The sequence below is a fragment of the Topomyia yanbarensis genome, chromosome 3, assembly GCF_030247195.1.
Source record: "Topomyia yanbarensis strain Yona2022 chromosome 3, ASM3024719v1, whole genome shotgun sequence".
Classification (NCBI taxonomy): Eukaryota; Metazoa; Arthropoda; class Insecta; order Diptera; family Culicidae; genus Topomyia; species Topomyia yanbarensis.
In genome coordinates this window covers 66,684,653-66,828,108 of record NC_080672.1, presented here as the reverse complement: position 1 = coordinate 66,828,108, position 143,456 = coordinate 66,684,653, and the positions used below count along the sequence as shown (strand labels likewise).

At 37.9% G+C, this 143,456-nt stretch overlaps 1 protein-coding gene across 4 annotated transcripts; it reads right to left on the bottom strand.

Annotated features, from left to right (window-relative positions):
* Positions 1 to 24,164: 24,164 nt before the first annotated feature.
* On the bottom strand, positions 24,165 to 142,205 carry LOC131686818 (unconventional myosin IC). Of its 4 annotated transcripts, XM_058970811.1 has the most exons (10): positions 141,689 to 142,205; positions 127,178 to 127,488; positions 42,015 to 42,165; positions 41,600 to 41,715; positions 28,197 to 28,659; positions 27,926 to 28,132; positions 26,127 to 27,863; positions 25,744 to 26,054; positions 25,485 to 25,584; positions 24,165 to 25,425 (listed from the first exon to the last, which is right to left on the bottom strand). In XM_058970811.1, exons 3-10 carry the CDS (start codon positions 42,138 to 42,140, stop codon positions 25,411 to 25,413), a joined length of 3,075 nt encoding a protein of 1,024 aa, XP_058826794.1. In that variant the 5' UTR covers positions 42,141 to 42,165; positions 127,178 to 127,488; positions 141,689 to 142,205; the 3' UTR covers positions 24,165 to 25,410. The 4 variants fall into 4 exon arrangements, with proteins under 4 accessions (XP_058826794.1, XP_058826795.1, XP_058826796.1 ...); XM_058970812.1 differs by lacking the exon at positions 127,178 to 127,488; XM_058970813.1 differs by lacking the exons at positions 127,178 to 127,488; positions 141,689 to 142,205 and adding an exon at positions 93,111 to 93,254.
* Positions 142,206 to 143,456: the final 1,251 nt, after the last annotated feature.

The window sequence follows — 143,456 nt, the reverse complement described above, 5'->3', positions numbered from 1 at the left end:
GGATTTCAGTTGGTAAATAAAGTTGTTCGCTGTCAATTTTCTTCCCCGCAGCCTGCTGCACGCTTACCTCACTCCTCACCTACTTACTGCCAAAGACGAATCACCTTAGAACTCTAAGCACCTTGCACCAAACGATTCAGACAATTCCAGCTTATATTATTGGCATTTCTATTTTCAATTTATTTTGTATTTCAATTGTAGGGGAGTGTCCCCAGTTGTGAGCCAGGTTTTGTTTTCGGACCCTAAAATTCGTTTCGATCATTCGAATACTATATGTCCTATATACCGTTTGAAATGTGTGACAGAAAGCTAGCTTATCGACGCTTATAAATTCTGTTTGAAACAAAAAAGTTAAGAGTATGAGCATGATGACCGTACAATTCGTAGTTTCTACTCCGTGATTGACCAGAACAAGCGAAATTGTACAGAGAATCAACGAACGGGGCCTTGAAGTCGCAATCCATCGTCAATGTGCATTTGTCGAGAATATATGATAGATTTATCGTTAATTTAAATGATCTTGAAATGCTCGGTCTATAAAAAAGCAAGTTCAGCTCCATGCGTACTCCCCACGCGCAATAAATACCGAGTGGATTAGTTTCCTAGTTGGTCCAATAAACACTAAACAAACAAAGAAATTAGCTTGCTCAGCCTAAAGAAATGTCAACTTGATTGCCATTAACCGACTGATACGTGTTGCATTACAATGCCATCACATCAAAGAAAATTTCAAATTACATACGACTAAATATGTGCATTTCAGAATGTAACGAAATTTGCTCTGAATGTGTGCTTAAATTGCATTAAATTAAGATCAGAAAGAAATAGTTGCATAGGGCGAGGTGGTTCATTTTCAAAGATAGCACCGCTGATGAATCACTTTATAAAAATTCAACCCAGGAACAACTTGACAGATAGTGCTTGTTTCATATGTGTACCACTGATTTGATGGTGGCACTAGTATGCCTTCTCTGTACGAATGCCACGAACAACGAAACGAAAAAGTTTCAAGAGAAAAGCGTGTTTCGTTACGTCTGTTATGAAGGTCGTCAATGCGGCTAGAACAACATTTAGAAAAAGCTTATTCCAAAATGTGGATTAAGAAAAATATTATTAGAGAATAAATTTATCCCTAACTGGAAACCGTCAGCAAAGTTACATAAATCTTATTATAAATTTAGCTGGAAGTCGTTGTTTTTAGCAACCGGCTCGCTTCCTTCCGAAACATGTTTTGGTTTTCTTGTTGTGTGAAGTTTGTAGTCGGTAAATCATTAGTGCTTTTTTCTCGAGAAATATAAATGAAAAACATTTTGGCCAATGAAAGTAAACCACCAAACTTCGTGAACCTACGACATCTTGTTTCAAGTTTACTAAGAACGTCAAGAATTCTAGTATTTTGCTCGGGAAAATAAACAATATATGTAGGATTTTCTACACATTTAGCAAAATTCGTTTTGAATAGAAATTGTGTGCTTTTATCAAAATTCTGGTAGCAAACCGGTAGTACTCGGTTTCAGCAGAATGCTGCCAGGAATGTACATTTTTGTTCGACTCCTGCCAGAGTTTTGTTCGACTTTTGCAATTATTCCGTCCGGCAGATATTGCGATGGTTTTGGTACGGATCCCATCATAATTATTCTGGCATTTTACTCTATTCTGATAGAAACCTAACGGAATGGCATCTGCCGGAGGATTTTGTGCCTGGTGGAATGTTTATTCGATCCGGAAGATTTTCGGAAATTAAGTGGAAGTGGCTTTATTTTGAAAGTCATCTTCTTGTATTTCCTAAAATCGAATTTATTTTATTCTGGATTTTTTAAATTCAAAATGGAATCTATATTTCTGTTTAGGTATGACGGAAAGAGAACAGCTTCTAATTTGAACAGCGAAATAAATTTGATGATAGAAACACTTAAATTGTTTATTTTTTTTACAGATATGGAAAATAAAAAATGGTATGCGCCTTTTTCAAATTTTGCTCCATTCGAGCCGCCATGACATCACCAAATCACCACAAAATTTGCTTATGAGTTCAATATATGGGAGCTGTCAAATTGTCCCCGGGCTGTAAAAATTAGTGACAAGGAATGCGGGCGAAAATAGCTGACCACCGCCTCTGTATGAAACAAAAAAGTTATGAGGAATTTTCTCGAAAGTTCATTCAAATCAATGGTAAAGAGTAAGGAAATGGAATTTAAAATAGAAGGATAATCGACGTATTTCTAATGCTTTATTAATAAAATACTCAAATTCTTCATTGCATTATGGATGAACAAAATTTCTCTTATGGTTACATACCTTTTCAGCAAGAAAAATTTCAAGAAAATTAGAATTTACGTAAAGGCACAGATCAGTGATTTTATTACATCTAAGTTATAGTATTTCAATAGTACATTTTTCAGTGAATAAAACAAGCATTAGTTTATAAAAATATATTGATAATTGCCCGAGTTATGGCCTTTTTCCCGAAACCCTTTTTAAAAGGCTTGCGGTGATCACGATTGTAGATCAGCTAGAATCCTAAAGCTCATAAAATTTCCTTAGTATAGGAGTAACTCTCATACCTTAAAATTAAATAATATTTTTTTCTTGCATTCGAGAACGTTTTCCATGAAAAATCAATGATGTATGCTCTAAAAATTGTATTAAGAAATTCTTATGTATGAAACAAAAAATTATGCATAAATCACAAATCGTTAAGACGCGTGAAAAAATAATTACGATCAATTGAAAAAAAATTTATGAAAATCGGTTGAGTGGTTTTTCGGCAATCATGATCATGGAGAAACTATCTATTTTTCGGATCTCTATGAAAATATTCTCAAGTAGTTGTACTTTCAGATGAAGTTATTAAAAAATATCGAGTTATTTAAAAAAAAGGTATGTAACCCCTGAAGGAGTTGTTATGTTGTGCTGGCCCAAAAATCAACCAAACAACAATGTCAGCAGCAACAATGTCTATAAGGGCACTAAGGAGATGGTTCTCGTAGTTTGACAAGCGCTAGTGTCTGCTGTGGTGGAGCACGAAACGGCAACACTGAGGGTTGAGATTAGGGTTGTGCTACCGGTAATACCGGTACCGAAAATCCCGGGAATACCAACCCATTTTTGGTACCGTAATACCAGTACTGAACAAAAGCCAGTACTGGTATTTTCGGTACCATACAATTTTTTATGGCAAATATGTGGACTCTCTAGAGGGATCTGTTCAAAATATCGGTCCAGAGATGAGTTTTAATTATATTAATTACCTTCTAAATAAATCGTTGAGCTAACCTTTCTGTGGGAATGAGGTGGAGCCATCATCATAATAATTCTAGAAGGTATACATTACTAATCCCCGTTTTACTGAACGGTATGTTAAAATTCCAGCACTATTTTGTCGAAATCAAATTTTAACGATCTTATACTAAATCTCAAAATATTTACATCTAGCGTAAAAGACGTAAAAATTTGCTATGATTTTTTTACTATCTATATTCTGATTGGTTTCCATTATTCACTGGGTGGCGCGTAATAAGACTACACACTCAATCTTGTTTTACCGAATCCCAGCTTTTTTCGCTACTTTTACCGAGTTTTGCACAGCCGAGCACTCAGCTAACAAAGCTTTTACCTAGATATCAGTAGAAGTAACGTTTGTTTTGAAAAAACTCGGTAAATATATCACTGAAAATCAGTAAATTAACGCCATTTTGCTGAGCTATCAGTTGAAAAAATTTACCGACTGTTCAGCTGTGCGGAAATTACCGAACTGAATTGAGTGTGTATGGTCTAAGTCAGGTCTGTATTTGATTTGCTCTTGAACCATTATCTATAAAAGAACGAACAGCGATTTAGTAGCTAACAGTTTTAGACTAGGTGAACTGCTTGAAATGAGGCGATTTGTAATTATTAATGATCGGAAAATTCAGCAAAACTTCATAGTTTACAGTAAAGCAGCCTTGGTATGCATTAGAGAATAGAAGGCAAACGACATAAAGGTCGAAACCAATTTACAGAAAAGCAAGAGAGGAAATGCGAGCAACCTGCTCGGATTTTCTGCCATTCTCGCTTTTATTTACTGTTGTTAATAGGGTTTCTTACATTTAACATCTGTTGAAATGGACGAAAGTTGCACCGCTTAGCAGTTATTGATTTCAAAGTTACCTAGATTTCGAAATAAAAGAAGGTGCAGCTTACGAAAAATATCTTCTGTGAAATGAGTCATGCCATCCCGAAGTAATTAAAAACAATAAACATGATTTTTTGATCAGTACAAATCAATCATCTGAGAATAAGGCCATCAGTTTGAGCATTCACTTTCACTTTGAAGCTTTTTTCGAATTTTATAAATTTGCCGAAAATAGCCAACAAAATCGATACAGTAGAACCTTGCGGCAATTAAAACATAGTAACAAAAAAAAATATTCGTGTACAGGTCCTTTATCGGTACTACTGGTACTGAGTGCTTCAGTACCGTAGTACCGGTTCTCGTCAGAAAGGGTCGGTACTGCGAACCACTTGAGATATCTGAGTGCGCATTGGCGTCGGTAAAGGCTACCATTTTCTTAGATCTCCCGAAGCAGGGGAAAGAGAAGTTGGATAGAGTAGAGAACACGCCAGTTTCCATGACGCCAAAGAGGGCAAGAACCTCGTCAGGAGATGGAAGACCAGGCTCCCACTGTTAAGGGGAAGGACGCCACTCAACGGGGAAGAACAGAAAGCCGGAGTACCGTTGTAGGTCGGAAAGAGAAGCAAAAGGAACAGCAAAAGTGGAAGGAGGAGAAAAAAGTGGAGCGAAAGAGGAAAGAAAAACCTTCGGCTCTCAAGCGGGCACCAAAAAAAGAAGCCGTACTAGTCAAAATTAATGAGGCGATGACGTTTGCAACGCTTCTCAAGAAGGTCAGCGAGGAACCTGACCTGAGGGATTTGGGTCAAAACGTGGTAAGAACCAGGCGTACCCAAAAAGGTGAGAAGCTCCCACGATTAACAGCTCGACCTTAAGCCCGTAGAAGGTGACTGTGTGCAAAGACCTGGAAGACTGTTCCTTCAGTGCACCTATCAGCTCGTCTACCATGGTGATCTCACCATGGTAGACGAGCTGTGATAGGTGCACTGAAGGAACAGTGTAACCTGGGCGAGGTGCGCATGACGATCCGGTTAGAGAAGAGGTGCGGTAGAACTCAGAAAGCACTGATTCGTCTACCGGCAACCACTGCAGACAAGGTGCTGGAGGCAGGCAAAGCTACGGTTTGATGGTCGAGATACCCCACGAATGAATAAACAAGTGCTGAAATGCTTCAAGTGTTTAAGTTTTGGACACTTGGCAGGGGCTTGCAAAGGCGGATATAACCAGGGTGGCTTCATATGCCCTGCCTACAAGAGGGCGACTGCAGGCCAACGGTAATCATTGTGACATCGCACAGCAACTGCTGTGACAGGCTACGACAGAACAGAAACTATGTGTGATGTCGCTTTGATCACAGAGGCGTATCAAGTCTCTCTTGATTGCGGTAGCCGGATGGCGGATAGGGCGAAAACGGCTGCCATACAAGTTATGGGCAGTTTATCAAGAAGCCCATACGAAAGCTTCGTGATAACCAATACCAACGGTGTCTTCGTGTACAGCTGTTACGTTCTTCCAAGGTGAACAGTGGAGCAGTTCGGCCTTAGGGACCATTCATAAATTACGTAACGCTTTTAGGGGGGGAGGGGGTACAACAAGTTGTGACATGTTGTGACATAGGGGGGAGGGGGAGTTAGCTAGATCGTTACGTAACATGTTTTTACCGAAGAAAAAAAAAATTTTTCTAGGAATTTGTTACGTAACAGGGGAGGGGGGGATGAAGAAATTTGTGACAATTTGTTACATGGGGGGAGGGGGGAATCAATTTTGGGCAATTTTTGCGTTACGTAATTTATGAATGGTCCCTTAGTCTGGAGCTTTTAACAGAACAGTTTATCGGCCGAAAACCGGTAGTCATTGGTGGTGACCACAATGCCTAGGCTATGGAGTGGGGCAGCAGAGTAACCAACACAAGGGGGTGAAGCTCTAGCGAAGTTAGACGTACGATTGTGCAATGTAGGCTCCGTTAGCACATTTCGGAAAAAAAACGAGACGAATCCTTTCATCGACGGCACATTTTGTAGCCCTGGCGGCGAACATGGATTGGAGAGTATACGAGAAGTATACCCATAGCGACCCCCAGGCAATTCAAAGCTCAACATTCTAAATGTAACAATGTATGTCCAAACCTTAAAATTTCAGAACAATTTTTTATTTATTTTCTACAAAAATGTGAACACATTCCTTATTTCACACTACCGGTCTAAATTGACCATGGTTTTAGCCACATGGGTTAGCATCTTTCACGGTTAACCCAGCAAACAGATAGGAGTCAAGCTAGTTGAATTGAAGGCGTGCACCCTGTTAATTCAATTACATGAATTTGAAATAGATTAGTTCTAACTTTTCAATACAATAGTCCCGTTCCAAAAAATTCTGCTGGGATAGTTCCCAGAGGAGCTTGAAACCGGTGTCGACGTGAAAACTCCAAGGTTTTTAGGTTAGCTCGTAGTGCACATAATAATTGTTTTAGATCTACAGAGTGAGCAGACTGGCAAAAACTAACAAACAAAACAATACATAAATGATTCTATTTACGAAGCCAACGTGTTTGGTATCTTCTAGTTGCAGTACAACAAGTGCTGATGATGAAATGTGTAGTGCTGTAATCGAGTATGGTTAGAGTAGTACAAATTAATCTTCAGCATAAACATATAGCAACTATGAATCTAGCCCGCCTTGTGCGGGAAGGAAAAGCTTCCATAGCCTTAGTTCAAGAACCATATTTCCATAAAGGAAATTTCTATCTTAACCCCGTTTCCCTAGCTTTCCACAAAAATGGCATGACAAATCCACGTGAAATGCCTCGTGCATGCATACTTGCGAATAGTGCTATTGACTCATGTCTTATATCCGATCTCACAACTCGCGATATTTGTGCTGTCACGGTAAATACGACTGTTGACAACATAAACAAGAAATACTTTTATTGTTCAGCATATTTGCCGCAAAATGAACCACCATCTTCTGATGATGTCAAAAGGGTTGTATCATACTGAGGCAGAAATGGGTTTTCCCTCATAATCGGCATAATTTGGGGCAGCTCAGATATCACTTTGAGTGGCACCGAATTAATGGAATACTTAACTAGTACAAATCTGCACATTCTTAATACAGGAGGATTTAAACGAGCTGGCAGAGAAAAGGTGATAGATGTAACTCTCTGCTCTGACGGTATTACACATGAGTTGGCAGGATGGCTCGTACCAAACGAGCTCGAACCGTCTTTTCTGATCATAAGTACATCGTTGATCATTTAAACGTCTCACTAGATATCGTCACATATAGTAATACCAAATCTTCTACGAAGAGGCCTGGCCAATAGGTTTCATGGGTATCTTCCGACGATTGAACCTCTAAGTGACTTGGATGAGGTCGTGGATAAAACAAGCTCACTTATAGCAGCAGCATACCAAGAGGCTTGTCCGCTTCGAGTTATGCATGCTTCTAGAGGAACACCTTGGTGGAATACCGAACTTGTTCGACTCAAAAAGTTATGTAGAAGAGCTTGGAATCCCAGACGCAGTGACCGGTCGGTGGCATTTTAGTTGGCTCGCAAAGCATACAGAAATTCCCTTCGATTCTTTGGGCGAATTGGTTGGAAAAGCCTCTGCACAAATGTCTCAAGTCTCTACGAAACTAGTAGATTAAATAAATTACTTTCGAAATCGAAAGACTACTCAACTGTCTTTTTGACACACACTTTCCAAGCTGTACGGAGGCATCTCTGACAGCTGCCCCTGAGTTCTTTTCAGGTAGTTCTGATTCTTGGGCATTTGCTCGTCGAATTGTGACAACCAAATCGATCAAATGGGCGATTGAAAGTTTTGCTCCGCATAAGTCTCCGGGAAAGAATGGGATCATTCCAGTTTTACTTCAAAAAGGATATGAACACTTCAAGCATATTTTGAAAAAACTTGTAGTCTTGCAACAGGATACATTCCTTGGCGGGAAATAACTGTCAAATTCATTCCCAAAGGTGGCCGTGTCACTTATGAGGAGGCAAAGAGCTTTAGACCGATCAGTCTGACCTCCTTCCTTCTCAAATCAGTGGAACGTTTAATAGAGCACCACATTCGGTATGCTTGCTTAGGCAAACACCCGCTGCATGCAATGCAACAAGCATATCAGCGGGGGAAGTCTACAATCACCCTGTTACACAATATGGTACAACATTGAAAAAGTTTTTTCATGCAAGCAATTAAGTTTAGGAGTTTTTCTCGTTATTGACGGTGCTTTTGACACGTGTCTTTCGAATTCATTTTGGAAGCAGCACGAGGTCATGGAGTACCTTCATATATCACGAACTGGATACACGCAATACTTAGCAACCGACATCTATGCTCATCGTTAAGACAAGTAGAGATAAGGAAACTGAGTGTCTGCGGATGTCCTCAAGGTGGTGTGCTGTCAACACTTCTATGGAACCTTGTTGCCGATGGCTTGTTAAGGAAACTTAATGAGCTTGGGTTCTCGATGTATGGTTTCGCCTATAATTATCATGTAATGATCACCGGTATTTGCATTAACACACTTTTTGGTTTGATGCAACAAGCCTTATGTGTTCTTGAGCAATGGTTTCTTCATGTTGGACTATCAGTTAATCGAAATAAACATCAATGGTGCTTTTCGCGCAACGAAGGATTACAACCGAAGCTCGCTCATTGCAGTTCTTTGACTCTGAAATTATTATCGCAGATCAAGTTAAGCACATTGGGGTAATTCTTAACTCAAAACTTAATTGGACAGCTCACATCGATTCCAGGATCAAGAAAGCTTGCATGGCCTTCAACCAATGTAGACGGACTTTCGGCAAATCTTTAGGACTCAAACCCAAATACATTCAGTGGATCTACACAGCAATTATTAGACCAATGCTGGCATACAGGTGCCTTGTTTGGTGGCCGAAGGGAGAAGTCATGACAAAACAATCAAATTTAAACCAAGTGCAGAGGATGGTCTTGATGGCGATGACTGGTGAGTTCTCGACAACACCTACTGCTGCTCTAGAGTAACTCTTGAACATATAACCACTACATGTGTTTCTGTAACAAGAAGCATTTTTGTTCATACCGTCTTAAGGTTACTGGGCTCTGGAACAGTAACCCAATAGATCGTGCAACTAGCCACACAAGACTGTGGCCCCAAAAGGTTACTGGGCATAAGTATACACTTGCTTCCAGTGACCTTACACTCACATGTTGTTTTACTTTTAAAACTATCAATGTGAGAATTCCTCTTCGCGAGGAATGGCTGTCTGCCTGGACGGAGCGACAACTTGAAGAATACGTAGTTTGTTATACTGTACGGAGGGCCGATCCGGTGTTGGTGGATTTTGTCCTGAAATGAGATTAAACCAATCTTATTCGCCTGGTAGATACTGTACCGTATTCCAAGCAGAAATCTTTGCGATTCTGTGTGGCGTGCAATCAGCACTTCAACAGGGAATTTGCAGTAAAAGAATCTATTTTTGCTCTGGCAGCCCTGAAAGCACTTAGTTCGGCAGATTCGAGATCGATTAGTAATCGCATGTCGAACTAAAATCGAAGAACTTAGCATTTCAAGTGCTATCTACCTTCTATGGGTAACCAGTCATTCTGGTTTACTGTGTATGAATGGGGGGACGAATTGGCTAGAGCTGGTGCTGCGACTGACTTCGTTGGTCCAGATCTAGTTCTACCACTGTCGACAATTTGGATAATGCACAAGATTCGCTCTTGGGGTGCATCAGAACATGCCAACCATTGGAGTAGCTTGCAAACTTGCGTTCAAACAAAGACTTTACTGCCGGATATGAGTCCGAAAGTGTCAAAGAATTTGTGTGACTGGAAATGGCAAACTCATTTATCACATGGCTCATATTCAGCGTGCTGAGTATCATTCATGTGATCTTTGTGAATCCGATTATGGAACTTCTTATCATTTGATATGTTACTGCCCTGCAGTAATGCAAATGCGTATATGGATTTTTGGTACTCCATACATAGATGAACCAACACACAGAGAGCTGAAACGGAAGGATATGCTGTTGTTTCTTACCCAGTTTGGTGAAGAGCTACAGTTTACGTGGTACTTGAATGACAATTTCTTTTCGGGGGTGTTGTTGTTCCGTTACCTCAATATCCCCTCGGTGTGTTGATATATCCGCTCATCGAGAAGTGAAGAATACTTCCGTATTAGCCTTGTTCTGTGCCGTCATCTTCCTTATCCCTAACATTGCCACTTCCCCAATCCTTTCCCCATGATGAAAAGACAAATTACGGCAAGGCACATATCTTCAATCAACATGGGGAATGTGCCAATTGAGCCAATTGCTACTGATTGCTGTTTCTTGGTAGATCCGCAGAGTGAGCATACTGGCCAAAACTAACAAACAAAACAAAACATAAATGGTTCTATACACAAAGAATCGAGTAACCACCGGTGTTCATCCTTTGAAGTTCGTTGACTCTGAGCCACTGTGTGCCGATCTGGCCAAGTTTATTGGATTCCAAACTGCATTGGTCTGCTCCAATTGAGATCAGGGTCAAGAAAGCGTGCATGGCCTTCGGACAGTGCAGGCGATTTTTTTGGAAATACTTGGAGTCTAAAGCCCAAATTCATCTATTGGATTCATATGACAATTGTATGTCGAATACTGCCATACTGAAATGGGAGGTGATAACACTGATTGAGGTAGCATACACAATCTCGAGTGATTCTGAAATTTGATTGACGTAGTCGTTTTCGTGCTCCTCGCGCCAAACAAATAGAATAACAACTGTTCAGACCGACTTGATTATTCTGTTTTCTCCTGCATCAGAACAATTTATTTATTCAAAGTTCAATAATTGGATGAATCAGATTCCGCGATCCACATTGGAAGAGAAATCGTTAAAATTGTCAGCGTGTTACTTGAAAAAAGACCTAAATTCGCTTATCTCGTTCACGGATCAACGAAACTCGACTACTGTTACCTTCCATCCTGGTAGAGGGACACCACTACAGTGCAACATAAATACTTGCGATCCTTTGTTTCTGTCTTCTTGAGATCCGTCACATTTCAAGATCATCCTTTCGTCAAACACAAAATTCGAACCCCGAATGCTGTGAGGCTGAGGAAGCTCTGTTCAGAACCTCACATTCAAACAGAGAACAAGAAAGATCAATCACGTGAAGCGGAGATGGAGGAAAAGGACACATTCGTGCGTTCAAAACAGTGGAACTATTGCCCAGAATTAATTATCGTCATCATCTCTACTACCACCATCATCCGTAGAACATTCGTCACATCGATTGTGCATAAAGTTGAATGGGAGTAGGAACGGGATGTGCAGGGCGAACGAGAAACATTTTTCCTTTCGTTTACCTTCTGTTTTCATAACATGTTGATCCCTTCCAACACCTCTGAAAACTGGCATAGACGAGAGTGTATCCTTTGAAAAATATTCTTCTAATGAATAGGGTACACTGACTGGATGTGGTGACCTTTGTCTCTGACCGATCACTGATCAGTCAGTTTTTGTTTATCAAAATGTATTTGAAGCCTTTCGCTAACAACTAAATGCCATCCGTTAGCAGTACAAGGATAAGATATTGAACTTCGAATCATGACACAACAGTTAGTCATTTGACCCTAGTCGCAGCATCGGGAATGATGCTGGCAATGTATGTACCGCAGATGATACTATTATTATGGTTCCTAAATCGAACTGGAGAAGAGACGGAATCGAAAATCTATTGTTCTTGAATTCTACGGCAGCAGCCAGCTTCGAACTCATCAGGGAATTAATTACGATTTTTTACTCACTTCCCCTTACTTCTGTCCGTCTCGGACTTCACAATGTGTGTGTGTAGGTTTCTAATTTCGATGCATTTTCAGGCTAAAACTTACAGGATGGTGTTTTTTTATTCGATTTAGTGCGAGGGTTGAACACAAAAAAATTAATGCATTTTGCTATATGTGGGAACGGCGGCGGTGGCCCGATGGTGTCACCATAGCGAAATGTATTTTTTATGTTTGGGGAAGCGACAGTTTGCAGCCGTGTACGGTCGTAAAATTTAATGATCTGAAGGGACAACTGTTCTAATGGGAAATATCCAATCCTGCATTGGTATTGTTGAAATATGAGCTGCTGTAAGATGTAACATTAAGAAAAAGTGATTTTTATACGGCGTGAAGTCATAATAAAATACGACCACTGGTTTCCACTGTTTTATAAAGCTTGCATTGTTTTGCGTTCCTATTCCATAAATTCATCCAAATTAGCTATTTGAAGATTCACCAAAAGCTTCGATTAAACCAATTTTTGCTTAAAGAAATTACCTACAATGTCGACAGCCAAAACAATATGATCATTGCTTTGTTGGCGTATCTTTTTGCACCACCAACTTCCAAGTCATGAATAGGTTTATGCGATACAAATGCTGAAGTACCGAGGTCCGAGGTAATTTTGAAACGCGCTCATTGAAATCAATTCGAAATCTAAGACAAGAGAAACTAAAAACCCTAAAAGTCTGTTCTCTGTTACAAGAAAGGCTATAGTATTTACATGTAACAATTTACTCTGGTTACAATAATGGTTATTCAAGAGTTCAAAGTATTTATGGGCCGAATATGATGATCCCTGTTTGTGCTAGAAAATGAAAGACTACTCGTCTATAAGGTGTAGAAGACACTAAATTGAAATTAGTAAAAAAATATCCAGCGAATGTTCAAGCGATGAGAATGTACACAGTTACTCTAAATCTTCTGATATGGCAGGCGATTTATAGATGCGGAGAAACACCTCAACTTCAATTTTCTTGAGGTGGCATTTTGCTTTTTTTTCGACACTCAATTTAAATGAAACTTTGAGGACACTGGCCTGGCAGATCAGGGTCCCAGCCAGGAAGGTTTCTTAGCGATCAGTAGGATCGTAGCACAAGCCCCGCAATTGTCCCGTACATTAAGAAGCGGCTGCGAAGCCATTCGAAACAGAAGGCAAACTTTCGTTACGAAATGTAGTACCAAGGCTTTGTTTTTTTACATCATTTATATTACGAATTTAACATAAAGCAGACTGCTTTTCCTAGTCCAGAAGAATTCTTAAATTCCCGAAACAATGGCAAAATGAAGATCAGTTTTTTTTCATTGGCATAGTGAATAACATACCCGATGCATTCGAAAGCGCGAGCCTACACACTACTTATTTCTCTACAAAGCCGGAATGTGAACTTTACCTCTATTGACTTCGAACAATCTTGCGACACCATTAGGATTGGGTACCTAGATTAAGCAAATCTTGCAAAGTTTACAGGCTTTCTAACAAAAAATATTTTTCTCAGAATGCATAGAGTTTTGGACAGTGCAAAAGTGCTCAGACTTTAATCTTTTAAAGAAATCTGTCCAGAAACTGTTCTCTAATCGAAAGAAAATAACCTACCACTGATTACAGATATCATCTAATTTACGTAAAAATGGTTAAATGTATCATTGATAGCACCACCTAAATGTGTAAGACCTTCTACGATGATTTGGTTTATAATTGGTTTATTGTTGTTTTTTTAATAAAAATAATTTGATTTTATTATATTAATTAAACAATCGCCATAAAGATTGGAAGACAAGCCGAACATGTACAAAGCTGATAGGCCTGTTTATTTGGGGGTACTGGATGCAGTAGTCAATATGACCTGAAAAGCAATCACAAATTTAACAACCGTTCGTATATCAAATGATGACATTCAAGGCTCTGTTTTGGATTTGATAGATTTGATATTAATACAAACTAATCTGTCATTTCTTAGCGTAGTTTGTGTAATTTTTTCCCGTGTTTTTGAATGGTACTGTTAGGTAGGATGGAATGCGATTTTCAATCCACATCCTTACGACATTAGCGCCTTTATTAATTACCGAGAAGAAATTTCTTCAGTTTATTGCTGGCAACTCAATTGACCGATTTTAATCATGAAATCTGCAATAAAATCCCCTCCCCTAGGTTGATGGGTTGGACGGTATTGCAAGCATCATCAAGCATATTTGTGCATCAGTTTTAAAGAACCTCTGACAGACAACTGCTTTAAGATGCTTATTGCATTACGTTTCGATAGGGGTGCATCGAGGCACAGTGGCACGACGAGTGACAAAACCCCAAAAATCAATGTCTTGTAATACTTTTGTAAATAATTGTTTTATTTTTCTTTCAGTTTGAATAAAAGTATCTCAAAATATTACAACAATCGGACGAAAATGAATTTTTAACATGTTGTTGAAATAAGTTCAGTCGAGGATTTCTGTTCCATTCAATTCATTAGAATTGTTCGTACCTTCAAACTTCAAATGGCGATAGCTCAAGAACTACACGGCCGTTTGGAGTAATTTTGAGTTCTTTGTAAAGAAGAATGAATATGCTAAACTATAGAAGTAAGCTTTTTGAACAGAAATGATTTACTTTTGTTCTGCTTCAAGGAAAAGCAATTGAGAAATTCAATGTCATCAGTAATTTATCGTTGTACGTCTTCCAATTTTTGAGATGGTCTCCCATGGGTCACTTATCATGAATCTGACTCAAAATTTAGTCTAGATGTACAGGGGTTATCTTGCGCATTTTTGCGCCGAGCTGTTGTATCTATGTTTTTGAAAGTACCCGTATGGAGACGCCTTGTAGCTCATAAATTTTCTTACAAATTGGTTGCCCAAACAACATCATATTACTTCAAAATCAGTGATTTTCAACCATTTGTGCTATCCTATGTGATTGGCTAGTATTATTAACGTGTATATTAACCCTTTAACGACCAACGCCGTCAAATGGGTTTACATGAAAGTAGTCGAAAAAAAATATGGATTTTCAAAACTGATAGCAGAAATGGATCAGCGACCCAAAATTACCAAACCCAATTTTTAGCCACAAAAACCATTTTTTATAATTTTGTCACAACTTTGTATGAACAGGTGCCACTGTGCGAGGGGGTCGAGAGGGCAAATGGGCCTTTTTATGTTTTGTGTTTTTTCATACTCTGCACCAGCCTAAACTAATGGTCAGCCAACAGCCTGTGCACACTGACGTGGGTGATTGCCGGGTCCCGATGGATTGACTTTTTCTGTGGGCTGTGTTTGCAGACATTGTTCGAATCTTAATGGCAGTGTTCGTGAGCGCGGCTCGCAGTGGGAGTCATTGTGTGTCGATTTATCAGTCGTCAGCGTGCGCAGGCGCATTAAAAAACAGCAATTCGGTAAGATCGGATTCGATAAATTAAGGTACGATTAATTTACCGATGCACGTAATCATCCATTTCCGGTCAGCATATCATGAAAAACTTCTAACGGAATGCAATTGTCGTTAACCTTCCGGCAGTCGCGCTAGTGCACGCTGCTCTGAAAATCTAGCGAAATCATCTTAGAGCAGCAGCGGCTTCTCGTTCAGTGAGCCATTTGCGCGACTTCCGGAGGGTTAATGGTAAATTATTATCATTTACAGGCATTTAGACGATTTGAAATAGTTTGATTGCATGTTGCATGTGTTCTCTTCTTCTACTGCATAAGTATGTTTTTTTTTATTTCTAGTAGTTTGCTTTTCCACTACTCATTTGTTGCAAAACTACCATCGCTCAATCTCGCTTCTACTTAATTTTTTTCCTTTTTTCTTTATCCAGCATGTTATTTTTATGTTATATCTTGAATTAGATCCATGCTAACACTCACTAACACAATGATTTGCTTATTCTCTCATATATAGCGATCTCGCCAACATTAAAAAACTCCGGTATTTGAGTGAGCGTTTTAGCACATATAAATTTACAAACGCGGTCTCAAGCATCAACCCTCCGCTCGCGCTATCATGAATCAGTCACGTCCGGAAGTCTCCACCCCCGATCCTAGCAGGCTAGACAATAGCAGGACCAATAGAAAAAAAAACTAAACAACATGGCGACATAACTAGGAACTAGAGTGACTAGAAAAAAATGATCCCTATCGGCCCCCTGAGTCTCTCCTCTGAAAAGTTAATGTTGGGATCCTCTATGCGCTCACAGATGGAACTAAATTTTTTAACCAAAATATAACTGTACTATAATTCTTCTAAACATACTATTCAGCTACCATTATTTCACAAAAATGTTTAATTTGCTGGACTCGAGTATTGATACACAACCATGCACTGCTAGGCCCCATGCAAAAGTGAGTCAGACATCACTTCGTTAAAAGTTTAATAACTTCTTTAGCAAAGCCGGATTGATTAGCAGTAGGTTGTCTCCATGTAAATTGTCCAAAAATCCCATACAAACTTCAGGCACGTTGGTGCGGTAGCTAGACTTGTCCGATTTGGTTCAAATTTTGTGCAAATAATAGGGACTAGAAATAGACTCAGGGGAGGGCCAATTGAGTTTTCAAAAATTCATTATTTTTCTAGGCAGTCTACTAAGAACACTAGTGAAATAGGAGAACTCACTCTCTTCTAGTATCTGAACTAAAGACTAAAAATTAAGTATCAGATTCACGGTCCGCGTGCAATCATTCAAGAAGACGCAAACATGCGAATGGCCACACGCTTATAAAAATAATGTATATACGCAATAAATTCCCAAAAGGGAAAATTGGACTAAACCGTTTTGCGCGTTAAGGGCGCAAGATCTAATTTAAATTAAGTTTTGTTTCTTTTTTGTGTTTCGAATTCATCTCGTCAGTACCTAGCACCATCTGGGTGTCTAGTTAGACGATGTATCTAAACTAGTACCCAAATTGTGAACTATTTGGATTTTTTTGTGTCTAACTAGTGCTAATTTGGGTACTAGTTTAGATACATCATCTAACTAGACACCCAGATGGTGCTAGTTACTGACGAGATGAATTCGAAATACAAAAAAAAAAAACAAAACTTAATTAAAATGTATATACGTGAACGCTCGAGTCCTTCGTGATAATCCACACACACATACGCACACAATCTCTCAAACAGGATAACACCCCGGTAACTAAGTGAGTGGTTTAGCACTTATAAATTCACAAACGCGGGCTCAAAAGTAAATCTCCGAATGTCCGTGTTCGCGCGATCATAAATTGGTTACGTTGGGAAGTCCCTATTCTTGGCCCTAGTAGCATAGCACAGTGGCACGACTTAGAACAAAAAGTGGACTAAAGTCCAAACTTTGCCGTATCAGTTCAAATAGGACGATTTTATGTAATTTTGGTACGCTGAATTCGTTTTTGATATTAAAACAATTCAAAAATAAGCGTTTACTATTCATTAGGGTGTCTCAAAAATATTTTTTTTCCGAAATCGCTCGTAAAATTTGTGTATATTCATTTTCGTGTGCTAAATCGTTTTTGATATTAACACATGTAAACAATTTTTTCATTATACGTTAGGGTGGCTCAAAAAATATGTATTTGTGAAGGTTCAAACATTAAACATTTTTTAAAGAAGTTTTTGTGCGTTGAATTTCCATTTTAATTGTAAAAATAGAAATTAACTTTACTACTTATTAGAGTGGCTCAAAAGTAAGTATTTTAGTCTTTTATAATGATTTTTTTCAATAGTAATTTTGGAATTTATTTTCCATATTGAAACGAATTAGTTGACATGTCATTATGGGGCTTCAGAAATGACTATTTTGTTTTTACGGATCAACTAAGATGTGTTCGACTAATTTTGAAACATTTAATTCATTAGTGGGTTACATTTTCTATCATTTTCAAAACAAACATTTTGAGCGTCTTAGTGGAATATTTAATTACATTCACTAATCAACAAGATGGTTAACGATTTTTTTTCGTAGGTGTGTTTTAAGGTATGTATTGTTGTTTATTTGATATCTTAAATGGAAATAAATCAAAAACCCTTTTTTCTTGTATATGGTTCATTTAACAATGGTGTTATTTTATTTATATATCAGTGCTATGCAAATTCGGATCAAAATAGTCTCATCAAATGACTAGAACTCAACTGTGTTCACTCTATTTGACAGTTATTGCGTAAGTTAGCAAGAAATAGTTCCAGAAACATTTTATAATCTATTTCCGATGGTTGAAAATATTTACTGATTTCCAAACATTATCAATACCTCTGTCATCTAAAAAAACATACTTCCCACTCGGCTCGTTACTCTTAATCACTAGTAAAACCCTTGTAGATCATGCTCTCAATGCTATTTGAAAGCTGTGCATGTATTCGTGTCATTATTCTAGCTATAAAGTGATTATTTAAATTCAATATAAGTAATAACCATGCGTCTCCATTCACAGTTTTTTTTTAAATTTTGATTGCTTATCGCAAGTTTTCGCAAAACTAGCTTATACTCATTTTAAAGAGAAAATTAAATGCTTTCGAATGAGTATAGTGTGATCGCGGGCATTCACGGGCGTCGTTGTTGTTATCGCATTAGAAGTTCAAATTCCATAAAAAATCATAACAAACAGTTATATAAACACTAATTAAACCGACTAGTGACTTATTTTTGGCGATTTTACGATGTAATTTTATCACATGGATAATTTTGGTGAAGTAATGCAATGCATAAAATCAACCATTTCTTTGAAAAACGAAAATAACCGGATGTAGTTCCTAGAGTCAAATTATGCAAAAAACATTAGAATTATGCCCTTAAAAAAGCTGCCAAAAATTCATTTTACGTTCAAATCACTTAAAATTTTGCAAAAATGTCTCCGAAGGCTCAGCTGATAGTAGAAAAATACTAGCGAGATTATCGCATAACATTCATATATGGACTTAAGTCCGGGCTCGTCCCACTGTGCATAGGTCCAATGCCTTCAGGTAGATCAATCAAAAAGATGATGCTCATATCCACTAAACAACACGTTCCATGTTGACATGAAAATCGAATCCACATATGCGAAGTCACATGTGCGCGACAAATACGTTAACATACAAATGCTTAAACCATTCGCGATCATCCACGCAAACTACACCCGAGACCTCGCAAACATGATAACATCCCGGTGATAAGGTGAAGGTCTCAGTACTTACAATTTTTCAAACGTGATCTTAAGCGTGAACGTACAAACTCCTGTGCTCGCGCGATTATGAATCGGCACTTACAGAAGTCTCTATTCTCAGTACCAGCAATCTACTGCCCTTTTATGCAAAAGTGACGTAAACACCATCTAGTATATTTTTCGGGAAATCAATTTTTGTCTTGCATGGTGTGGGTAAAAGTATGCTTCGGTCATTTTTTTTTGTAGCGTCATTTTTTAATTTTTATTTGCAGGCGCTTGCACTGAAAGATGCGGAATTTCGTAGCGAACTTAAAAATACGAAAAAGTAAAGTTTGACCTAAGTGGCGTTTACGTCACTTTTGCACACAAGGGTAGTCTAGGTCTATGGGCCAATTAAAAAAGCTCTCATATTCACTGGACAACATGTTCCATGACGACATGACCGGGAACTCCTGTGATATGGGGTAAATCACTCCCTGGCAGAATGTGATCCATACACCAAAAACTAAGTATCAAATTGACGGTCCGAGTGGCCATCCAAAAACACACGCGAATATGTGAATGGCCGCAGGGTTACAAAATCGAATTTATACACGCGAAGTCACATACACGCGACAAACACGTCAACATACCAAGACTTAAGCCCTTCGCGATCATCTATGCACACCTACGCCTGCGATCGCGCAAACTAGATACCACTCCGGCAATCAGGTGAACGTTTTGGCACCTACGAAGTTACAAGCGTGATCTCAAACGAGAGCCTACAAATGTCCGCCTTGGCGCGGTCATGAATCGGTCACGTCTGGAAATCTTTACCCTCCGTCCTAGCAACTTAGGTTCATACATTCAGTTGGAATAAAGCTCATATCCACTAGACAACGCCAGTGAATTATAATAGAGCTGACATAACACTATGACCATCATTCGTACGATGACTCCCGGAGTGAGAAGTCGATCTTTCCAATCCGTGCAGTGTACAGCAATAAAAAAAACTGCTAATCCGCTTTCAAGGTTATGTTGTGCTTTCTCCGCCTCTTGGAGGTTCTGGACTTTTTCTTTTTTGTGTGCGCACGTTAACCGTTATTCGGCCAGCAGAGCAGTAGCAGTGTTTCGTCTATTGTAAGCTGCATGGATACCGTCATCCAAGATAAGTTTCGCAGTATATTACATTCCCCTTTCTTGGTTTTCCTACTATCATGCACTGGGCCATAGGTTCGTGCAAAAACAGCTTCCCTTGACAGTGGTTCACCTCAAGGTGAGATGGATCTCGAAACAAAATTGGCTTAAGATTTATCTATGCTCATTCACTGGACTTTGCGTGATCTTTTTCCAGGCCAAAGATAAAAAGTGTTTGAATTTATTGAAGATTTCTCAAGTTCTGATGGAACGAACGAACGTGACAGAAATGTTGAGAATACGTCCTGATAAGCTTCGGAAGGTGGTGAATGATATAAACCAGGTGAATGGTATAGCTGGCTAAGAGCCTTTTATGAACAAGTACAGTCTATATATCGTCGCTGTTGTGCTATCTTATGACAAGCGCCATTTAGCACATTTCGAGAAAAACGATTTTTAAAGTTTGAGATTGAATATCTTGAGACTTGTAAATGCTATAAACAATTCAAAGAAGACAATTGATGCTTCTATCTATTCTGCATTAATCTCTCAAATATTACGAAGATCGGTTGACTATGTTGCGAGTTTTTACTATGAATGTAAACAAAAGTCGCACTCACACGTGTTATAGGCGTGTATTGATGACAAAAATTGTATGACGTGTCATAATCGTGCATAGAAAATTTTCCATAGAAAAAAATCATCAATTTTTAACTTTTATTCATATCTTTGCGTTCATATGGTCTATAAACAATCGGTGAAATGCATTTTGAAGGAAATGAGTCAGGGAATCTAGAAAAAAAATATTATTTTTGGTTACAGTGTTGCCAAATATGCTTTATTTCCAGTTTAAAACTAAACGGGTTGAAGTCTGTGGGATCGTCTCCGATTCATGTTTGATTTGCGAGGATCAGCTCACACATGCTCCAACCAGTGAAAATACTGGAGTGCAAACGTTTGTATTCAGCATCAGTCGAGGAAAGAGGACATATGTCAACTCAGACTCCTACTGAGTGACCTTCGCCTTCGGGTCTACCTTACCTAACTACCTCCTCTTTGACAAGGTTCGTCTACCTGTTCGCCCTTTTGTGCCGCAGGTCATGAACTGTACTAATGGCAAACAATTGGGATACACAGCCTACCATTGTAGCTATAGGGTTCGTTGTGGGAAATGCGAAGGGCATCATGTGGATGATACCTGTGGAAAGGATGTTGAAAAGTGTTCCTACTGTCGGGGAAATCTACATTATCTCCCGACATGTCCTGTGTACAAACAGCGCGAGAAGCAACTTAAGTGTTTTTTCAGGGACGCGGACGCTATAAGCGATCTTAGCTATCCAGGAGGGAACATGTTCTGCTTTGCCTAGAAGTAATAGAAAAAGGAGGAACATCTCCTCTCCTAAGCTTCGCGGTAAACGCCAGGACGTGTCTCTTCAAGGTCCTCTAAAAACAACCACTCGAAGAAGTACTGGTGTAAAACCGAAAACTGATGAAAGTAGCTCCCGGTCTCAGAAATCTGAACTCAGAAAAGGAGTTGCCAGCACTTCCTGGGACATCAAAAACCACAAGTGTCGCCATATCTGAGCAAGAGAAAGAAACTTAGGCTTATTAAAATTCTCTAATATTGTGGACGGTATTTTTATAGACGGTTGTCACGGTAAAGATGGACACGTCTATCATTACCAGGACACATGTTAGTGAACTCGGGTGATTCGTAGTTATTCTGCCTAAGCTCGACCATCATTAACAAAAGACAAAGATTAAGCCCGCACGATATTAAGCCTGTTCTAATGACCCTGCCACTTCTAGTTCTCCGACCTCTTTACTTCACATCCTTGCTCTCACTTGAGTACTATGGCTCTAATTTTCATAACTTTCCAGACCCAGTAATCTCTAGCTAATTGAATGTCGTTAAAATGTATAAAAATAATATAGAATTAAATATTTCTGATCCTCTTTAAAGCATCTTGATAAGCTTTCTCCTCACAGTAAAAACTTTCTTGATGTAGTTCACTGCAAATGGGGCCTCCTTTCAACGATTGTAATTCTTGGAACGAGGGCACGGATTTGGTCACTGTTCTACAATGGAATTGCAGAAGCATTATCCCGACAATCGATTCTTTTAAAATCTTAATCAAAAATTTGAAATGCGATGCATTTGCATTATTCGAAGTATGGCTTACTTCCGACATATACCTCAACTTCCACAAGTTTAATAGTATCCGCTGGGATCCAGAAGACTCTTACGGAGAGGGAGAAGTACTTTTGCAAATCAAAAAGTTCTATTCTTTCAATCGAATCGACCTCCTCTCGACACCAGGCAGTGCACACAATAGTGCGAGTGCACACAACAGATTCCTCCGAAGGAAGAATACGGGTTTTTGATTGGTTTGATTATCGACACCGCGATTCAAGTTCAGACTAAACGCATACCAAACGCGAACTGCCACGGTCGGTCTCACAACCCATGATGGGACAAAGAGTGCTCAGTAGAGTGGGACATGGTTATATGAAAAAAAATAAAATTTGGCTCCGAGTAACTTTTTGAGTCCCATTTAGCTCCCAGAACAACTCTGCAAATTTTCAGCTCGATCAGTGAAACTATATTTTTGCGCCCGCGGTTTAAAGTTTACATGGAATTTCGAATGGGGAAATTGCCTTTTGCAAATTAATTCTTCCAATAGTCGCCCTTTACCTCCTAAAAATAAATAGATGTCTGATTTTTATAGGTAATTTGTCCAGGAAACAAAGTCTAGAAGACTGCAAAACGATCTGATGCTTGTGGAAAAAGTTATTAAGCAAAAACCGATTGATGTCTTGAAGATTGATGAAAATTTCACTTTTCATAGCATCACTGCTTCTGGCGGTCTAATTATATACCAAAAATTTTAACTTTCTCTTATTGTGTACAAAAGAAGCCTCATTTTATCCCTCAAAACCTTGCGAAGTGGCCAAATAGTCTACATAAACGATTTAGACACATTAAGAGAGGATTAAAACAAAATTGCGTATAATTGAACAACCAACAGCAGTGGTGCTAGAAAAAATGAATATTTTATCAATCGTCAGAGCATCAATCGGTTTCTGCTTAATAACTTTTTTCTCAAGCGTCAGTTCGTTTTGTGGTTTTCGAGACTTTTTGTCTTTGTTAAATTCCTTATACAAGCCAAATAACGATTTATTTTTAGGAAGTAATCGGCGACTCCTGAAGGAATTATTTTGTAAAAGTTAACTTTCCCATATAAAATCCCATGTAAACTTTAAACAGTGGGCGCGAAAATATAGTTTCACCGATCGAGCTATGAATTTTCACAGTTGTTCTAGGACCCAAATGGTACCTAAAAAGTTACTCGGAGCTGGAATCTAATTTTTGTCCCACCCTAGTGCTCAGGCGTGTGCGCGGAGGAGGCCGCCGCGTATAAGATCTTCCGAGACGACGGGTTACCCGCTAGCAATCGACAGTACGTGAATGAAGAGTTCGATGAAAGCCAAGAAACGTAGTTACTGGCGCCGCCTGTTCGTTGGCGGACGAGAGAAACATCGATGAGCACTCTTTGGGGTACGGCCCGGCGTAGGCGACACCGAAACAGCACCATCAAGAGCGTGGAATATTAAAACCGTTGGATAATCGATTTCACCAATAAGGTTTATCCTGATTCCGCCCCTGAACGGAAAATCTACCGCGCCGCATCCCCTCACGATATTTAGCGCATATTCCGATGGTGGAGTTCTCACTTGCTCTCTTATCACGTAACAATGAAATCCCCGAACCAGACAGAAGCAAGTATCTTACTATGTTCTCAATATTTTTAAGTCAGAAATTGTAAGACTTTGAACACTTTTTAAATCTCACTGAGGCAATCTACTGGATATGTATCGCGAATTCCAGGAAAATGGAGCTAGCTGATTATAATAGGATCTTGACAAGGCTGCTCATAATCGTGTAACCTAATCTTAATACGGTCGCAGAAAGTGCGCATGAGCTAAAATACGGGACACAATTTTTATACAGAGTAAAACTGATGGTTAAAGATGTTCGAAACATTTTATTTACATTCATATCCAAATGTCATAGATTATTTAAAAGTAAAAAAATTGGTCAGTGGAAGATTCCAAACAAATCTACAAAGAGTCTTTCGTTTTTTATTATTTTACATGTTCGTCAAACCTGTTTTGAAAACTGTAATATTTAACTTCTAGCGTGCTATCCTTCCTTTGAACGCAAAGTCTACCAATGTATCAGTGAATGTATCCCTAGGCAGGATTAAAAAAGCGGATGTAATCGAAGGAAATGCGATAAAAAAGCTATGGAAAAGTAATAATTAATGGTAGTTATGGACCGTAAAAGAATACAATTGCGCCTACAGCAGCGCATGTGTGTTTGTCCCCTCTTAATGACGCGCATTTCTGTATCCCTTCGCTTGATGAAGTGTGATTTCCGTGCTTAGCTGTTTTTTAGGGTTATTCCTACGATTTTTTTTGGGTGGAATTCATCGATATTGGAAATATCGGTTTCCGAATGGGGAACAGAATCGCTTTCCTCAACAGAATGATTTGGTTTGGTCTGTTTTTATTTCATTTGACTCGTGCTAGATGTCCCTGGTTTTAAATTTTTTTAGGAGAATGGCAGGCAAATCACGCGTCCGTTGGTTTCGCGATTATTATTATCATGTGTTTGTTAGAGGAGGGTCACGATCATGGAGGGGAATTGCCATACGTTACTTTGTTTTGTATCCTGATGTTGCGACTAACAAGCTGTGCGTGCTGGAATAAACTTCGTATTTGGTAGATAACGTTGGACTAATAATGTGTTTTATTATCAACCGAAAAAAACTTGATTAAAATTAAAATTTACTGGCTAGTCTAGTTGAATAGAACATTGTTTGCTTTTTGTGTGCAATGGTGCATGGTGTTTTTTCCGCAAGCTTCGCTTGTCTGATTTTAAAAATATTTAAATATGTTTAAAAGTCGAAGGCAGAGGTAATTTGGAAAACAAATTGTATTTCAGTTCCTATCACCTAATGGCACTTGGGAGCAACTAGAATGCTATCTTTCTATTATTTTTGTGTTTTTGAACCATTCGTTGTTATCCTGTCGTATTCCAAAGGCACACGTCAGTTTTTCAATTGCCTAGAAGAAGAGCTATTTCCCGCGGTACCTCCTAACTACAATCCAGATTAAAATGTGGCTTAGCAAAAAGTTAAATTTCTAAGTACAACTGTGGTAAATCAACTGTGCTCCCATCCGATTGCTTGCGCATCTGGTATCCCGATTATTGACCTGCAATCTATTAAAAAACAATTTTACACACTTATCGTTTGTTTAATGCATTGGATGTACACTTACAACCAACAGATTTCCGCTCTTCGCCCTCGTAATGCTGGGCTGTGGTCCAGTTTGAATCTCGATCACACCGGTTTTGCCTCTGACTAGATTGTGCGATAGTCTGTGAAATAGATTTACAAGTTAGCTTCATTTGAACCATATCTACGTTTCGATTTTCTTCCGAAGAAATACAAGAGTAATAGTAACAGCAAACTGCATCAGGTTTGTTGTTGTTCGAACTCTTTATTTCTTCCGAAAAGAAAGGGCATGATTAACTTACGATCCCGTTTCGACGAGGTTCACAATGTTCCGATTACCGGCGACATCCATGATCCAGATGCAACACTCGATAATGTCCGGTACGTCCAGAATCAGGTCACCCTTGTCCTTCTTGAGCTCCAACGGGATCCGTATCAGCATTATCCCATCCCGCTCGCTGGTGATACAGAAGTCGATCTTATCCAACGGTAGACGATGCTTCTGTTTGTAGGTTTTGCCGTCCAGAAGGTACACAGCCTGGTCAGTTAGCAGGAAGAAACGCTCACGTGGTTTGTAGCCGTGCCTGTCGTACTTGATTACCGGGGTGGAGTACTGGGAATGTAAATAATAGCACCGGTGTTATTGTTAGAATGATGAGAGTTGTTTGATTAAGGCAAAACTTACGTGCAATTTTTCGTTGTTCATCTGCGTCACCACAAAGTTGCTGATCGGTGTCGCATGCATCTTGGATATCCGATCATCCACGAACCAAGGACCCACGCTTTCCGGATAATTCTTTTTCTTGTCCTTGAATTTGGACTGGGACAGGACTTTCAGCTCGAATTGTTTCTTCTTCTCCGGCGACAAGTTCAGTCGGTAAACCCGCGCCAGGAACAGTTTGTGCAGCCTTCGCAATAAGATGGACGCATCCTGACAGTGCTTCGGTGCCGGTATCCAGGTATGGTTCATGAACGAATTTGGCAGGTTTTTGGCTAGTTTCAATAGCCAGTGCCGTTTAGTGTGCTCGATGAAGGATTTATTGCACTCGTTTGGCTCGTCGTGTCGCGTGATGAAACCCTTGATGAAGAAACGAATTTGATCGGCGGCGGCACGTCGACGTTTGCGTTCTTGAATCGCCAGATACCGGCGAATGTATTTTTGACCGGCTATAATCTTTGCATATGTCTCAAGGTAAATTTTCCTCTGTCGACGTCCCTTCCAGCGAGATTGGATTATAGCCGCTAAATAGTGTTTCTTCGCTTGGAATGCATCTTCCGTGTCGAACAGGGTCTTCGGGAAACGAATGAAAATTTTTGTTTGTCCCATTCGGTAGTCGTCGCGATTATAGCCCAATTCACAAGCTAGTATCTGAACGCCTTCCTTCGCTGGTCCATGGTAATGGGGCCAAGTTTGTTTGCTAAGGCATTTATAGCGTTGCAGGAACCGTTCATACGTTCGGCGATAAGCGAATCCAGCCCGACGCACCCGTAGGTTCTCCATCAGACCGAGATACTTGACTTGATGGCGAACCAGTTCAAATTCAAAATTGCCGTGAGTTTGATAGTCATTCGGTTTGATGCATCGGATGTATGATGGTTCTTTACACATCAGAATGTCCATTAGGTTGTTCAACGAATTCTTGAATTGAGTAACAGCCGTGTCCGGACGTTTCTTGCTGGAAATTTCCGCCGATGGGAAGCAAGCCTTGATTATATCATTTTTGCAACCGGCCATCGCCTCCTTCAAATCTCTAAATAACAGGTCATTGTTTTTGTCCAAAAATCCTTGGACATTGTAGGTGACATCACCGGCGTAGTGAACCAATCGGAACTCATCACGACCTAGGGTTTTCTGAACCGTTGTAGAAGCCCTGCTATGACATATGTAATGCGCATGATCGCCCAAATTGTCATTCATCTTTCGCAGGAAGCTTAAATCCGTTGGATCTCCTGGTCGCAGACATTCCTCGTCCATTAGCGCAATTATGCCCTTGTACTTCTCCTCGATCAAGTTACAGATAACTTTGTTATCGAAGTACTCCACCGGTACCCACTCAATACCCTCCTTCAGGTACTCTTCCTGTTCCTGCTTCAGTGTCAACTCAATAAACAGTTGCTGCAATTTCTCGTTGCAAAAATTAATGCAGAACTGTTCAAAACTATTCTTTTTGAATATTTCAAATCCGTAAATATCCAAAATTCCCATCACGCTGTTCTTTTTGACAATGAACTCCGAATGCAGTGAGGTGTTGATCCGAGACACCAACCAGGTGAACAATCGTTCATACACCGCCTTAGCTAGTGCATCCCGAGCGTAGATGGCCATGTCTCGATTTAGCGGACTGGTGACGACATCTTCACGCGCTTCAATTGTGCGATTGGTGAAGGCTTTCCGCAGCTGTTCCACTTCACAACCAAGAAGCTAGAAGCAAAGAACGATTAAATGAGACTCTTTCGCGGCGGATTGAAATAAAAAATACTTACCTTTGAAATCGCCGTCACCGATTCAGGTTTCAGAATCTTTGCTCGGCCTTCTTCCTCCGTGAAGCCTACGTTTCCCATGTGCAGTACGCTGGCCACAATCTCTAGGATTAGTTTCTGTTCTTGATCTGGAATCTCAATGACCGACATTGCCTTCCGCACCTGTCGGTAGTGGTCAGAGTCTTTGATGTTCGAATCTTTTCCATTTTCCTGTGGAAAGATCATCGAAATATTTTAAAACATATTTGAACTATTGTCATTATTGATCACTTACCCCATCCGTCAAATAGTAGTACGTATCCAGGTTTCTCTTCAAATGCAGCTCCTGCAACAGCTGATCATCCGCTCCGGCCAGTAGTTGATAAAATATATGGAAATTTCGTTCCCCGGTACTTTGATGAACCACTCGACTTTTCTCCAGCAAATAGTTCAAAATATTACCGCCCTCCGGAGCTCCCGTAAAATCAAACTGCACATCCATATACTTTCCGAAGCGAGACGAATTGTCATTCCGGTTGGTTTTGGCATTACCGAACGCCTCCAGCACCGGATTGCTCTGCAGCAGTTTGTCCTTGACGCCTTCGACCCGGTTGGTGTGCCCCGTTGCAGCGGCAATGAACTGTAGAACCTTCTTCGAAGCTTCCGTCTTGCCGGAGCCGCTCTCGCCCGAGATGAGGATGCATTGGCCTCGGTTTTCCTCGGTCAGTGATCGGTACGCGTTGTCACTCAGTGCGAACCTGTGGGAGAGAAATCAAACGGACCAGACGGGTGTAAGACATTAGCGGCTTCCTCAGCATAGTGCGTGGTTATATTTATAAATAGGACGGACGCTGCGAAATAGGTTTCCCGCTCTGCACGGTGATGGACATTTGTCAAGTTACCGATGCAGTACAGACGAAGTCGGTAGTAAATCATTTAAATTGACTCGAAAATTGGATACGGGTGTGGAGTTAGCGTGAAGAAGGGAACTTTTCTAATCCGAAAGTCGGATGGGTTATATGCTGATACGTATAATTTTAACTGTATATAATCTTCAAATGATTATTACAAATCATTGCAAAGAATTCTATGAAGACTTCACATGATTATTATGGATCAAAACAAAGGATTCTATGAATAAAACAGTTATGCTATGCACTGTCGCTCTAAGCATAATTGTCCCATGTATATAACGGCAGTGCAATCAGAGAGCTAAAAGTGAATCAAGCTTAAGTTTCAAAATTTCTTGGAATGACGCAACGTCTCGAAAAGGAAAGTTCTCCGTAGCACAGACCAACCTACCAAATTCAGACAAGTGAAGCTCATGCATTTTTAGGAGTTTTGGGCAACACCTTTCCGCCTTCATTTTTTGTTTATTTGCTGGTTAGTTGCCGTTTGTGTTTTGATCGTTCCACTCGGCCCGCCACGATCCTATTCCCGCAGTGGATCAAAGCAAAAATCACTCTACCGCAATAACTGCGATAATAGCAATTCTCACTTGCTAACAAAGCAGTCGGGGTCTTGGACAAGGGTACAAGTGAAAACTGTCAAAATCAGCTTTTCCCAATTACGTAGTCGGACGTTTCTCGTCATAGCCCCATCGTTCACCGCCAGGGGTTAAGCTCGTAGGAAAACCTCACTATCACTATTTGTGTTTGTTTGTATAATGGGAACGAAATCAGAGCCCACCTTCACTGCAACGAAACTTTTAGCCTTTGTAATTGGAAAATGGTAAAACGGTGCGCAGTAAATTGGTGGAATGATCGCGCGGAAAAGAGCAGCTCAGCGAGTGGCTGGCAGCGGTGAACTTCGATTAATGTGCACCTTTGTACCGTTTAAACTCATGAATAAATGATCGTTAGTCGGTTGGGAAAATTTCACCTGATTAAATTTTAGGCTGTTCCTTATGAAACGAAAGTGAAATTTATTTTTTTCACGATTTCCGTCTTACGTGAAAATAAACCAATGGTCATTTCATTTCATTTCGCTACATATTAAGTACATTCATGAAACTAGTTTATGTTCGCATTTAAGTTATATGAAAACATCTCTCAGTGTAAGGGTAAGGGAGAGGTGGGGAGGCGAGGCAATACTCAACTGCATATTATGCCTTCCATTTGAGATTTGGTATGAGAAAATTGGTTCAGTCATTACCGAAGAACCGGCTTTAATTGTATAATATGCCCGGAATACCGGACTTCCATAATTGTCGATTGTAAACAATATATTCGAAGAATGTTTGATTGGCAATCAGGGATCTAGACCTGTGAATCGAATTAATTTGGTGACCATTTCAATAGATTTTTAGCCTCTGAGGTAGTACGATTGTAACGCTTCATATAGGGACTTGCAGTATGACCTTACTGACCAACCTGTAACTCCGGAATCAAAAGTCAGAACCGAAAAGAACCGAATAAAATTCAATAGAAATGAATGGAATTACTGTATCTTTCTTTTGAAATCAAGTTTGTAAAAAATCGGTTAAGAGTTCGCTGAAATAGGTGTGACATTAGCTGAGGAACCTAGCGAGTTCTCCGGGGGCATAAAGAACCGTAATAGGTGGCCAAGGTGATCAAAGCTACTTTGTTTGGTCATTAGTGATCTAGACCCGTAAATCCAAATAATATTGGACCCATTTTAATATGTAAAACATCATTCGGACATCATGGTGGTATCGGTTTATATGGGAATTTGCTGTGTGACCGTACTCTTCAACCCATAACTCCAGAACCGGAAGTCGGATCTACTAACAATTCAATAGCAGCTTATGGGAGCGTTTTACCTTTCTTTTGAAACTAAGTTTGTAAAAAACGGTTTGGCCATCTCTGAAAAATTTTTGTGAATTAAATGACACAACACATTCACACACACATACATACAAACAGCCAAACACACATGCATTTTCTGATCTCGACGAATTGAATCGAATAGTATATGACACTCGGACCTCCGGGCCTCGGTTAAAAAGTCAATTTTTAGAGTGATTGCATAGTCTTTCTTTATACAAGAAAGGCAAAAAATCACATCAGTTTTTTGGAGCTGGTTGGGCAGATTTTCACAAACTTAGCTTCAAATGAAAGGTATATTATCTACTGCTACGAAATTGCGTACGGATCGGTTACACTACACAATTGCTACAAAATTTCGTGCGGATCGGTTACGGTTATATGGATATATAGTTCCGGAAATAAAGAATGAATCTGGTAGCATAAGAAATTCCCATATAGGTCAAAATGCATGAAATGTGGAGATTTTATGTTATTTTGATTTTTTTTTTTTGAGAAATGTAGACTTTTTGGGACTGTTGATAGAAAGGTTGTGTAATCGGTCGGAGTTTCGATATTCTAACCAAGGCCGGCAGGGCCGAGTCTCGTATATCATTCGATTTAGTTCGTCGAGATCACAAAATATTTATGTATGTGTGAGTCAAATAATGTCACTCAATTTTCTCAAGGATGGTTGAGCCAATTCGCATAAACTTAGTTTCAAATTAACGGTGTAATAATGCTCTTATAAGCTGCCAGTTGATCTGACTTCCAGTTCCGGAATTATGGGTTGAAGAGAACGGTTACACAGCAAATTCCTTATAAGCTGATAACACCATGGTGTCCGAATGATGTAATATTGAAATAGGTTCAACATTACTTGGATTTGCGGATCTAGATCACTAATGACCAATTAAAATAGCTCTGACCACATTGGCTACCTATGACGGTTCTTTATGTCCCAGGGGAACTCGCCAAGTTCCTAAGCTAATATCATCCCTATTTTACAGCGAACTCTCAACCGATGTTTACAAACTTGATTTCAAATGAAAGATATAATACTCCCATTGACTGCTTTTAAATTTCATTCAGTTCTGACTTTTGGTTCCGGAGTTACAGGTTTCTTAATACGCTCACATAGGACTCACATACTTCTTGCATAAACCGGTACAATCGTAATACCTCATATGTTAAAAATCTATTACCCTTGATCACTGATAGTGAATCAACGATTCTTGGAATAAATTCTCGAGTACTTTTTCAAATGGACGTAAGTAACAATGAGAGATTCTCTTTGAGGTATTTCTCTTCTGTTCATTACTCGGCCATTTCAACATTTACTACTCTACTCTTTGCATAATATTGTAGTAAAAACCGTCGGCTTTCGATATGTACTGGAAAATTAGTACAAAGTGTTGGAATGACGTCGTAATAAACGAAAGAGAAAGTAAACAAAGAGAGGCTCTCAATGTTACTTACGTCCATTTGAAAAAGTACTCGAGTATTGTGCTTTATCGATAGTCCCGGGTTCCGGACATATTCCAAAACTAAAACCACTTCGGTGGTGACTGAACCAATTTTCATTAACCTAGTCTCAAGTGGAAGGTACATTATGAAGTTGGCTGTTGCACCTCCATCCACCCCTCCCCCTGATTTCTCTTTCACCACCCCCCACCCTCCCATCTTCCCAACCCTTTAAACCCCCCCCCCCCCACTCCCGCACCAACATCACTCCCGCATTCCCTTCACCCACCCGTATATCAAAATATGTTAGGTTGTTCCCATCGCATCCTCCCATCCCACTAATTATCCTCCTACCATCCCCCACCTCACCGCATTTAGAAATATGTTAAAGTGAAGATAACTTTGAGCTCACGCTGATTATAGCTTAATTACATAAATATTACATTTTTGTTTGATTCAAGTGTGTCAGCGTCGACATGTTGCTCATCAGGTTCGTGCACTAAAATATACATTTCCATAATGTTATATTGAACGTAACCAGCTATTAAACCATGTAACGTTTTGTGTTTTGTGTCAATTATTTAGTAAATAATAGTAAAGTTTTAAAATGAAAACGAAGTAGCAATTAATCGTTATGGTTAGAAATACACTCGAGCTGTTTATAGCAAGCTTCTTACGAGATACTTCGAATATATTAGATGCTATAATATTTGGATAAGGTTCATGTCTCGGCTAAATGCCATAATCAAAGGTTGTTAAATTTCCCGAAACCTTGCAAAAAAGATAGGTTATAAATTATTTATATTTTCCCGCCAAATCTTATATATAACCGCCATGCTAATTTTATCGCCATCTCGGAATCCAACGTCGTCGTTTCTATCGATCGGAGGTTTCTTAAGCACGAGAGAAGAAACGCTCGTTCATTTCGTAAACGTCTTGGCTGGTATTAAGAAGTTCGTTACGTTTGATAGCTAAAGTTCGTTACGTTTGATAGTTAAATTATAAAGGTGAATATTTGAAAAGTGTGATTGAATTCGTGAAATGCTAACGTTTATATTTCAATTCTTTCTGTAGTCGATTCGACCAGTTTTGGTCATCGTGTTGGAACTTTTCTATAATTTTTGAAGTGATAAAAGTACAAAAAGGTAATTATGAATACATAAATAAAAAAAAAATATCAGTAAATTAATGCGAGTTCGCGTTGGACAGCAGCGCTCGTCCAACGGGCGTTTTATGTATGAGCTGGAATTTTGGGACCAACGGGAGTCCAGTCTACGTCCGGAGAAGGATCTCCGAGGCTCGTGTGCTTCGTCAAGGCCCGCCTTACGGCAGTCAAACGGAGAGGTTGGTAAGTTCGTTGTTTCGCTACGAAATTCTCACGACGGCCACCAATCACCGTCCGTGTTTCCCGACCCAATTCTTGCGTTACGTTCCCGTGGGTTGAAGTCCGAGAGCCGGTCCTCGTCCTGTACGTAGCTAAAGGCGTACCGAGAAACCGAGTCAGAAGCGGAGGTTTCATTCCGTTCTGAGGTGGTCCGTAGCGGAAGCATAGTACGCGAAGGCCATCCAGAACATGTTGGCCTCGGTGGAAGACGTTCTTTCTGCGCGCGCTCTCGTGAATCAAACCGGAAGCTTCCGTCCAGCCACGCCACCCTCCGCACCTTTAGTTTCGGCCATTCGCACACGAGCCACATCGTCATTTTACCGTCGAAGCGTCACCCGCCGCCATCTCGCATCCCGGCGTGGGTTCGCCATCGTCGTCGCCATCGTTCATCGTCACGACAGTCAGCATCGCCCGTCGCCAGCAGCAAATCCTGTGCACAGGTAGGTGGAAACATTCATGGCCATGATTTCCCTTTTTCCACCAGAGCAAACTGTCCGATCCGAATGAGCTCGATTAAAGTGTTTGATTTGAATTCATTAAGTTTTATTATTACCTTCCGTTTAGTTCCGTGGTGTTTAGCTTCGTAAATTTGAATAAAGCAATCTTCGAATTCAATCACACTCATGACGTTTATTTGTTAGAGTTGAAATAAATCCGTGCGTTTCCGTTGGCGATAAATTTCTTATTGGCGAGTAGGTTTTTATAGCGGAAAGATTTCAGTTGTAGCGATTTTCGTAAACTTCTTATTGGCGAGTAGGTCTTTATAGCGGAAAGATTTCAGTTGTAGCGATTTTCGTAAGCCACCAATAGCCGTTCGGGTGATCCCTTGAGGAGTCTCATACCAAGTAGTCGGGCTAACAAACGACCGGTGGTCGCTCGTACGCGAGAGTGGCGCAAAAGCCACCGAGTTTAACGAGGTCTTATTGGGCTCGTAGCGCGGACGGTTACAACCATACCTTAGAAAGTTAACGAGAAATGAGAAAGGCACGATTGAACCACTAGGTGGATTAAAGCAGGGTTTTCCTTAATATTGCTATAGCTCCGGTAGTTTGTAACCGAATATGACCATCTATACGGCGTTGTGAAGATTATTAGTGCCTTTTAAAGAAGTAGTAAATTATTCAAAAACCGGTCAAAAAGCCTATTTTTTCTTATGCATTTTTGAATACCGAATACCAATACAAACAGTAAAAATACAGCAAAATGCAGTAACGGAGATAAAACAGGATAGCGTCGAAGGGACAGGTAGATCCGGTACATTGTATGTGCATGTAAAGTAAGTATGATCCAGAGCCTGAGCTACGGAAGATATGCATATTATATCCAAATCATATTCTAGAATGTGTTATGGTCAAAACCGACACCTTAGGCTTCACCCTTTTTCGAAGTTACCACAAAACAAATACAATTATAGTTTCTGCGTAGAGTTCTTCTTTAGAAAATTTCTTAACAAGACCTAATTTTATCAGATCTTCAAAAATTTAATTTTATTAAAAATGCTTTTGCAAAACCTGGAAAACGAAGTGACTTCTTACAGGCACTGTGGGTAAAACCGACACCCCATAGGGTTAAGATCAACATCCCATTTAATTTCTTTTCTCTCCCGTTTTTTATCAACCCATTCATAGCCGTGTTGTTTGTGGACAACAACGTTCTTAAACAGCTATAACTTTTGATTTAGGCGATATTTGCGCACAAAAACAAGTAAGGCTCATTAATGTGATTATTGCCATTAATTTGAGTATTAACAGTTACAAGGATCAGCTCTAGAACTGAAGTTATTGCAATTAGTCTGATTGGATTCCGAAGGAGCAGTGCTGCCAGGGCTGCGTTACCAATTTAGACTGTAGCTGGCTACGTTTTCCACGTAATTGGATTGTTGTTATTATTCTAGGAGAATTGTATGGAGCATTAGAAGGTATGAAAATAGGCTTTTCGTGTTTCTTGACCCCACCGTTTTCAAGGAAACTAGAAAAAGTTGGGCACGAAAGGGTTAAAAGGCGATATGTACCTGTGTAATGAAGTGTGACAGAGGCAAAATAGTCCAACCAGTGCATCATAGTAAATATGCATAATTTACCTTTCGTGTCGATAAACAAGAAAAAATTAGGGGTGGGTAATCTTCGGGACATAGACGTGGTGTTGACGTAGGACTATGTGTTTGTCATATAATATTATTAAAATTCATCTCTTTCAAACAGGTTAATTTACGCATGAAGTTTGATTCACTGGGTTCAATAAAAATTTACTGGGGATTTGAATAGTATTCTACCCGGTAATCAACTCAGTAAAACAATTTTATAACTGTGTTCTCCACATAAAATATATGTATACAAAAAATCTGTCAATAAGAGTTGATAGTTTTTGGTGAATTTCCGCCGATAAAAGTTAAGGAATGCTGACGAGCTCAGTTATTCAAAAATTAAATTTCACGAGTTACCATTAAAAGAGCATGTTTCAGTTAGGATTTTTTTAAGGTTTTACAGAAAATTTTTACATAAAATAAGTGTCCTACGTCAAAGTAATGTCCGGTCATGTTCCGGACATTACTTATCCCTAGTTTTTCAACATCAATTATTGCCGCTGTACTGAATGGGATAAATATATGTTGCGTGATCTGCTAGGAAAATTATAAACAATTCCGTTGAGGATACGATTACCATAAATTACGATAAAAATGATTTTATAAAAGCAGCCATTAGCTGTGACCTGATTGGTGGTATCCTGTACAACTAGCGAGTATAATTTTTATTTTACTGTTCACGCCTCCCATTTGACGATTAAGCGTCTTTGAAACAGGTGAATACAACTGCCTATAGCAAAAACTATAAGGGACAGCCATATGGGGTTGCACGAACTGTGGACGTAGGACTATACTACTTAGTGAGAAATATTTAATTTCTGAGTTCATTTTTATTAGTAATAAATCAAGTATATTTCATTCGTACAGTTAAAATATAACCAATCAACATCGAATATTACACATTGACCCAAATCTTCTTGTTTTTCAGGTCATTTTAATTTTAGTAGGCGATCGAATCCGATTAAAATTATTTGCGAAGACACTGTGAGGCTTTCTAGTTTTATTTTGCCATTACTGTAACTTTCCTCAACTAGACATTTAAATGCAACGAAAGCAGTGGTCGTATTCATATATCGAAGCCCGTAGAATATTGTATTAGTAGAATAAAAGTAGATAGGCTGAGTGGAAATAAATCACGTGGAATAAATGAACGTAAATAATAAACCTTCGTTGTGCTTTCCATCGATTCGCGTAAATTTATTGCTAAGAAAGTTCATCTGTGCGCAACGAAAGCACAGATTGTTGTCATGGAGTGTACCTTGTTAGGCATAAATACGTTAGGCATACGGATGTTTGGCATACGTACGTTAAGCATAATGGACGTTAGGCATAATGAACGTTAGGCATAATGGACGATTGGCATAAAGGACGTTAGGCATAAATTATGATATTGAAGTATAATTGTAAAGAAATCACTTTTGGCGTTGACGGCCTCGGGTCGTAGTAACGCAAATGTTTGAAATTTTTTATGTTGTTGAATTACTGTGGAAGCTGATCAAATTCGATCAACATTTTATTCTATTGTATATACTTGAAGAAATCTTCACTCATATAAAAGATGCATAACGAATGCTTGGCAGGCGGAAACTCAGCTTGCGCTAATGTCTTGGCGAACAACCGATAAGTTGCACACGACTAAAAAAGCTAAACACTCTTGTTTAAAATCAGTTTCATTGGTATTAGGGTATAAATTACGCACATTAACCCTTTCATGCCCATGTTGTTTATAAACAACAACGTTTTTAAACAGCTGTAACTTTTGATTTAGGCAGAAATTACTCACAAAAACAAGTAAGACTAGTAACTGGGACGATTACCTTCCATTTCAGCGCTAAAAGTCCCTAGAACTGCAGTATTTGCTATTAGCCTGATGAAACTCCGCTAGAGCAGTACTACCAGAGATATTTTCAGTTAGCGTTGATAAATGGAATTTTGATATATCTTCGTTATTTCCCATTGTTATTGAAAACTGTTAAAACGCATCAATTTGGACTGTCTTCGACTATCTTTTCATAGCATATTTCGTTTCGGTAACTCGTCACAGTACACAAAAAAATCTCCCTATTGAAAATTTTCTAGGATAATTGTATTGAGCATAGGAAGGTAAATATTAGGCAGCCTCCAGCATGGGTTTTCAAAACGGGTTTTTCCTTTTTTTCTTAAACCCCATGAACGCTAGAAACAATTTGGGAATGAAAGAGATAACTTAGATTAGATACATGCAGGATGTATGCATGGTGAAATTGTGCAAGAAGGAAAATATAAAACTTTGAAGAACAACTCATGAAAGAAAGAATGATGCATTTTATTATTCATTCAACGAATAGACGAATATTGCTACTTCTATATTGATTATCTCTCTTATTATTAAGGTCAATGATAATATTCTAGAGGCCATCAAAAATAGAACTACGGAAACTACGAGAGAGAGTTTTTTCGTGTACTGTGACGAATTACCGAAACGAAAAAGGTATCGTCATTCGTCACAAACATAAAATCCGTACCCTAATGCTGATGCCGTACATAACACTGCAAGTTTCCATTGGTGCCAAAACTTAATGTTTGTTCATTATTTTGCTTTTTTAAATATTTAGATACAACTGTATTGGTAATACATCTAAGAGGTTTGAAATGTGCTTGACCCAAATCTGTTCACTTAAATTAATGAATACTTTTTTAATTTCGTCCACGGGAAAAATAGAGAAAAACTTTATACTTGCAAGGAATAAATATCTCACTTGTTATTTTTCATTTTAGAGTCTCTTTTTTCTAACCCGATAAAAACAAGCGTAAGGTTGATCTCTATAATAGCGAAAGCCTCGCGATTATTTTTTTTACTTTTGTGAGTTATGCCAATCGTCCATTATGCCTAACGTCCATTATGCCTAATGTACTTATGCCTAACATATGTATGCCTAACGTACCCGGTTCTACCCAAGCGAGCGGTGTACGGTTGTACAATGCTTGAATCAAACAGCTGTGTGAGTGTTGCGTGTCCGTACATGAATGGAAGATACGTACCAAGCAAAATTATGGCGATTTCGCTTGAACCCGAAACTGAGTCAGGTTCTAATCCCAACCGCTGTCAATTCTTACATTTTGACAGCAGTTGGGGTTAGAAACTGACTCAGTTTCGCTTCAAACAATAACCACATTAGTCAATGCTAGTTACGAATGGGGAGTGAAGGAGACAACTAGTACCACGACGCTATGTTAACAGTGCATATGTAGCAGGGCACCGGTTCACGCTGCGTTACATAGCGGTACTTTCCGAGCCCCTGCTCGGCCGGAATGACATTTGGTGCGCCCTTTGTTTACTTGTCTGATCAGCTGTTCACAGGTTTTCTAAAGAACAGCTGATCAGACAAGTAAACAAAGAGCGCACCAAATGTCATTCAGCTCGATCGGGGGCTCGGAAGTACCGCTATGTAACACTGCGTATTTTGCTTGATATACAACTCGACTGTATAGCGATTTTGTGCACGTGTTTTACACGAATTAATGCGTTCGTGACTGTGCATAAAATGTGTGCTTGAAGTGAACACAGCGCAAGGGAAAGCATGGTGTTTGATCGGACAAACTCAATCGCCTGTTAAACGGCACCGCGTAGCGTACCTTCAGAAAGCACGCAACGAAGTGCTCTGCCTGCAGTTCAACAGGCAACTGAGCTTGTCCGATCAAATCTGTTCCTTAAATAGTCGATGATGAAGTCATTCCTTAAAGCGTAGCGCGATAGCTACCCAAATCTGTCGTGCCAGACTTGGGAAGCGCTACTGTGTGCAAATGCGTGGTATTTTGGCTATCAACCATTTATGTGTTTATCCATTAGAATCTGTTCTTAGAAATATTTCTGAGCGATATGTGCAAAAATTCCGAAAATTTATAGTAAGTTGGCTGAAATAAAAGCGTTTAAAACCTGACCACTTTTCGTTAAATACCATACTTGTTGAATTTGCAATGTGAACCACCAAATCCAAAACAAAGACGTACTCCTATGTCAAAAATCTCCCATTTACGTTTGCTCGGCGTAGAAGCCAGATGCATTTTGCCGCCGGTAGTCCGCTTGTTAGGTCCTAGAAGGAACGCACCCCGCTAGCAGTATCTACAGAAAAGCGCGCTCAAAATTGACTCCGCGATTCGTTTAGTAGCAAGAAAATTATTAAGGTTCAAAGTGTACGTAACGCTTCCGTTTGGAAAATATTGAAATGACACCCAGTATAGCAAAGAAAGACGTAAGTCCTGCGTAAAACCAAATACAAATATGTTAATACGGAATGCTCTGACGATTTTTCGAGGCCACGTTTTACACTACCCTGTACCCCGAAAAAGTGACAGTGTACTTTGATGAAATTATACTAAAACTAGCTGCACTGATGAATTTTTTGACATTTCTGATTTTGTTTTGTGTTTTCTTAAAGAAAGCCGTCCATACATCCCATACATCAGCGATTTAGATTCTGAACTTTTTTTTCAATATTACCAGTGAAATTAGGTCATTTCTCGGCTCGATCTTCGAATCGGTCAAAGTATTCACGGAGTGAAAAACTAATCCAGCGTAGATGCGTCGATAATCGGCATAGATTATTTATTCATCGGTGATATTAGAAACAAATTTGCCTGGAAGTCAACGCAAGCAGCATCTACTTCGAAATATATTCATTGACATGTTTTTAATTTCGACGAAAATTAGAACCGTTGTCCCGAATGAATGCGACAGCTCTACCGAGAAAATCACAATATGAACTGTAATTCGGAACATTTACTCACTTCCGCTGCAAACTTTCACTTCAAGGGAATCTACCGCAAATCCGCCTACCCGATCTGGAATTTGTTTTTGGTTAGATGTTCAGTAGCACATATCTTGTTCCCAAACACGCAATTTTTCTGTGAAGTTAATTGAACCTAGTTATCAAAACTAGTCCGATCAATTCGGGTCTTCCGAATCTGACATTTAGGCTGCTCAATCTTGGGCTACCAGTTACCAGTCTCTTTTCACACCTGCTGCCGGCATAACTGTGATTGAAAGTAGCTTTTAAACTGCTTTCTTCACCCTCGCTTAACTTTTAAACCAGGTTCACCAGTACGTTTAAACCTGGCTTAAGCGCTAAGCAAGGATGAAGATATCGGCCCTTAAATTAGATAATTGCATGCTATAAAATATAAAGCAATGCTTTGAAAGCCACAATAAGATGGCATTTCAGATATTTTTGGAAGTGTGCATCACACTTTTGTTTATATACCCATTTTTTGTCTAAATATAACTATTATTTTTCAAGCTAAACATTACATCAATCATTCACGGGATAGAAAATTTATTTTTGTATTTGGTAAAACCCAACATTAGAATTCTGAAAATGGCTCATGTTCAAAAGAAGGAAAAAATGGGTCGAAGACATTATTCAAGACAGATTCAAGACCTTTACTAATCAATAATATAATCATATCATATTATATATAATGATATCATTGTAAAGAAGAATAATTTTATTACCGTTAGGGTTTTTTAAGGCTCAAGTGCTGTCAACATGAAAAATTGTTGTTGAACCTGCGGTAGCGTTTTGGTTTAATAGCATCTTATATAGTCTAATTTGCGTTAATATTTTGGAATATGAAAGCAATGCTCTGATCAAACAGTCCCGCTGCAAGCTCGCAGCGTACGCGATAGTTGCCTACGATGGGTGGGTAAAGCGGTGGATTAATATAAAATGAAAATGGCATTTTTGTTCTTATTTCGTCAGCTAATTGCTGACATGTAAATAAGAATTCAGTCAAGCACCAGGTTGACTTTCGTGGGTAAACCTAACCAACATAATCCGCGAGTGAAGGTTGTTTTTTACGTGATTTTATAAAAAAGAAACAAAACAACATAAGCTTTAAAGGGGCTAATCGAATCAGCACGGTTGTTTTGCCAAACAAACGAAGTCACCAGACATTAGATACCCACCCACACATACCAACTTACGAGGTATCTACTAACTGAAACATGGTTACAATATACTTACACATGCGGTGGCGCTTCGAAAAAATGTCGCTTCCGGTACTGTTTGATGTCTTCCTCTGTGTAGATCGGTAACTCCTTGTACGGATTTACCGATATCAGAACGTGTCCAATGTAGGTCTGTATGTTACCAAGCAGCACGTGAGAAAAAAGGAAGAAGACAAAAAAACATATCCATTTAAGTACATCGTTCTCTCGGTAATCTACATGTGGGGGGTAACAGCAGTTCTAACTACTCAGTTGCCCAATGCAACTGGAACTGACGGTGGAAACGAAAAAAAAGAACAGGATTATGGTATCGAATTACGACGAGCATGTCGCTGACCTATTGCTGTTTGCCAATTAGGCAAGTTTGTGGAAAAGTGTGGTATAAACGAAACATGTGATGGAACGGTTAAATATGGGCAAATTCTACTCACGTAAATTAGATTCTCTTGAAAACGTTTTTTCAGGTTATCGATGAAAGCATCTTCGCTCTGGTAGTTTTCGAGTAGGACCTGATCCTGGAGTCCTACCCGGTCACGATCATGGAGTCCCCGTTCCATGTTGGTGCGTAATTTTGACGATTACCTGCAAGAAGAAGTTAAAATAAGTTGCTCTAGTTAATAAACCGTACCTTGTCTGAGAAAAAAAATATACACTGTGGATTTTCCGTGGACCATTGAAGGTTGATAAGAACAATCAATGGCATTCGGATTGGTGCTCGAGGTAGTCGTTGGGACAAGTGTTATCTTGGCTCTGTTATCATAAATTCTCTACTTTGTACATTCGGTCAATCTAAATAATAAAATATTGTCTGATCTAAAATGTCGGTTTCGTACTTAGAAGACTGGATAGATGTAGCTAATGAAATACTATTCGACACCCTCTGGAATGTTTTTGAGAAGAAATTCCCATTTAAATGCTCTGAAAATATTCTTCCGAAGCAGAAAGTCTCTCATATAAATTTTAAATCATCAACAAAACAATACTGCCAAAAAGTGAAGCTGTAAACGGCGGCCCACATCAACTGCCGTAACTAGTCGTGGCTAATCGCATTTTTTCGACTCGATTCAATGGATAAACACGAAAACAGAAACAATCCGCACGTTGTGTGATGAAACCGAATGAACAATATCGTAAATAGTTAGGCTCGGTTAGCGCAAAAGAGTTTATTGTACCTTATAAAGCTACACATTCAACCAATTTCGATAAATTGGCCCATTAACAGCTTAGATGGGCATAACATTGCTTGGGTAGTTTCATCGGCAGCAGCAGTTTTTTTCGAAGAATTTTTAATTTTAAACAATGAACTCAAACAATAAATAATTTGTTCGAGTAACAATGCGGTGACAAAAACTCGCGCTAAGAAGCTGTACGAGAAAACTAATACCGAGAATAGTACGATGTTCCTTTAAATTGGTCGTTCCTAAGTATGTAATTTGCTAAAAAACTCCTTATCTGGCAAGCGATCTATGTATGTGGCAAATTGAGTAAACCCTAAATAACATATGTGATCGCCAACGGACCACGCCAATTTCTTCAAAAGAGACATCTACCCTTCTTAAGGTCTAAGAGAGGCCCGAGATACTGTTTTGGCCGGATTTGATACCCTGCTTCAATCGCCTCAGATTGGTAAAAATCAATTTTGTTGTTTTCGTACCAAAAAGGGTTAACCCTTCAAGTTGTTCGGAACTGTCCTATAATAACCTTTGGAAACAAGAAATTCAATTAAAGAAACTGTCCAAAAAGTTGGTCCTATCATTGTACAAAACCTGATAAAAGTAATCAAAACAAAGCCACAGGTACGGTACGGATATGTTTGGGCTGTAAGAAGCCGATTGTGTCAAATGGGTGGCTAATTTTATATCCAGAGAGCTTGAAGAGAATTGGCCGTTAGAAAAAAAATTGGCGATCTATGTGGTGACTCCAATTCTGTTCGAATTTATTAATTTATTTATTATTTTATTAGTATTTTATTCGTCATTCAACATTGAATATTATTCAACCACGGATAACTTTTCCCAAATTAGCCGCACAGCAGTCAGCACTATCGGAAGGTCCGACTTGGACACATCGGGGACACACTGATAAACAGCAGGCGCAATCTATGTCAAGTGCTCGCACACGTAGCCTCGCTTGCTTCCAGAGAATTATTATTGTCGTAATGTCGCACTTGAGTGTGATAAACGGCACACGAAAAAATTGCTACAGCGCGAAAAAATGTACGAGCGGTTTAATTTATTTTTTATCGCTTTCTGCTGTTCGCGTTGTAGTCGGCAAGTTTTGTTTTGATCAAAATTTGGAGAAAGTGGAATCAATTGCATCTGATACACTATAGCTGAGATGGTGGTCAGTAGTAAGTGCGATGGCTATAGTAGCCACTAAAGTTCAGTCGGAAAATGAGCCGGAATGCTGACTGGTTCTAGTTCGTATTCCAGCTCCAGTGACACAAACGATTCTAGTCAGAATCGGTTGTGTCACTGGAACCGGATTACTAACTAGAAGCAGCCAGAATTCCGGCCTATTTCCGGCTGAATTTTACTTAGTAATCTTAAAATTCTAGAGCAGACATCACACACCGAACTGTCACTTATTGGTTATCCAGCTGTCAAATACACCTTGTTATAGCTGCACAGAGAGTCCTTCGATGCAAAATAGTTTTTAGGGCGGGGGGAATTTTTTTAGAACTTTGCGTGAAGCAAATTTATCAAAAATTTTGTACATTATAGTGTAGGGGAACATGGGGAGACTTGACCAGGTTTTCAGCAAAACCTGCATAAATCTCTTTTCATTCATTCCAAAGTCATTGAGATATAATGTGCAAAGGTATTGTGCGTGTTCATGATTTTTTGCAGAATTTTTAATTTACTTTTTCAGTAGTTATAAAAAATTTTCTGTGATCGTTTTCTTTGGTCAAGTCTCCACACTACGCACAGTGGTTCCATTCCTTAAGAGAGGCGGTCATAAATATATTTAATGCAAATTTTGATACAAAACTGCATTTCTATAGTGAATTTGGGTCGCTGAATTCAAATTTCGCAATAAAAAATCGGTTATATCCACCTAATAGTGTAATACGGCCTTTCTTATTACATTAAGATTCACATTTACTTTTTTTTGCTCCAGATTTTTTTTAGTATTGAATAGTACAAGCTGTGCTGCGCTGGTAAAAAAAATGAATAGTTATTCATTGAAAGTTCTCTAAATTGTAGGTTTTGCACCTGAATGCAAATATTATGATATCGTCTTCGGTGAGCATAATATCTCGAATTTTAAATAAATCGTTTTTTTTTCGTCCAAAATGATGGTTTTCGTGAATAAAAAAATGTGTTTTCCTACAATAAAAATTATCCCATAATAAAAAAAAACTCCGAGTACCAGCTATTTTAAAATGGAGAAATAGTTTATAATTTCAAGTTTATTGGTAAATATCAATCGTGTTGGGCTTTTTTAACGTACTTGAGAACGTAGTTGTAATACGAAGTGGAGTAAGATATTTGCCTCGTACATCGAATATTCCGTAGTGACATGTGTTTCAAAGAGAAGCGTCAATATAACTCAAGTTGTAATGATTCGATCGATAAGAAATTTTGGGAAAATAATAAAGAAGCCATATAGTTTCGAGCAATTATTATTGTAATTATCGTAATATAATTTGACAGTCTGATATAAAGTTTTTCGTCTTGCATTATCCCGTTAGACATGTACAACATCTAGGGATTTTCTAGGCATTCTGGGCGCATGGATGCGCAGCTGAAGCCTAGTTTAAGTGGAAGTGGAACGTCCGAGGACCATTTTGAAAAGAAGTTCGGGAAGAACATCGAGGGACAAAGTTAGTTAAAGTCATATTGAAATTTTTTAGGTAAATTTTTCTATTACATATACAAATAAACCCATATTTCTGCTCTCCTTACACTCCAAAAACTGAAAATTATCATTCAATACAAAGCTAATAGTAATGTTATCTGAAAAAAATGAATATTAAAAATTACAGATCGACAAAAACATTTTTCTGGCGAGCAATCGATTATCGGTATTATTTACATTATCGGTAAAAAACGAGCCACCCTATGCATTCTTCTATATACTAAGAAAACCAGTTCAGTATTGACAAAATTATTTATGAAACTATACTACAGGATAGTAAATATGAGAAATTTTGTATCTTTCTTTAACTTATTGTCACTTGGTCAAGTCTCCCCATAAAACCTTGGTTAAGTCTCCCCAACATTAGTTATTGCGTACGATGTCGGGCAAATTTTAGTAATAACTACTTCAATGTTCCGATTTATGTAACATCATTTCACTAGTTCATAAAGAACAAAATAATGAATGTGTACTTTAAAAGTAATTATTAGTCGAGTAGATATGTTCATACAAAGTTTGATAAAAAATTACATAAATTAATGCAAATTTATTAATTACGGAATATTTTCTTTCAGCAAAGTATTTTTCATTCCAAACTTTTAAAATTACCTTAAGGGACCGAACCAAATATAAAAATATTGTTGACAAAATTTTAAGAACCTAAATAGAACACGTTATAGCCAATAATAGAATTTTGCGCTTGGTCAAGTCTCCCCATGCTCCCCTACCATTTCAATAACAGGCTGTAATTTTTCTATGCAAACATATCGACAAACGACTTGGTGACGGAGCTTTTTGTACAACGTCTCTGGAAAAAACATGATTTGCGGTGTTACCTGTGGACTTCGACGCCATAAGGAATCAACCAGTGAGACGATTAGCGAAGGTCCTGAGTGCGTCTTACTTCTTTAGCGCTGCTGATCCAAGTGCCATGAGTAATGGCGGTTCTCCCTGTTTCCGACGAATCTCGCCATGCGTGGTCGATTATGGCATATCGACAGCAAATGTCATGAGGCTTAATGGTTAGGGTGCTGCCAAACCATCTTATGCGCAAGTGTACACCACACATTACCTGCCATTCAAAAACTACTTAACCGATTTATTTCAAACTTTGTATACACATTCAATGTTAAAAATACCAAACCCCTACGTTAAGTTTTTGAGATGATTTTTCATTTAAGGAGGTGTTTACTCATAAAAAGGCGGAATTTTTCATGAAAAATTGTAATTTTTATTAAAAATTAGTAAAAAACCCCCTTAATTGAAAATTTATCTCAAAAACTCAACGTAGAGGTTAGGTATATTTAACATAGAAAGTGTATGCAAAGTTTGAAAGAAGTCGGTTTAGTAGGTTTGGAATGGCAGGTAACACCGCAAATCATGTTTTTCCAGAGACGTGCTACGAAAAGCTCTGTCACCGAGTCGTTTGTCAATATTTTTGCATACAAAAATAAAGGCATGTTATTGAAATAATATACTATAATGTACAAAAGTTTTGATCAAATCGCTTCACGCAAAGTTCTAAAAAAAATTCACAAAAAAATGTTTTTTTTCACCTTGAAACCCTTATCCCCCCCCCCCCCTAAATCCCTAATAAAAATTTCAGGGTTGAAGAGCATAACGAAGTATTCAGGATATCACTCGCAAAATATGTGGAATGTTTTTACTTTATGAGCTATGGTTTCTGTTTATTAAGGATTCCATTAAAAGTAACTCTGTCGAAACGCAAATATCATAACTAATTTAGTTATAGGTTTTGTGCTTGTCACGCGCTAAGATGGTTTTTAACAATTTTCTTCTTAATGGAGGCAAAATAGTTTTTACCAAAATTGTTCTCCACTAAGGTGAAATATAGCATAGTGTATGTCGGCATTGCATAGTGTCTGGGAATCTATGAAAAAAGGTCGAAAGATAAACGGTCGGACAGACAAAAAATGGAAAAACAAATTATCGAAAATACTAAAGGTTGACAGACAAAAGGTCGATAGATAAAAAAAGGTCGATAGATAAAATATAAGAATAAAAGTTGAAAAGCAAATGGTCGAACGAACAAAAGATCGAATGACAAAAGGTAGAAAAGACGAAAAGTCGAATAAATAAAAGCTCGAAACTAAAAATTTTAATTAAATATTTAACGAAATAGTATAGCTAATGTTATCATATGTTGAGCTCAAAGTATTAGCTCAAATAATGAATTTGTAGTCAAATTGGAAATAGGCTTTAAAATTTTACAATTAATTTTGAAAATGTGAGTGAAACCTACAAAAAATATTTTTAGCATATTTTGGATCCATTTTTTTTTCTTAAACATTATGATGAAACAAAGATTTTTTTAAACAATATTATATTTTTTCAAAAAAACATACCGTAAACCAAACAGAGTTAGTTCAGTAAGTTTAAAGAATTTGTGTAACCGATTTAAAATAAACAAATAAATGAACAATCCCGCCTAATGAGACTACGCTACATCACTTTTATTTGTGTGCTATCAAATGAATGGTTCACAAGTTTGCTTGTGAGGGGCCGTCGCTTCCGATAGTGGGTCGGCGGCCAGCTGGTTCAACGGATCCCCAGCGGCTTTGCCCTGCTTCGGTTACTTAGCCTCGGTTATGCGGCCAAATTACATCAAACAAACTTCGCCGTTTTCAATTCCGATTTTTTATGGCTGATTTGATATATCAACCTCATTATTCTTTTAATTTGGTCAGTTTTCTTTACGATTTTATCGTACCAAAAATATACGATAGAACGTGTTGGCACCTTTCGAACAAGCAAATATAAACAAAAATAGTTATCAACGGTTTTGAGCATTTTATTTCAATTTAAAGAAAAGATAGTAAAAACACCCTTTAGCAATCGAAAAAGGTTTCGTTGGTGTGAATACATTGTTTAAATTATCGTTTTAACACTTAGTTCAATCATTAAAACACTGAAAATTCATCGAAAAACTTATATACAAACGAAGAATCTCAAGTCTATGTACTGTATCGCAAATCGAACATTATCCTGGATATAAATAGATAATAATTAGATCATCATTTAAAGAACAGCTCATGCTATAAAATAGAACAATATTTTTTGAATAAAAATTAATCCTATTGGAAATTGGTTTTTTTATTCTTCTCTGGCATTTGAATGGTAAAAGAAGGTCCTCTGGTGAAATTCATGCTTCATTTTTCTTGCGGGACATCACGCAGGACTAGGGATTTGCTCAGAAACACGTTTTGTTTTTTGGAGCTAGCGTCAAAGATGTGAACACGAAATAATGGTCTATGTGCAGGGTGTCAATGATCCTAAGGACATACTGTATTGTAGCTAATTCTGGGACGTAAACTGACAAGGATCATTGGGTTTGTAGGAGACGGGTAGATTGTTGTTGAAAATACCGAAGCCAGTGGACTCTTCGAGACAGACGTGATCCGTCAGTGTAGAACATTTTCTCGCAGTCAACGTCTTTGTATTCATTAAAAAAAAATTGTTTGGGATTTTTGCGAATGTAGATGATCCGGAATTGCACGAGCTCACTCTTCCATGGAACAACACATTGGAATCAGATGTATTTTGGATATTTATTTATTTATTTATTTCCATTTTTCATCTGACCCATGTTGGTCTACATGAAATTTAATGTTGTATGGGAAAAGCCCATTTCAAGGTTCACTTCAGAAGCAGACCTCGAATGCGCGTAAAAACCCATAATCTTTTCGCACGTTTTTTCTACAATTACAATGAACTGACATTACAAATTAACAAAATTACATACAAGGTACACTATTGAAAACATTACACATCGCCCTTATGGGTTCGTTCTGACCGTACTCGGTGCGCTGAAAGTCTAGTCTTAAAAAGTTACGTGATCTAAGGTTTCTGGGGCATCCATTTGGCCAGTCAATATTTTCCCAACAAATATCGCTCTGGATGTATTTCGCCTTTTTGCCAGAGTTTCCATATCGAGCAGACGACAGCGATCAATGTATGGTGGTAGCTCTGTTGGGTTACGCCACGGCAAAGTTCTAAGAGCAAAGCGGAGGAATCTTGCTTGTACTGCTTCAATTCTGTTAGTCCAAATGCTCGTATAAGGACACCAAATGGCTGCGGAAGCTTCCAGGACAGACCGAACAAGTGAAAAATACAATGCCCGCAGACAATATGGATCAGTAAACTCGTTAGCGATTCTTATTATGAAGCCAAGGTTTCTATTTCCCTGTGCTTTAACGTGAGAGTAATGGTTTCTGAATGTCAGTTGCGAGTCCAGGAGTACACCAAGGTCTCTGATAACTGACACTCTCTCTAGCAATTGGCCGGCGATGTTGTAGCTCCAGAGAATTGGATTTTTTCTGCGCGTGAAAGATGTTATAGTGCATTTGGCACACTGAGAGCCAACAAGTTGCGATTACACCAGTTACAGAAAGCATCTAGATGTCGCTGAAGTTCGATGCAGTCCTCTATTGACCGCACAATGAGAAAGAGTTTGAGATCATCAGCATATATGAGTTTGCACCCTGGGGGTATAACATAGCAGAAGTCGTTGAAAAATAAAGAAAAAGCAACGGTCCGAGATTGCTCCCCTGAGATACACCCGACAAGTTGATGAAGCTATATGACACGTTACTTCCTAAATTTCACAGACAGAGAACGATCTACGAGATATGATTTAAGCCATCCTGTAAAATTTGATGGAGCACCCAGTCGCTCGATCTTTGCCAGAAGAAGAGAGTGGACTAGAGAGAGTCGATCGAAGGCAGATCAGTGTATATAGTGTCTACTTGTGATCCATCTTCGATATTTTTAATACAGTACGATGTAAATTGGGCTAGATTGGTGGTTGTTGACCTGCCTGCAAAAAAACCATGTTGGTCCTTCGATATGTATGCTTTGGTCTCACGAAAGAGCATATTTCCTACTAGGATCTCAAACAACTTTGATCCAGCGCAGAGCGAAGTAATACCACGATAGTTCGCAACATTTTGCTTATCACCTTTTTTAAAAACGGGAAACATTACTGATTTTTTTTCGGGAAACATTACACACGGGAAACACTGATTGCGACAGTGATTGGTTGAAGATTAGTCGTAAAGGTGTACACAATGCGCTTGCGCATTTTTTTCAGTATAATGGAAGGAATCCCATCTGGCCCCACCGATGTAGAGGATTTTAACTTGCTTATGGCAGCCATAATGTCTTCGTCAGTAAATTGAATGTTTCCAAAATTGATTACATCGCGAGGGACATCTTGAAGGCCACAGTCCACCTGAGTTGAGCTAGCCGATTCATTTTTAAACACACTCGAGAAATGTTTTGCGAACAAATTACAGATACCGCTGGAAGTATTGGACGTTTCACCTGCGAGGAACATACTGGAAGGAAGCATATTTTCTTTACGTTTCCCATTTACAAAGGACCAAAACTGTTTTGGGTTTCGTTTTAGGTTCGATTGGGTTTGTGCTACGTGTCTTGAGTAGAGAAAGCGGTTATATGTTTTGTAGCTGTTACTGGCTATAGTGAACTCCTTTTTTGTGATTGGGTTTCTTCGAATAGTGTAATGTAGATACAGAACCCAAAACCCCCTTAACCGCCCGGCAGTCGCGCTAGTGCACTGAGTGCACGTTGCTCTGAAAAGCTAGCGAAATCGTCTTAGGGCACCAGCGGCTGCTCGTTCAGTGGGCCAAGAGCGCGACTTACGGAGGGTTAATGTCTATGCATACAGATGCCATTAGCTGAAACCAAATAAAATATCTGATAACAAGCCATTCGCCCCAACTCAATTATCGAGACGTCGTAAAAAAAAATTCTCCATCAATTTTCGGATACATGTAACCATTGTAATCAATCGATACAACTCGTGGTCGGAGGCTAGTTTTCTCGGTTTATGAATAACAATCATTCTCACTTGCCTTCAGTCATGCGAAATAATGTCCTTCATAAGATACCTAATGAATAAATTCAACTATCTCTTTGTAGTCAGGTAGATTCTTCGAGAAGCTCCATTTCATTATGTATGTTCTAGGAACACTATCCCTGCATGATTGAGGTGCAACTGAGAGTTCCATAATCGAATAAGGTGAGTTAATTACGCAGTTTCATGGCGACACAACCACATAGAGCTCATCGTTGTTTCTGTCGATAATCCATTGGCAAACCGGCGCCAATAAACGCTTTTTTGCGCGAAGTAGGTTTTGAAACTTAATGTTCAAAATCGTGTACGGCTCGGAATTTTTTGGTATTCCACCACAACGCTACCGAAATTTTTTAAATGATTCGAATTTTCCTCACGAACATCACAATATTTCTTATCTCGAATTCGGCGGTGATCTATTTACCTTGACACAGGACATGTGTTTCGTTTGAGCTTGAACCGGGGCATCGACGATCAGGTCTACGAGAAAGTCGTATTCTTCGTTTGGAGCGAGTTGACAATAGTATCTGTGATCTCACTCATATTTCTTCCAATCAATATTTCGTATACATACGAAACATAATTCGAATCCACGTTATTTATCTAAACAATGATTGGTAAATGATCGCTATCGTCGAGATCGAAGATTACCTTCTAGGTGTAAACTAATCACAGTCGAACAAAGGGATAAAACTAGTGCCCTTGAACGCACTGGTGGTTTAGGAATTAATGTCATATCACCCTTGTTAAAAACTCTCGTATTGAAGTAATCGTACAGATTATATAGATGAAATGATCTATTATCATTGAAAAAGGATCCACAAGCAGCTACGTGGAAGTTGCGATCTCCTAAAGCAAGCGCGAATAAGTAGGTGTTCCAAAATATCGAAGAGCTGCCCACTGCTGTGTATCAGCAGTGTCTTCGCCGATCACTATTCGATCACCACACCGGCAATCTCAACGTCTCGCGACGGTACCTATACGCGGTTCTCTAACGCGATGAGCTGATCACAAGCAACCGCGTTTGCTAGCAAAACAACGCAAACTTTGTTTGGTCTAACTTTTGTAATTTCCATTGCGGCCGAATACCGTTTTTCAGGTCTTTTGCAATTTATAGCACATCAAATGATTTAACTTTCGACCGAAGAAATGCCACCCAAGGGCCACCCGCCGCTGCTTGGGGGCTGTAGGAAGAGAAAGAGTTAGTTTACGTTTACGCGCTTTCACAGTTGAGGGATGCCAGTTGTAAAAGATAATCTGCATTTTGTGACACAGTAATAGATGTAGATAGGAGTGACTAAACCAAATTTTAGGGAGGAGTATTATTCGGATCTACGATGGACGGGTCATTAACGTCCCTTTCCATATCGGGTAAGCTAATCAATCGTCATAGCTAAAACAAAAACAAGAAAAAGAAAACAAAAAACTAGTGAGAAATAATATAAAAAATAAAGCTAAAAGTCTTAAGCAAATTTAATATTTCTTGTTTAACTAATAATATTGAAGTTTAATGTTTCTTATTACACTATGCTCGATTAAAACTTTCGAACAGCTCACCAAAGAGACTTCTGAACAGCTGTCCGCGCTTCACACTTTTTTCTTGGATTGCAGTGCAATTGCATACAATGTTGCAATAGTTTCTTATGGGCCCCACATAGACAAAGGTTCACTGATAATTCACTGGCAAAATAACGGCACCGAGTGAGAAAAACAAATCTCGACGAGAGCTCGCCTACCATGAGATGAAAAAAATGGATATGATAATACAATATTTTTTTCGATTTCAGTTTATTTTTTAATTTTATATAGAAGACTTTAATTTTGTATATAAAATATCCATTGAGCTGACTTGTCAAGCGGTGTAAACGATTAGAAAAAAAACTTTTATATGAGTCTGAGTTTACACTGTACATTTGACGATGACGTTCACATACCGAGATTAAGTTCAAAGCAATTTTAGGATGAGAAATGCAAATATTCTTATTGCGTAATATGATATGAAGGAAAAGGTTATAGTTAAATCTTGTTTTATTCCCTAGGCTATTGATTGTTTGCATATCTTTATAGTAGCTTTCTAATATCCGGAACAAATCTGACGATATCAATAATAAAACGGAAACCTAAAAAAAAACAAAAATGCATGGTTTGGCAGGCGAGTTGAGTGTGTGGGCATGGACGGTATTGTACAAAAGTTTTCAGTACCACTGAAGTGTTTGAATAATTCAATATTTTCTATATTGCGAAATTTACGCCATTCAAAGAATATCGGTCCTGTTTGGATATTGTGACGAACAGATGATAGGAAAATTTAAACACATATTTACGGTTTTCTCAATCAGTACTTTTAGACATACAATTTGTTTTTGTTAACTGCCCGACTATTCAGATAATTTACAACAAAATTAATTTACCTAAAAATACTGAATTTATGGATTTCATCCATAAATATCTGCTAATATATTGGTCATTTTTATGGCAGCAAATCAGCTCAAATGTCGTTCAGCATGGTGAAAATGGATAAGATGTTGATGTCAATAAATACTATTTATTCCCTTGGTAATATGTATATTGATTTCCTCAATGTATTTGACCATTCGTTTATCGCATACAATTCACTATATTGGTAACAATATACACCGATGCTCAATAACCAAAATGAAATCGTCCGCTGAGTAGTTGTTCAATTACTGGAATTTTCATTCGATTTCGCGATAGTACCCTATTATCACAATGATAAATTGAGGCGATAAGAGACACTTGTTCTCTTGTTGCCTGTTTGAAATTGACAAATAGGTACGAAGCAATACATTCACATAGAGGTAACTTCGAATGGTTTCCTAAACAATTCTTGGAACAAATTGTGTTTGCAATCGGATGCTGATTGTCCGTTTAATCCGTTCGATAATGTTATCAATAAATACAATATGAGTTAGCTACACATGTAGGCATCATGAACGTGACCGGAATGGAACATTGCTCGTCACCGATCATTATCTACGCTCGGCACTGAACATTTTAATGGGAACGATAATCATTTGGCTTTACCAAACTATTATATTTCATTGCGGATTAAGTTCAACACGAATGTTACAAATTTTGTAAGTGGTAAAAGTAAACCTAAACATGAAAATGTGAATGTTCACTAAAAAAACGTGTTTAATCCACCTAACAGTGTGATGAGACATTTCTTATAACTCTTATCACTCTTCGGATATTATATCGTTTGAGAACATTTAGAACTTGATGCTTCGCGATGTTTTTGATAACACATACTACATGGGATAGTGGCAGGACTCAGAGAATCGCTCAAATCAGCATAGGACAACATCAGTGCTAGAAATCTCAAACCAAATCAATGGGAAAGCGAAAAAATGGCCCAAAAAATAGACATACCAACGAATTATTGTTGATGCTCTGTTAATAAAATATCTATATTGTGGTGGGAAAACTGAATTTTCCTAAAGGGGTTATATATTGTACTGAGCCAAAAAAATTGATTTTTTTCAAATAGTTTATAATTTTCGCAAACTTATTAGGATAAGTTTTCGTAATATTGTGTAGGAAAAAAGCTGAAAATTTCAGTATTTTCTCTATCTGCAACGTATAAACCCTTAAGTATACCAATTCATTGGTATACGAATTGGAATAGGTTCGCCAAATTTTGGAAGAAGTCTATGAAATAACCCCTTGAGAACTACCTAAAAATTGTTGTATTTCGATGCAATAAAAAATCTCCAAAAAAGAAATGTACCTATTAATATGAAACACAGCGAATAATACATACAATAAAGACCCATTTTTATCAGTCTCATGGTGTATTTTAGGCTGACAAAATGGGGACATTGAGTAAATCGGGCAATTTTTTTTCTTTATAATAAACTGAAGCTGTTAAAATATTCTTCTCGTCCCTTGATGTAGTCTGATAACTATTTCTGATTATGATGAACTTTTTATTTTCGCATATTTCGCATATCTTCATGATAAGGAAAACATGCTCAAGAAAGGAATTACACTCAGGTTTTTTTTTACGCGGGGGATACGAGCCGCGTAAATGAAAACCGCGTAAATGAAAACCGCGTAAATTTCAAAATCCGCGTAAATGAAAACCGCGTAAATTTCAAAATCCGCGTAAATGAAAACCGCGTAAATTTCAAAATCCGCGTAAATGAAAACCGCGTAAATTTCAAAATCCGCGTAAATGAAAACCGCGAAAATTTCAAAATCCGCGTAAATGAAGACCACTTAAATTTAAGAATCCGCGATAAAGGGAACATCATTGATGGATACCGCGTAAATTTCAAAATCCGCGTAAATGAAAACCGCGTAAATTTCAAAAACCGCGTAAATGAAAACCGCGTAAATTTCAAAAACCGCGTAAATGAAAACCGCGTAAATTTCAAAATCCGCGTAAATGAAAACCGCGTGAATTTCAAAATCCGCGTAAAAAAAAACCGCGTAAAAAAATTCCGCGCAAAAAAAACCGCGTAAAAAAAAACTTGAGTGTACTCGAATTCAGTCTTGTTCGTCTGCTAGAGCCCATCAAACATATGTTCATATTTGGCTGATAAAATCGGGGTTTCAATGTGTTATAATAGATATTCAGCATTCGAAGAAGTTTCTTTTGAACGAGTGTAGAACGAATTTGTTTCTACTTACTTGAAATCAGCGGCGTAGCCAGAAATTCGGTTTAGTGAAAATCGATCATACTGTCCAAACGGCATAATTCCGAAACCGTAATTTTTGAAGTTTTAAAATTATGCAGAATTAATTTTTCAGAAAATAGTAACAGAGTTCGTGTCTAGCGAATTTGTTGAGAATTTATTGTAGTCATGAATAATAACCTGAGAAAAATCACCATAAATACTTCTTGGACGATATACCGTCAAAATTATTTTATCAAATGATGCGCTGTTTAACGTTTGTAAAACTCATCGAAGATACTAAACCTCCGAAATTGGCGGTTTCAAAATGATTCTATCTTGACCTGAAATTACTGTTTTTGAACATTTGACCTATACAACAAAAATCAAATGCTCATCAAAATCGATCAGAACCTGCTAGAATCGAATGGAAATCGTCATTTTTCATAAATTTCTTTCTACATTCGGAAAGTTTTATCCTAGTTACTAATCATATTACGTTTTCGTCTCAACTCGACGCATTCCTAAAATAAAAACCTGTTTAATCCACCTAGTGGTGCAATTGTGCTTGTCTCATTTGTCCAGACTACGATTCCATGGCTGGTTATGTTCAATACAATGGTGGAAATGAATATTACATGTTCAGTACGATTTGCACATACGTACAATGGATCGACAGCCACGATCTTGAGATACTATGTGATACTGAAACATCGCTTGAAACCAGCGGCGGATCATGGAGAAAGATCCGGGAGGTCCAGGTCCTGCCGAAAATTTTCAACCTGTTAAGAAATTTTAAACTAGTTTTAATTTTAAAGTAGCAACCCCTCACTGCATACTCCCTCCGGGCCGGTATGATTGTCGATTTTTAGAGTGATTGCATAACCTTTCTATATGAGAAAGGCAAAAATGTACCAAAGTCCAAAGAAGTCAATTTTTGTCAAACATCTCAATGTTTCATGCATTTTAAAGTCATTTGGCATCAAAAATACAAATTTGATTTTGAAAATTTTTCATTTTAGTTTATATGGGAATTTGCTGTGTAAATGCACTCTTCAACTCGTAACACCGGAACCGGAAGTCCAATCAATAAAAAATTCAATAGCAGCCGATGGGAAGGTTGTATCTTTCATTTGAGACTAACTTTGTGCAAATCAGTTCAGCCATCTCTAAGAAACAGAGGTCACATTTTTTTCCACATACATACATACACACAGAGACGTTTTCCGATCTCGACGAACTCAGTCGATTGGCATATGACACACGGCTCTCCGGGTCGGGATTAGATTGTCGAATTTTAGAGTGAATGAGAAAGGCAAAAACATTTTTAGCAAATGTTGAAAGTTATGCATTTTTTTGGTGAGCAGTTCTATGTTTCATAGACATTAAATCAATTTTAACTTCGCTTCCTATTAAATAAAGACCCTTATTACAGTCCATTTCTACAAAAACGAGCTCAATTTGAAAATAAATCTGAGGATTATGATTGATTACAGAACTCTGGAATTTTCTATTGGAATGTTTTCAGGCAGGAATTTGATATTGATGCTATTAGACAACTGTGAAATCAAGACCAATAGATCAGTTACATATCAGGACCCCATTCCGACAATTTATCAAAAGTCCTCATGATGTTTACAACAATAGGTTATCAATCTACGGATCAGATAATTGTTATTGTAATATTGAATTAAATCAGTCTGCATCAATAAATTTTCAACTTCAATCCAATATTTTTTTGGGTGTGGTGTGTGTGTGTGTGTGTGTGGGGGGAAGGGGTTGTATGGTGTTAAACCCCAAAACTTTCTCTTGGCTACGCCGGTGCTTGGAGTTATTTATTTCGCTTTTCATTTTCCGGTATGTTTCAGATCGATCCGATGGTTATAAGTTAGAAAAATTGCAGTCAGAAGGTTCGCACAAATGAACATTTTTGTACTGATAAGTTATCAAGTTCCTTCCAGACAACTTGGAAGTGTTCGGTGATTATTTCTAGCGGTTGTAGATAGTAAAATGAAATACAAAATTCGTTTTATCGAAATAATGTTTAGCTTATTTCAACGGATTATTACTATATTGAACAATAAATAGGTGACAAAGAGTAATCAACAAACAACAAGCCATAACTTTTAAAGTATTCAAAATAGATATTTAAAGTCTTTAGTAAAATTATTCGCAAAAGTAAGAGCTACAAATTTGCTGAAGACATCATTTCGATATAATCACTTCCAAGAAAATTTGTGAAAATATCTCACTCATAGGGGGATTAATCAGCAAAAACACAATACCAAAAGAAAGGGCATATTACCTCCATTAAATTCTCCGAAGATACTGTTTACCTAAAGTAAGCCGTTTTGGCGTTAATAATAGATTACATGTTTTTGGTCATATTTCTGGCAATGGGAAATGATAAAAATCTTTCGTCTGCATTTAATGTTAAATATCTCTTTTGATAATAGTCCGATTTCAACAATCTATAACTTGTTCGAAAGGTATTTGTTGAAGCTGTCTAAAAACATATAAATTGTTAATCTATGTTGTCAATTTCGGCAGATAATTAAAAAAAACTGCAAAAAACGCCATTTTTGCGCATTCAAACATTCATATCTTGGAAACTAAACATCAGAATCAAAAACAAATTAATAGCGTTCATACTGTTTTTTAGTTCTTTCATTTAAAATTGGTTTGGATAAGATCGGTTCAGCCATTGCTGAGAAACACGAATGAGAATTTGTCCGTTACATACACACACACACACACAGACACACACACACACACACAGACATTGTCCCAAATCGTCGAGCTGAGTCGATTGGTATATAAGACTCGGCCCTCCGGGCCTCGGAAAAAATCTTGAAAGTTTGAGCGAATTCTATACATTTCTTTTATAAGAAATGTAAAAACAAGTTGAAACAAGAATTTTACAACGATTGATGGGAAGCTATTTTCTTTATAAGTAAAATTATTTCATCCAAATCAGGACGAGTCTTCATTTCATGATTTCATTATTTTATTAAAATAAACGTATTGACACTCATCGGTTGACTTTGCACCTATGTGTCACCTCTCGAAGGGCAGTGTAATGATGGTGGCTAAATTGTTTACACTCGATCATCTCAATGTGATAATTGTAGCTTGTCTATTCTAATACTTCCTTCAGATCATAGTGTACTAAACATGTGAAATTACGTTCATAGGATCTTTGAAATATTAAAATAATTGTAATGATACCAAAGACAGTTTTTTTTACAAACTGCTACCCAGATCGTGACCAATCTGATTGCAAAAATCGTTATATCATTTTATAGGATACTCGTCATGCATTTTTTCTGATCTATTACTATCACCTGCTCGACCTGCTATCATATGGCAATTCTAGCTGGTTATATAAGAAACCAGACAGAAATATTACCAATCGGAATAATTCCTTATCAGCGCACTTGACATAATCTTGGTTCGCCCATAGCTATTACAAAAATCAATATAACCCTTTCATTCCCAACTTTTTTTTCTAGTGCATGGTTTTAAAACTAGTTTTCCTTGAAAATGGTGAGGTCAAGAAACGCAAAAAACCTCTTTTCATAAAGATAGGTGCATCTCTCGCAGTGCTAGAAGCTGCTCAATTTTAACATTACAATGTTCAATACAATTCTCCTATAATATTTAGAATAGTTCAATTGCATGGAAAACGTAGCCAAAGACAGTCTAAATTGATAAGTTTTATCAGTTTTCAAGCTCCGTCGTCAACGTAAACTGTCCCTGGCAGCACTGCTCTATCGAAATCCAATCAGACTAATTGCAATAACTTCAGTTCTAGAGCTGACCTTGTAACTGTTAATACTCAAATGAAAAGCAATAGTCACCTTTACTAGCCTTACTTGTTTTTGTGAGCAAATCTTGCCTCAATCAAAAGTTATAGCTGTTTAAAAACGTTGTTGTCTACAAACAACATGGGCATGAAGGGGATAAACACATTACTTTCTAACGCAAGACCTAGAGGCTAAGTATATTTAGCCAAACAGTTCCCCTTCAAAATATCTGAATTCATTTCTAAAGTCATTTTTCATTATGCAAGTCATAATGAAAAATAATCAATCTTCTGGAAGACTAAGACTGCGAAATTCTATCTCGAACCATTAAAAAGCAAATTTCCTGCTTTTTTTTAATTTAGACCCAGTGCAAAAAACTATCATGAAAACTATATCTTGATTTGATTTTTGATCAGATCGACTGGTTTGAAATTTAAATATTTCGGTTTGGCATGCAGTCCTCTGGTACAACTACAAAAAATATTTACTTTTCCGATGTTTCGGTTCAATGTATTAAGGCTTCTTCTGGGAATCACTAAATGAAAGAAACTATTATTAATCCTCTTAAGACAGAAATTTATAGAAAACCCACGAATACTGAAAGAGTTATACCTAAACTGACCAACTCTGTTGAAAAAATCCGTACACTATGCGAACCTTCTTCCCGAGCGTGGTGAACGCTTCGTTGCCGAAAGGTATCCGGATTTTTTCGTCAGAGTTGGTCAGCGTAGTTATACCAAATACTTCAAACCATTCTTACCAGTATAAAATGGTCGCTTTTAATGGTTCATGGAACGCTTAATTTCTCTTCGTTGAAAAGTTAATGTTGACGCCCTATATTAAGTAACATGTGGAACTAAAATGTGCAGCCATAAAACCTAACTGGTATTATTTACTGTAATTATGCTGAACACATTATTGAGCTAAACCTAACCATTATTTCACAAAATTGTATAGTTTGTGGGAATCGAGTACACAACCATACACTACTAGGCCCCATTCAAAACTGATTCAGACATCATTTCGTTAAAAGTTTAATAATTTCTTTTTTACATTTTAACGACATTCAATTAGCTAGAGATTACTGGGTAGGGAAAGTTATGGAAATTAGAGTCATAGTACTCAAGTGAGAGCAAGGATGTGAAGTAAACAGATCGGAAAACTAGAAGTGGCAGGGTCATTAGAACAGGCCTAATATCGTACGGGCTTAATTTTTGTCTTCTAGTTTTCCGATCTGTTTACTTCACATGCTTGCTCCCACTTGAGTACTATGGGTCTAATTCTCATAACTTTCCCTACCCAGTAATCTCTAGCTAATTGAATGTCGTTAAAATGTAAAAAAGAAAATTTAACTAACATAGTCGAAATAAAAAAGGGAAAAAAATTAATAACTTCCTTTAACAAAGCCGGATTTATTAGCAGTCTTCGACAAAGTTGTAGACAATTAAATTATCTTTCTTATTTTCACTTACTGTGTTAATACGATGCATACAGTGCCACTTAGCGCCGAAAATGCGAGCTATTGGGTTTTCTCCAAGTAAATTGCCGAAAAACCCTATACAAACTTCAGGCACATTGGTCTGGTAGCTATGCTTATCCGATTTACTTAAAATTTGGTATTTTTTTATTTCGATTATAGAGGTTTTTTATAGGTTATTCGCTCTTCGGGTCAGAAAAATCTCTTATGAAAAATTTCTAACCCCATTGTGCGGGGTCGGGACTCGAACCCAGGTGTGCTGCATACAAGGCAATCGATTTACCAACTACGTCGCGCCCACCCCTTTTGGTACAAGTACTCCTGGTAGGACTAGGAATTGACTCAGGGCCGATAAGGGTCATTTTTTGCTTGTCACTCTAATCTATAACTTTCGAAACAGGCAAAATAAAAACTTTCTTCTTACTGCAAAAGTTTCCCCTAATTATACTTTGAAGTGCTCGAAGAAACACTTTTCAGAAAAATTACATTTAAAAATTGTACAGAAAAAAAAACTTTTTGGGACACCCTAAGGTATGCTACGGAAATTACTCTAAAATGAAAACGGCTCGAGATACAAAGTTTTCATCTTTAACAAAGCTGGTAAGAATTGATTGTTCTAGAAAATTGCAGCAGAAAGTATCGTTCTATCACAACTAGAATTTAAAATATTCTTTGCAACTACGATCTCTTTAGGACCAACCTAAAACCGCTTCAGCCAAAAGAAGCAGTTTGTTACGCGCATTAGAATTAGACATTAAAACTCTAAATACAAAGATGAAAGCGTGAACAATTGTTTCCTGCTAATTTCGCTTCCGGGACCACTGTGCAATGGTGCGCCATCTTATGGTTCAGTGGTAGGTACGTGGCTAAAAGAACGGTGACTACCACGCCTCCGGTTTCATTTCCACACAACGCTTCCTTTGATCCAATGAATCTAGGTAGCATTACGGAAGATTTTTTTTTGCATCAATCAATGTTTTAATTGATTACTGCAATGCTAAATTCTACCTCCATGTTGGAAGTTTTTCAAACTGGATGGGAATTTGCTAACAAAATTGTAATAATTTAAAGTTTTTTAGTGACTTTAAATAATGTTTTTTTCGAATTGCTCAAATGCTCATTCATTAAAAAGACGAATTTTTCAACTTCGGTACATTATATGCATATAGTCGTTGCTACCAAATTTTTTTTAAATATTAAATTGAAGAGTAACCCTAATTTTGTCATTCATCAATTTGATCGAATCGTTGGATTCAACGGAGGAATCGCAATAGTAAGTAATCGCAGAATCTAGCATCGCGTTTTACCCTCTTTTGACACCAAGGTGATCGATAGTTTGGGTGTTGAGGTTGAAACTGATCTTGGTATCATTTTCATAGCTGTAGAGTATCTGCCTTTTCAATGCACTAGCGAACAAACCAATTTCTTGAAAGGTAAGTTACAAAAACTTACAAAAAAATTGTCGATATTCTTAGTAATCGGTGATTTTAATGCTAACGTATGCGGAATAAAATTTGGACAACCCTTCCAGCATTAAAAAATGTAACTCTGCGCAAGGTACCGTAAACCAGGGTGACATTGATCACTTTTCGAAGTAATCATCACATATTTTTTAAAAAACACACCACATTTCAAGTTTAATATTTTTAAACCATGTACTGATGTATGAAGAACAAGATTGGATGGCTTTACCTCAAATTGTCAGCTTACCACTATTTTTTCAAGAATAATTTAGATTTGAAGTCCGTTTTCGTACTCCGGGGTGACTTTGATAACCTGCATGTTCACCCACATTAAATTCTTGATGCTAATGTTTTTCGTTCAAATGTTCGTTTAAACTAATTCTGAAAAGATAATCATAGTTAAATAGCTATTAATTGATATTGAACAATATATTTCAATATACTGTAAAATTTAAGTGTCCAAAATTCGTATGATTCGAGTCCAACTAGAATAAAGGAGTCTGTACACTTTTTTAACTGATAAATTTGTTTATTTCAATGGTTTATCAATATACAAAGAGTTTCATCCATTTTAACACGTTGAAGTATTGAATATAACAAATATTGCGAATTTAAGCTTCAAATACTTTGAAATAATTTGTTTTTAAAATAAACCAACTCTTCAAAATCAATTTGGCACATTCGGCTCTAAAGAAAAAGAAAAATTCGCTTGGAATTGATTATTCTTGCTAAAAACTAAGATAAATTCGTTTTATAAAAAATATACACTTTACGAAGCTTCGTAAGAATAAGGTAAAGTAAAATTTCAGTTTTTTTGTAGTTTTTGTACCAAAAAATCGAACAATATGCTCAAAAAGTATAGCAAATCAGTGTTTTATAGGTTTAGAGTAAAATTCATTCCAAATTTAACTGATTCGGCGAACTATTTTGGCTAAATAAGCAATCTACGAAAACTGTTTCGAGTGATCAAAGTCACCCCGATTGTCAAAGTCACCCCATTTTACGGTACCACACTAAACGTCATACTCTAAGCATATATTTTTAAACATTTAGTGTCGATCCGCTAGGAGATAGCATGTAAACAAAACGGCAGCGAACGCCTAATCTGGCACCTAGCTATTATGCAAAAAAAACATAGGACGCAAAGAAGGATTATGGGATACCTTTTTTACAAAAAACTGATAACACTCCAAATGTACAACAACTGCGTCCAATTGAGGATTTCTGGGCTAATTTGAGAGTATATACCAATAATTTTCGACCTAAAACTATCAAACATCTGATAAAATAAGAAAGAAATCAAGAAAATGCCAACATCAACTTTTTCGACTGCTTTGCAAAAAGTTTCTACACACTTTCGTAAAGCTTTTCGAATGAGCTCAATTTTTTTCTACGTTAAGTTAATAAGCTGGCAGATGTTTTCATATTGAGAGAACATTTAAAAAAGGTTTTTTTCTACAAAAAATTGCCATTTTGAATTTTATCCAAATTTTATTTCGCATACGTTAAACATCGATCCTGGAACCACGATCAAAGTAACTTCACTGGTAAACGTGGACCGCTAGTTATTTGTCAGTTTAATTACCAAATAGACCTACGTGCTATTCGTCTGTAAGGAGTCCACTAACAATTGATTTGGTGTTGATACATCAAAGTCACATTTGTAGCGGTCCTTCAGCACACTACCGGCATCAAAGTAGGCTAACACTTTGAGATAAATAACGATAACGAAGCTTTTTGCACGTGTTATATAAATGACCCTTAAGTCATCTTACTGCTCACTATTCTGGCCATATGCAATTGCTTTCAATCCAATATCTTCAATAGCTTGTTCAAGTGATGGGTTCTTGATGCAACCAAACCCATACTTTAACGGATTTTCACATGTCAGACCTGGTCCGAACACCACGCCGTCAATCTCCACTGGCTTTGCAGGTACGTAACCGCTATAGTATCACGCTCGCAGCAAGCAATCAGGTTAGTCTGGTCGTGGTCATGCACTATAACGCGTAACTTATTTGTTCGGACACGTATTATCTGACATCCCGCCGGATAGTTAACAGTCAGGTTCCGACAAACAATGCTAGTTATATTAAATAAAACAAACTGGTGTATGCAAACTGATAAATGCGTCCTTTTGAAATAGTTTGAATCGTGTAACGGGACTGCAAAGAGCATTCTTGATTTCAACGGAGAGTTGTGAATGATTTATAATTTTCTTTTAGTAAATGTTCAATCACTTCATTACATATTTCGCCGATTTTCAGTGGTGGTCTAACCTTGGTTGTGAGGCCCAACATTTTTTATTACTTTTGAAAGCAAAATTAAATGTTTTTCGCGTAATCAATTTGCAAACAAGGTCCAATCATTATTCGAATTCTTTCATACATAAAAGCTATAAACGAAAATTAAAATGGTTCCCAACCGTGACGACTTTTCCCTATACAGACGTACTAAGCTGGAAGTTATTTTTGCGATGATGGAATTTGTTCGATCGCCGGTTCTAACATGAATCTAGGTATAAATAAAAATTTTGTGCAAAAGTTGAGTGTAATTGGATCATGTTAAAACGTGCTAAAAATCGATTTTTTCGTTGGAGACGAACCACTGCGACCAGTATTTATATCTATTGTGGTAAGTTTAACTTGGGAAATGCATTTTTTTCAAATCTTGTATTTGAAACTTTATTACTTTGTTCACGATGTTCGATTTTTTTTTAAATTGGTAGTGTTTACAGGGTACAAGCTTCAAAACAAATTTTTTAAACCCTTGCATCGCACAGTGGTTCCATTCCTTAAGGGAGGCGATCATAAATCTATTCAATGCAAATTTTGAAACAAAACTGCATTTCTATCGTAAATTCGCTGAATTCAAATTTTGCAATAAAAATAGATTATATCCACCTAACAGTGTGATACGGCCTTTCTTATTACATTAATTTTTTTTTGTTCCAGAATGTTTTTTTAAATCGAATAGTACAAGTTATGCTGCACTGGTAAAAAAATTAATAGTTATTCATTGGAAGTTCTCTAAATTGTAGCTTTTGCACCTGAACGCAAATATTATGATATCGTTTTCGGTGAGAATGATATCTCGTGAACCAACTCACAGACCAATCTACAAATGTTATTCGTAATTATTAAAGCAAGTTAACGAAAGAATTTTAAATGAATCGTGTATTTTTCCTTTAAAATTATGATTTTCGTGAATAAAAAATGTGTTTTCCTACAATAAAAATTATCCCATAATTAAAAAATCCACCGTTAGCGTACCAGCTATTTTAAAATAGAGAAACGAGAAAAAGTTTATGATTTCAAGTTTATTCGTAAATATTAATCACATTGGGCTTTTTCAACGCACTTGAGAACGTAGTTGTAATACGAAGTGGAGTGAGACATTTGCCTCGCACATTTAATATTTCGTAGCGACATGTGTTTCAAACAGAAGTGTCAAATAAATTAATATAACTCTAAGTTCTGATGATTAGATTGATAAGAAATTTTGGGAAAATAATAATTTAGCTATATAATTTCGAGATCAGTAGTAATTATTAATGTAATATAATTTACCAATGTGATATAAAGTTTTTTGTCATGCATTATCCCATTAAACATATACAACATCTTAGATTCTCTAGGCAGTCTGGGCGCATAGATGCGCAGCTGAATCCTACTTTAAGTGAAACTGGACAGCCTAACGACCATTTTGAAAAGAAGTTCGGGAAGGATATCGAGGGACAAAATTAGTTAAAGTCATATTGAAAACTAGGTTAAATTTTCTATTACATACACAAATTTTTCTGCTCTCCTTATACTCCAAAAACTGAATTTTATCATTCAATACACAGCTAATAGTAGTGTTGTCTGAAAAAAATATGAATATTAAAAATTACAGATCGAAAAAAACATTTTTCTGGCGAGCAATCGATTATCGATATTATTTACATTATCGGTAAATAATGAACCACCCTATGAATTCTTCTATGTACTAAGAAAATCAGTTTATTTTTAACAAAATTCATCATGAAACTATAAAATATACATCCAGAACGATGTAAACGCAAGATAAAAATACGCCTTTGCCGAAATATTTTTTTTTGTGTTATTGGCCTATGGGGGGACCACTGTGCATCGTGTGCTTGAACTTTACAAAGTTTCAAAATTTTCGAAGTATTATGAAAAAAGTTAAAATTAGTGAAATTAAAAAAAAAACAGCTAAATACATGTATTTCCTACATAAAACTTCAATTGATTAATGGCATGTTTCAACATGTTCTAATTTCATTCAAATATTGCAAATTTATATTTGTACTTTAATTATATGACCGATGGACACCATTCCAACTCCTCAAAATTAACTACCACCCTAATACGTGCAGTTATCACTCGATGACGCCGACTTCCATCAACTGGTATGACTATTGACATTGGTTTGGGGAGTCCATGATTGGTTGGTGCTTGATTCAGCCTGAGGTCAATCATCACATAAAATAACCGAACAAGCGCATCTCATTTCGTTTGAGATTTACCTGAAATGACACTTTAGATGAGTATTCAAGCGGCTGCGCTCACCGCACACCAAGTTTGATGATTCATCGACTCGCTTCCATATGTAGAAAAGAAAAAAATTTCTTTCTTTTTTCAATGAATCTGCGTCACCGTACAACAAAATATGACAGTGTATCCAATGTGGATGCCATCATCTGGACCGGTCGCAAAATTTGCATAAATCGCTAATAACAACTGAGTGTAATTGAATAGTTGAGTCGTAAGTAATTTACATTCGAACAATTTGTATTCTCTATGGGAACTCCTGGATGACTCATATCGACGTTGCGATAGGATACTTTCAACGATATATCAGCAATTTTCCTGAACTCCTTGAAAAGCCACATCATCAAAAACACTTGTCATCCAAGGCAATTTTAGCAAACTTCCCAAAAACGAAAACCATTTATCACTCACCTCGCACTATTTATTTCCTGCCGTCACTCAAAACTACCGATTGAAGAATCCCGTCGATAAAAGATTACTTTCGAGCGCGATATCCAAATGGCACTGATTCCCAACTTGGGATCCACCTCAGTCCGAACTGACGTTGAAACCGTGACCAAAAAAAAACAGTTTGGTGGTGATTCTTGATCGGCAGCGATTGTGCGACTGTTTCATGCACTTTTTGCCAATAAGTAGATGCCCAGCAGAGCCCAACTTTTCGGCAGCTGCTATCAACCAGCGCCACGCCAGGTAGGTAGCTAGGTAGGTATGTACTTATCAGCTGATAGGAGAAGGGTTGCGGCCGTTCCACTTATCTGTTGCGTACACTATATAGGTACCATCTTTACTGCCCGGGGACCGTTATCATTGTTATCAGAGAGTTGCAACCGACCAATATTATCGGATGGTGACAAATATTGATACACTTGTGGTGGGATCCGATAAGTGTCAGCGTAGGACAACAACACATACGCTTATTGTCTATATCGACTATTTGTTTTGATCTCGGCGGAAGGGGTTTTGTTTGCGTTTTGGATACCTTCGATCGGTACTGAAAATGTCTTGCTTTACTTATACATCTAAGTGAAATTGTTGGTTATGTGCCCTCCAAAAGATATGTAATCAGGATGTGTTATATACTCACAAGGATGAATCTACTGGTGGTGGGACCGTTATTTTTTTAACAATACCTCGACGCAGTGCTGTATCTAGACGTTTTGCTGAGGGAGGCAGAATTTAATTCAAATTATCAATTTTAAGTACGTTTTATAATATATTGAATATTTAGGAATAAAATAAATCGCCCAACAGTCATCATGAAGCAATGCAGAATTACGAAGAATTCGGTATCTCAAACAGTCCTTGAATTCAATCACCAGAACCTCGAACTATTAATATTTGTAAAAATGTGCCACTCTAAAAAAGAAGTGACGTAGCCGTATCCAAAATGAGATCTGAAGCGAAAAGTGAATCCGGATACTCCTCGAACGCTACTAGCGCGCAGTTAGTGTTAGGAATTGAAGCAATTTCACAGCAAATCGATTAAATTTCTACGAAGAACAAATTGTGTAATTTCCATCAAGATGTGCAATCACTATATTTTTGCCCTATCTTTTTATACGGCGATGTGTTCGTCCAACTATCGTCGAATACATATTATTTTCAAGCTGACTAAAACATGTTCGAAGTTTGGAAAAGAAACTTTTATTAATTATCAAATAGATTCATGAAACGTCTGGATGTAGATATCTGCCAAAATTCTTCTGTAAAAAATGCAAGTAAACAGCTTCCTGAAGACTAGCAGTTTTCGGCAGATTGACAAGCCCATGTGCAATGGCCATGCTCTTTATTTTTCAACGAAGCATCGCGTAATTTCCGTAAATATTAAATAACTTTGAAAAAAAACAACACGACACAGTAATTCGTACTAGCAGACCAGCTCCCACCAGCGAAATCAACAAACGGGAAATCGTTACCAGCTTGTCGTATGGTTTCAATTTACCGAAACATCCAGTCGGATGATCATTTACCCACAAAATAAACACGTTCTCCGTTCACTCGCGCCATCTGGTGTGCATGGTAATGATGGTAAATATGGTGAGTGAAACTCACTTTGCCGAGTAATAGTACGCTGATTTTCCCGATTGACAGTATCCTGTCTTCAAGTTGTCATGTTTAATGAAATCCATCTTAATACGTAGAGTTTAATGAAAATCACATTAATACGAATCGCAAATACCGAAAACATGTTTTGTGTTGGAAACGTATTGAAGGACTTGTGTACGGAATATATTTCGGTATAATTAGAGAAGCCTGGGACTAGTTGGCGCGGTATGTGAGGAAAAATCATAAAATAAGTAATAATGATTAGTAATGGATCTAGAGCTCCAGGTATTGTTCGAAACACGAACTGGAAAAAAGTCAATTTAAACATCTAGCGTAGAACTGAGTTCCCACCAAAGGTGTCAGAAGACTAACTTTCTCCTTCGATTTTTACGGCGTCACTATAGCAAATTTTGTAATACAGATTGAATAAGGGCGGTTTTGACTAGCATATTATGCAAAGAGTTGAAGGGTAAATGTTAAAACGACCGAATTATAAACAGGAGAGAAAGTAAACAATGAGAGTCTCATTGTTGTTTATGGCTTTGTAAAAAAGGAATCGAGAAATGTATTTGTTTTCCTCCCAATTCAAACGTCAAAACGGCACAATACCAACGCAGCTGGATAAGTCTACATTTGGTAAAAAAAACAAACGTGTATGTGTGGCAAGACACAAACATTTCAACTGCAGTCTTCAAATTTAAAAAAAAATATTGGGATAATTATTACAAAAGTTATCGTTCGTTTACTCAGTTCATTGGAACACAAGTGGCGCAGACATGTGGACATGGGTAGTAAATCACTCCACCTTCTAGATTCGACCTTCACGAAGAATCTCATCGGCCTATAGTTTTTGGGAGCAGTAACAGATGCCCTCACATGGAGATCACCAGTCACATTCCTGGGCCAAGAGAGCATGTGGATTTATGGTGGTGAGTGGAGTAACACTTCTTAGTATTTCCCTAATCTGAGAGGACGGTCCAGATTCCTCGAATGCTGATTGTTAGCGGGGCACAAGTTATCCGACACGAGTTTGAAAGAACACGCCATTTTGTCCCGTGCAGTGTGATTGCCATTTTAAATTTTTGCTCACCGGAGCGAAGCAAGACAAACTCGAATTGGCTGCTACGCCGTCGATCTCAACTTTGTTAGCTTGCATATAGACGCGGGCGGTAGTTCTTCAATAAAGGTTTGTCGCTAGTAACGTAATAACAATCCGGAGTTTATCTGAGCAAACTAACGTGATATCTGCTAAGGGTTAATATTTCTGCGCCAGTTCTTTAGAAATCTTTAGAATAGTTAGCGGATTTGCTTGGGTCCGAAAGAAGATGAGATATGGCCCATGCGAGTTCAATGTGTATGATTTTAAACTGAAAGTCGGATCCTTTTTAGGTGGCTTTTTTCATGAGTTTATTTATGTGCGTATGCGGATCACGTCAGTGTAGGCCCTCTCATTTTATTATATCATTTTAAGATGCGAACTTTGTATGCCCTGTGTGTTTCGAGATAGAACATGTTTTGGTTGAAAATTTTACTTACAGATTATGTTTTCAAAAATGTGCCATATTTCAAAACTTGCATGACCTACAAAGATAGTATCTTCAGAAGATATACTTATAACTACCTGATATACAACTGTGTCGTGTACACCATCTACCTAATATGAAATGATCAAATAAAGCGCTAGATGCCATGCAACAATTTTACCAAAGACACCATAACTCTAAAACGAAAGATAAGGAAAGGACGTGTGAATTGTGGGATAGCCCCTTTTGAACGCTACACCTAGATACCTCCGGGACTACCTCCTCGAACTATGGAAATGCTCGTGAATTGAAAATTCAATTCGTCCATGTAATGATCTTGTTTTTTTCTAGGCAATATGGGTCAATGAACTATTAACAAAATCGTGTATTTTAACAATAAAAACAGTCTTAATTTGGATATGCGGAAGTTTTTCTGTAAAAAATGCAAGATGGGTTAGCCCCTTTGGGACGCCAGCCATTCACATAGTGCCCATACATGCTCTTGGCACCCTAATATACAGTCTCCTGAATAGATGATCTCCCCGTTGCCTTCAAACACTTAGCGTCAACTGATTGCATAAATATAGGTTCAAGAATTGCGGCTGGAATTTACATGATATGAGCGATAGTCAAACACGAACGAACTATGGTCGAATCTTTTGTGAACTGATTTTTCGGTATTTTTACAAGTTTTCAAGCATAGGAAATAAATGTAACAGTTGATGAAGGAACAAATATTCAAATAAGTTGGGGGTCCAGAGTAACCTTTTTTTCAATTTTTTCTTCGCAAAAAATCGGTTTTAATTGAACTTGTTCACATGCCTGCCCCTAGATGGCACTTAAGACATTTGAACAACACTAAAGGTGAGATTCTGATCGATAATTTAGTTGCCTACGACTTTGTTAACAACTAAATTCGATCAGAAATCACCCAAAAAAGTTATTTAACCCTTTATAAAGCAGTAGCAACTATATTGCCACCTTTTCGTTTCGTTCATAACGCAGAAGTATGAAGTGAGAAGTGTTCCAATCTTATGAAATCTACTTGTTAGGAGTCTGGCGTTATACAGTGAGATACAGTGAAAAGTGTCAGATTGGTGAAGAGTTTTTTTGAAAAAAATACGGCGATTTCCTTTTGGATAATAAAATTAGCTCGATTTTGAAAAAAATACTCTAAACCGTATAAATTGGTGATGCAAATTTGTAAAAACAACTATTTTTAATCCGAAAAATTGGTTTATGAGTGGTAAAAATTACAAAGAAAAAAATTAAATGAATAAATGAACGTCTGTAATGGTCTCATTTTTCAACTTATCCTCAGAATCCAGGGGTTAATCAGGTAATAACCAGTAACTCACCTTAACTTCTTTCTGAATTTCCGATCCAGCTCGATTTGTCTTTCTATTTCCACCAATCTCGCTGGAAATTCATCAAACATTACGAAGACTGACGTTTTCTAACGGCGGTACCAAGTATATTTTCAAAGCAGTATTTTATTACGAAATAAATGTAAATATATTCTAAACTAAGTAAAAAAAATCCATGTTTCTAATAATATAACATCCATTAATAGCGCCAAACTCTGGGCTTTATGAAAGGTTAAGATTTTACCGGAGTTATATCTGAGTTATTTGCGCACAAGGCCTAGTGGTTTGGAATAACGTTTTCCACTCCCTTATTTTATTTGCAAAAAACTAGTTATGGGTTTAGTTGTAGAATACATTCAGAAGAATTTGAATGCTTGGAAAGTTTTGGGTTTTAGCCGAACTTTATAATTCTGGATTCCACCTGATAGAGGGAATGGGGAGAAATAGATAAGTGTTGACCAAACTTGTGCGATAATAACGCTCTTTTCCCAGATGCTGGGTATAAATAACTTTTCCAATGGCAATACATTACTTATTCTCGAGAATAACCAAAGATATGAAAAAGAAGACAAAAGTCTTCTTTATCGTTTCTTTGCTTGTTCTCGAGAATAACACTACACCGGTGCACTGCTATCGAAAACGGCATTAGAATCGGCTGCTTTTTTCTGGTTTGCACTTTTTTTACACTGTCTAGCAGAAGTGCAGAAAACTTGGTATGTTCCATTGACACTTCTGCTACAAAGCGCAAAACCAGTGCACTCCACTACACCGCACAGTGGTAGGTCTACGAACAAAAGTAGGATAAAACCAAAAATGTTGCCCAATATGGCTAAAAATTACATGTTAAGGTAATTTTGGGGTGCTGAGCTCTTTTTTAATGTCAAAAGGTATAAAAGATAAGATAAATTTTCCCATACAGTGTTATCGTACCTTTCTTATAAGCGTAATATCATTTTTATGATCAATCTTTTTTTTACTTATTAGATATAGCTGAAACTAGATATAACAACATAATAATTGGATAAAACTACTTTCAATCTCTACAAAAAGTGTTTGTTTACGTTTTATTCAGTTGTTATTTTCCACTAATCACCATGCTCCTCCATGTCAGCAAACAATTAAAAATGTCGATTTTAAACCACTCCGGGCAAAAAGGGGCAAAACGAGACTTTAAAATTCGAAAAGTAGAGATGATATCCCATAGAAAGTATAATAAGTGACCGTTCCGAACTGTTTCACCTGAATGTACGGAATACATTTGTGAGAAAAGAAATTGCTATCAGCCCACTTAAGATATATTTGTAATAATATTACATAGTTCGCATCAAATTTGGCGAACATGTTGAAATAATCAACAAAGTTCTTTGAATGCCCTTTAAAATGAAACTAGTTGTGCTCAAATCGGATTAAAATTGAAAGAACAACACGTTTTTGTAGTGAAGGTAGTAGTGTGATTTCTAAAGTAAATTTCATTAGAATTGTCTGACACAGCGATGTTTAAATTGCTAGTAAAAATCTAGTTCTCATTAGGTTGTCACAAAATTTGGAGAATATGTCATTCAATACATAAGAAACTTAGGAAAAATAAAAATCATCAATATTTGAAACATAGGTTTTGTCCGGTCTCCGGCCACTGTACACCGGTGCACTGCCATCGATAGCGGTATTAGTTAGGATCTACCTAAATCAAAGCGGTAAAAATGAAAACTGAAAACATCGTCAGCTAGCCCCGGTCTCCTCTACATTGCTTGTTTTGTTGTTGAGCATAGTTCACTTCCATTCAATTCATTGGATCACTGGTTTTGTTTGTTTCCATAAATACGTACACATATTGTTTACATGGTGCACGGCGTGATTTGTGTTATATTTTGAAGGCCGTTGTCCATCCTGTTTCTGATATTATTGGATTTGAATCTGCATTAAAAAACTGAACAAATAAAACTTGGACGATTGATCAAATGATGGAATTGTGTATTTTTTTTCATGAGGCTGAGTCAGTTCATGAGGCTGAGTCATGAAACTGAGTCAGTTTTTATTCTGTGACGGAACTCACAGATAGATATTTTCATTTTCTTATTTCCTGCTCATGGGATCTGTTGTCTCACATAACCTTTTATTCTGCTTGAATATTTTTAATTTTTTTTCGTATCCCAAGTCCTATTCCAGGGTCTATCCTAAGTTCTATCTAGCCCCAACTGCCGTCAAAATGTGCGAACTGACATCGACTAGAGTTGGAACTCAGATTCGGGGACAAGCAAAAACGGCATTGGTGTCCTATTTGATTTGTTTTGTTTCTACAAAATTTAATGAAGCTAATTCACTCCTTACCCTTGTTCGTCTTTCAAAATTACATTTTTGTTTGAGCCAATCGCCACAATTATTTATGATCTAATATAGCACAAACAACTGGTTATCTGTCGAATGAACTTCAAATTTGTACATCAGCAGTCAGTTGCTCATAGTGTAGAGACAGCCGACAATGATTTACTTTTAGTCGGTACAGTTCCAGTGTGAAAGACATGGTTGAGTAGCTAGGTATTAAACACAAAGGCCATAAATTCTTCTACTCTCTATGCCGTAAAGCATTGTACGATAGGAACCTAGCAAAACGACCAAATAGGAATTTTCGCAGTTTAGTTTTGTAAACTAATAGAATCAGGTTAATTATGTTACATGAGTTCCACGCAACAGTCACATAATTGACATTGAATGAAACATAGCTGGGCTGAAACATGATTACTAAATCAGCGTTGATGCGCTGAGGCAAATGAACTCCCGGTTGTCTACTTTTTAAAATAGGCGAGCTCACAACGATTGCGATGCTGATCCCTCAGCAAGTCGCTTTCAGCTGATATGCTGTCTTGAGGACCATGAGAATGGCCAAGCGGGAGATTTTCTGCAATATGCATGACCGGTCGTTGGTAGAGTGATGAAAACTAAAAAAACAAATCGTAAATTAATCGGTGGTTTTTCTGCTTTAGATAGTTCCTTCGTGTAAGGGAGTGTATTGTACTGAATGTTAAACTTCGTCTCTCGCTTATTGGGATATAAGCTAGTTGATCATTAACCCATTCTCCGCATGTGATGCCTTATGGCATCACCAGACATGAGTTGTGCAATTTTACCGTAACATTATTTGAACACTCTTTTGAGTATAATGCATTACAATTCGTTCAACTATCTTGTCCAAATCATAAAAATACTGAGAAAAAAGCAAGCTTTTCATACTTTTCCTATTTTCGCTTGCAGTGATAAACCGATGTATACACTGCCACCTAGCGGTAAAAATGCGAGTTTATTGGGTTTTCATCTATGTAAATTGTTAAAAAGTTCCATAAGAACTTCAAGTACGTTGGTCCGGTAGCTAAACTTGTCCGATTTGGCTCAAATTTGAAACAGACAAGGAATCCACTTAGGGGTGGTATGTTGGGGTTTATAATTTTTCTTGTCACTCTATTGAACCTGTTTCAAATTGACGAAACGTCAAGGTGGATTTGAAATAACTCCCAGGTCAAGATATTTATATGGCTAGCGGAAAAGGAAAGGTTAAAGATGCGTTTAAGCCACATTAGGTGACAACTTTACTTATTCCATTAATAATTAAGTCCGCACCACAATTTTTTAAAGAATAATAAAGTAATAAATTTGCGACAAGCCCAAACATAATTATAGATTAATGGTGAACAAACTATTTGTTCCATGTAAATATGCAGCAAAAATGATTACTAAACACTTAGTTGTAAAATCTAAAAAAAAACGCTTTTAATCCACCTAACAGTGTGATGAGACATTTCTTATAACTCTTATCACTCTCTTCGGATATTATATCGTTTGAGAACATTTAGAACTTGATGCTTCGCGATGTTTTTGATAACACATACTACATGGGAAAGTGGCAGGACTCAGAGAATCGCTCAAATCAGCATAGGACAACATCAGTGCTAGAAATCTCAAATCAAATCAATGGGAAGCGAAAAAATGGCCCATAAAATAGACATAGCTACGAATTATTGTTAATGCTCTGTTAATAAAATATCTAAATTGTGGTGGGAAAACTGAATTTTCCTAAAGGGGTTATATATTGTACTGAGCCAAAAAAATCGCATTTTTTTTTAATCGATTTGAAGTTAATACTTTACCCTTTGGCGATTGTTTACTTTTTCGGTCCCACCTATCAGCATTGAAGTATCGTTCTTACGTTTTTTTTTACAATAACTACAGTTCTACACCACCGATTTCGTCCGGGTTTTTTTCAATAGCGATCATTGTTACTACTTACAGCTGATATCAGCTTGATAATCCTAAAAAATACGAAAATGACAGTTTCGCTTCTAAACTGCTAGCAAAAAAAGTATCGCCCTGTTTGTTTGCATGGAGCGTGGAGGGCGAAACTTTAAATAAACAAACAAAAATACAGTTTCGCCCGTTGTATTTTTTGCTGTAGTTTAAGAAAGCAATATCGTAGAATCAAAATTTTTAGGTTAATTTGTTGCGTTTCAAAGCCCTCATTCGCATGTATGAAAAAAGCCTTATGTTTACATTTGTAAGTATCGCCATTTTCACAAAAAAGGGTTGAAATGAAATCGCAGCTCCGGATTTCACGCTATCTCTGAAGTGCATGCGTGCATAGTTCCAAATTTTACTTCGACATCGACTTTTTCTAAAGGTGACTTCCCAGTAGTATCCTTGATTTGAATTATTATCGCTAATCCTAATGCCAAAGAACAAATAAAAACCTCTCGAAAACGAACCGTTTGGGAAAATCATCATCATTACTGGAATTTTCATTTTCACGAAACTTTTCGATAACCTTCCGTCACTTGCGTTAATGCACTGTGTGCACAGTGTACTGAAAATCTAGCGAAATCGTCTTAGGGCACCAGCGGGTCTAATTCAGAGCTATCTGCGCGGCGAGTAAAGTAAAGAATACTAAAAATTAATTTCTATTCCATAATTTTCAGTTCAGCAATTCGAGAGATCGTGCTCACCGCAAGCCATGAAAAATAGACTACGTTGTGAAGCGATGGTCACTATTTATTAAAAAATCACGGTTAAATAAAAAAAATTATACCAAATACAAATATATATGATTATACTATTAAAAAATTTCAAATAGTTTATAATTTTCACAAACTTATTAAGAAAAATTGTTTAATAATCTTTCGTAATATTGTATAAGAAAAAAGCTGAAAATTTCAGTATTTTCTCTATCTGCAACATATTAACCCTTAAGTATACCAATTAATTGGTATACGAATTGGAATAGGTTCGCCAAATTTTGGAAGAAGTCTATAAAAAACCCCTTGAAAATTACCTAAAAATTGTTGTAGTTCGATACAATAAAAATCCCCAAAAATGAAATGTACCTATTAATGTGAAACACAGTGAATAATACATACAATAAAGACCCATTTTTATCAGTCTCATGGTGTATTTTAGGCTGACAAAATGGGGACATTGACTAAATCGGGCAATTTTTTTTTCTTTATAATAAACTGAAGCTGTTAAAATATTCTTCCCGTCCCTTGATGTAGTCTGATAACTATTTCTGATTATGATGAACTTTTTATTTTTGCATATTTCCATCTTCATGATAAGGAAAACATGCTCAAGAAAGGATTTACTCGAATTCAGTCTTGTTCGTCTGCTAGAGCCCATCAAACATATGTTCATATTTTGCTGATAAAATCGGGGTTTCAATGTGTTATAATAGATATTCAGCATTCGAAGAAGTTTCTTTTGAACGAGTGTAGAACGACTTTGTTTCTACTTACTTAAAATCAGCGGCGTAGCCAGAAATTCGGTTTGGTGAAAATCGATCATACTGTCCAAACGGCATAATTCCGAAACCGTAATTTTTTGAAGTTTTTAAATTATGCAGAATTAATTTTTCAGAAAATAGTAACAGAGTTCGTGTCTTTAGCGAATTTGTTGAGACTTTATTGTAGTCATGAATATTAACCTGAGAAAAATCACCATAAATACTTCTTGTACGATATACCGTCAAAATTATTTTATCAAATGATGCGCTGTTTAACGTTTGTAAAACTCATCGAAGATACTAAACCTCCGAAGTTGGCGGTTTCAAAATGATTCTATCTTGACCTTAAATTACTGATTTTAAACATTTGACCTATACATATAATTGGTCATACAACAAAAATCAAATGCTCATCAAAATCGATCAGAACCTGCTAGAATCGAATGGAAATCGTTATTTTTCATAAATTTCTCTCTACATTCGGAAAGTGTTATCCTCGTTATTAATCATATTACGTTTTCGTCTCAACTCGACGCATTCCCAAAAAACCTGTCTTAATCCACCTAGTGGTGCAATTGTGCTTGTCTCATTTGTCCAGACTACGATTCCATGGCTGGTTATGTTCAATACAATGGTGGAAATGAATATTACATGTTCAGTACGATTTGCACATACATACAATGGATCGACAGCCACGATCTTGAGATACTATGTGATACTGAAACGTCGCTTGAAACCAGGGGCGGATCATGGAGAAAGGTCCGGGAGCTCCAGATCCTGCCGAAAATTTTCAACTTGTTAAGAAATTTTAAACTAGTTTTAATTTTAAAGTAGCTACCCCTCACTGCATACTCCCTCCGGACCGGTATGATTGACGATTTTTAGAGTGATTGCATAACCTTTCTATATGAGAAAGACAAAAATGTACCAAAGTCCAAAAAAAGTCAAAATACAAATTTGATTTTGAAAATTTTTCATTTCAGTTTATATGGAAATTTGCTGGGTGGTTGCACTCTTCAACTCGTAACTCCGGAACCGGAAGTCCACTCAATAAAAAATTCAATAGCAGCCGATGGGAAGGTTGTACCTTTCATTTGAGACTAACTTTGTGCAAATCGGTCCAGCCATCTCTGAGAAACAGAGGTCACATTTTTTCCACATACACACATACATACACACACAGACATTTTCCGATCTCGACGAACTCAATCGATTGGCATATGACACTCGGCCCTCCGGGTCGGGATTAGATTGACGAATTTTAGAGTGAATGAGAAAGGCAAAAACATTTTTGGCAAATGTTGAAAGTTATGCATTTTTTTGGTGAGCAGTTCTATGTTTCATAGACATTGAATCAATTTTAACTTCTCTTCCTATTAAATAAAGACCCTTATTACAGTACATTTCTACAAAAACGAGATCAATTTGAAAATAAATCTGAGGACTATGATTGATTACAGAACTCTGTAATTTTCTATTGGAATGTTTTCAGGCAGGAATTTGATATTGATGCTATTAGACAACTGTGAAATGAAGACCAATAGATCAGGTACATATCAGTACCCCATTCCGACAATTTATCAAAAGTCCTCATGATGTTTACAACAACAGGTTATCAATCAACGGATCAGATAATTGTTATTGTAATATTGAATTAAATCAGTCTGCATCAATAAATTTTCAACTTCAATCCAATATTTTTTTTGGGTGTGGTGGGGGGGGGGGGGGGGTTGTATGGTGTTAAACCCCAAAACCTTCTCTGGGCTACGCCGTTGCTTGTAGTTATTTATTTGGCTTTTCATTTTCCGATATGTTTCAGATCGATCCGATGGTCATTAGTTAGAAAAATTGCAGTCAGAAGGTTCGCACAAATGAACATTTTTGCACTGATAAGTTATCAAGTTCCTTCCAGACAACTTGGAAGTGTTCGGTGCGGTGATTATTTCTAGCGGTTGTAGATAGAAAAATGAAATACAAAATTCGATTTGTCGAAATAATGTTTGGCTTATTTCAATGGATTATTTCTATATTGAACAATAAATAGGCGACAAAGAGTAATCCACAAACAACAAGCCATAACTTTTAAAGTGTTCAAAATAGATATTTGAAGTCTTCAGTAAAGTTATTCGCAAAAGTAAGAGCTACAAATTTGCTGAAGGCATCATTTCGATATAATCACTTCCAAGAAAATTTGTGAAAATATCTCACTCATAGGGGGATTAATCAGCAAAAGCACAATACCAAAAGAAAGGGCATATTTCCTCCATTAAATTCTCCGAAGATACTATTAACCTAAAATAAGCCGTTTTGGCGTTAATAATAGATTACATGTTTTTGGTCATATTTCTGGCAATGGGAAATGATAAAAATCTTTCGTCCGCATTTAATGTTAAATATCTCTTTTGATAATAGTCCGATTTCAACAATCTATAGCTTGTTCGAAAGGTATTCGTTAAAGCTGTCTAAAAATATATAAATTGTTAATCTATATTGTCAATTTCGGCAGATAATTCAAAAAAAACTGCAAGGAACGCCATTTTTACGCATTCAAACATTCATATCTTGGAAACTAAACATCAGAATCAAAAACAAATTAATAGCGTTCATACTGTTTTTTAGTTCTTTCATTTAAAATTGGTTTGGATAAGATCGGTTCAGCCATTGCTGAGAAACACGAATGAGAATTTGTCCGTTACATACACACACACACAGACACACACGCACAGACATTGTCCCAAATCGTCGAGCTGAGTCGATTGGTATATAAGACTCGGCCCTCCGGGCCTCGGAAAAAATCTTGAAAGTTTGAGCGAATTCTATACATTTCTTTTATAAGAAATGTAAAAACAAAAATCACTTGTTATTCAAAACTGAACATTGATTTCAATTTTGTGTTCAGTTTCAACTACTTTATTTGGTTCCATTTTATCTTCTTTCGGCCTTGTGTCCTTAGGTCCATTCGACATTGTGTTATGATCTTGCCTATTGCCCATTCGGCTTTGTGTACTTTGGGATATTGCCTATTCGGCCAAATGACCATTTGGCGTATTGCCTTTTCGGCGTAATGACCCATCTCGGTCTAAAGCCCATTCGGCCAAATAACCTTTAGGTCAAATGACCATTTGGTGTATTGCCTATTCGGTCTAGTGACCAATCGGTTTAATGACCATTCGACCAAATGACCCAATCGGCCAAAGGACCCATTCGGCCAAATGACCCATTCGGCCAAAGGACCCATTCGGCCAAAGGACCCATTCGGCCAAAGGACTCATTCGGCCAAATGGCCCATCCAGCCAAATGACCCATTCGGACAAATGACCCATTCGTCCAAATGACCCATTCGTCCAAATGACCCATTCGTCCAAATGACCCATTCGTCCAAATGACCCATTCGTCCAAATGACCCATTCGTCCAAATGACCCATTCGTCCAAATGACCCATTCGTCCAAATGACCCATTCGTCCAAATGACCCATTCGGCCAAATGACCCATTCGTCCAAATGACCCATTCGTCCAAATGACCCATTTGTCCTAATGACCCATTCGTCCAAATGACCCATTCGTCCAAATGACCCATTCGTCCAAATGACCCATTCGTCCAAATGACCCATTCGTCCAAATGACCCATTCGTCCAAATGACCCATTCGTCCAAATGACCCATTCGTCCAAATGACCCATTCGTCCAAATGACCCATTCGTCCAAATGACCCATTCGTCCAAATGACCCATTCGTCCAAATGACCCATTCGTCCAAATGACCCATTCGTCCAAATGACCCATTCGTCCAAATGACCCATTCGTCCAAATGACCCATTCGTCCAAATGACCCATTCGTCCAAATGACCCATTCGTCCAAATGACCCATTCGTCCAAATGACCCATTCGTCCAAATGACCCATTCGTCCAAATGACCCATTCGTCCAAATGACCCATTCGTCCAAATGACCCATTCGTCCAAATGACCCATTCGTCCAAATGACCCATTCGTCCAAATGACCCATTCGTCCAAATGACCTTTCGGCCAAATGACCCATTCGGCCAAATGACCCAATCGGCCAAATGACCCAATCGGCCAAATGACTCATTCGACCAAATGACCCAATCGGCCAAATGACCCATTCAGCCAAACGACCCATTCGGTCAAATGACCCATTCGGCCAAATGACCCATTTAGCCAAATAACACATTCAGCCACATGACACATTTGGCCAAATGACCATTCGACCTAATGACCTTCAAACTAGTGGCTTTCCGCACGATGGCCTGACACCCTTTCAATCAAGATATAGTCGTTTTTTCGCGAAAACGTATGCAAAAGTATTCAGGCGAAAACAGTAACAGTGATTAATCCCCCTTGAAGTGAGATATGTGTTATAATTATTTTAAAAGTACGATAAACAAGGCTAAGTCTCCAGAAACATTTAAGAGCTTGTTTTTGCGAACATCTTTACTGAAGATCAAAAATCTCTATTTATAGTACACACGAAGTTAAAAACCGTTTTTTTGTGAATGACCCCTAAAAACTATTTTTCAATATAACTTCATCGATCATAGATAAAGCTTCAGTTCGCTTCAACTTGTTATTCGTCTAAAATATTTATTTTTTTAGTATTTTTTTAGAGTAATAATAAATCGAATATATTTCTTTCGTATAGTTTAAGTACAACCAATCAACATCGAATGTTACATATTGAACCAAACCTTTTTGGTTATCAGGTCACTTCATTTGGAGTAGGTGATCGAATCCGATTAAACTTGTTTGAGAAGATCTGAAGAAAGAAGACAGAAAACCGTGATCTGGAACTAAATACTTATAGCAGAAGGCTTTGTAGTATGTACTTATTAGCAGAATCAAAATAGGATAAAATAGGCTGAGTTGAAATGAATCACGTGAAGTGGAAATGAAAACAATTGTTGCTAAGAAAGTTTTCGTCTTTGCGCAACGACAGCACAGATTGCTACATGCAGGTTACGCATACAACCGCTAACAAACAGGCAAGCTATATTGAAATATCTTTTTACCATCTGTGATAAATGAAACAGGAAAAAATCTGTGATAAATTTCCGAAAAATCTGTGAAATATCACAATATTTCCAAAACTCTGTGAAACTTTCATCAAAATGCCAAAAATCTGCCATTTGTGAAAAACAATTTGTGATCAAAGTTTGTGAAAAACAAATCTGTGACATTACAGAAAAATCTGTGATAAAATAAATTAGATATACCTACATTCGCCTCAAACATTAAACCCATGCGCACAAATCAAAATGAGTCAACGCTGATGATGATGGGTAGAGCGAAAGAGACAACTAGTACCACGACACTATGTTAACCGTGTTTGCAAATGCTCGAATGTACAAGCAATTTTGTGTACAAATAATTGTGTTCGAGATTGTACATAAAAGTGCGCTGGAAACGAGCACAACACCAAAGAAAGCATAGTGTTTGAACGAACAAGCTCAGTCGCGTGGTGGACGGCACTGGGTATCGTACCTTCACAGCTAATGCAACGGATTTCTAACTCGGCTACACTGGCTGTGAAAACACACAGCGCAGTGATCTCCTCCGCCTGTCGTTCAACCGAAAACTGAGCTTGTCCGGCGAAATCCGTTCTTTAAATAGTGGATGATGACGTCATTCATAGAAGCGTAGCGCGCTAGGTACACAAAGCTGTCGTGCCAGACTTGGGAAGCGCTGTCTTCTGTGTATAAATGCGCGATATTTTGACTAGGTTGTACATTATTTAAACATTTAAAGCCATGATAGCAAAAATCTTTGGGTTTATCTATTGGAATCTATTCTTAGAAGTATTTCGGGGCGATGCGCGCAAAAAAAATGAAAATTTATCGTGCGACGGCTGAATTATATGAGTTTAAAATTGGACCACTTTTCGTTACATACCATTTTTGTAAAATTTGCAAGGTGTACCCCCAGATCGAAAACAAAGACGTAGTCCTACGTCAAAAACAGCTTAATCAATACTCTGTTCATTAAGCACAAAAATTACTTTGAATATCTTCAATCCAACTATTAAGATAAAATTACACAAGTCATGTCTGGTGATGCCATGTGGTACCACGCGCGGTGAATGGACTTACAAGAAAGTTGATAAATATATCTCTCTTTTAGGGAGATTAATCATTAAAATCACAACACTTTATAAAAGTGCTTGTAATGTCCACAAATTTTCCCGAAGACATCATTGACCAAATTTTAACTATTTAGGGATTATTAATATATCGCAGCTCTCTGCGCTGAACTGAAGAAATCTTAGGCGATCGTTGAGTGAAACCTCAAGGAAGCTCAGAGAACAGTTAAAATGAGAATTGGCTTGAAATATTTAAAGTTAACACAGCAGCAGCGGTACAAAATCTGATAATGTGCCCACAGTTCACAATGGCGCCATCATATATAATTTGTATTTTGCAGTCAATGATCATCTAAGAGAAATATAGTTTGTCGTTTTATATAACATCATAGCGCAACGTGCGCTTGATCATATTTGACCAATTTGTGACCGTTCCAAACTTTGTTTCGGTTAAGCGCTTTTCGCTTTCGGTACACTAGTCCCCCCTATGCGCTAATGCAAACTAAATAACCCGCATTCGTAGCACGTGATTCGGGCTAGATTTCGTTAGATTTTACATTGTGCCGAAACCGTAGGTACACACGATACGAAAAACATAGAGCTACAGGTCTCGAGATCCCACTCGCCGGATGTTCGCAAGCGATTTTGTCGTCCCAGTGTCTAAAATAAAAACACCATCGTTGATGTTTATTTTTATGCTTTTGCAACCTGGCTGTGTCGGGATGAAGTTATGATGGCAGTTTTGCGTAAGCCATAGTGGCAGTAGCCTAGATCACGATAGTCTACTAGCACCGAGTAGTATCACACAAATTAGTATGCAATTTTACACCGTTTCCTTGGCAATATTTTTTTAGTTTCACTATTGCAGCAACATCCCGAGTGCGACGGATGACTGCGCCAGCTCCAATAAAATTACACACGATGCGTAGAACGTGCGCCGACTCGGCGACCAATCATTTCCCCTTATCGGCAAATCTTAATCTTCTGCAGTTCACGAGCGCATGCACCGCCGTCGCGGCAAATAAACGCAGCTCGGTGGCGCCTGCCAGGCAATGCATATAGGAAGTCAACTGGCGCGGGCGACTCCACTTCACTCGATGAGTGAAGATTATCTGCCGGCACGCACATTTGTCGTAATTGGCCTTGACTTGGCTTCGACTGGATGATGATGATGATGATTCTAGCGGTTCAGTTTGGATTCTTGCGGTTGTCCTACCACCCTCAGATCAGGTACAGCATATAGGGTGATGAGCCTATTTGCGCCATGTTTCTATTATCACCCTACCCATTTGAAGCCGTTGGTTAGAGCAGTGTCTGCCATCTTTGTTCAACGCATTGAGTCAAATGGTAGCGCAACAATAGAGGCACTCGATTCGAGTTTTCATTGTGCTCAAACACGAGAATTTTACTATTTTCAACGCATTTGTGTTATTATATTGTTTCTTAACAACGAAGCAAAGCGGTTGATGTCAATTTTTACGCATTCCATTGATTGCAAGGCAAGAAATTACCGAATTAGTGAGGCACCTTGCTTAGTATGGTGAAAATAGGCTCATCACCCTACCTAGTATTAACGAAACAATGAGCCCATATCATTGCTAGGGGGGAGGGGTCCACAATTCGACGAAGCACTTTACCTAAATGCGAAGAAGTTGTTAGATACGGTAGATTGTTGTCATTACCGCTAATGTGTGCCTTTCTTCACGGTCCTATGAATGCAGGCAAACCAAGTTCAAACGATGCGTCTAATGTTCTCGAAGGAATTAAATACATGTTTTTGTTTAGTGGCTCTAGTGCGTATTTGACAGAAAGTTTTTGAGAATAGTGCACTAACATGTTTCCAGACTCACAGAATATGCGTTTAATCACTTAACCTATGTTTGAATACGCTCGCTCGCTGCTTACAACTACAATTGAATTGCATCACCAATGTACGATCATGTTAGCAGCTACTATAGTCAACGGATAAAGCTGCCAGATTGCTCCGGATGATAAACATTTGAATGAACATTTCTCACGATTTCACACAAGTTCCTGGACTGAGAGATAATCATTCTGCCACGAGGTCAGCACTAGTGAATGACGTGACGTGTTGTGTTGCGTAGGTTCAGTGACTCAATTGTTCGCCATATTCACCAGGAACTCTCGGTACAGCCGTCTCGATGCCGGAAAGTGCGCTACTGTTGCGCCATATATGTAAATGTCATGGATGAAACTGACGTTCTTGCTATATTATAATATTTATTTACTTTGTAGTAATCACCTACACTGGCAATTGGTGGATTTGCTAGAACATTTTAGGGGTACTCGTCAGACAATCAGGTAGCATGTCAGTAAAAATAAGAGCTTGTGAGCTTTTGGACAATAAAAATGTTTCGGATTCTCCTCGTCAGTATGCAACAGCTGACTGGGCCACTAGCTTGACACCAAATCCAAAAAACAAAAAGATGGGTGGGTGCAGAGAGAATAGGGAGAGAGACGAATAGATAAAATCCGTCAAAACGGCAACATTCCTTTTATTAAGATTTCAGCACTAGCATTTTGGCACTTTAAATGCCTCCTATTGTGTTTTGAAAGCGAACCGTTGGTGATCGCTAGATTTGTTTTGCAAATTATGTGCATTTCGAATCAAAAATCAAAAGAAAAGTTAATCGATGGAGCCTTGAGTTTAAAATTGAACGCATTTTCGCTTGATGCCCTCCATCAAAGTCTTTACAGTGTCATCCGGTACCAGTTTCTCAGTTTTTTTTCCATTTTCTTAACATGTCCTTCTCGTCTTTGACTGTCTTCTTGCTCTTCCGAAGTTCCCGCTTCATCATTGCCCAGTACTGCTCCACCGGGCGCAGCTCCAGATAATTTGGCGGATTCATGTCCTTTGGAACAAAATGGAACGGCAAAAGGTGCTTCTCGAGGCACTCAGATTTGTAGATCTCGCCATTTACTGTGCCCTTTGTCACGAGAGGCTCACTCCTCAGTCCGCAAGAGCAGATGGCCTGCCAAATGAGATATTTGGAGGCGAACTTCGACATTTTCTTCTTCTTAAATTTGTCGTTCACATAGAACTTGCTCTTGCCGGTGAAAAACTCCAACCCCGGAATTTGCTTAAAATCGGCTTTTATACACGTTTCGTCGTCCATCACACAGCAGCCATATTTTGTCAGCATCTTCTCGTAGAGCTTCCGTGGCCGAGTTTTAGCCGTCGATTGTTGCCGCTCATCGCGGTTTGGGAAGTTCTGTACCTTGTATGTATGTAGTCCAGCTCTCTTCTTTGCATTCTGGACGTAGCTCTGCGACATGCCGATCTTTTTAGCCAAATCACGGCTTGAGACGTTGGGATTTGCTTTAATCATCCGCTTCACCTTTCCCTCCGTCTTTTTGTTCTCCGGTCCCGGTTTTCTTCCAGCTCTTTTGCCGTGGTCCAACGTCAACCGCTCCTGGAACCGCTTCAACACTCTGGAGACGGTTGAATGTTGAATGTTCAACATTTTTCGCAACTGCCGGTGTGACAGGTCAGGAAATTCCAGGTGTTTGGAAAGAATTTGTTCTCTCGACTCGCGTTGGTTCACCTCCATTTTCGTTGAATCGAAAAACACGACTTCGAGTTTGACAGCATGTAAACAATACACATCAATGAGATAGTGTGCAAAATTTGGTTGATTTTTACCCAATGGTAAAAAAGTTATGCCCTGTTGAATGTGTCGCAATAATTTCGTGTTCGCCCTTTATTTACTTTGCTCGATTGCTCTTCTCGAAAAGGTATTTTGGTTTCACACTATTCGTCTCTCTCCCTATTCTCTCTGGCTGGGTAATCACGATCGAATATCAATTCGTTCAAGATTTGCAGTTAGATGCATAAAATTAGTGGGAACCAATCCCGAGCGAGCTGCGGTCGGGCGTTTTAAAATCTTTTTTTTTTTTTCATATTCCATATGTAAGCCCGGTGGATGAGAAACCATTTCACTGTACTGATCATTAGATGATGGATTTTTTTTTGCTATTTAGGGTGGCATTGCAATAAAACTTGTCAAATGATTTGTAGATTTGTTAGGGAAGGAGTGTAAATAAAATAAATTTTTTATGCGAAGAACATAGTCACCCTGACAAGGGCGGCTTTTTCGTTGTTTCGACCAGAAAGGCTATATGTTAGGCAGCACTTCACTCTGGGCAATGTTCCCGCCAAAGAGCATTTTGTTCAGCTCTTCGTCATTTCGATGGTCAGCTGCAGATGAGAGTATGTTTATCATTACGGGCAGCGTTTCCTGCCAGCTTCAGCGGCAAGATATTTCATCACTGCTGCCTGGTAGATGCTTGGCGTAGTTGCCATTTCTCAGGTGAAGGTGGATTCGGCCAACAGAAAACTGGAGATCGGCACTAAATGAGTTGGATTTTGGTTGTCCCTTCACCTTTCCTCCTCTATCAGATTCGTATTCACATGTAGCGAGCGTATGTGCAGCCAGAACGAATGTAACACCCGAATGATGCCGCACTAGCATACGAACCCCGGTTTTATACTCGATTCATTTTACGTTAAAGGTGTTGGCTAACGAATGAAAAGTGTCTCGCACGCTATCTTTTATCCATCGTCTATGCTGTAGTCGCTTCAGTTCACATTCAACAAAGTTCATTGATTACAAACCGAATCAAGACAATAATAGTTGGTGAAGGAAAGGTGTTACCGTATGTATGCTTCTTTCTACCCATCGAAAAATAAAAATAAAAGTTTGCGAAGGAAATGATTTTCAAATTCAATTCCTCTGAATGATTTGATAGCAGTGATAAGAGCCAAATTTGTTTACCAAAGAAAAAATTCTCCGGGTGGGAGATTTTTGTTCCAATATGACCTAGTTACTAGCATGGAGCTGCACAAACTAAACCACAGAGACGAATCCTAATAATCACCTACTCTCCCGGTGCAGACATGCAGTCTCCAACCGGGCAAGGTTGGTTGACTCGCAGAAACCGACTGAAATCACAAATCTTTCTGTTCAAGATTTGCGGCTCGGTGCATGAAATTAGCGGGAATCAATCACGAACGAGCTTCGGTCAGATTATTTAAAATCGCTTGTTTCCGTATGTGTGTGTATACTACCTTCCTCCCAGCAGAAATGAACATAACGGTCTCTGCTAATAGCACGTAACTATGCAAACTGATTCATCCACCAGCCGTGTACAGCTCACAAATATTTCTTTCCCGGTATTGTACAGTCCTTTGGGGAGATGCACCATTCGCCCCAAGCAGCCAAATACCAATGATAATAGAAACAAATCAGTAGTGTTCTATTTCAAACTCTGCATCAATTAAGTGTTCGGTTCACAATACTGTATTATATTGACAGCTCTGACCAAGATGAGCTGGACATTTTCATCCGTCCCGAGTAATTTTCGAAAGATTTTTTAAAACACAAATTCTTCGTTATTAATGCATATTATACCTACTTCAAATTCTAATACAACATTGCTGAATACACTGTCGACCAAATGGCAAAGAAATTGATTGGTTACATGCAGTATAACAAAAGATATAAACGTTCCAAGTCTTACAACTTTTCTTCCTAAATTTTGAAAAGGAAGGCCTATATTAAAAGGCAAGTAGTTAGTCACGACGAAAAAACGCACAACTTATATATATACAGTTGAAACGACTGGTGGGGACTAATATAATTCCACATCGGCGCGTTAGCCTAAAATGATACGATTCCGTTAAGGGGTTACATAGAAAGTTGAGGGGTAACAGTGCGCTAAGTTCCTGATTTTTTTAAAGATTTTTTCGCAATTTTTTTTTTTTGAAAAAGCAAACAACAATTTGTTGGTCAAGTCAAGTTGGTCAAGTTTTTTTTCGAGAGTTGTCTTCCTTGAGCTGTAGAGCCAGAGTCTCCTAAATGGCTTCTTGTCAGAATCACTCACTACAATTGCAGACGAGACGGGAAATGTCACCCACTATAACACTTACTTAAAGCCAATTGCAGCGGGCCGTTGGTCTGAATAAGACATGTGCCGGCGTAGAGACTTCACAATCGCGTGTATCATCGCGAAAGACTCGGACGTTTGTACGTTAGCGTGATCACGTGGGCGTTTGCATGTCGCGTGTGCTAGCGTGTATGTAACTTCGTGTGTATAAATTTGATTTTTTAACCGTGTGGAAGGAAAGTGAATTGTTTCGTATCACCAGAGCTCCCGATAATGTCACCATGGAACGTGTTGCTTAGTGGATATGAGCGTCATTTTTAGTGATCCAACTGAAAGCGTAGAACTAGGCTGCTAGAGCTAACAGTAAGGACTTCCGGACCTAACCGATTCATGATCACGCGAACAGTTGCGTTTGTAGGTTCACTCTTGAGATTGCGTTCATAAATTTATTAGTGCTAAAACGTTAGTCACCGGATTGTTTTCATGTTTGCGAGACCACTGGCGAAGGTACGCATGGATGATGACGAAGGGCTCGAGCATTTGTATGTGAACGTGTTTGTCGCTTGCGCTAGCGCGTATGTAAATTTTCGTGAATAAATTCGATTTTATAACCGTGTGGTCATTTGTATATTTGTGTGTGTTCGTGAGTTATCGCGCGGACCGTGAAACTGATGCTTAATTTACAATATACGGTTCAGATACTAGAAGAGAGTTCCCCCATATCACTAGAGTTGCCGGTCATGCCGCTATGGTACGTGTTATCTAGTGAATATGAGCATCATTTTTAAGTGGTCCAACATGAGACTGCTAGGACTGATGATAGAGACTTCTGGACGTAGCCAGTTCATGTTCGCGCAAGCGCACAGTGGCACGACACGAACAAAAGGGGAACTAAAGTCCAAACTTTGCCGTATCAGTTCAAATAGGACGATTTTATGTAATTTTGGTACGCTGAATTCATTTTTGATATTAAAACAATTCAAAAATAAGCGTTTACTATTCATTAGGGTGTCTCAAAAATATTTTTTTTCGAAATCGCTCTTAAAATTTGTGTATATTCATTTTCGTGTGCTAAATCGTTTTTGATATTAACACATGTAAACAATTTTTTCAATATACGTTAGGGTGGCTCAAAAAAATATGTATTTGTGAAGGTTCAAACATTAAACATTTTTTTAAAGAAGTTTTTGTGCGTCGAATTTCCATTTTAATTGTAAAAATAGGAATTAACTTTACTACTTATTAGAGTGGCTCAAAAGTAAGTATTTTGTCTTTTATAATGATTTTTTTCAATAGTAATTTTGGAATTTATTTTCCATATTAAAACGAATTAGTTGACATCTCATTATGGGACTTCAGAAATGACTATTTTGTTTTCACGGATCAACTAAGACGTGTTCGACTAATTTTGAAACATTTAATTCATTAGTGGGTTACATTTTCTATCATTTTCAAAACAAACATTTTGAGCGTCTTAGTGGAATATTTAATTACATTCACTAATCAACAAGATGGTTAACGATTTTTTTCGTAGGTGTGTTTTAAGGTATGTAGATTGCTTATTTGATATCTTAAATGAAAATAAATCCAAAACCCTTTTTTCTTGTATATGGTTCATTTAACAATGGTGTTATTTTATTTGGATAATATAGCATACCCTTAAGCTATATCAGTGCTATGCAAATTCGGATCAAAATAGTCTCATCAAATGACTAGAACTCAACTGTGTTCTCTCTATTTGACAGTTATTGCGTAAGTTAGCAAGAAATAGTTCCAGAAACATTTTATAATCTATTTCTGATGGTTGAAAATATTTACTGATTTCCAAACATTATCAATACCTCTGCCATTTAAAAAACATGCTTCCCACTGGGCTCGTTACTCTTGATCACTAGTAAAACCCTTGTAGATCATGAGCTCAATGCTATTTGAAAGCTGTGCGTGTATTCGTGTCATTTTTCTAGCTATAAAGTGATTATTTAAATTCAATATCAGTAATAACCATGCGTCTCCATTCACAGTTTTTTTAAATTTTGATTGCTTATCGCAAGTTTTCGCAAAACTAGCTTATACTCATTTTAAAGAGAAAATTAAAAGCTTTCGAATGAGTATAGTGTGATCGCGGGCATTCACGGGCGTCGTTGTTGTTATCGCATTAGAAGTTCAAATTCCATAAAAAAATCATAACAAACAGTTATCTAAACACTAACTAAACCGACTAGTGACTTATTTTTGGCGATTTTACGATGTAATTTTATCACACGGATAATTTTGGTGAAGTAATGCAATGCATAAAATCAACCATTTCTTTGAAAAACGAAAATAACCGGATGTAGTTCCTATAGTCAAATTATGCAAAAAACACTAGAATTATGCCCTTAAAAAAGCTGCCAAAAATTCATTTTACGTTCAAATCACTTAAAATCTCGCAAAAATGTCTCCGAAGGCTCAGCTGATAGGAGAAAAATACTAGCGAGATTATCGCATAACATTCATATATGGACTTAAGTTCGGGCTCGTCCCACTGTGAAGCGGTTGGTTAATGCTTGAGACCGAGATTGTGATTTTATAGGTACTACAACGATAACTTAATTACCAGGGTGCCCAAATGTTGGCGACATCGCGGGCGTAAGTATGTGTGGATGATTGCAATTTCATGTTCGCGTTTCTGACCAGTTTTATGTTATCGCGAAAACCACGAGCGCTTATACGTTTAGAATGGGAGAGATTATTGTTATGTCTGTTAGTCTGTGCTGTTCTGACCGGGAATGGATGATTCACGTGCGTCGATGAATTAATTGTAATTCAAATTCTTAAAAGGGAAAATTGGATTGAACAAATTAACAAAACAAACGTAACAAATTATTTTTAAAAGAATTTCTTGATTCAAAACATGTTTCCTAACGTTCTATCTTACCCCCCCCCCTCCTCAATATGTCAGAGCATGTCACAGTTTGTTAAACTTTCTTCCCGCTGGAAGCGCTACATAATTAAAGAAGGGCTCCAATTTACAAAACACAGATTAATCTCTCGTACAGAACGTCTTTCCGTATCAATTAAAGATAAGTAATAAAATAGATAAATAAGATAAGAAATCGAGGACAACGGTGGTCAAACAACGTGAACTATTGCTAACCTAGATGCGAGTTTTAATCAATTACAGATGCTTTCGGAAATGTGTTTCAAGCTCCAGAAGGATCCGCTTGCTTTACTTTTTGATCGTTTCCCGCTGAACAGAACGAACTCTACACTGGCAACAGCGACAAACCTTTTTGTGCAGTACAATGAACGCTCTTGTTAATTCAGTTTGGTTTTGCTTACCTGCAAAGAAAGAACAAGAAAAAATAACATGTCAATAAATGCAGAAAATCCCGGTATACAAATAAAACATAGCATAATAACCCAGATCCAGACTTATTTGTAAACAAATGAAACAGGCTGATTAAAACGAAAGTGCTTACACGCAGAAATGGATTTGTAAGTTTAGTAAAATTATGGATAGGATTCAATAAATAAAATAAACCTTCTTTATTGACTTCAATAAAATTTCAAGTGGACTCCAAACATGTCGATGCGGCTAAAAAACTCGATGTTTCGCAATTGAAAACGTACAATGTGCAGAATCTACCTAAATCAGGACCAACGCCAGAAGAGTGTGGTCAATACGGGTACAAAGCGTTGGTAGCAAAATAGTTGTCACTGCCTATGAGGCATACAAATAAAACTGCTGAGCTCCGTCCGATCGAAACCTATTGGACCATAATAAACCACGAACTTCGGCAGACCAAAAAAAGCTAATGTAGAAAGGAGCATGAATAGGAAGTGGGAAAAAACTGAGAAACTGTGCCAGAAACGACTGTACCAACTCTGATGTAGAGCGTCAATCGCAAATATTGAGCATTTCACTTAAACTCACCCTACAATTTATCCGACATTCACAAGCGACCAAATAGATACATACACTGAACTACTGTAAAACTTTGGTTTTATTTGGATAACTATAATTGATTTACCAACCAATCTAAAGTGTCGCCATAACAATAACCGTCTCATTCTGTAGCACATAAACCATGGCATGCAGACATTGCCAAATCAATAATTCATAGTCGAATTGGCCCAATTTGCTTTCAATTTCATTTTATGACTTATAATTCGGTGAAAGCGTCAAATTTAGACCGTTTGAATAACCTAATTTCAACTCGTATCTTTACTCCTAATATAGATATATCATTTCTTTTCAAGTAAAAAACCAATCGTCATACCCGGACACGCACACGTGACTTGGATGTAAAATCTGCAAAGTCTGCGTTTGCATTGAAAGGTCCCCAGGGTTTCTGATCTCCAATCGGAACGAAGTGCTCGTGAGAAGCATTCAAATGTGAGGTGCGTAAGCAGCGTCTGTGTGTCGAGATGCTATAATGACTTTCCAGTATTGGCACAACGAAACGCCTACAGCGCATACAGAATGTTATTTCAGTGATAGAAAGCGTCCATCGATCTCATCGATTGTTTTGCCATGAATTCCGAGCAAATTCCGGCACTGCTGACCTACAATCCTTCTACGCTGTTGTACTCGTTGTGTAGTATCGGCCATGGCAATTTTTGGTGACATATTGTTATCTTCTTCTTTTTCTTTAATTACCGTTAATATGTAATTTAATATGGCATTTAGCGAGCTAGCATTGCAGTGCAGCAGTTTTCACAACACAATTTTTAATAAACATTCGCGATTAAGTACCAACATTTCGCACAATATATAAAATATAAAGAACTGCCGGTTATTACCTGCTTAAAGTTTAACTTACTAAATTAATTCAAAACATATAATTGATCATTTGGTTACGTATATTCGATTTTATATAAAATAATACTGCACACGATTCAGAAACAGTACTCCGAAACTCGAGAATGGGCAAAATTGGAGAAGCAAGTGGGAACTAGGTAGTTCTCATATCTGGTGACAATAACCCACTTCGATCAAATTTTACTCATTTTTGAGTAGATGTGCTTTTTGTTGCAATGAGTAGCTTAGGATAAGCATATAGAAAGTGTGCAATGTAGAACGCATAATCTTGTCCTATTGAAAGCGAAGATAAATTAACCTTCGATTGCTAATGTTTGTCTCGCAGAAGCAGCGTTGAACATTTCAGATGACATACAAAAACCGAGGAAGTTTCAATACTAATGATCGTAGCTCACCTTGAAACAAAACTTTTTTTGCATCGAAACAAGTGCCCATGATCAGTCAGAATGGTGTCACGTCTAGAACAACTAGAACCACGAAATATAGTCGGAAGGTAAGTAAAGTGCAACGGCTTTAGGCACGTACTCAACGTTTGATTAGTGTCGTTTTTTCAGCAGAGTAGAACTTAAGAGCGTAGGAGGAAGTTGTGACTTATGTCAATAAACCATACATGAACATAATCAGCTACCGCAGGCGTGATACAGTTTACTAAATTGAGTTGTTTCAATTGTCAGGAATCTCATTTTCGGTTACGTTGCAATCTTTATCACATATTCTAAGGTAATGAGCCTATTCCTTCCCTAGCCAACATCCGATACGCGGTATGTTCATCGGAATAAAGTCTAGGATTAACTGTTGAACACATGTCCGTCTGTGCGCCAGTGGCCGGCTTCGAACAAAAGGTGGACTAAAGTCAACACTTTGACGTTTCAGTCTATTTTCTACTTCTCTCAGAGTCAGAGCGCGAAAAAAGATACACACGCACACACAAAAATTGCGTGCACGAGATCCTACGAATAATTGATAATATTTGTTTTTAATTTAATATTTTATATACTGTAAACATACCAAATATCCACGGCTCCGTTAAACAACCGCTATAAGGAGTGTGAAATAAACGAATTAAAAAAAAAATAAAGGGTTGTGTACAGGACACAACCACAATGACTTTGAAAATGCACCTTTTTGAAGAGCGTGTCTTCAGTAAAAACAGGTTACTGCACATGCTAACTTACTTCACGTCTTCCTTCGGAAGGGAAGTAAAACCGTTGATCCCCGGTCCATGAGTTGATGGATCGATATCTAGTCTAGATATAATGGAGACACCTCTCTGGTGTTGGTAAAGAAGAAGTAGAAACCAACTTCTATACTTACTAACAAAAATATATCCTCCTCCCGTGATACTTTAGGCGGACGCAGCAGTATATACGGCCTCTAGCAAAAACAAGTATCGGACTAATCATTCCTTCCCTTTCCTTCCGCGATCTACGTTCGGACCTGGCCGGCGCTGGTATTTATCAATAAACACTTTAGGATTACCAAGAGTTGCACATTGAAAGATGTTTCGCTATTCCCCAGCATATTTATCCACTGATTCCCTGTGCAACTTCAGCTAGTCCAGATCGATAACGGAGTAGCAGCCATAGGGTGGTCGCACAAGCTCAGGCTCAAGCTTAGCATTAATCGATTACAATTGGCAACTTTGTGAAATATAATCGATACACTCAGCGCTCTACTGATGGTAAGCCCACACTATCTGAATTTAATATTTGGTTTTGCAACGAAATATGAAATATTATTTTCTAATTAAATGTTCCATAATTTTTTTTCTTAAAACGTTTATTTAACACGGCATTTGCAAAAGCTTTTTTATGCCGGGGTTTCTTTTTTACATAATATGTTAAAAAACTATCACGTTATAGTAAAAATTCACTTCCCAATGCTAAAATTCTAGTTTTGAAATTTTCAGTTTTATATTATAAAACTGTCACAATTATGAGTCTAGAGCTGCACCACAGAAAAAAAAATAAGGCAATACGCAAGGTGATTTGATCAGTTTCAGTTTTGCTTTGAATCTCCTATATAAAATATTACGCTGCTTAATATGCCATACGGAATTTGAATACTAATGCTTGCAAATCTGGGATAAAAACCAATTGATGTTTTCTCTTCGTCAGATGGCTTTACTATTAGGTTGACTACCAAAGATCGATTTAGTTTAACCTTTTTAAATCAAAAATCAATTCTAAAACTGCTCTAACATAAACCCCGGCACACCCACCAACATCTTCAACACACCACCGCATTTCCGTAGACGAAAACCCTATTAAGTTTACCCGTGCTTTAAGTATACGGAAACATGCAGCATACCTTAGTGCTAAAACCGCATCACGTATATCCGAAATATAAAACATGTGATATAAACAATAGGCTCATTACCCTAAGTATATACCAACCACCAAAAATATTTGGCGTCTCATTAACTGAACGCTCACACAATCATAAAAATAAATTAATTTGTCCCCTTTGTCCCAGTCCCAACGCAAACTCACAAGCAGTATACAAACGCGTCGCACTCTGTAGTGTTCAAACCAAAGGCCACCCTAGCCACCTACTTTGCAAATCATCGTGTAAAAACGACTCGAACTTATCACACCCCGTTTCTTTACTGTGTGCAATTGCGCAAAGTGTATCGCGTCCTCTTCACCGTGCTGTGCGATTTGATACTTTGCAGACACGAATTAGTCCGTCTATGCAAAGATTGCCATGCCATCGCTGCCATGTCCCACTTATCGCATCGTGCGGACATTATTGTCCTGGTCCTGCTCGTACGAAAATCGAGCAACGACTGACGCAAACGGACATACGGTATCTCTATAAATAGCCTCCCGTATCTGATTGAGTTGCTTAAGTGTTTCCTATTGACGGCTCTGCCTGGGATAGATTGACTGATGTATGGGAGTTTTCACGTTTTCCGAGATCTATTCCTTTTCGCTTGTTTTTCAATAGTGTGCTACTGAAATGCAAAAACAATATAGCAATGAAACATAATTTTTAGTTAACTCCTAATTGTGTGGTAATAAACAGACGGAAATCCGTTCACAAATAACAAAGTTATTGGCGTTCAAAATAGTGACGCAAAAACGTGACATCGTTTGATTTTAGAATTTAGAATGATACCCTGCTCCAAATAGTGCAGTAAGCAGTCTTCCCATGAGCATCGATAAGTTTGCACCTGTGTTCAAAATTTCGTGCACGCGTTCAACCTCAAACATGCTTTGCCTTTGTGTACAGGTTCGCATCGAACACCGAACCCAAGCGAACGATGTGCAAACTTAGGTTTAAACACCGTGTACGTACACCGTGTGCGTACACAAGAACGGCACACACAAAACAGAATGAGTCAACACTAATGATAATGAGTGATAGAAAGAGAAAACTAGTGTCAAGAACCTGTGTGTACGAACATCGCGTACGTACATGGGGTGCGGTTGTGCAGACGAACATGTAAACGTGTTTTGGTACACATTAGCGCGTTCAAATTTGCACACGAAATGTAGGTTTAAGATGAGCACAGAACTAGAGCGAACATAGTGTTCGATGTTCATTTGGGAAGTCTGGTGCAGTAAGTCATTTTTAATGTCAAAACCATTTTGACGTTTCGACGCATATAAGATGTTATGTAATTTTGGAATTCGTTTAAAACAAAATGAAAATAAATATTTACTATTTTTATGGTTTCTCAAAAATATGAATTTAGTCAAAAAAAATTCTTGAGAAATATTAACATTCGTTGGCTGAATCGTTTTTGGTAATCAATCATTATTGGTATTAGGAAAACAACTTTTACTACTCCTTAGAATTACTCCAAAAGAATTATATTATCATGAAGGTGCATCAGTTATTTTTAAAGAAATGTTTATTTTCTGAATTTAAATATATTTGAAATTATTTTTAACAGTTATTAGGGTGGCTCAAAAGATTTTGTGCTTACGGGTCAAATGAATAATTATGGTACGCTGAATTTATTTTAAATGTTGAAACGAATCAATTTACATGTCAATTTGGTGGTGATTATTAAATTTTATCGTGTCCAATAGGAAGTGTTAAAAAAATTGGAAACGTTGAATTCATTTCTGGCTTTCTTGAGTACTCAGCCGTCTTTTTAACACACACTTTCCAGGCTACACGGAGCTATCACCGACGACTCAGGGGTGTTATTTACAGGTATTGCAGGTAAAATTGTGGCAAACGAATCGATCAAATGGTGATTGAAAATTTGACTCCGAATAAATCTCCTGGAAAAAATTGAATCATTCCGATTTTATTTTAAATACCTCAAAAATATTTTTAAAAAGCTTCTTACTAGTAATCTAGCAATAGGATAAAGTGCAGCATGCATATCAGTCTACTACAACCCTGTTACACATTGTTATCTAAAACATTGAAAAGGCTTTTTCAAAAAAGGCAATCAAATTTAGGAGTTTTTTCTCGATATTGAAGGTGATTTTGACAACGTGTCTTTCGAATCAATTTTGAAAGTAGCACGAGGTCATGGAGTACCTTCGTATATCACGAATTGGATACACGCAATGCTTAGCAACCGTTATCTGAGATACGTTACGAAATAAGCAAACTGATTGTCTGTGGATGTGGTTATTTTTATGGCACCTTGTCGCCGAGAGCTTGTTGTGGAACTTAATGAGCTTGGATTTCCGAGTCCGACATATGGTTTCGGCGATGAGTATCATATAATGATCACAGGCATTTGCATAAACACACTTTTTGATTTCATGCAGAAAGCCCTATGTGTTGTTGAGCATTGGTTTCTTCGTGGTGTACTATTAGTAAATCCAAAAACAACGTCAATGGTGCTTTTCACACAACGAAGCATTACAACCGGAGTTCGTCCAATGCAGTGCTTTGATTCTGAAATCATTAAATCCCAAGTACAGTGGATCTACACAACAACTATTAGACCGACTCTGGCATACGGGTGCCTTGCTTGGTAGTAGAAGGGAGAAGTCATGACAATTCAATTCCAAGTTAAACCATCTTCAGACACAAATCTCCGAATACATACGGGGAACGTACTATTTGAGCCAATATATTTTGATATATCTTCAGAGGATGGACTTGATGACGATGATTGGAGGGTTCTCGTAATACTAGCCACACAAGACTGTGGCCCCAAATGGTTACTTGGGATACACTTGCTCCTAGTGACCTTACAGTTGTAAGTACTTTTTCTTTTAAAAAAAGTTGTATGTGATGGTTGTACTTTAAGTGGAGGAGAAACCGCTCGCCACACACCCCTGTTAAAATCCAGAATACCTATTGAAGTCAAAAAATTGGCTTGGATTAGGTTGACGACTTTCAGAGCAATGGTACAACTTTTCTATAGGAGAGACAAAAAGTATTATGATGATACAGGTATATAGGGAACTCCTATGTGACCGAACTAACCAACCTGTAACTCCGGAACAGAAAGTCAGGTCATGAAATTTAATAGCAGCCAATTGAAACATTGCATCAATCTTTTCAAATCTAAAAGATGGTGAAGTCGGTCAAGAATTTTCCGAGGAGTAAATGTGAAATTAACCATCCAAGGTGGCCAATGTGATTAAAGCGACTACGGGCCTGCAAATCTAAATAATCTAACACCCCTTTTAATAAGTTTTGCACCATCTAGGTATCAGAGTGATACCAGTTTATATGGGGATTCACTGTATGGCCGCACCTCAACCAGTAACTCTGGAACCGGATGTCAGATCAGAATAAAATTCATTAGCAACCAGTGCCTTTCATTCGAGACTAATTTTGAGCAAATCAGTTCCGTCATCTCCGAGTAATCGATGTGCGATTGTTGGTCACATACATTTGCCTTACTCGATGAAGTGAGTCAAATACCCTCCGATTCGGGACTTTGTTAAAGTGTCGATTTTCTACAGGAGAAAGGCCATAAGCTTGCCAAGGAAAATACACGTTGGATCTTTTACTCATAACTCCGGAACCAATACTTCGTTCAAATGAAATTCGGTAACAATCAATGTGAATACTACCCTTCATTTAAGTCTAGGATTGTGAGACTTTGTGACCTGGCCATTTCCTCGGATCTTCCGAAACCTTCAACGATTCTCGATGCGGTGAAGGAGATTTTGATTTACTATTAGTAATCAACAATTTCAAGCAATTAAGAACTCATTTCAATTAATTTTGCATCATTTAGGTATAATGATTATACCGATTTGTAGAGAAAGTTCGCATGTGAATACTTCAATCCTTAACACAGGAACCGAAACTCCGATTGCAATGGAGTTTAATAGCAGTAAATAGGGACAGCTTTCATTTGGGACTCCATTTGAGAAAATCGAGTTAAACATTTCTAAGAGTTAAGCCGCCTTTCCAAAGCCCAGTTTCGCTGAAGGTGTCCAAAGTGATCAATGTGGGTTTGATTGAGCATCAGTGAGCTGAATTTCATGCGTGACCACACGCTTGAACCCGTAACTCCAGAACCAGAATGAAATGAAATTCAATAGCAGCCTATGGGTACGTTGTACCTTTCATTTGAGACTAAGTTTGATAAAATCGGTTCTGTCATCTCCGTGCAACTTATGTGCAATTGTTGATTACATTCTGCAACCCGTTAAGGAAACAATTTAGCACTGGGCGGAAATATACCTACTTTTGACTATACACTCCGTAGAGTGTATTTGTTTACGTAACATTAGAGTCACCGCTGTTCAATATGCTCGTTCATGTTTTTGATGTAAATTTCGTTTGTGTTTTCATCCATGAACGTTTTTGTTGCCAAAGAGAATAGGGAAAGAGACGAATAGTATGAAGCCAAAAATACCTTATTGAGCAGACCAATCGTGCAATGTAAATAAACATTACTCATGCCTGAGTTGGAGGAGATAAGTATTGTACATCTATTAAAAAAGAAATTTCAATTTTCGTCAGAATTTGGTTCAATCGTGATTGTGAGGTGCATTCTAGAGCATATGTATGAGTAAAAACAAGCTTTAGAATTATTTCATCTCTTTGTTTCGAAATGCGCATCGTTTGATAAACAAATCCAACGATCGACATACGGTTTGTTTTCAAAATATAATAGGAGTCATTTAAAGTGCTGCCTGTGGAAGCGGTTGCCAGAATTCTAGTGTTGAAATCATCATAAAGGGAGTGTTGCCGTTTTGACTGATTTTCACTCTTCGTCTCTTTCCCTATTCTCTTTGTTTGTTGCCATAGATAGGTTAGATAATTTTTGTTGCTTGTTTGTGAATTAGTAGCATAGGGATTAGATAGGCTACCGCTTTCCTCTTGCTGCAAAAGTATTTTGATTATACTATACCATAACGATGACAGCTATGTGGCGGTGCGGTTTCTTGGTGTTGAACGATTTGTTTTAGTCGTGAGAAAGGCGGCCATCCAGTTTTTGGTAGATAGTGACGGACTACGGCATCGAACAGACGCTCCGATTAGTTTTATTTTTCCGGGACAGTTTCTTGCCACAATAACCAGTTCAGTGAAGTACGCTTGTGTGACTGTGACAAACCCCGTCAAAAAGAGCCGACCCGTGTGTTCGTGTACTCGAGTGTTGTGGTGTTGGGTCGCCGCTACGGGAAGCTAATCGCAAAGGAGCCACTTGCTCCCCCGGCTAAATACCAAGGACCCAGTGATACCACGCCGCCCTCACTGTGGAGGATCAGCCGAACCAACATAGATCGCCTCCACAGTTAATCGCAAAGGTGGACGAAGCAGGTAGGACAACGGATGTACCTGAGGTAGTTTACTGCGGTATCTATCTGGACCATTCACGGGGAGTGGGTGGCCCGGCGATTAATCGCCCCGTCGCTAGATATGTTCCAGCAAAAGAGCCTTGCTCACCTACCGGGCTAATTGGAAAGGACCGCTGCGATAGCAGCCAATGATACCAGCAGGAGAACACGGCTGTCAGAGTCCCGATCGTTCGGAAAAACCTTCGCCTTCCCGTCACCATCAGAAGCAGCTGATCAGCTCCATCGGTAGAGTGCAGCACCTAAATAGTAATTTATTTAGTAATTTATTTTGTTTGTTTACCTTGTTTGTATACGCAAATCCGAAATTCTTGTAGAGGCACCTAGGCCGCCCTGAAAAGAAGGGTCCGCCGGGCAAATTTATATAAGAACCCGAGTAGTGGGCAAACCCCTACTTACAATTCATATACACATATGCACACACAGACATTTGCCGAGCTCGTCGAACTGAGTCGAATAGTATAAGATAATCAGCCTTCCTGGCCTCAGTAAAAAGACGATTTTCAGAGTGATTGCATAGCTTTTTTATACCTGTTGTCTTTCCAAAACCTATCGTAATCCACCTAGTGGTGCAATTATGTCTTTATCATTTCTCCAAATTACGACTCCATGGTTGGTTATATACAATTTATTTGTCGAGATGTCGATTACATTATTATTAAACTTGGCTCGTATATACAAGTGTACGACTGCCACGAACCCGATAAGCAATATGTCGGCGCTGCTACACTTCAAACAAAAAATATATTATATTAAATTAGCTTAATTAGTACATATGAGTTCAGTGTTGTCTTCATGTTAAAATATTTTGAAATGCTGGGTGATTGGTGGAGGAATTATTACTGTGAGGGTCGGAAACCACCTACCTTATTTTGGCATGTGTGGTAGATGAAGAGAATGCGGTAATGAGGGTGGTCGAAGAGTGCTTCAAAGTGCTACCAAAAATTCAAAAATCTAAAAAAATATAAAGCGCCCATCATTACCTGGGGCATGATGTGAAGAAGAACTGTGCAAAGATTGAAAACGTCTGCCTGCCACTCGCTCCATTTTCAGTATTTTGCCATGAAAATTTGAGGAATTATTTCTCAATTGTGGCATTATTATATGGAAATTGAATGAAAATACTAACACTGTCGTCAAAACAACGCAATTTAATGAACCTCATAAACCCGAACAAGGTTAAGCACGAGTCAAAGCTCAAATTTTATGATTGCACATTTTATCGTAAAAGCAAAGCCACACTGTAAAAATTGAATGGTCTACCAAGGCCATTTACCTCGAGTGGTCAAACCATCCATCATACAATCTCCATATGGTGTTCAATCGACCACACGCGTTCAGACAGACAGTCCGACAGACTGCAGGCGCAAAGTCTCCCACAGCGCCCCCGTCCGTCAATCTCGCTGGAAGGAAAGTGTCACATTTTCATCGAGTCATTCAATATCCGGTGGTGCACCGCACCCATGTCCGCATCGCATCGTTAGCAATGTTTGGAGTTAATTTTACGTCGATCGCAATAAACCGTCCCGATATGACTCCTCCGGTGGAACGACACGCGCTCTGTGTCACGATTGACCTACAACGCGCGCTCCATTGCATTGCAGCGCATATCTACCGCGACGCCGACCGCCTTTGATTGAGTGTATTCGATTTGTTTTACTTTACCCGGGCAATCTGTGTCTTTCCTTTCAGACGCCATGCCGTCGCGTCACCGATGACCGTCACCTTGGCACGTGATGTGGTTCATTCTCAGCATCTTTTTTTATTCTGGGTAAAGAGAATAAAATTTCCGCAATTGACCTCAAGTCCTTGTAGTCGTGAACAAAACCGCCATCGTTCGCGACTGGGTTGGAAAATAGTGGAAAGGGACGTGACTGGTGAGTCACTATTTTGAAAGAGTTGCAAGCTAAAGCGAATGGAAATATTTAGCATGAATATGCGCTATGCCATAGAGTGTAGACTTCCATGTTCAAAATAATGTACATGAATTTTAATAAAATAGAGCTTTGAAATACTAACGCTGCCATATTAGTGTATCCCAAAGTAGAGGTATCGTATAACTATGTCGGCCATTTTGAATTGTGCATCTGGATATTTCGATCAAACTTTGAAGTACACCTGGCGGCAAGTATCATACTACATTCGAATAGATCCGTACGGTGTGAACAAACTCAAACGCTCGAGATGGACGTCTGTTCTGTGTGGCTATACTTTTATTTTGGAAGTGGAAAATGACAGTACCGGTGGTTGATTGGTCAGCATGACTGTTTCTCGTTAAAAAGGGTCTGGGTTCAATCTCAGCAGCAGTCGCTAGGATCTTCTGAGGCGAAAGATCTTTGTTCACGTAATTCCTACGGAAGATAAGTATGACCATCCGTTATTACTGGTCCATGTGTTGAACGGTCGGTATCTAACGTCCAGATGATGGTGTCGTCTCTCTGGTGTCGATAACAGGCAGAGAGGCCGACGAAAAATAGATATGAACCAAAAACGTGAATTGGGAAGAAATACACGGAATTGCAGCCATTTCGCGCCCTTGTTATTAGAACGATAGCTCCGAAATGTAACGGGTATTATTATTGGTCACTTTAAGCGTCCTTTGCACCTAAGACACCTATTTATTAGCCGGATGCAAAAGTAGCACATGTTTTCGATAAACACACGTACTATGGCCGTACCTGAACCACATGACAATAATGTCAAGCACAGGTTTAAACATGGAACGCCACTTTATGTACACTATCGTTTCGATAATGTTATTCTAATTCTGTAGACCTAATATTTTCCCTTTTTCCAAGCATACACACTGCACACGATGTACTGTTTGTTTCTTTCCCGGAAAGACACCATAAAAGTTTGACCACAATGATCGCGGAAGTGCTTGAACAACCTTCATCGCAAACCGCAGGTAACTCGGCTCACCTTTAGGGTCCGCAATGCTGTTTCTCGGATATTAATTACAATTTGACCTCTTTCATTCGCAATACATGAACAGCATGTATGCGTCTTCCTCTTTGTTTTTTTCTATACCGCGTAATGACGCGCGCGCGTGTGTGCGTATGTTTGTTTATATATGTTTGATTTTTTACCCTGAGTGCATCTCTCGAGTCTTCCTAAGGGTACCATTTAATGGACCTTGTTTTCTGCTACGATGTTTATGTGTTGACTTTATGAAACGCTTTTTTTCTCCTACTCACATATGCCGCTACCAATCCGCCGCTAGGAGGGCGACCTTGTAAGTATCCGAATGGGGAGTTATTTGAATAGTGTTTTGATTCATAATAGATTGAAAATTGGTGGATGTGTAGCATCTTCGTTTGGCATGAATTATGAGCGGTGGCCTATTAGCTAAATGCTTCACGTATGAGTATGAGAATCAAATTGAAGAAAGAAGCGGCGAACCAACTTCAATGAATCGTGGTATGTAAATTGATCTTATTCGAGATGACCTTACCTTGTAAAAGGTTTCGGCTTAATTGAAGCTTTCTCAAAGGAAAGACGATGAATAATTTTTAGATCGACAATCACAGTTCGCTTATGATGCAATCAGAGACAAGTAGATTATGATGTAGAATTATGGCTATCATTTCTCAATTTAGGGTATAATAACTTACTTCTATTGTGTGCCAAGAATTATTATACACACAATCGAATATTACGTCCGTTACACCCAAAATCAGACGGGTATGTTTCTATTACTTTTGGGTAAGATTCTATTGTCTTTTCGGTAACAGACCACGCAATTGCGCATTGCGGTATTAAACTCATATTCCCACAAAGGTGGTAAACGGTGGAATGACGAATTTCCATTTTTTTAAGAAACACCCTAAATTTTTTTGGTAAATTTCTTATAAAATGAAAAGTACACGACATAGAGTTTCAGTGTCTTCGACAAAGTTTTTTAAAATTTAATTTTCTTCAATTTTCTGGAAGACAGCGAAACTCTATCTCAAACCATTAAAAAGTTAATTTTCTGATTTTAAAAAATTTAGAACCACCCTACCCACTATTTAAAATAATAGAAAAGTATTGTAAAGTGCAATATTTTATCATGAAAACAAAACTACATTTTTTATATTGTTCACCGTGAAAGTAATTTAAACATATTACAAAGAGTCAATTCATGAAAAACCAAATTTTTAATATAACTTTTTCAGTTTTCATTTTTTTCCAACCTATTTTTCAAATGTTTTTCTGAGTTTTTGAAGACGAACATTTTCTTCTAATACATCAAAACTCTAGCTTTTATTGTTCACAAGATATAACCTCTTAATATTAAAAAAAAAAGATTTTTTTAAATAAATTTTATAAAATTTTAAAAAATATCGTATTCGCCATTTTTTGCTGAATTATAACTCTAATCATGACCTTATTTATAGTTCAATAAGAACTATCTTTTATTTGCCCCAAATGAGTGATATTGTTATTCCAAACGACCCCATTTTGGCGACAATGTGCTCATAACTTTTCAACGGAAATAGCTAGATATATGGTGCCATGAAACAAATTATTCGCCTTGAAACAATCTTAAAGTTGTCTGAAGACTACTTCAGTTTTAAATGAATACAGCAAAATTTATTGGAATAAAACTGTATTTCGAAGAAACACTCTAAGCTCCGACTTTAAATTTGTTGTAAAATAAAAAGTATGACAGATAGAGCTTACATGTCTTCAGCAAACTTTTCCAAAATTTGTCGTTCTACAACTTCGCTGAAGGTCGTTTGGCTCTAGCTAGAATGATTAAAAAGTTAATATTTTTATCTTGGTAAAATTAGAACCACCCTAACTGTTGTTTTAACAAAAAGAGAGGGCTCATAAACTACGAAAACTTCTCCAAAGACTTAATGAGGCTGTTGTTTAGTTTTAATAAAATCTCAAAATTCCTGCTAAAATTGCATTATGGACCACTGAGCACTGCGGGGAGACTTGACCAAGGCCTGGGGAGACTTGACCAAGAGAATTTTGAAAAATCATAACAAAAAATAATTACTTAAAACATACTGTAATTAAAGCAGTAAAAAAATGTAGAAGGGTTGCATTCCATAAGTTTCGATTTTTTAAATGCATTTGCAATGCATGAAATGCATTTTTTTAAGGATTAATTGCACTGCTTACATTGCATGTTCACACGTCATGAAATCCGTCATATTATTGATACCTTTGTTAACTAATACTAATATATATGAACTGATGTTTAAGGTGGGATTTTTTGTGGCATGATTAACATTAACAGTAGATACCAAAGCATGATAAATATCACGAATTTTGTATCTTTCTTCAGCTTATTGTCTCTTGGTCAAGTCTCCCCATAAAATCTTGGTCAAGTCTCCCCAACATTAGCTATTGCGTTCAATGTCGTGCAAATTTTAGTAACAACTATTCCAATGTTCCGAAGTATGTAAAATCATTTCATTGCTTCATAAGAAATAAGATGATATATGAGTACTTTAATAGTAATTAGTGGTCTAGTAGATATGTCCATACAAAGTTCGATAAAAAATTACATAATTTAATGCAAATTTATTAATTACGGAATATTTTCTAAAAGGAAGGGATTTTTCATTCCAAACTTTTAAAATTACCCTAAGGGATCGAAACAAGCATAAAAATATTTTTGAAAAAAATTTAAGGACCGAATAGAAGACGTCATAGCCAAAAATAGAATCTTGCGCTTGGTCAAGTCTCCCCATGTTCCCCTATGTGTTTCGCACAACCAGTATGTGTCAACCTCGGCTCTGTTTGTTTGTAGGATAATTCGGTCGACCTCCCGGATCCGGACCAGCACCCGGATCCGGACCAGTCCTTGGAACCCCTGTTTCCCCTTACTAGGTCCGGACCTGAACCAGGCCCAGACATGGTGCTTAGATCCAGACAAGTGTCTACGGTTTGGATGCGTGGATCCAAACCGTAGGTCTTGCCTCCCGTACATGACGGGAAGGACTGTGCATGTTTTGTGCAGTCGCTACCTTGCTGTTGACATCCGTGATAGAATTGGCGGTTTGCGGCAAAACCAACATTAGTCATGCGACACCTATGATTCAGCTCATGAACTGCCAAAGTGATACAGTTTGCTGTTTTTCGCCCGCAAGTGAGTCGTAGCTTACAAAAACTTCATTTTCTTCTCGGAAAAAGCTTACCACTGCCGAAATATGAATGAAACGAGTAAGAAATTTAGTTTTATTTGTAATTATTTCATAATTACAGCCATTTGCAGCTATTTGGCTCATATCTTTCTTCGAAATGTTATCAGGATATTATTGTGGTTGTAAAAAATCGTTCCATAAATAAAATTCCAACTTGAAACCGAGCCCCCAATCAGTACCAATGTCAAACTTCTTCATATTTGGACTACGTAGGAGATTCAGTGAAGACTATCCGACTATCCGGATATATTCTTTCCTCGCGTTATCTGGAGAGCTTCATGAATTTACACCATCTCATGAAGGTTAAGCTTAACTTAGGAGGAACGGGAAATGTTGTTGAGGTGGCTACGGTGCTCAACAAATTACATTTCGGAACAGCACACATATAGCTCTGCGAATAATATTAGAAAGCACTATGCTTTACACCCTTTTCGCTAGATGTTTAGTCATCATCTTATAAAATGATGGTTTCATAAATAATAAAATGATGGTTTCATAAATATATAAAATGATGGTTTCATAAATAAACAAATTGATTTGGTGATTTGGTGTTTAAAAGTTTTTTTTTTACCAATGTTTACAGAAAATATATGCACTATGACAGAACAGAATCAAATCAGTAACACTTTGCTTCCAGCGCTATCTGTGAGCGGATTCAACGTAGAATCTCCAATAGAAATTTCAATTTAAAGTACGATTTACACGATACATCAGGCCACCGTCACCGTTACGGAACGTCAATGTAACGTTCAGATTAGTTACACGCAGTTAAATGGAGGCATTCACACACAACGTCAACGGCACGAAACATTTTGACGTACGGCACTTGTGAACGGGCACAAGAGAAGCACACTTAACTTATACGAACGGAACGGTGACGTTCCGTTGACGTTGGCGGAAGCTGACGTATCGTCTGAATCGTCCTAAACACCGCCTGAAATACCTCTCCACTTTTCCGAGTCGGTTGTTTCTGACTGTGCTTTGTAGCTAACCGAGTGTGAGTCGATCTTCAAATACGGAATGCGTCGTGTAGAGAAAATCGAAACTCGTTTTTAGCCACGTTGTGTTCGTTTCGCTTGATGCGCAATACAATAACAAACGAAATGCTACACACTCCCAGACAACCCGACGCGTTGATATTGATTGTATAAAAATTGATGAAACATGAGTGCGACGCAGAGATGATTTGGTTGTGTTGGGATTACCGTTTGAGGATTTTTTTGTTGCGACCATTTTAGTATTGAACGTCTTGCTATTAGAATATTTTTTCTATGCTATTAGAACATTATTTCGAAGACTACATATTAAGAAGACTGATATCTCTTTCCTTCCCTCATACAAACGAGAAGCGACAGAGGTTACAGCGCCTCTATTGGAGGAAGGTAGGAAGCTTAATGTAAAAGTGTATATGTGTGCGTGCATCACTATAGAGTTCTATGCAAATCATTTCACACACACTAATTGGGGATTTGTTTTCCTCCAGCTGTCATATATAAAACTGTCAGCCAATTTGAACATTTGAAATAGCTCGCCTAAAGTATTTATAATGGTGTTGAAATGCTCTATGACACTGTAAAACTTATTACGGACACGTACAATACCGGTTGGTCAAGCTCCATGATGAAAATAATCCGACCGAAAAGCTATTTTCGATTTGGTTTCCTCCACCTATGACAGGTGGAGGAAAACAAATCGTTGAACACACTAATACAGTTACACATTGTCAAGTACTCTTTGGGAAGTACCACTTTCACCCGCAAGTGGCGTGGCTGTTACTGTCTCCAGATTCTGGACAGAGTTGCCAGTCTTCTTAATATGCAGTCTTCGATTATTTCCTAAGAGTTGCTTAGGAAATGGTAAGTAGGAATTCATACCAATCCGACCCATATTAAAACCTCAACAGCATGATAGCCATCATTGCCGGCCGCCCCCATCTCCATCGTTCACGGGGAAGGATAAAGGATAAGGTAGACAGGAAGTGTTGATGCTCCACCTACTTAACGGAAGGACGACGATTCATCAGACTCTTCCATAGGTGTCGCGGAGTTGGTAGTTTGGAAGGGTATAAGGTCTAGGATTCGCTCCAAGCAAGCGATGCGACCTGTAAAGCATATTTTATTAGGTAGTTGTTTAGTTAGTCTTCGAGTGCACGATGACTCGAAAAAGAAAAGATCTTGTTTTAGTTTTTGGTTCCCTAAACAAAAGCAATTTTAACTCCACACAGCCGACCGTGGGAGTATTGCCTAGGTAAGCTAATCTTATCTGCGTAATGGGCCGGATCACTATTTATTGCAACCGTATTTGGACAGAATTCGCTACTTCTTCTCTACGATATATTTATTGGCTTGAAAACTACCGAGTGATAACACATTATACTGGCAAAAATAGCGCGAGATGTTATAAATCAAGGAAAGTATTTCTTATTTTCCATATCGGATTGTTTGTGCAATACAAGTATACGAGCGATAATAACGAACTCTGAAGGGAAATATAAAGGATGGTTAACCTGATGCACGGGCTTGTTAGCAATAACGGAACTTGAAATTAGGTTCATAAAAACAGACGCGGTGAATTTTCAATACGTATTGAGCCGTATTGATACTAGTCAGATTAGTCGTATTGGGGCTAATTTCCGATCAACTATTCATTTTTACGGCAATGTTTTCTCGACTAGATCTGTTCGCACCCTCTCATTCTGATACTATCGGCAGAAGGCTGATAGCACCCAGTCGTCGCCAGTCTAAGGACCAAATGTCATCAATAGACTTAGACTCGCGTGGAGGCATGAGATAGGAAACTTGTGAGAATTTTGTTATCCCACCGTTTGACGACCTTTTAGAACATATTTCCTTATTGCCGTAAAAGTATTACGGCCGAGTTTTGGGTGTAGTTTTTTTATTTTTTAATCTAATATTATCACAGGGGCAGGCATAAAGTAGTTGGTATATCGATCGCTTTGTGCGCAGCTCGCCTGAACTAAAAATAGAGGCGAGTGACCTTAAGGTTACATTTTCTATAAAAAGTATTATCCACACAGTAACAAATAAGCATATCAGTATACAAAATATCCAGATATTCTGGAACTCCTCGAGTGATCTCAAATTTCTAAGACGAGAGACTGTTTGCTTCAACTTTGGGTCAGTGCTTCCACAAACGAATATATTTGGCGGGCTACCAGGGAAACATTTCTTTTTAAAAAAAAATTTTCAAAGGTATTTTTTATACTTGTTTCCTTTCCTTAAGGTAATTTTAGTTTGGAATGAACGATCCTTTCCGTATAAAAAATTTGCCGTTATTAATAAATGATGTAAGTTTTTATCTAACTTTGTATGGACATCCCAAGTAACAATTTTGGTTATATTGATATTTTATAGCGTTTAATAAAACTAATATTTAAAACCTCCCATGCTAACTTTATGGTCTTATGTACTTCCTACAGGCTGCTATAAACCCATGTTATGACAAATTGGCCCAGTTTTATTGTAATCAGTAGAACTTGTTATGCATATCATATCATAGGAGTAATAGTTTTATTACAGTTCTATTCTGCTCTTTAGGTGTGATATTAAACCAACAGCATAAAACCTTCTCCTGACCGAGCAGTGTGGAAAACCACTATATGAGCGCTATTAAACCATCATAAAACTGTGTAAAGTCTTCCTGAACAAGTCCATAAAACTGCGTATGCTATCCATGTTAGAACTTTCAGTTTTAAACTGAATTTTTTCACTGATTAGATGTATTCAATAAAACTTTATCGTGATTTTATTCCTTAACATCGCATGATGCCAATCATCGAACAAAATGTCATATTGTAAGGTATACATTTTTTCAGAATAGTGAATAAAAGAACTTTATTATTGTTCATAACACATCCATGCGTGTTTGAAGGCATGCCGTTAAGGATGCGCCCCACGAATTCTACAAAAAAACATTCGGTAATATTTTTCTGTAAATATTGAAACAACACTTAATCAAGTTTTAGTACAAAATGTTAAATGTTTTGTTAAAAAGTGCAGATTCTTTCAAAAAATGTCTCAAAACGTTTGATTCCACCCTTCATTCGAACAAGAAGGCGTATATTTGAGAAATTTTACTTTGCAATTTGCTATTTTTGCTTCAAGGCGACATTTTTTTTTAAATAAAACTTGGTATACTTGAATAATTCTTTCATAAGACAATTCCTCCTAAAACGGTCATAACTGAGCAATTCATATAGCAAGCGTGTTTATCATGGCACTTCTGCATCTATGTTGAGAGTGAAAAGTTTTATGCTGGACTAAATCACAGCTTGTTGGTTTTGATTATTTTGACAGTGACTTTGTCCAGGATGGTAAATGAAAGGCGGGGGTTTTTACTATGTAACGGTGCGGTAGTCAAATTTGAGTAGCGCAATAGATTAAAATAAACACACTGAATACTCGCCATCTCTATAGTGTGTTCACCATTTACTGTCAGCGTCATTCCAATTTTTCCAATCTCGAACACGAGATTTGTTAATAGTCCTCGTTCGATAAAGATTCGCAGATATTTTCTTCAAATTGTGTACCGAAATCTAGGGACAGATCTCTTGAGATGCATATTTAAAAATCAACGAAATTAAATATTTACTTTCCTTCAAAATAGGAATTTGAAATGCATTTTGCGTTGCGTGTGAGAGGTCAAAGCCCTGCCACAAACTAACTCTACTCCAACAAAGTTTCGAACAAAGTAGATCAGCGTAAGACGCTTGTTGAACAAATATTTCGGCAAAAGAGTGAAAGTTAGTTCTTAAAATTGTTGCAACGGCTGTTTTTGTCGGCAAAGTCAATTTTTGTAAACAGTCCAAATACAAATCATTGCAACCCTCCCAGGTAATTTAGCCACTGTCAGTGATGTATTCTTCATCACACCTAGAAATAATGAAAGTCCATTTATTACATTGCTGCTTTCAATATTAAAAATTACCATGCCCTTTGAATCAACTACCCGCTTTCATTTGTCAATAATGACATAATTTTCACAAATGATTTAATTTCGATATTTACTTATTTTTCAAACGAATGTTATTTTGTTAAATGTGTTTTCTAGCATCAACATAAGTCACCAAATCGTAAATCGTTTTAAAAATGAAACAATTAAAGAGTAATGAGCTTCTCGTGATTGACAACTTCATCAGCACGCACAGAAAAGCTCTCACCTTTATTTACCATCTTGATAATCATCCTGGAGAAACGAGAAAAACAAACCAATCCTCCTGTCAGCGGTTCTTCAGAAATTCTTAACAGTTAACCTGCAAAGACGAAATAATCCTGACTTGGTTCGTCTTCTGCTTTGGGTCAAAAGAAATTGAGGAAGAATTCCATTTCCAAATAGTATTTTCGAAGTAACTTATTTGCACTACAGTTACTATATTACATGCATTCGAGCTTCTGATGACAATTTTATAACTCCTTAGTATAGCTCATGCCTTTCATAAGAGTAATTTATTTAAAGAGGTTTTAATATAGACATTCCAAAACCTGAATACGTGCAATAATCTCCGATAAAACTGCCTTATAACTTAAATTCTTGTTGTAGGGTTACTGCTCCCTAATTCATCTTAGCTCCTCTATTCATCTCACCCATTTAAACACGTTAGTTAGAGCAGTATCTGCTATCTCTATTCAACGCATTAGCTCAAATGGTAGGATGAATAAGGGTACGTTGTACTCGACTTTTCGCTTCGCTCAAACGGGAGCATTTCACATTTTCCAGGCAAAAATTTTAACTGTACTGCTTCTTAGGAACGTAGCAAAGATGATGATACCTATTTAAGCGCAATACAGTAACTCAAAGTCGAGTTATCAACAAAATAGTGTGACATACTGACTAATGAGATGAATAAGGGCACGTCTACCCTATGTTAGTTTTATTCCAGTTTTAACAAAGTATATAGAACCGTTTCACAACCACTATATAAACTTGTAACCTAAAGCTTTATCGTGGAAGTCATAACATAGTTTTATAGTGAAATTTAGGAACAAATGAAATGACAGCTGCATAAAACCATAATAAAATCACCGGTTTCAAGGATTCCTTCATAAAACCAGGATAAAACAATGGTAAATCCTCGACGCATTTTAATTGTTACTTGGGATATTTACACGAGGGTACGGCCATACCAAAGTATCATTTCTAGTTTTATATCACACTACAAGTGCAATCTAAGTTTTAAGGAGGGCTCCAAGAGTGCCAATTGTTACTAGGGATAGCGTAGTTGGTAAATCGACTGCCTTGTACGCAGCAATTCCCAACCCCGCACATAGAGTTAGAGTTTTTTCCAAAAAGAGATTTCTCTAATCCGAAAAGAGGCGAACGACCATAAGGTTAAAACCTCTATAATCAAAATAAAAAAAAATCTGCTCGACTAATAAATACTTTTAAAGTAGGGGAAAGTGGTCGGATGCCGGCACTGGTCGGTTACCGGCACCCCTATATAACTTTTGACAGAAAGCAGATACAGGTCGGACTCAATTATCCGGGTTTTTTAAAAATAATCTCACCCCGGATAATCGAATCACCCGGATAATGGAGTCAAACTTTTTTGTGTTATTTTATGAATTTAAGCTTCATTCGTGGAGAAATTGGAAATGAAATGGTCAGGATCAATTTTCTTTAGTGGTTTGGCTCTAGTCAATTTTTCAGAATCTCAAGAAGTGATTTGTATTTTCAGTTGGTTTTCATTTATTATTTATATTGGTAACGAGTTAACGATATGTATGAGCTGTTTATTTATATACCCGGGGTTTCGATTTTCCGGGGTAAATGATTCGTTATCTCGTATACTCGAAAAACATAAAGTATGGAGGTCGTCTGTTTCTTGGCTCCAGTTCAATTTACGTGGTGATGTCACATATCACAGCTAACGTTTCTTTTAACCCTCATTCTAGTTAGAAGAGTGCGCGTTGTGTCTCCACAAAGAGATCCTTGTCCTTGTAGCATCATTTAGTTGACAAATGTCGTACCGGATTGTCAGGTGATCACTACACATGTGGTCTTCGCAAACTCACCAGCGAAGGACTACCAAAGGTTACGTAGATAATGGGTTCCCGGCCGCCTCAGCGAGAAGTACTGCTGGCGCCCTCTTTGCATAGCCTAACAACCATCTTTGCTTGTGCTACCCAAAAAATGAAATCGCCTCCAGTAACTGCAGGGCAGGGTCTCTTATCAGAATCTTGTTAACCCTTTCTTGACCAACTTTTTTCTACCGCGTACAGGGTTCCAAAACTATTTTTCCTTAGAACTGTTGGCGACATGAAACAAGAAAAACCTGATTTAATAAAAATGAGTGCTTCTTTCGCAGTGCTTCATGTTGCTCAATATTTACCTTCCGATCTAGTCCTATTGCATGAAAAAGGTAATTGAAGGCAGTCTAAATTAGAAAATTGTATCAGTTTTCAATAATATTGCCGGGCTACGAAAATATTCCAAAATTTCAATTTTAACCATTAACAGAAACTATCCCTGGCAGCACTGCTTCAGCGGAACCCAATCAAGAAAGATATTAGCCTTACTTGTTGTAAACATATGTTGTGCAAACCAAAAGTTGTAGTCGTTTAGAAACGTGGTTGTTTGTCAACAACATGGGCTTGAAGGGGTTAAAGATACAATTGGAATTCTGTGCAGGAATCAATTGTTGAAGGAGATAATGGAGAAGAAGAGCAATATTGTGTCAAAGTCCACTGAAACTCAGAGCAGGATATTCACTAGCATTTTACACAGGATTTCATTGAAAATAGGACTATGATTTTATCAGCACCTTGAAAAAATCATAGTTCTCTAGAATCCTGCTTTAAAATTTAGAGAAAAAGAAGCCATAGAATTGCTGATAAGGGTTCAATCAAAATTCCGAAATAGTTTCAATTGGAATGCTAAGAAAACTTCGATCAGAATTCTAGAAAGTATCCAAACAGAATCCTGAGAAACATGTTATCGTTACCCCAAGAGAGTGCCAGAAACCGACCGAGCAATGTAGGTATAATGACATTTTATATGTCAAAAAAGCCTGCAGTACACATATCACAAGAAAAATGTAGTTTTAGCTGAAAATTAAAAAATGAATATTTGGCAACATTGTCGCTAAAAATTAGCAGTTTTCTAGATTCCTTGATCAAATCCTTCAAAAGTCATCTAACTGATTAATTTTAGTGTAAACAATACCGGAGATATAATCAATTTTGGGTAGTAGCTCAAGCAGCAGTGTTCACTAAATCATGATCATCGGTAATCAATCGGTTTGATATCTTTTCAGCTTTTTTTTGTTTTCAAAAATATGATTATTTTTTTATTTTTGCTCTATATTCGCGGGATCCCGGGATTTCCGGCAAAAGACTTATTTATTTTTCTAATTCTTGAAGCTGCCAAGTATCGGGAAATGGATGCTCTAGTGAGGGATGTAATTCAATCCGAGTTAGAAAATATAACGGTAGAATCATTCTAGACCACGCCTGGTATTGCTGCTGTGAATTCACAGATCGAATTTGCACTGCTGAAACGACACATTTCAACGAACAACCGCTTCCAGACAGAACAGCACACATTCAATAACCTGTTCAAGTAGCACAGGGGCTGCCTTGTAGCTACTTTTGACCTCACAGCCGGTAATCAGGGGATCGGGTCCAGAGCTACATATACCGTTCCCGCTATAATAGCACACACGAATATGAAGCACAGATAGTTCAGTCTACCAGTCAGGTACCCAGGAGGGCACAACAAGCAAAGAAATAAAACAGACCAGTCTTCCAGTCCACAAACACATAAGGCAAGTGAAGATGTAAGTGCTGTGCATCTTCCGCGCCAAATTGGTCCGGCTGGGTCCGTGTAAGGCATGTGTGGTGGCGGGTATGAGTTGAAAAACTGGTTCCAAACCAGCAGTTTTTGTACTGCTGTTACTCCAGGGGTTACAAAACAGAACACGAAGCATAAAATAGTCGGGCGTTGGTCAAATTACCGGCGTACGTCAAATAGGGACCATTATCGATGGTGACTGGTGGAAGTATGTTCTCAACTTGTCATAGGTTGCGTTGGCACAGCAAGTATCAACTGACCAGTATGCCGCAAGATAAATTTTAGCGATCTAGTTTTACGACAACGTACATGTTCCGAAACAAAAAGCAAACCATTTGGAAAAATTGTTCCACCCGTTGATCAAACTAAGCTTACCAGCAGTTAAACGAATTCGATATCTGCCAGCGCGGTGGGTATCTTGTTTACAAGCTCTCAGCATAATGCTACCGGCACAAATTACAAGCTCCGACATCAACCGTTTACCAACGACCGCCGACGTATTGAATTCGTTTGGTTTCGTCCATTGCCGTCTGCAGAACATGATGCTTGCGCGAGACATCCAAGAAGACATGAAAAACAACACCACTTCGACTGCATTCTTCATCAATTTCGACGACTCGACCGAAGGCGATTTTTAAAACCATGCCTTTTGCATGTCGGTTGGGATTGAAGTTGCTAAAGCGATTTACAAAGTATTTCTGTCTGGTTTGCCTGTGCGGCCACTCTTCGAAGTAAAGTACTTGAAAGGAGATGGAGAGTGCATTTGCTCACCTCTATGAGCATGTATCAATAAGAACCGCGGCCAAGGTTTGCCTACCTCCAGCGAATCGATGTATTTCGATATAGATGGAATGAATGAATTCTTTCACTAATCGACTGATGTATTGCATTGATTTTGGCTGATGGTGTACCGATATATGTAGGGCGGCAATTTTGTTGGACATTTTGGCATTTCACTCGTTGTTGCGTTTATTAGAACTTTCATCAATTTCTCAAGAAAAAAACTCGAATTCAATTTATTTTTCTTGCGATGAGTGTGAAGCCTGAGCGTTCGACGAAATCTTTCTCCCGAAAGGATCTTTTAACCTACGGACGGAATTTAAACTCAACAACTACAACGGTGTGTGATGCGATTGCATGCCGTGCTTATGAAATCTGCCATTCGAAGTCTCGGAGAGCTAAAGTAGAGCACGTAGTCACTGTTTAATTCAACGTTTACAATCGAAATTAAGTGAAGGTAATTCTCTCACGATATAAATGAGCGAGGAAAGAGGAAATGCAAGACTCGATTTATGCCATTATAAAGGAATAGTGACAAGAGGGAATGGTTTTGGTATTGATAGTAAATTAAATCATAACAGTCGTTGAAAAGTAAAAGTATTGGCACTGCTAAAACAAACAAACAATCATCGACAAATCATAAGGCTACTTCATCTAGCCTCTTGTTACTTTCCACACGTTGTTGATTGATTGTTAGTAGTTTAATCATGAAAGCGATTCTCCCCTTTTCCACGTCATTGTTATCAAGTTTTAAAGTTCATACACAATCGATTCAAGTTAATAAATACAACTTAAACCACATTGTTCCTAATAACAGACACTTTTTCTTGTTTGAACTGCTGGTTTGATGGAGAATTAACTCCAGGTGTGCATACTTCCAGAGCCAGACGTTAAAACAGGTTTGGAGTATCGGTAATTTAGCGCATGGAATAAGTTTCATAAGTGGATAACAAATCGAGTAACCTATTTCGAATTTACTATTATTGTTGATTTTTTCCCCATTTACTACTGTGTGATGCGAGACTTGCTATTGCTTCGCTATTATTAGATTCACTTTTCAGGTCTTCATCGTACCCCTGGCGAATACTGGTTGATGTTGGAAAACAATACATAATTATGCATGGTTTTAATACAGCTGCTGCAAAAATCGAAACTTATCTTCCAGAGGTGCGATGTGCTGTACAAACATGCGTGAATATGATGGAGCTTTGCCCGGGGGTCTTTTATTCGATGACTGGTTGGTATTCCTATTAGATGGATAATCTTTACAAATAAAAACTGATCTGCAGACTCATTATTTCTCAGATTCAATTCAGCGCGAAAAGTGAACTTAGTGAACGAATGATTACTTTTAGTGAATTTAAGTTATTATTAGGGAATTTAAGTTTCAAACAGGTTGCTTCTGTCATTTTAATGACTCTGCTCTGATCAGCGATGCCATATAAAAAACCAAAGCAGGTACACCAATAATAGCCACTAACTTGAAATATTTTTGAATTCCTTTTATTTCCAATACTACTTAATTGTTATTCACATTATTGATGCTACAACAAAAATCTAATGCTCATAGAGCCGATCTTGATAGAGAATGCGGAAAATGCAATCTTCATCATGAAATTCATATTTCTTTTCACTATTCGAAAGTGTTGTTCTCGGTGCCAAAATTTTTGCTTTGATTAAATTATTTTTTGTATATGATCGTGTAAAATAGAACACGTTTCATAAAAGAGCGGACCGTTGACTACATCTCAGAGCTTTATGAAAGTTACTTCAGTTTTATGCAGTACCGGATATAAAAAATGCACCATACCCTTCAATTACACTTTTTGTAAATAATTAAACTATTTACAGTTTTTTTTTTGTTATTTTCTGAAAGTTGACTTATTATTACCAATGACATCCCGATCAGAAAGAAAAAAAAAACATAATTATTACAGACTGTGTTACTTTGTTATGACGATTTTTCGTTACAAGTTGTGAAATTTCTCTAGTGTATATCAAAAATGTGACAACCTGTGATAGGCTTCTATCAGCATTATAACAAATTTTGTTAGGTTCAAGAATCTTGGTATGCACGACTAAGAATAGAATAGAATAGAAAAATATAAAACAAAAAGCTTCATGCAGCAAGAGTCTTTTATAGTTTTGTCAAGTGGTTGCATAAATGCTGGCATAAACGGGACAAGTTTTGATTTTTTATGAAAAAATCGCAAAAATTGGAGAAATTGGACTGAAGGTCCTCGAAGACCCTCAAAATACATAACGATAGTTGCACACCTAGAAAAAATAGTGTAAATTTACGTCTCCTGACCATGACATATACGAGCATCAAAAATGACTTAGTTTTACGTTTGATTTTAATTTTACATGACGTTTAATTTCGTAAATCATGTAATTTTACTCCACATACAGCGTTTGTTCTGAATGGTAGGAAGTGTAATTTTATGTCATTGCGCATGTAAAGTATATGTTTCATGTAAAATTAAACGGACCACGGTAATGTTCCGTCATTTCGTAAATTACGGTTTGTTGAATTGTGTCATGTTTGCAATTACGTCAACGATAAAATTCAGATTTTTTTGGTGTGTGTGTGTAAATCAGTATATATCAAACAGTGTTTTATGCTCTGAAAATTCGTTTTTGAAATATGCACCATTGATTAAAAGAAAATGTATTATATATTCATTTGAATAAACCATAAAAAATGTTAAAAAAATGCTTTTTTATTTCAATTCGCGTTTCTTTATTTCATCTGGATTGCTTGATACTTCCAGCATCTTTTTCGAAATAAGTTTTATAGGAAAATTATAATCTTTAGAATAGCATTTTTATAACCATTCCAAAACTTTTTATGAATAAACATTGAAATCATACGGTCCATATTCGAAGTTGTGTGTCAGACGAATGTCTCAGAAAATAGGTAATATCATAAGTCCTCGGCACGGAACTACACACTTATAGCCTTAAGCACAAAGCCGTACTAACTGTTTTTAAACCGGACTAACTTTTAAACCGGCCTAAAATATTTGGTAAGCTTTAATCAAACGATGCTGTCATTTATATGGCTGCGTTCTGATCTGCGTTACACGTCAATGTTAAAAAACAACAAATTCAAGTTAAAGAAAATGAGTAAATTCATTCCGATATTTTCTTGCAGTAAAATAGCTTTTCTTCGTCAAATATCTCGTTCCATAGGGTTTGAGAACAATTTTGTCAACATGTTGCCGATATGTTTCTGAACATAGAACTTTAACGTGTTGGATAGTTGAAAGTTGGCCGATGATGTACAGTACTTTGTAGTGACATAATATGCACAAAAGAAAATAAATTGATATACAAATGCATGTTTTTATTCAGTTTGAATAGGCGCTCGTCGAGTTAGATGTGGCTAAACCATCGGTTGTAATTGGGGCCATGATAGTTATTTCTCGGCAAAAATATGATTACTGATTAAAACCCAACTGTCAAAATTCTCTTTGAAAGGAAATTCCGGACAAACCGTCGCTGGATAAACACAGTTCATAGCAGTTAATGTAAGAGAAAATTTTTCTCTTTTGTGTACTGCCAACATCTGTGATTGGCGAGTAACGGTTTGTCCGGAATTCCTCTTCAAAGAGAATTTTGACAGTTGGCTTTTAAGCAGGAATTATATGTTTGTCGGGATTTCATACTTTGATTAAAAAATTGGTTAAAATATTTCAATCTGAATTAAAAATGAACTGTAGTGTCATTCTAATTGAACATGATACCTATCGACGTGGGGGAGAACATTTATTTTCGTTTGAAGTGAATTTTCACATGTTTGGAATAAAGATCAATTATCAATGAAGGTCTGCGAATTAAAATTATACACGTTTTTCAGCGAGGTTTAAAAAAAAATAAACAAAGATCAAACAGAAAATTAAACTTTGACAGAATGATCATTTATATTCACGAGCGTTATATTTAATTTTTTTTTTGCACTGTGGCAGACAGAATATAGACATATTTCTATAATGCATCAATGCAAATTGGAACGATTTATGCCAAAAATCGAAATAAATATATTGATCACTGTTGTGTTCACAATAAATTTCAAAACATTTTGCATTCAGATGTTTTATGTGATTTTATTCTTATTGGAACATTGCACATATTTAAAATCAATTATTTACTCTTAGCTTAGGGTATTTGTGAAGCTAATTTCTAAGCGGTTAACATTCTGATTCAATTTGCTAACGACCAGTGTAAGTAAATTCATAAAATATTGCATTTGACGATCTATATCCAATTGCCATTTGTTTGGATCTATCCCCTAAAAACAATAATTTTCTTCCGTTATCTACTTTCTTTGATCTGTGATACAATAGATATATGGGCAATAATTCGTGAAAATATTTTATCGATTTATATTAACGAATTAAATGGTCCCACTTATTCTCTTAGCTATAAGCAAAAAGAAAAGAATCAAAACACTTCTTATTGTAGTTCTGCTTCTAATTCACAAAAACAACTTTGATCTGAATTGATCTCAATCAAACGTGCTCTATTGTAACCCTTTGATGTGCAATTGGAATCAAGCGTGTAGAGAGAAGGAAAGAACGAGGAAATAAAAAAAATGCAGGTAGATAAACACGGTAAAAAAACTTTACCCATTTTATGTATTCAAATTGCCCATTTTCGGAAGTTATTCGAGCTGTCAAAAAATGGGTATTTTATTGCTTCTAACAATTGGTGCTTTTTATTCATTTCACAACTACTCTATGAGATAATGTCAATGGATATACTGATCTTAATAATGAGTGAAAAGTCATTAAGAATTATTTTAAGCGAGTTAACCTGCAAACTAAGGTTCGTAGCGGAAGCTGCAAATTACCGGCCTGCATCTGAGTACGTGGCGGAAACGGAACATTTCGGCAATGCTCATAAAAAACGGCTGTTTAAACTACTGAGGATGTTGCAAATATGCGTTTGGCATTTTCAGAGCAGCCAAAAGATCCAGCCATTAAAAATATATCCAGTTGGCGGTTTTATTTTGTTAAGTAGTTAAGGAGACAATAATGTGAAGTGAATGTTATTTTATGTTTTTTTTTAATTCAGAAATAATTCTATTGACAGTATTTTTCATTCTGGCGCGATTTTCATGAATGGATATTTTTCACGCGTTTTGTTGTAACAGTTCTGCGAAAAAAGGGTAAAACATACCCAGGTTGACGTACAAGAGCTGTATTCATTTATGGATACGAACTCTTTACCCACTTAATGGGTTATTCCACTTCTATTGAAAATGCGTAGTTTTCTACGCATTAATTGGCATTTTATTTTATTAGTGTACTTCGACAGTACTTGTCCTTCCTACCTGATAGACTGGCTTATTTATCTTTATTGCGAGCAAAGAGAGCCATATTTATCCAGAAAGAAGCCGAAGAGAGGATTGAAAATAACGAAATGTATGCAAGAGAAGCATGACAAATTTTTGCATATTTTCGTCTTCTTCCGGTAACATGATGCTGCCATTTGCATTGCTGCGTTCTGATCAGCAATACACGGCTATGTTAAAAAACTGTACAATAAAGTTAATTTAAAATGCACTGTTTATGCCATTATTTCGAGAGCACTGTTTATGCTGATTATTTCGAGAATTTTTTATTGCTCAATAAAATGGAGAATCGACATCTTGTTGAATGGGATTTATAACATAAGTATTGTATCAAATAAAATAATTTTTTCGAGCAATTTCATCAGAAGATGGCGGCTCTGCAGCATTTTCACCTCATGCGCGTTTTATGGAAGGGGTCCACGGTCGGAAATCTATCTCCCGTGATTTTTGACCTAGCGCCAAAAACTAAAGTTTTTCTGATTCCTTATGTCAATAGCAATGTACGTAGGATTTTTTCGATATTTTGATTTCAAGCGAAATGGCGCAGTTGTGAGTGAAAAAACGTAGATAATGTCATAAAAATCTACACAAAATCGTTAATCAATAAAAAGGTGAGCAATAAAAAATTTAATCCTGCGTACGTGACTTGAAAAATCAATTTTGAATATACTGTGAAAATTTCAAAGCGACCAAAAATCATTTGCTCGAGTTACATTTCCGGCCAGTGGTTTCGAGAAAAACGCGGTTAAAGTTTGCAGTACACATGGGTTATACATAAGAAGCGATGAGGCAAAATTGAAAATTATTCTTTTGGATTGTTTTCGTTCTCCATGTTTTGGGTTATCATTTTTTTACATCCTAAAGCACATCTGACTGTTCCAAATTAAATCAAATTCTTATAGAAAAAGAGTTGAAGATTACATCTTTTGAAAAGTTTGTATCAGTTGCTGTTCTGCAACACATGAAAAATGCCATAAAAATTATTTATTTGCTTCAGATAATTATGTCGTCCATGGAATGGAAATCTGAAATTTTAGCCTGGTGGGGCTTATTATACCATCATACCCAACTAGTCTACTAACCATGCATATAGAATTTGGCAGACCTACTTTGCTGAAAATGAAGTAATTCAAATTATCAGCACGATTATCCAATCATGCCTGAAATACCAAAAGTTCAGTAATTTTAATTAATAAAAATTATAATTAGTTACTTCTTATAGTCTGCCATCTGTCTGATAATGAATTGATAATTATAAATTTACATATTGAACCTGATACTGGATGCAGACAAAATTTCTTGGACCAATCGTTCTGAATTTTGCACAGTTCTTCTTCTTCACATCATTGGCCAGGCAACTACAAGAGCTTTTTGCAAACTGCTAAATATTATTATTTTACAATAACATGTTAATCGTTGTTTTAGCAATAATCGGACTTTGGTTTTAAAGTACCACGAAAAAATCGAAAATCGACCAAAAAATAAAAGCGCCCTTAATTACTTGTGAAATGCTGTGAAAAACAACTGTGCAAATGTCTCAACGTTTGTCCAGTAGATTTTGAGTTATGGTGTACACCGCAAAACAAGATTTCGATGTGGCGCCTGACTGAAAAGACAAAGAATCTTTGAATCGAAAAAAATATAGTATCCAATTTTTTACCGATAATACCTTACACAACCCCCCTTAAGTTCCGACACGATTTAAGCGATTTTTCCGTATTCAACTTTTTGCGTCATTTTGTCAAGTCATCTGTCTAGTCTAAGCTTTCACAGCTCTTTCATACCCTGTGCATATCTGTTCTATCATAAAGAATTAAACGAAAATTTGTACTACAGCGGAAATGCAAATCGTTCAAGATATGCTAGAAAATTATAAATTACGAAACAATACAAGCAAGCTCCGATAACATTTAAATAACGATCAAAATGAGAATATTTGTAACAGTTTGTTTGCCGTCATATTTAAAAGTGTTACTTAGGCTATATGGCATGGCTTCATTTACAATTTTTTATTCAATCTTAGTTTTGAACTCTTTCAAAAGCAGTAAAAATATAAATAAACTTCCACATGCTTATGGTGTTCTTTGTGAGAAGATACAACTAGAAAAAAGAACAAATTGTGATTATATATTCTTTTCCTCATGTAAAAATAACTAAAAAATTGTGAGCAAATTAAACTTCACTCATTTTGATAGCCATAGGTAAACTAACGAACGAAAAAAAATTTCATCTCTGAATCCTATTATAAAATTTCGTTCGACAGTTTGTTTCAATATGATTCGACTTCTGCTAACCTGCATTATAACTCTTCGATGTGGCGTTTTGAAATGAGCGTGTAGCACCTTCTAGATATAGGACGATAAAAGAATATTTAAAAAAATGCATTTAAAATTCGATTACACCTGTTTTTCGTACGGGATAAAACTTGCTTACTTGCCCTCATATGGTTTGTGTGCAACATGGGCCATAATATTGCACATAAAGGTCGAAAAGTTGATTCAAATTATTGAGATGTATGCAAGAGGAATATGGCGCCCCTTTACACCGTTTTCATTTGGCTTCAGGATGCAGCCATTTCTGCAATGACAGGTACTAACATCTTAGGCCGGACTAAACTCAGGCCTAAAATCAAAGATAGTACCGTGTGGCGGTACCAACTAGATTCAAGCTTGCCGCTATTAATTTTTTATACCGAATCTCAGCTTTTTTCGCATCTTTTGCCGAAATCTCAATAGCTGAGATCTCAGTAAACAATTTTTGTTCAGTAAAAGTGATGCTGATACTCGCAAAATATTTCACCTAAAATCAGCTAGCAAATCTCACTTTCTCCCTTAAAGAAGTTAGTTTACTCGCTAGATCACAAAAAAGATGCCAAAATCTGTTTCAACTACAATACCCAAACTCTCGATCATCTTGCTGTTGAAAGAGGGTCAAATGTAATGTTTGATTGTTCAATTACCCGCTTGTACAAAATCATTCTTCCGTCAATCCACTATTCGATCAAATCGAGGAACGACAGAAGTAGGGTAGCTCTTCAATTTAATATTTGGTTTTGAAAGAGTTTTGGTCACATTATGTACCCTCAAGAAAATTCGACTTCGCACCTTTCTAATAAACGAGCATTCCAATTTAAAAATAAATTAAATTATTCTTTAAATTTTTCAAACAAAGAAGCTTTAGAACAAAATCCTAAAAGTGGAATTACAAAATTTTATGCATCTACAATTCCTTCCTTGTATCGTACATACAAGCGTTGAACACTTATCCTGATCAAGATCTTAATCATTCCTAAATTTTCTTCTAGAAATTGTAGGACACTAATGCACATTTAGATAGAATGAAAGTGCAGTCCAAGGCTTAACTAATGACATGCAGCTATCTATATGTGAGCACATCAGATAACGGTTATTGAATGCTTTGAAACGATTAAATGTTTCTCTGCAATCAAATTAACATTGAAATTACCGAAACACCAGCAATACACCCGTTTTTGTAATGCGACTAGTTTCTCTCCCGGTATATTTACGGGCACCAAAATGGTCGTGGGTATGTGTTATACGAAAGACTCACCTTCACTCCCCTAACTGTGCTGCAACGCCACCGTCGCGGGTTTAGAGTTTACAGCTTTCCGTACCTCGATCCCTGACCGGTAAGCCGATCTAATCCAAACAGCCGCGGCAACTTTTTTCTCACTACTCCTTTCACGATTGACGCCGAACTGTCAACAAACCACTGACGCTGGGCGATGGGATCAATATTACCACACAACTGCACTGTTGTTCCTCTTTACTAGATACCTATGTGTATGCATGCACTGCTCACTAGATCACTAGGTTTCTTGACCCATATATTCCGGATATAGATTCACTCACTTCGGTTCGCTGCCGACGAGAGGAAAAACAAACGTGGATGGAATTTCAGTTTCAAACAGCTATCGAACAACCGAACCGAACGATTTTGGTACTGCACTTCAAGCGCAGACATAACCCACCCCAACCGGACAGGGGAGTACCTTGGAATATGTATGTTCAAATGATCACTAGATTGGCTGATGGAGGTTGTTTGATTGTTTTGTTTTGTTGGTCTAATCGACCGCCCGCTCACTGTGTGCGTTGAAGGAGAAATTCGAGCAAAGGTCGAACAGTTTCAGATTTGATCGAGCTTTTCCTGCAAACGCAATTTTGTTTATTGTTTGTATTTCATCAGATAAAAAACCCAAACGAAGAAAAAGTATTCTAATGATTTTATCAATCTCCTGAGCATCTTTACTGAGGAATTCACAGGAAATATTGGCTCGATTGGGACGTTCCCCATGTTATTCGAAGATTAGTACCTTATCGTGTCGTCTCATCACTTTCCTGATTTGAAGAAAACGGAAGATGATAGAATTAGGTCGGGGAATGGAAAATGACAGCACAATGCAATCACAACACAAAACAGTAAACATTAGATTGGGAATAATGGAGACTGCTGATAAAGCCCATAAGTCTTTGCTTCACTGGGCTAGCAACAATAACATATCTTTGAGTTACAGCACCCTGTACACTGAAAATATAAATTCGAAAATATTAAGAAAATGGTCGTGCAATGCACGAGTTCATTAGCCGTTTTCTGCAAAATTCTTCGTGTATTGTAAATAGTAGGTTTTGTTCATTTCATGAACTGAAAAAATGACCGTTTGATGAACGAAAGTATTCATAAATTTCACGTATTTAGTGTACATTGCATGCATGTTTTCGTTGAAAACGAAATTATGTTTCGTGAATTAAACGAAATGTTTCGTTTGTTTTAATACATGTTTTATATTACGAACGATTTCGTTAGTCGTACATTCATTTTCATTCATCTTAGAAAAATATTCGTATTAATTAGCATATTGTTTTAGCATTGCTCCGGCAGAATATGGAACGAGCGTCTTTGTGGATTATCCCGAAGGAGAGAAAGACTCAAAATTATTCATACAAAACCAACGAACAGTTGGCGATGGCTCATCTGAATTCGATCGAATCCGTACTGCAACAACGACACCATATTCTGGTGCTCGTAAATATTATAAAAACTTTCGTATACAATTCTAACAATTCATTTGTCTAATGAAGCCGATACGTAATAAGCCAACGAAAGTCGTTTCGTAATTTTTACGAAACTCGTAATAAAAAATAAAAGTGTTTCAATAGAACTACGAATGATTCATCATTCGTATATTTTATGAAAACTACCTCTACGAAACTAATTCTTAGCGATTTACGAATATATTCTCTCAGTGTACATAGGTTTATCTATGTATGAAGATCCAAAAATCCGGATACGCAAGCACGCTGATTAATATCCATGTGATAATCGAGTTTGCAATGTCCAGTCAGTGCCTTGATTAAAATACTACAATTGTGAATAGGAAAATGCAACAAATTCTTTGAAATGTTTTGACTCACACCCCGCAGAAAAGTTTTGGCTTAAAAACAAGTTTGCAAGTAACGCCAATGGTTGGCATGTTCGGATGCAACCCAAGAACGAATCTTTTGCTTTATCCAAAACTTTCAAGCGCCCATTGGATCGATTCGGTTGTCGAAACCATACGAGCAAATGCTCAATAATCAGAACTACCTGAAAAGAACTCAGGGACAATCGTCTGTGATGGCTCCGTACAACCTGTAAAGTGTGTGTCAAAAGACAATTGAGGACTTCATTTTCGTCAGACGAGTATTCACATTCACTTTTAGAGTCAAGCAATTTCGGAATTTCGCCAAGGTGTAGAAGCACGCATAACTCGAAGCGAACAAGCTGCTACATAGAATGAGATTATTTTGTCCGTGACCACATCCAAGTCACTTGGAGCTTCAATCGTTGAATACCTGTAAAACCTAATCGCCAATCCCTCTTCGCAGATGTCCCAGTTCGTAAATTTATGATTATGGTATGTAACCACATCTAGGTATACATTTAAATGATCAAAGTTGAATTATTTATGATTAAATAACGGCGGTTCCAACTCATTCTGATGAGCCAGTTTGCCAACTCATGTGTAATACCACCAGAGCAGATAGCTACATCTAACACCTTTTCCCTGCCAGATTGTGCAAATGTTGGGCAATTTCCTTTATCGAGTATATGCAGATTGGTGCTACTCAAGTATTCCATCAATTCAGTGTTTCTCAAGTTGATATCTGAGATGCCCCCAATTATGTTGTGGGTTGTGTTATGAGTGGAAACCCATCTCTATCAAAGTATGGTATCGCTTTTGGAAGCTTCGAATGATTCATTATGCGGAAAATATGCTGAACATCCTGTTAAATTAAAACCCCGTTACAGAAGCGGAGCGCTTATTGCGAGATCAAATATGTAACGTGGAATATAGTTCGGGTAATTTGCATTTGATCGAAATGTCAAAACATCCCGACTCCTGTAGTAGAAGACAAAGGGATAAGTCATCGAGTAATTTTTAGCTTGCTCACATGATCCTTTTCCACGCCTTCCTATACTTTCGTCTTTCAAATCCTTGCTCTGATTTGAGTATTATGGCTCCGAATAAACCTTTTATATCTTCCAGTCTCCTGCTAAATGAATGTCGTTAGAATACACAAAAAGGACAATTTTAAAGTTCATTCTATTCATTTCCACCATATACGGAATGTTGTATTAAAAGATTCAACAGTACAATCGCTATATAAACTTTTTTTTTATTTTGATTATAAAGGTTTTTACCTTAGAGTCATTCGCCTCTTTGTCGGGTTAGAGAAATCTTATGAGAAAAATCTCTAACCCTATTTGCGGGGTTGGAAATTGAACCCAGGTGAGCTGCGTACAAGGCAATCGATTTACCAAGTACGCTATCTCCACCCCATATATATAAACTTTTGTTTGAAGTACCAACAAATCAAAATCCCCGTACACGCTGAAGGTAATGCAATCGATCTTCAACTACACGATCTGTCTCCGGAAACACCCGGTGCCGATTTTAATAAATTTATGGAATCAAAGATTTTGTGCAGGCAGCGGTGTTCGAGTGGTGAAAATACAGTTGCCACTCTATTCCTTCCTTCGTAACTCTGCTACCTTGATTTGCCTATTGTGACCACACTGTGTACTTATGATGATCAATCTCCCACGTGTAAATACAATAGACTGCTCAGGAAAAATAGGAATTTTTGAAAACTCAATCGGCCCATGCTACTACAAATTTGAGCTAATCCGGACGAGGCTAGCTACCGAACCAACGTGTTCATAGTTCGTATCGGATTCTTCGACAATTTACATCGAGAAAGTGCACTAAGTTAAATTTTCACCGCTACATGGCACTGTATGCATCAATTTAACACTGCAAGTGAAAATAGGAAAGATAATTTTAATACCTATAATTTTGTCGAAGACTGTAAATCAATCCAACTTCCTTAGAAGAAGTAATAAATTTTTTAATGAAGTAAGAGTCAGTTTTGCATGGGCCTAATAGCACATGGTGGTGAATCAGTAGTCGAAGCCCACGAACTTTATTGTTTTGCGAAATAATAGATGGGTTTAATTGAATAGTATGTATGGAACTATTTTAGACAGGATATGAGTCATCTTTCGAGTACACAATTTTAGTTCCATATTTCATAGTATAGAGGACAACAACACTAACTTGAGAAGTTAGTGTTAGCGCCCTATATGCGGTGAAATGTAGAACTAAATTAGATATCCTGGAAACTGCACACGACGATATTGATGAAGTTCGATGGCGAGGGAATAGACGACGAAACCCACATAAAGGCAGACTGCGGCGGAACGGCAACCAGAGAAGGATTCTATCACCTAGCAAATTAAACTGTCGAAGATTTCTAAGAAATGTCTAGTTTGTTAGGTTGTCTGTACCTGCAGTTTGAGAAGCGAGATTTTCATTGGAACCTTTTTTTTTTGCGCGGATTTCGCAAAAATATTCTAAGCCCTTTTGAATTCAAAAGACTTAGACTTTTTTCTGAAAAAAAATTCTGAGTTCCTTTAAATGCAATGAACTTGAAGAATTTTGGCAGGTTGCTTTAGGCGAATTTCACAATTACAACGGTTTTTGCAATAAATATTCAAAGTCCTTATGAATGCATTTTCGGAAAGATAGTAGAGACGGGTCTTGAAGACTCCTTATAGCTCGCACCTCAATAATTTCGGAATAGACTTGACGGGTAAGTGCCAGAAACTTATGTTTGACGACATTTTGAAATTCAGGGTGGCGACTTCCGGTTTAGCGAAATTCTCTATAATCCAATCAATATGGATATTTTCGGAATGGTCTCGACGAGCAGGTGCCAGAAATTCATTTTCGACACCATTTTGAAATCCAAGATGGCGACTTCCGGTTTAGTGAAATTCGCTATACCTCAATCAATATGGGTATTTTCGGAATGGTCTTGACGAATAGGTACCACTGCAAAAACCGTGCATATTGTGAAATCCGCGCAAAAAAACTGTCAAAATTGTTCTAAGTTCTTTGCATTTGAAAGGACTTAGAATATTTCTTTCAAAAAAAGTCTGTCTTTTGCATTCAAAAGAGTGTTAACTGGAAAATCCACGTGAAAAAACCGCAGTAATTCGAAAATCCGCGCAAAAAACATCGTAAAAAACCGCGTAAAAACTGTACTGTAATGACGGAAAACGGTCATTAAGTGGTTTGTCGCCAACAAGGTTCAGGTGATTTCCACCCATTAAAGTGGGTTGGCCATGTAGCGCGAGTGACTGAAAAAAGACCAACTAAATATTCAGTAGAGACTTAAAAGTGGTTGTCGACTACGGTGCAGTCCCACTCTCACTGGCTGTGTGCAATCGTAGAAGATGCGCGTCCGTAGGGGAGCTCGGGGCTAGTTGGCGGTTGGGGAAAGTTGGCGGTTGGGGAAAGTCTTTTCTCCCTTTCTATTAGACATAAAGTGCTGTCTCTCGTTGTGTACCTCAAGTAGTGTGAAACTCATTATCCATAATGTGTTTTGTTACAAAACGTTATGTTTTGTAGAAGCTGTAGGCAAAATTATGTTTTTGGGCAAACTTTGTAAATTTTCTTAATTTTAAACATTTTGTGTTATTTAGGGTGGTTTTTAATCTATTCCCCGAACAATTATATTTTTCGATAGTGCGTGAAAAGAGGTTTCAGCATCCCTATATACATTATACCTATTCATACCCAAAAGTAATTTTTTAAATCCTTTTTTATAAAATATGCAGTTGGGGTAAGTTGGTGGTAACACACACGGGGCAAGTTGGCGGTACTATTTATAGTTCAAAAATAGTCATCATATATTTTCATTTCTGGAATTTTCTTCAAAGTAAGAGAATCATTTTCTTGTGTCTCTCGTCAATGCAGGGGACAATTATTTCAGCCAATCGCCTGAAGAATTTCGAAAATTTGCTTTTGAATATAGAGTACGCATCGAAGTCAAAATGACGGGGTATTGAGACCAGAGTTAAAAATAATCGAAGCTCTTTTTTGACGGCTGAAAATGAACCTGATGCGACTCGTGGTGAATAGAAAAAATATTCATTTCACTGATTATCTACGCATATGTTTTCAAATGGCGACAAAGCATATAAAACATCAATTATCATCGCTTACATTATGCCAGGGCCTACTTTGATGCGTTTGATTCGTTGATGCACGGTCGCTTCGTGTTATAATCGAAGACGAATGAAAATCTGCATGGATAAATGGGCAATTTGTTCGTTTGACGTTTTCAGCTGCGTCACTGAATATTGAAAATGAATGTGGCTAAATATGATCAATTTTCATTCAATGAAATTGAATATTTGTAGCTCTGATTGAGACTGAAATATAATGAAAAGTGGCGAATACTATACAGTTTTATTGAAAAGACAATCGGCAATTTCATAAGGACCACTGATGTAATTGAATTTCCATTTGGTAGTCCTATTTTCTGGCCAAGTCCGCCAATTTACCCCATACATACCGCCAACTTACCCCGAGGCTGGGGTAAGTTGGCGGGTTTTCCGCGTCACATATTTTTGTCTCTAGAAATGAAGACTACGTATCAAACATTTTAATCAAATTCAGAGATGTTGCCAACAGTCTACTCTTTCATGCAACGTGTTATATTTTGCAAAATCTACCAAAATCAAAGCGGTAAAAAATAAAAACTGAAAACACCGCCAATTAGCCCCGGTCTCCCCTGCAAGGAAACTAGAGTGACGGCACAATATGAAGCATCCATTCTTTTAGAAGATTTCATGGAGCTCATTTTGTTAACATTATCGACACGTAGCTGTTTGATTCTCTTAGGTATAAAAAGTGGTCTGAGCTTATGAAGTGCTATGAACCAGTATCACGAAAGATGTAATAGCGTAGGATAACTGCATTTTCAGCTTACTCACATTATTGTCAATGCCAGTTTTTATATTGCCATACGAATATTGTAAATCTATCATAGTAAGCGGTGTGAAATAATAAAAAGCACTAATAGCAGACTTTGGCATAGATTTGAATACCTTCTTTATGTAGCAGCAAGCGTCTTTAATGAAATTTGTACTGTCTTTATTACATGATGAAACTGGGTGCAGGTGAGCGCGGAACTAATCCACATTTTTGTCTCAATAAATATTCCATCGTCACCAATAGAAGAGCATCTTGTACCACTTTAAATTAACTGCAACTCTGACGCCAATTCGTTGTGTCTTCTTATTAAAAATTAAATCCTGCATCACACTTATCGACCACCATTACACTGCCGCTATATCCATAATTATACCATATTCAATGGGATTTCCTATATCCATAGTATAATTATGCGTAGAAGAGCCGTTCGTATACAAAATATACTCCCATCTACAATGTATATATCTGAATACTTTCAGATTGATCCAATGTTTGGAAGTCAAGCTGTCAGTTGTCAAAATGTGGGTTCTACACTCCTAGATGGTTGGTTGATTACTGCAACCAAACAACTGGGATTTTTTTTGGTTGTTTCAAATTTCGTTAGAATAAAGATTTGTTTTTAATTTTAACATTCCCGATTTATCAATCAAAATTTTCCGATTTTTCGATAAAATGTGAGCTTCAGTTGAATTCTAAGGATAGTGACTAGTTCTTCATTCTTTTGGTTTGGAGCGGGGGGCTTAACCCCCAAGCTCACCCTTAGCTACGCCCCTACTTTTGAGACGCTAGATAAAAAGGTCTATTAAATGTTCTAAACAACTTTGCAGAAGGTCAAGCAAACTTAGGAGTTTTTTTTTTTTTTTATTCAATTCGTTTATTTGATAGGCACAAATGCGTTAGCTTGGCGGTGCCAAATTCTTTTGTTTTTACATTTTGGATATCTTAAAACTAGGAGGTTACAATGTTGAAATATTTTTTTTATACAAGAAAAAAAAGTTTACAGCTATCTTAAGACTAGAAATAAGATTCAATATACAAGAGAGGGCCAAAAGATTTTTTTATGAAAAATTTTAAAACAAGGGATTCAGTTTGATATACAAGAGGGGGAGTAATAGTATTTTACGAAATATTTTACAGTTATCTTAAAACTAACAAAAGGTGGAACAAATATTTATGAGAAATTTCACAGATATCTTAAAACTAGGGATACAATTCTATTTACAAGATGGAGGACAAGAGTTTCAATAAAGAGTAAAAATTACAGCTATCTTAAAACTAGGAATACAGAAATCAAATTTGATTTTTTAACGAAGACTTATGCTTGGTCAAGATATTTCAGAGGGGGGCCTATTTCCACATCAGTGTAGCAGCAGGTGTATCGAGGACAGGGGAGAGAAGACGTATATGGTGACAGGGAAAGAAGAGCAAAACTTGCAACTATCGCGCAAACGGGAGATCAGCGAAACAAATTTGCGCCTCAGTCTAGTAAGTCGTCGAGTACCGGGTTGGCGGATGGTATTATTCGGACCCGCGGGGAATCCTTAAAAAGTCATCGGACATCAAGTCGCTCTCGCTTCAGTTTCCTTCTATGCAGGCGTAGTGGTAAAGGCGACGGCGGTTACATAGTGGCACTCTGCAGCTGATCGGTTCCACAAGCAAGAGGAAATTTCTAAAAACAAGAAATAAAAGAGAGGGGCTAAATTGGGATATTTATCGTTTTAATGAAATTGTAAATAAGGGACATATAGGGGAGATCGCGATTTGCTAGCATATCCCGGACTGGGACATTGGGTGGTCTACCTCGGGCCCGAAGGGAATCCTTTAACAGAGACCTGGCGTCACAATACTCGGCACAAACCCAGACAACGTGGTCGATGTCGTGATAACCCTCGTCACAAGCGCACAGACTACTCTCCGCAAGCCCAATACGCCGCAAATGTGTATGCAACGTGTAGTGGTTAGACATGAGCCGGGACATTACACGAATAAAATCCCGACCCACATCCATCCCCCTGAACCAAGGCTTCGTTGATACCTTCGGGATAATGGAATGTAGCCATCGTCCAAGTTCACCATTGCTCCATGAGGTTTGCCAACTGTTGAGTGTCCTCTGACGACAAATACTAAAAAATTCGTTGAAGCAGATTGGTCTTTCGTATATGTCACCATTTAATGCGCCCACCTTTGCTAATGAGTCGGCCTTTTCATTGCCCGGGATAGAGCAATGAGAGGGGACCCAAACAAAGGTAATCTGGTAAGATTTTTCAGATAACGTATACAAGGACTCCCGTATCTTCCCCAGAAAATACGGGAATTGTTTTTTGGGCTTCATCGCACGAAGAGCCTCGATAGAGCTGAGGCTGTCCGAGATGATGAAGTAGTGATCTGTGGGCAGAGTGTCGATGATCCCAAGGGTGTACTGAATAGCAGCTAATTCTGCGACGTAAACTGAAGCGGGATCATTGAGCTTGAATGAAGCGGTGATAGTATTATTGAAGATACCGAAGCCAGTGGACCCATCGAGATTCGATCCGTCAGTGTAGAACATTTTGTCACAGTCGACTTCACGGAATTTATTATAAAATATATTGGGGATCACTTGTGGGAGTATATGGTCCGGTATTCCACGAATCTCTTCCTTCATGGATGTGTCGAAGAATACAGTAGAATCAGAAGTATCTAGAAAACGGGCATGGTTGGGATTATACGAAGAAGGATTGATGCTCTGTGCCATGTAGTCGAAGTACAAGGACATAAAACGGGTTTGAGAATTAAGCTCGACGAGTCTTTCGAAGTTTTCAATCACCAACGGGTTCAAGATATCGCATCGAATGAGCAATCGATATGAGAGTTCCCAAAATCGATTTTTCAACGGGAGAACGCCCGACAGCACTTCGAGACTCATCGTATGGGTCGACTGCATGCACCCTAAGGCGATACGCAAACAACGATACTGAATTCTTTCGAGTTTGATGAAATGTATGTTCGCCGCGAAGCGAAAGCAGAAGCATCCGTATTCCATTACCGACAGTATCGTTGTTTGATACAACCTAATTAGGTCTCCTGGGTGGGCACCCCACCATGTTCCAGTTATTGTCCGGAGAAAATTGATCCTTTGTTGGCATTTTTGTTTCAGATACCTAATGTGACATCCCCAGGTACCTTTCGAGTCGAACCAGACCCCGAGATATTTAAATGTGAAAACCTGGTTGATCGTTGCACCCATTAATAAAAGCTGGAGTTGCGCCGGCTCACGCTTCCTAGAAAAAACAACCAACTCAGTTTTCTCCGTGGAGAACTCAATACCCAGCTGAAGAGCCCAAGCAGACAAATTGTCCAAGGTATTTTGTAATGGTCCTTGCAAGTCGGCAGCTTTGGGCCCTGTAACAGAGACCACCCCGTCGTCTGCAAGTTGCCTTAGCGTGCATGAATTGACAAGACAATCGTCAATGTCATTCACGTAGAAATTGTAGAGCAGGGGACTTAGACATGAGCCCTGGGGAAGACCCATGTAGCTAAATCGCGATGTTGTTAAGTCGCCATGCGAAAAATGCATATGCTTCTCAGACAACAGGTTTAGCAAAAAGTTATTTAAAATCGGCGAAAGACCATGCTGATGCAGCTTCTCTGAAAGAACATTGATAGAAACTGAGTCAAAAGCCCCCTTAATATCCAAGAAGACTGATGCCATCTGCTCTTTGTTAGCATAGGCCATTTGGATTTCTGTAGAAAGCAACGCAAGGCAATCGTTCGTCCCTTTGCCTTTGCGGAAGCCAAATTGTGTATCTGACAGTAAGCCATTTGCTTCGACCCAATTGTCGAGGCGAAACAAGATCATTTTCTCGAACAACTTCCGGATACAGGAAAGCATTGCAATCGGTCGGTACGAGTTGTGGTCGGAGGCTGGTTTTCCCGGTTTTGCGATAGCGATGACCTTCACTTGCCTCCAGTCGTGAGGAACAATGTTACCCTCAAGGAACTTGTTAAATAAATTCAGCAAACGCCTTTTAGCAGAATCAGGCAGATTCTTCAACAAGTTGAATTTGATTCTGTCTAACCCCGGGGCGTTATTGTTGCACGATAAGAGGGCAAGTGAGAACTCCACCATCGAAAACGGTGTTTCGTTCGCGGTATCGTGAGGAGACGCGGCGTGGTATGTTTTCTGTACCGGGACAGAGTCCGGACAGATCTTCTTGGCGAAGGCGAATATCCAGCGGTTTGAATATTCCACGTTCTCGTTAATACTATTTCGGTTACGCATACGTCGAGCCGTACCCCAAAGAGTGCTCATCGCTGTTTCTCTCGTTAACCCGTCGACGAACCGGCGCCAATAACTGCGTTTCTTGGCTTTCATCAAACACTTCATTCGCTTTTCTAGCGACGCGTACTGTCGATAGCTATCGGGTAACCCGTCGTCCCGAAAGGCTTTATACGCAGTGGACTTTTCCGCGTACAGTTCTGAGCACTCTTTGTCCCACCACAGGGTGGGAGATCGTCCGTGGGTGTTCGCGCCCGGTACTGGTTTAGTCTGAGCTTGATTCGCACTGTCGAGAATCAAGCCAGCCAAAAACCTGTACTCTTCCTCCGGAGGAAGTTCTTGAATGGATTCGATTTTAGCGGATATCGCGGTCGCGTAACTCTTCCAATCAATGTTCCGTGTGAGGTCATATGAGACATTGATTGTTTATGATGGTCTTGAACCGTTGGCAATTGAAATTACGATAGGCAAATGGTCGCTACCGTGGGGATCAGGGATCACCTTCCACGTGCAATCTAACTGTAGCGAAGTCGAGCATAGAGATAAATCCAACGCGCTTGCGCGTGTTGGTGGTGTAGGAATCCGTGTCATTTCTCCCGTGTTTAAGATGGTCATGTTGAAATTGTCGCAAAGATCTTGGATTAATGTTGATCTGTTATCATCGTGAAGACCACCCCATACCGTACCGTGCGAGTTAAAGTCTCCTAGAACTAGCCGCGGTGCCGGTAGGAATTCCGTGATATTACAAAGCGTTCGGTTCCCTACCGACGCTCTAGGGGGAATGTAGATGGAAGCAATGCTAAGGTATTTGCTTTTGATCCTTATTTCACAAGCGACAACTTCAATGCCTGGTGTCGAAGGGAGGTTAATTCGGTTGAAAGAATAGCACTTTTTAATCCCCAAAAGTACTCCTCCATAGGGGTTTTCTCGATCCAGACGAATTATATTAAAGTCGTGGAAGTTGAGATTTATATCGGAAGTTAACCAAGTTTCACATAATGCGAAAACATCACATTTTAAACTATTTAGTAAAAATTTAAAGGAATCAATTTTCGGGAGGATACTTCTGCTGTTCCACTGTAGAACAGTGATCGAATCAGTGACCTCGTTCGATGACTTAGCCATCGAAGGATACGATCGCTGCAAGGAGGGGCCATTTAGTAGTCAACTGCTTCAAAAATGTTTGCACTATAGGGAGAAAACGTATCAGAAGGCTTTTAAGAGGATCGGTAACATTGAAAGCTGTGAAAATTAAGTCCACGATGTCAGAAAATTTCATTAGTCCATTACTGGACTGAGTGTCTGTTTGAAAAAGAGGGACACTTGGGGTTTCTGGTGTCCCTGGAAGTGGTGGGTACTCCTTGTTTGAATTAAAATTTCCAAATCCAGGAGCAGATTGCTTCGGCATTAGTGCAGCACTTCCGTTGGATTTATTAGATGTGGTTGGCGCACTCTCAGAGGAGGACACCTTGGGACCCTTACGGGGCAGTCTAGGGGAGGCAGGATTTCTCCGCTTCCTGGACTCCCCCGGGTTAACAAAAGATGTTCCCTCTTGTGGATTATCAGATTCTTGCTCAACAGGAGCCAAAAGAGCAAAGGAGTTTTCGGAAAGGACAGATGGCGAAGCATTCTTTAACATTTCTGCATAAGAGCGCTTCGAGCGTTCCTTGAGGGAGCGCTTAATTTTATCCCCGCGCTGTTTGTACGCAGGGCATGATTTAAGAGCATGCGGAGGGCCCCCGCAGTAAACACACTTTTCAGTGTCTTTGTCACAAGAGTCATCCTCATGCTCTCCACCGCACTTGCCACATCGTTTTTTATTGCCACAAAAGGTGGCTGTGTGGCCCAACTGTTTGCAGTTGCTGCAGTTCATTACCCGCGGTACAAACAGGCGTACAGGCAGGCGAACCCTATCCAGAAGGACATAATTTGGAAGAGACGATCCGGCGAAAGTCACCCGAAGCGAGGCTGATGGTATATAGGATTCTTTATCTCCAGCGAGCGTGTGCAATTTCTTGCAGTCTAATATTTTCACCGGCTTTAGTAGGGGGTTTTTAAAACAGCCAGCCCCATACTTCAGCACGTCCTCGCATGTCAAACTCGCCTCGGTTATGACCCCGTCGACCTCTACATCTACACACGGTACATACACCCTATAATGCTGCGTAAAGCGGGTACAGGAAGCAATCCCGTTTGCCTGTGCGAGGTCGCTAACAACAATTTTTAACTTATTCGCGCGAACCTTTGTAATCTGGGTCACGGCCGAGTAATGCTCTGTCAGATCACGTGATATTTTCAAAATATCAAATGATTTATTGGTGGTCCGGAAGTAAACCACAAATGGCCCAGTCGAGTTCTCTGGGTATGCTTTTAGGCGAGGGGGTTTGGTAGGAGGCTTATCAGGGGATGTTTCATCATCCATATTATCATCGGTGGGCTGACCGTCGAGGGACATTTTAGCGCGAGATCAGCACTTCGCGCAAAGAACGATAAAAAGAGCAGTAACGGAATGTATCAAGGGCAAAACAGAAAATAATAGTAGAAGGGAAACAGGTACTTATCTTTTCGATGCCGATGACCTTTGCTGGGACTGGCTGACAATACCAGCACGACACACTTTGTTTTCGAAACAAAGGCCTAGCAATCACAACTGGCTTTGACACTGCACTGAGCACTGGACACAATAAAAACTGAGCCGGGGAAGGCAACTGCAAAAGCACTAGCACACGTCTTATCCGAGCGCAAGTCGAACAACGAATGAAACTTAGGAGTTCTCATAGACAGTAATATTTGACGAGTTTTAAAAGGGTTTTGTAAGTAGCCTAATAAAACTCGATACCCCGAAAACCTGAAAACATAACTTCAACTTTTTTTCCTCTATCGATTATAGAACCATTTTGCATTATTTTTTCCAATTTTCCGAAAAACAAAACTCGGTATCAACTAGTTTAAGGCTGTTTTAATTGTGGAAGTGTTATTTGGTGCTGGATTACTCACTGGCGAAAAAGAAACATGTATGAATACCGACAAAGGGAAATAAGAAAAAAAGGCGAACGAGAAATTGTAAACACCGGTTACAAAAGAGGGTGGTGCGTCTATATCATTATGTCAATGAAAAATCAGATCCCCATCCATCTAGTTCCATCCGGTGTGTAGATCGAATACGCTGTCTGAAGACTTGAGGGATGTCACAAGGTATACTAGGAATACTAGTACCTAGTACGTTTTCTATGTGTCAATGACATATCAGTTCTTTTCAGGTCCATTACAGACGTACTGGAAGTATTATGATTCCATTGTCAATATATATTACTTCGATAGGCACTGGCACTGGAATTCGATTCAATGTTACTGCAGAGCACTTATAACTTTCACTTTCAAGGTCACAAAGCCACCGGCTGGCGAGTGCGAACCGATCGATAAATAAAATAAAACTCAGCTAATAAAATTTATCAAATATTGCAGTTACAACATTCACCTCTTCCTGGGATTGCTGGTAGGTACAATTCAACACATCACAACCAAAATGTTTCACTAAATCGCAAGCATCTGCCGCCGATCACTGCCGCACGCCAGCGGATGATGAATGCAAACCGACCGGTGGATGCTGTCGGAGCGATGACGGTTCAAAGATCGATGGCCACAAACACTCGCGTCTTCCCGGTGGTGAACTACACGCGCGAATAGATGTGCACAGGGAGTAGCTGCAATTTATGAACGATGCACGACCACGCTTTTCACGCCCGGCAGACCTCTCTGGCTATTATAGACTGCAACTTATCCCAGGGAAAAAAGGGGTGTAAGACCCCACACTGTCCAGGTTCACATAGCCAACGGTCAAATCCAGCGAAGAAAGAAAATCCACAAAAACAAAAATAATACAATATTTGAATAGCACAAAGACAGTGCTCGCGAGTCGCAGAATTTTCACCGCGATAACCGAGCCAGTTATTCCCGCGATGGTAAGACCCCGATGAACTAGACTTACAAGTTTGCCGCTTTGGCCGAGACTGACTCACGTTCAGTGTGTTAATATGCTTCGCACCGATCAACCGACCGACCGACGATCAATCCACTGGGGCTGAGAGTTTATGCTGACGGAAAAATGAACACACAGTAGCAACATATTTTGCGCTCCGTCCATTAATGGGGAGGCACTCACTCCCCAGAGTTGTCTTTGCACTCTTTCTCTCTCTCTCTCCCTATCGCTGGCTGTATCATGAATCAGGTTTGTGTTTTGAAACCGACAAGAAACTCACCAGGGCCGTCTTTGAAATATGGACTGCAGAAATAAAGGGGCCCAGAAATTTAAATCATTTGAACAATGGACAGTCCAGAAAAAAAAAGAATTTAAAAAAAGATGAGTGAGCAATGTCAGAGACATTACCGAAGTAAAGTAGAATACAATTGAGACTTTTGATAGGAATCCTGCAATTTTCACTATTTGAAACTGAAATAATTTTCTCTCCCTGCCATCTTTGTCTACCGTCCCTCCCCAGACTCTTATACCCAGAGGTAACACCCCTACCTCCCCCCCTCCACCCAAACATCTTCCCGAAGCATTAAGCTCTTCCGGTCTCTTCTCGTTTTAACTATTATATAATATAATCTCATTGAAAATGCCCAACTCTACTACCCACAAAAAATAGCTCTAATTACGAATCTTTTCAAAATTCAATCACGCCCTGTAGTTATTCATACTTTTAAGATAGTCGTAAAAATTGTCCCACTTAATTAAACATTATTTGCTCCAATAATCTCACTGATAAAAATGTCAAACCATATTGCCATAAAAACTAAGTGACCCCCCCTAATCTTATGAAAATCATATTACCCCCTTGTGCAGATATATAAGATAGCAATAAAATCTCATTAGTTTGATTTAAAAAAAAATCAATATGTAATCCCCTAGTTTTAAGTAATTTAAAATGTAAACCAAAACACATTTGGCACCTTTAAGCTAACGCAAACGGGCCTTATCAAATAAACGGATTGAATAAAAAAATAACTAATTGATGCATGTAAAATTGCGTAAATTATACGAAAACTTACATCGCAGATCATACAATAAGCTATGACCACAATACATATAGTGGTTCGTTGCAGGATGTTGTGTCCTGCACTTCGTCTATTTTCAACTCTCCAGATAGAGACGAGGATCGGACAGTGGCCAAGGAGGACACAGAGCAGTCCGGCGGAGCAACCGGTGGGTTGAAGGGCTCCGAGAACAAAACAAGAGGAACAGG

Bases quoted from the DNA above. Each gene is read 5' to 3' on its own strand.
- LOC131686818 (XM_058970811.1), bottom strand. From the start codon at position 42,140: ATGGAACGGGGACTCCATGATCGTGACCGGGTAGGACTCCAGGATCAG. The intron at 41,716-42,014 runs GTGAGTAGAATT...GGTAACATACAG, and splicing joins TTCAAGAGAATCTAATTTAC to ACCTACATTGGACACGTTCT. The intron at 28,660-41,599 runs GTAAGTATATTG...TCTCTCCCACAG, and splicing joins TTCGAAGCGCCACCGCATGT to GTTCGCACTGAGTGACAACG.